This window comes from Lemur catta, chromosome 5 (genome assembly GCF_020740605.2).
Source record: "Lemur catta isolate mLemCat1 chromosome 5, mLemCat1.pri, whole genome shotgun sequence".
NCBI classification, from domain to species: domain Eukaryota; kingdom Metazoa; phylum Chordata; class Mammalia; order Primates; family Lemuridae; genus Lemur; species Lemur catta.
In genome coordinates, this window is record NC_059132.1 from 77626776 (window position 1) to 77770954 (window position 144179).

Genomic DNA, 144179 nt, shown 5'->3' on the forward strand with positions numbered 1-144179 from the left:
ATAAGCATTCTGAATTCCTTGCTTTAAGTATTGAGTGACCATATTAGTAAAGATTATGAACAAGAAGTGTGATTATTGTGTGACAACCAAACACTAGCCCCAGAAGCTTCAGGAAGAAACAATAAGGAGGCTCTGAGCCATACAGATTAAACAAGCATATGAATATAAAGCAATGATTGTATAAGGAATTGTTGAAATTAAAGAACATGCTGCTCTATGAAATGATCCCAAAATGGAAGCCCTTATTCCATGATAGGAAGAAAGTGGCAAAACACAAAAGCTTTGAAAAACACAAGCATAGACCTGGGAGCACCCTCAGAATTGTACTCCCCTTTATCCTCAATCTAAGGGTTGTTATTTTCACTTTAACTGGAAAAGCCTGGAAAACAATGGTTACAAAACTTTTAATATTTAACTTACCAGACTAATTTATTTTTATTAGCTGAAAATGTGAGTCACTTCAGCTGACATTTCTGAAAGCCATATACTGCCTTATTATTTATTTTTCATGCATTAGACTGATTTTCAGATAGTGTTGACTTTAGGACTGGCTAAGATGCTCTAAAATCCTTCTTTTCCTCTTTAACTGGTTCTCCTCAGCTTGGGACATACGTAGAAAAATGCAGTGTATTGTTTCTGCAAATACAGAATAATCCACCTTGTGAAATCTATCCTAGGCTATTTGGTCAGCAGTAGTGACAATGGGTAGGGAGTTTGCAGAAGCATGGTGACCTCCTTTCGGGGTTCTCCGTGGCTGGCAAGCACTCTTCTGTCCCTGAACATTATACCTTTGAAATATCTTGTGGGCCAAACAGAAGTTAGCAAAGGATTAGTGAACAGAACTTTCTTTAGGTTCAGAGTGAATACAAGACAATTAGAAAACAAATGAGTATATTTACAAATGCAAATATGTGTGGACAAAAGTACAGTAAGTACAAAAAGGTATTGGACAAAAGGAACAAAGAGGGTGGAAGTTTGAACTTGAGAGAGAGAGAGGGTGAGAGATTGGAAGGAATGCTCATGCTTCATTTCTTCTCACAATTTCTCCAGGTGAGCTTTTCTCAATATTCATCCCCAGAGAGCATTTTTCTTTCCTTATCTTTTGCCTATATAAAGTCTAAGGTGCCATCGCACCGTAGCACACTCTAGGCAAAGACAGCGTAGGTCCGCTGCAGATAGAGACATGGAGGGCGGAAAAAGTTAAAAAATCATTACATTTATATAGAAAAAAACTAAAAGATACAGAAGGTTATACTGTAAAAAGTAAAAGTCTTGGTCACTCCAGCCACTGGTTCTTCTTACAGATAATAGCCATGTCAACACTTTCCTGTGTTTCCTCCCAGGAGGCTATATTTACAGCAATGTGTATGTGCCTGTGTGTTTTTATTACCCAGATAGCACCTTACTCTATACAACCATTAAAAAATTGAGAATGATTACATTCATGTGTCTTTTGTTTAACAAAAATATCTTTTTGTACCATTATGTAGCTAGTTTTCCTTGTGTTTTTTATGGCTGTATAGAATAATGTGCCATTTTAATGGTTAATATTAAATAATGCCTTAGTATTTTAATAGTTGTGTAAAGTAAGATGTTTTGTCATATGAAAGACTGCAATTTATTTAATCACTCCACCGCTGATGGACATTTTTATAAATAATTTATAGTTCTGCTTGTTTGCTATATCGTTGTTTCTGTATGAATTATCCTTCAACATATGTCTGTGGATGCTGATGCCAGCACAATTCTATTGTTTTGAAATTCTCTCTGTAATCATATTGAGATTGTTCTCACAGTAACTATGACTATTCACATCTTAGAATACTATCTGGCTTCTCAGGTCCACCTGGGACTGGTAATCTCACCCTTGACCTTATACTATGGCAACAGGTATCCACACACCTCAGGCACAAACAGCTTTAGTCAATGGACAGTTCCTGTTCTCTCTGCTTTTCTCTTTGACGGGTCTCAGAGCATTAACTAAAACAAGTCCCTGGTAGAATGTAGACTGTGGGTAGATAAATGAAAAGTCTGTGCATTTTGTTCTGCACCTTGTCCAGTTCATCAGTTATCTCTGATGACTCAGTTAACTTTAGACCAGGTCTAGAGTTAAAAACTCCTGGAATAATGGTTCCTTGGCCATGGCGTCTGGCCGGGTGTCCCTCTGGGATCAAGCACAGAACATTGCTGGATCTTGTATAATTTAGTAAAGGGCAGAGCAGTTTTTGACATAGTGCTCACCAAATTATGTTACTGAAAATTTTACGTAGTTCATTCAACTAGTCTCATTGACTAAAATGTATTAAGCTCAGTATTACTAGCTTTCAGTTCACCGTTAACTGCTGTGGGACCAACCCACAGAGGACATGTTTATCTGTAAGATGCCAGTAAACATGAGGATGCTGACGAGGGTGGGAAGGGGATATTCCTTTTAAGGTTTGTCCATTGCAAAACACACACATACACACTCACACCAACACTCCTCCCCCTTAGATTGTTTCATCCCAGAGGGCAGACCTCTGGGTAAGAATGCGTTTACTGGTACTACAAGAGCTGCATTTCCCCTGCCCTAGAATTCGCACAGCTGGGGCTTCTCCTTGGTCATTGTTACCGCCTCCAATGAAGGCCCTGTCACCAGGTGGGGGCGAGAAGGCACTGGAGCGCAGCAGCACTGAGAGTATCCGAATTCCCCCCTCTGTCTCTGATTGGTTGAGAGCTGGGAGGCCGCGACCAGCCCCCTGCGGCTCGACTCGCCATTGGCTGGGAAGAGGTGGCAATCAGGGCGGGCCAATCGGCGCTGGCTCCAGCTCGATGCTGCCGCCCCGGCCGGGTTGCTCTGTCGCCGCTGCAGCCGCTGCCTGGGTCCCTTCGGCGGTGCCTGTGCGTGGGGACTGCCTCCCCGGCTCCGGGCGCAGACACCATGGTGAGTGCTCTCTGCCGGGTCAGGCCGGACCCTCGCGCGGCGGCCGGGGCCGGGCCTGGCTGCCGGCGGGAAGCGTCCGCGCAGCGGGAGCTTGGCTCGGGGGCGGGGGGGGGGGGGGCCCGGGAGCGCTCCGCTGGCCGCGCGAGCAGCCTCGCTGTTTGCCTGCGTCCGGGCAGGGGAGGTGGGAACGCCGCGGGTCGCGGCGGGGCCGATCGGCTCGCCGCGCCACACCTCAGCTTCCCGAGCTCGGGGAGAAGAGGTGCGGCCGAGGCACGGAGTCTTCCCGGCTCGGGCGACCCGCCGGTGTCGGGGGGCTGAGCGCCGGCCGCGGGAGAGGCTCAGGGTGCACGTCCCCGCGCTGTCCTCTGTGCCCAGCCTGTCTCCGAGCCGTGACAGGTGAGAGGGGGTAAGAAGACGGCGTGGGGGTGGGGCGGATGGTGGCGGGGTAAATCTGCCCCGGGTGGAGGGGTTGCGCCCCCACGATCCACCCCCTTTAGTACACAGTACCCCTAACGGAGCGGAGCCCCAGGGCGGGGAGAAGGTGAAAGGCGCGCGGTGGCAGCGGCTGCAGCAGCCTCGCTCCCAACCCCTGCCCGCCTCCAGCCGCTCCCTGACGCTCGGGTTTCTCCCTGTCCCCGCAGTACGGGTTTGTGAATCACGCCCTGGAGCTGCTGGTGATCCGCAATTACGGCCCCGAGGTGTGGGAAGACATCAAGTAAGTGACGAGCCGCCCGAGCCGTGGCCCTGCGACGGCGCCCTGCGTGGGAGGCCCCGGGGGCGCTGCTCGCGGCGCCCCGCCCCGGCCTCTGCCTCCCCGCGCGGGGTCGCGGCGCGCATCCTCGGAGACGCCTCCGCCCGCCGCGCCCGCCGCAGCTGCGCTCCCACGCTCGGGAGCCGGGACCAGGAGAGGAGGGCCGGCCGGGGCGGGGCTGGGAGGGCGAGAGCTGCGGAAAGGAGCCCCTTGGGGTCACCGCGGCCTTGTGACCCCGCCCGAGCGTGGGAACGCTCTGCCAGCGCTCCCAGGCTCTGCGGGCGGATCGGCTCCCACGCGGAGAGGGGCCCGAGGGACCACACAGGCCCCTGCGCGGTTCCTGCTTCCAGAGGCCTTGGCAACAAACGGAAGACCTTGGCTGGTTTACGATTCACACACCTTGCGGATACATAATAGTTAAGCCTTTCGGGTATGGTAAAACACACAGGAGACTATTTCTTGAGCAACAGTGAATCAAGTGCATTTATTCATTCTGAAATAAACTGACGTTGGAATGTTTTCTCTCTCATTTTCCCAAATCTCCTTTTATGTTTTCTATTGTGGTGAAGCCTGGCAATTCGAGGAGAACTTTCTAGCTTCAGTCTAGAGCCTTGAGCCCAATACTTGGGATACTAATGGAAATACCACACCCACCTGAGAGGTTAAACCTGTTGGAATGACCGACAGGTCAGCATCTCTGCAGGCAGTTGAGCATTTCAGTCTAACACAGTTATCTCTCTTTTTCTCTTTCACTTTGGTAAAATTTGTATTTAACTTATTGTATAGCAGACCATCACCCACTAGCCACACCAAAACCGTATTTATGGATTTTAATATTAGAGCAACCGTTGAACTATCACATTTTGGTGGAGGTGGAGGAAAGTGTTACCTGGGTGGGCACATGGGAACACATTGTTATTATTTACTCTGATTTCCCAAACTTCCGATTTCATTTTGTTATCTCATATAGATGATGCTTTCGTGCTGTTTTTTTTTCCTTTAAGCACATTACAATTATTATAAATCAATTCTAAGACCTTATTATGCAGTTACCTGATAGTGATTTCTTATAACTATCTGTGTCCATAGAAGTGACCAGGGGTATACATTAAACACCTGAATGCAACTTTTCTTTCCCCTGGATCTGTATCACTGAACATTTCTTTCATGTTCCATAGGCCGTTGATGGTATCCACAGGGCACATCTACATACTATAAAGATAAGTCTCGATTTGGCAATTATGTGGTTGAATCCAATGAGAATCTAGGCACGAAAGGTTACTTTGGGATTTGAATTTTCGGTTCACCTTACTAACACCTTCATAATTTTTATTTTGTTAAGTAGACAGTTACAGAGAAGGCAGACATCAAGAAAAGGTTTTAAACAGTGTAACTTAAGTATAGGATTATTTTTATGCCACTGTCTTTGTAAATTTATGAAAACATACATATCCCCATATGATGCTTTCTCATCTGCAAGATAGAAATTTCCAAGTATCCTAGTGGATATGCTATGACAATGAATATGTTTAGAATTTTGAGAGCATAATAAAAGATGGCTGTTATGATGAAATATTAATTATATTATTTAACCAGATTTAGAATGTATGTTTAGCCATTATCAATTTAGATCATTGTTAAATACAGAAATGAAAAATTATATTTCATAGAGAAATGTGTCAGAAATTTTAAAAAGTTATCAAGAGATGTGTTTATGTTGGTAATATTTTCCCCAGAGAAGGCCAAAATATGTAAAAATCCCATTAATGAGAACTTAACTCTGTGAAATTGTGCTTATTGTTCCATTTTACTTTAAACAAATAATTTATTAACTCACTAATTTATCTTTAAGTAGCTTAGAACAGTATTCTTAATCTATTTAAGGTATAATAAAATTCCAATCATCCAAAACATATTTTTTCATAGTAAAAATGAAACAAATCATATTGGTCTTTTTTTTTTTTTTTTTAATAAAATTACCTCAAGGATTATGCCCCTGCAAAGGAAAAACTGTCAGCCTAGTGTTGGTAATCCAGATGTTAATTTTGATTGTTTATTTATTAAAGCATCCTTTAGTAGATCCTAGCTTGTCTTGGGTGTGGTTTAGTATTTGGGCTAAAGAACATGGTTCAGCTCTCTGCGTTGAGGGGATTAAAGCTGTTGCTTGGTTTCCATCCCAGTACCCCTGAGTAATGCCCCCTGGAAGAGCATTTACTACTGCCTGGGAGCAGGGGAGGAAAAGTTGGAGGACTGTAATTGAAGATGATTCCTCCTTCCCACCCCACCCTCTGCTCTAGGGAAGATTACTTCAGTCATTGGTCCAAGATACTTTCAGTTTTAACTTTTTATGACAAATTGAATATAGGAGGGAAAAAACATTTTTTTTTTTGTCTCAGTAAGTACCAAACTCCTTTTTGGTCTGTGAGAAACTATCTAAATTGATGTTTATAAAATTTTACATAATACATTTTTGGTTTACTAGGAAATGGCCATCCATCCTTCATGGGAAAGGATGAAAAAAGGATGCCAAACATTTAATGACAAATAAAACCCTAAGTAACAGATTCCAGACAGAAAATTCTAAGTGGATAAGAGCCAAAAATGCCTCATTGTAAACTCAGTATCCACTTACACTCTTACCAACGATACAACCATTTCACAAGAGCTTTAAATTTCTCTTTTGAAGAAAAAGAAAAAAAACTGTCTAGACCAAGAGCCAGCAAACTTTCACTTAAAGGGCAAGACAGTAAATGTTTTAGGTGCTGCAGGCCAAAGTCAAAATTGAAGACATTATGTACGTATCTATATAACTATTAAAATGTAACTGTTTAAAAATATAAAAACCATTCTTAGCTCCTGGACCAGACGAAAATAAATAAACAAATGAGACAAAGTAGGCTAGATTTGATCTGTAGGCTGTAATTTGCTGACCTCTGATCTAGACCATAACAAATGTGAAAAAGCAAAAGAGACCTCTGAATCTATTTCAAAACTTGTTTTGTTCATTTCCTTTCACCCTTCAGATGGTCCTTGAAAAAGAAGCCATGATTAAGTAATGAGAAAAATCAATTATCAATTTAGAAAATACATAGAATTAGGATTTATACATATTAGAAAAGCACCTAAATACTTGTTTAACCATCCCTGTTATTCTTCCATCATCCCTGACTAAATTAATTATTGCATCAAATTACTGGGCTCAATTTTAGACTTTCTAACCTCACTGAAACATATGAATTCTAAAGATAGATTCAAAAAACTGAAAAATCTATAATGATTAAGTCTGTTAGAAACAACCAAAAACTATAATTATTTGCCTAGAGTCGAGCAGGTCAAAAACCAATTAAAAATATTTTAAAACTCTAAAGTGCTCCACTTTAGACTTTAGTTAGCTCTTCTCTATTTACTAAAAGATCTGAGATAAACAGTTGAATCAAAATTTTGATATGATATATATTTGATAATAATTTAATGATATATTTATGTATTATAGTTAGTTCCTCTAGAAGGTTGTCAATCATCTTCCCCATGTAAAGAATAAAGAATTTGTTTAGTATGGTTTTATCTTATTTACTTACATTGGGGCTGCATACTTTTTCATTCATTGCTTCATTTTTTTCTTCCATTCTTTGTTAAGCTTATCTTTAATACGCATAGTCCAGTGTTTTAGGCACTGAGAATAGAAAAGCAAATGATGTAATCTTTGCTTTCAAAAAAAAATCTAGAGATTTCTAGATATTTTTAGTCTTATTTTGCTTTTATTTTCCCGCCTTTAACTCAAATATGGAAACATTTTGACTGTTGGAGAGCGTACATTTCCAGTTTTGAAATTAATATGTCTGGTTGAACTTGCTAATCACAAATTAATCATTATGGTTCAAATAAGCAAATGCTTTGCTATAAACTAGTTATGTGACTGTCCAAGTTACTGAAACTTTCCAAGCCTCAATTGCATAAGGAAAAAAAAGTAATACTTTATAGGGTTGATGTAATACATTGAATAATGTCTGCAAAATGCTTAACACAGTTTTTGAAAAATAGATGCTTAATAAATGGTAGCTATTATTTTTATTTTTACTATAGAATCAGAGTTTTTTTTTAAACTTTTCTCTTCCCCAAGTTACCTGAAATATATGAAGCTCTCCTTTGAATAATAGCTCATTGCAGTCTATATACTATCCGTCTAAATGTTTCTGTAGCACTCTAGGATAAGTGATAACTTCATTGTCATTTTTCATTATTCTTTCTCTTTTATCCATTCTATGCAGCTGGTACCAATACTTTAAGTTTGAAGTGCCTCTCTATTAGTCTCTCCTGTTCTTTCATCCAGGCTTTTATCACCTTCCCTTGCTGTAGTCTAACAGACCGCCTAACTAGGTCTTCTGTGTCTGACATGTCCCATTCCTCTCCATCCTGTGGACTAGGGGAAGAATATTATTTTCATTATGCTGTTTTTCTACTGAAGTTCTACTTTGGACTCCATCCTACATTATATTCTTCTAACCACCTCCCTGCCTCCAATACCTAAATGATGTTTGAAAACGCAACATATGCCCTTAATATTCATTTTATCAAAACAAATGAAAATAAACAAGAGTGTACCACCACGTTTTGCCTTGTTTTAATCAGATTTTCAAATTTATGAAAGTATGAATTAAATTTCTATACTTTTCTGTACCCATGCTTCAGTAGACAGGTACAGGAAGTATGTTTATGTATGTTTTAAAATATTAGCAGTGCTTTATAAGGTTTTTTAAAATTTTCAAAGTCCTTTTCTCTCTGTAATTTCAGTTGACTGCTACAACATTCATTTGAAATAGGAAAGGATATTCTAGTTCATTTTTTTTTAATAGTAAAGCCGAGTTTCCAAGAGATTAAAAGCCTAGAGAATTATGTATAGGAAGCTGAAGAGTAAGAGCTCCAACCCTCCTCTTCTGGTGCCAGGTAATGCTTATTTTAAGATAAAATTGTGTAGGCCGGGCGCGGTGATCCTAGCACTCTGGGAGGCCAAGGCGGGTGGATTGTTTGAGCTCAGGAGTTCGAGACCATCCTGAGCAAGAGCGAGACCCCGTCTCTACTAAAAATAGAAAGAAATTATATGGACAGCTAAAAATATTTATAGAAAAAATTAGCCAGGCATGGTGGCACATGCCTGTAGTCCCAGCTACTCGGGAGGCTGAGGCAGGAGGATTGCTTGAGCCCAGGAGTTTGAGGTTGCTGTGAGCTAGGCTGACGCCACAGCACTCACTCTAGCCAGGGCAACAGAGTGAGACTGTCTCAAAAAAAAAAAAAAAAAAAAAAAAAGATAAAATTGTGAAGTAGAAGCTAATGCAGTATGCATACAAAAATGAAACCATTTTCATTTTCATACTCAGAAACTTCCTGAGTAAAAATAAAAAAATTAATATACAGACTAAAGAAATAGGCAAACCAGATCATTGCTAGGATCAGGACCTTTTTCCGTAGAAGGATCTGCCAGTTAGCCTGAAAGGTAGAGGAAGGCATAATATGTTAATTGATAAGTCCCTAATGTTTGAGGTTATTTTTGCAGGTGGAACTAGAAGTCCAAGTGTAAACACCTTCACATACCTGCTAGTGAGCTCTTTGCATAGGGCTCTCCCTGAACCTGGACCATGTCTGTGAACAGCATGGCACCTAGGTGAGAAGGTGGGTCATAGCTTCATCTACAGCTTTTTTGCTTTTTGAGGTGTTTTTTGATGATGTAAAGTATCCCCCAGAAATCAACCTGGGTCTTTATTTTCCTTGCATTCTGCAATTTTTGATAATTAAAAAAAAAATCACAGGAGCATATTGTTTGGTTTGGTGTGTCAGAAAGAGCACCAGAAGAGAAATCAAAAAATCTGTCTTCATGCTCTTAATGTATTTAGATCTAGTTATGACAAACATTAACTAAACATTATTGCTATTTGCAAGAACAATGTCTTTACTCTCTCGCCTTTCTCCAGAATAAGGGACTCTAGCAAATATTTCTCTTTAATGTGTTGGAAAGCGATAATTATGGGTTGATACTGTGCAGTCATCAACAGGAAAACACACTTAAGGAAATGAACACTATAAAGAAATCTAACTGGCCAGATTCAGAGGGTGACAACAGAAGATGTGAGTACTTGCGGCTTTTCCATGCTCTACTTTGCCTCCTTGTCCATTAAAGAGGAAACAGTGGGGAAAATGGTGTCTTTATTGTTTGTGTCCAGCAAAAAGGAGCATCTTTTTCTGTATGAAACTATATCAAAAACAGGTTAAAGAGGATTTTATTCAAGGTAAAAAGTAGACATTCTGAAGTATTCATTGTACTTGTTACTGTGGCTATTGAATATTCTGATCTACTTGCCAGTCATTGTTGACTCATAAAATATTAAATTGTTGCTTTAGTAAAATCCTTTGTAGTCAATCTTGAAATCACCCAAACATGGAGACCTTTCAGTCCATACATCACATTTACTCTCAGCACTCCAGCCTCATGGGCTAATTTCAGTTCCTCCACTGTACTGAGCCTTTAAATATGTCAGGGTAACACCTGTGCTTGGAAGGGGTCAGCTTTGAGATGTCAAAACAAATGTTATTTCTTGAGGGAACTTTCTCTCACATCCAAAACGGTACTTTTCCTTCATAGTACTGTACATGAAAGAGTTTGTAATTATGTATTTGTACTATTTGATTAATGCCTGCCCTGCTGATGAGCGTCTAACCAGGGCTCACTTGCTCTTTCTCTCTCTATACATATTGTGTTTGTGTGTCTGTGTGTATAACACTTTACCAGGCTCTCTCTCTCTCTCTCTCTCTCTCTCTCTCTCTATATATATATATATATATATATATATATATATATATATGAGTATTTATATATAAATGAATCATCTTTCACATTTTTAATTTCCAAAGAATAGAGCACACACAAATTTATCACAGGTACTTTTTTCTGCAACCAGAATTTATTATGTCAGAATGATGACATTTTCAACCACTATTTAATAAAATGTAAGCTTTTGTGAAATAGACATTTTATTTTTCCCATCTTTATTGAGATAAAATTGACAAGTAAAAACTCTATATATTTAAGGTGCACAAGTTGATGTTTTGATGTACATATACATTGTGAAATAATCACCATAATCAAGAAAATTAACACATTCATTACTTCACATAGTTACACTCCCCGACTTTTTTCATGGTGAGAACACTTAAGAATTACCAGCCTAGGAAATTTCAAGTATATATTACAGTATCGTTGACTATATTTGTTCATAGTCACGTTGCTGTACAAAATAAACATTTATTCTGTCAGCAAAGGCAGAAGATATACCAATAAATTATAGCATTTCCTTTTGGAAGGATTGGAGTTCTTTTATGTTGTTTCATGTCATAAGTGGATATATTGGAAGGATTAAGAACTCTGTTGTTGGATTGCCGATTTCATATATCAAAAGACAGTTGCTGGGTTGGATTCAGGACTTGACCCAATCCTTTAGCAAGTTTCTAAAAGGCAGGTATGTGTGGTGCTGTTTAAAGTCAGTGTCATAGACTGCAGATAAATGTTTGTAATACTGAAATTAAATTTGAAAGCCAGGTGAGAACGCTCACGATGTCATGCTGTGGTGAATGTAATATGTCATATGTATTAAACCCTTACCACATGGTTCTGCAGTCACAGTCCTAAGTGCCTTGTACTCATTATCTCACTGAATCCTCACAGCCACCACAGAAAATAGATTCCTTCATTATCCTCATTTTACAAAAAGAAAGTGGAAGCCTGAAGACTTTTAAAAAACCTGCCTCAAACCGACAGCTATTTATCATTAGAGCAGGGATTTGAACATAGACAGACTTGTAATTACCATATTATGTGTTTCTCCCCAAAGAAAAGGACCTATAGCTTTCTCCTTTCCAAAGTCAATTACTTTGGCAAGAAGATGGACATGGTATATGTGTATTAGTACTGCCTGCTTTTGTTTTTGTTTTCTTCAAATGTTCAAGCACTTGTACAGGTGATTTTGACTATGCTTTTTTTTTTTAAGATGATTGTATTCACAAACAAACACATCTGCTAGAGAAAAATCAGAGCCTCCAAAACTTTGAGAAATTTATTTATTTTGAGAGGAGCTGTGACCTGATGTGCTCCTCAGAGTTAACAATGAAGTGCACACACAAGTGTCTAAGTAAATTCATTTATCTCATAAAGCTACTGAAAATAGCTTGTTTGAAATGTTTGTGAATGTGTTTTCAGAATTGGGAAAATTACTCTTAAGGGTCTTCCATGCTCAGCTGGTCACAGTCAGAAAGAAAAATGCAATTACATGTGAAGAGTGATGTTGCTTTGTCTAAAGCCAAGGTATGGTTTTCACTCATGAGAGCATTTACTGTTACTGTTTACAGTACTTGGATGAGTGAACACATTGACCTAAAAGGACTGACCTTTACCAACCCAAAGAAGGTCTAAGTTGGAAGCTGTCACAGGATTTAAAGGGCCTGACTCTTCTCTCCACAGCTCCTTCAAACTCGATCTCTCTTTTGGGGTTCAGACATACTGAGAATCATTAGACTGGGATATTGGAAATTCAGAGGTGATTCATGCTTCCCAGCTACTTAGACAAAAGCAATCCAAAGTTTCAATTTTTTAGATGTTATATACAGTTATTACCTGTGGTTTATAATGGGAGATTAATTTTAATAATGGTTGGACACAACACAGTAGTCATGATACCTTTCCAGCTCACTGCAGTGGATCATCCTAGTATTTATTCTCAAGAAGACATCTGTATATTATTTTTAATATGGCATGTTCTCTGATAATGTTCTTTATAGGATCAGTACCTGCTTGGAGCTATCATTGGTCAGGTTGATTGTTTGATGTTTATTGACCTTTTCTGCCTAAGACTAGACCTTATTTTGAGACTCCATTTTCAAGATGCCTATATTCAGCCTCTTCCATTTCAGAACACTCATTTTCATACCTCCATGGGAAACTTCTTCACTTGAAAACTAGCAGTCCTTGTAGTATACGTAACATACTTGAAAAGTGTACAGTAGCAGGAGCTCAGTGACAGCACATGAATTCACTTTTTGAAGGTTCAGATATTGTAGTTAAGGAACATCTCCCTAGGTATAGAGTTGAGAGAGATGCTGCCTGGACATTTTGGACAAACTGTAGACCTAGTTATTAAGAAATAAATAATAGAAAATATTCTTAATGTTGAAAACAAAGTATAGACTTTTGCCAGTAATTTTTGATTGCTTGTTTCTTAGTAGGGAGTCTGGAAATGCATGGGGATATATATTTAATTCATTAATTCACTCATTTTAAAGCTTGCACACATTTACAAGCACATGTTCAATTACAGCCACTTGGGTTAGATAGCAGTGATTAAATAAAAATTTAAAAAATTGCAACCCATAAAACACCACCATGATAAAAATATCTACTACCTTTTTGTGAAAAGGTAATTAGTATAAGTAAAGGGTCTGTTTAAATTCTAACAAATAACAATCTCTTAGAGTAAGTAGGAAATTAACTGCTATTGGGAAAATATTTCATTTATGCATACTCAACTTTTAAACACTTACTGTGGCTACACATACACAGAATATGATTATTTCTTATTTTATTCCTAGATGAGAATTTGATCTTTATTTTTGAAGCTCTTAGAGGAGATAGAACAAGTTTGTTTGTTTTTGGCTATTTGAACAAGTTTGTTTTGGGCTATTTGAATTTTTAAGTTCTGTCAGTTAATCAGCAAAATATATACACATTTAGTTTAATTAGTCGATACTGAAAAAACTCCTAAGATATTGTTGTCATTCCTCCCTCTTCTTCTTCCCTTTGCCATTTTCTCTTTCTCCTCTTTCCCCTCTTCCTTCATCTTCTTCAACTACTATGACTCTTACCAATTAGATGTATTGGGCATTAAGTGTGTGAGAAACACTATTTTAAGCTCTTGGCATAGATTAATTCTGCTAACCTGCGCAATGACTGGAGATAAATATTGCTGTTACTCTGCTTTGCAGATGTGGAAATGAAACACCAAGAGATGAATCTGCCCAAATTTAGTGCACCTGCATATGGGATTAGCTTAATTGTTTATTTTGCATACCATGTAAGGAAAAACTTTGACTTAACTCTGTAGATGAAACCAAGTGAGTTTCTTTTTATCTAGGTTTACTTGTTAGCCAAACAAAGTGCCTTTTTAACCTTATCTAACCTCTCTACATATTTATTATTGTCTGTTGACCTCTGTCATTGAGTAATGCAGTGAGTAGAAGGATTTAATGCTTACCTCAAGCAGAGTCACTGAGTATGTAGGTAAAAATACCTGAAAGTCCTGTAAGTGATACTATTTGGAAATAGAGGAAGACTGTGTTAATTAGGGATTAGGTAGGAATTTAAAAAATAATAATAGTAATATAAAGAAGAAGAAGCAACAGAATGTAACACAAACTAGGATACATGATGATAGCAGTTCTGTAGGTTGTTATTTGATAGATGGGCACTCTTGAACACACCTTAATCAAATTTACCTGTGGCTTCATATGGTATTTTTTGTCTTCTAAAAATCATTGAAAAAATAAAAGTTTGTCCAAAGTCTTTCATTTTTTGGAAAATTTTAAATTATGGTTCTCAGAAAAACCTTTGGTTTTCCTCACATGTAAATTAAATGTAATTTAAATAATGGGGGTATTACCTAATTGCTCTGTGTAATGCAATAATTTAAACAAAGTTGATGGTCAAAAAATAATTGTGAAAGAATGAGTGAGCCTAGAAAATTCAGTTAGTGTACATGGCTGAATTTGGATAATTTAAGCCCTAATAAACTCAACATATTATGAAAATATATCTTAAGTTGTTAGAAAAGTTGTTTTTTCTATCTATCTGTCTATATAATTATTCTTTCCTTTACTTTGCTTTTAAAGGAAAAGCTTAAAAGTTATTGTATAACCAGGTAGAGAGTGGAAGATTGTGAGGTACTATTACTTGAATTATGTAAATAGTTTATGTAATCTCAATATTATTATTAGCTTGCTTCCTAACTTTTCTTACAACCTTTGTGATTTTATACAGCAGCTGAAAAAAACAGCTCCAAAACTAAAGAAAGAGCATGCAGTGTGGGAAGGGAAGCCATTAAAGCTTTCCTTAAAGAGTAGTGGCAGGTGTATTTTGCAGAGTGCTGGGAGATGGTTATTATCACATTTCTGTGCTATCTGGAGGCTAAAACATTTGACAGCATGAAGCCTAATCAAATATAAATTTGCCTAGAAATTAGAAGAAAAGTAGTGTTGAGAGCTGAGAGACAACAGAGAAGGCTTTGTTGACTTAAAATTCTACTAGCTTCAATGGCCGTATTGTCTGAAATAAATTCTCTTGATCATTACTCCTTTTGCAGCGTAAATTCTCCTTCGCTGTTTATTGTATTGAGCCACTTCACACTAAAGGGTTTGTGATATTTCCAATGAGCTTTCCCCCTTGAAGAGGGAGGAAGATGAAGCATGGGCTACAGAAAGAAGGGAAGTGGTCCCAGAAAGGTTAGGTGTAAGGTGGTAGGGACACAGTGTTCCTCCCGAAGTCTTTGCTCAACTGTTGCCATTTCCATGAAGCCTCCCGTGATCATTATGAATATGTGATCATATATATGCTCTCTCTACATATTGCATCCAGCCCCTTCCTCCTACGTCCCTAACCTCATTCCTTTATGCTGATCTACTTTTTCTTGTAACATTAATCTCCTCATAACATATTAAATAATTTGATTATATATTATGTTTATTGCTTATTGTTTCTGCCAGCAAAAATATAAGCTTTCTGCAGGCAGGGATTTTTATCTGTTTCATTCATTGCTACATTAAAAGTGCTTAGAAAAATGCCTGGGACATAATAAGCATTCATATCTTTGCAGTAAAACCTCCTCCAGGGGAAAAAAAAAAAAAGAACAAGAAAAAGAAAAAGGGCAACCCAATATTCCTGAAGATTTTTAATATAAATGTAAACAAAGATTCCTAAGTATTTTGAATAATTCAATGAAATTTAGAGTGAAGTTTTTAAGAGAAGATGATTATTTTCTTCCAAGTACTACTGTTTAATTTCTATTTTGATCCTCATCAGGGCCAGGGAGCATGTTGAGGCTGATCATTTCAGGAAATAAAGCTTAGAAGATAAGGGAGCGTACTTTAATAAAAAGAGAGAAAGAAAAGAAGGAATGCATTGATTCACGGTTGGGGTGAAGTTTTTTGAGGGGGACCAAGATAGGATTATAGAGCAGGAGTGAGACATAGGTTTGCAAAGCATGATACATACACCAGAGATGATGACTAGACCTTTTGTCACAGGAGGAAAAAAGAGAGCTTGATTATGATCTAGATCTTGTTTTATGGTGTCTGGATAGGGACCTCCCCGTGCTTCAGACATCACCACAGAACCACTTTGATTGGACAGTTGGGGAGCTGCACGACCTGAGTCTTACTGCGCTTGTGGGTTCTAGGTCACTTTCTGGACTTTATCATACCCATGCGGCTTGGCCCATGAGCTAGAGTCCTCTGCATTCTTTTGCAGCTGGCACGTCAAGTTCTGATTGGCAGATTCATAGGGTATTCCCTCCTCCCCCAAGTATGGAGAATTAGGGTTGAGCAGGACCAAGATGGGAGCATCAGCACCCACTTTCATCCCTAAGAGACCCAGAATCCCTCACTATCTACCTAACAGAGCTATGCCTCTTTTGTTTAATAGCTTTGTATGTGTGAGAGAAGAGAAAATAATTTCACATTTTATATGTGGTGCTATAATTGTTTGAGTATGTAGACATGGGAGCACTATACTCGTTAGTAATATGTGTAATGCTTTAACTGCTTAGAACGTGCTTTTGTACCCTTCTCTTTATAATTGTGGAAGGTGAGTTATATTGTTGCTCCCACCTTAGAAAAAAGAGATTTTGATGCTCATGTGCTTTATGCGATTTACTCAGGGTTATTCAGCTAGTAAACTCTGGACTCTGAAATTCAGATCTCTGTGCTTGCCAAAATCATGGTTTTTTTTTTTTTCCTATTTACATGCACTGTTATATATAACTGCAGGCAAATAATGGTATACTCTGAAGAACATAGAGTGTTTCTAAGACTATCTCCATGCTGAGATAGTGACCTAAGACATACCGCCATTTGGAATTTTGCACTTGAGCAGACACAGGGCAGCCGTGAGCAGCAGCAATGACAGATACACAGCTTCTGAAGGACAGAAAGTGACTGTCGCCTGCCTTGACAATATTTGAGGAGTTATTCGAGCCACTGTGTTGAAAGTTCACCTAATTATAGTGGTTGTTTCCCTTGTATCCTCCTGGCAACATACAGGGATTTAGATGAGTTGGATTGAGAGTCAGAGGTTGAGTTGATATCCAAGCTTCATGTGTTTTTGTGAATATAACTTTGGCAACAATATCTGGAACTTAGCTCCTTTCTACAGCTGGCAATGTTTTGAACAAAGGATTCCATCTCCCCTTTGGACACTTGTTTGAGAAAAGTAATCCAAATCCTATCAAAATAAATATATTCATATAATCATGACAACTGCTAAAAATGATAACTATTATTTCCTTGCGCTAATACTGTGTTTATTTTGTGCTACTGTGTTTAACAAGCTAAGGATATATTTGAAGAGTTTATCAATCCACTTGGCATCTCAAAATTAATATGTTCAAAGACATCCCAGACTTACAGCTCTTGATCCTAACCCCCAGTCCACCTCCAGCATTCCTTCCCAGTTCAGTTACTGGTAACATCCTTCCAGTTGCTCAGACCAAAAACCTTAGTGTCATCCTTGAGTCCTCTCCTCTCATACCCTGCATCCAATCCGGCAGCAAATCCTGTTGAATTTACCTGCAGAATATATCTGGGTTTGAGTCACTTCTCACCCCCTCCACTGCTTCCACTCTGAATCAAGTCACTTGCATTTTTCACCTGAATGTTGGCAGCAGCCTCCTAACTGGTCTCCCAACTCTGTCCTACACCCGTTTGGTCCATTCACAATGCGGCAGCCAGACTAATTCCTTTAACCTAGGTCAGTTCACATCACTGCTCGTATCACAAGCACCCAGACTCTTCACCTCTTTCACATAGATGCCAATCATCCCAATGTCCAACCAGGCCTCTTCTTACCTCTCCAACCTGTTCCCTCCCAACTACTTTGCCCTCTCTTCTGTTCCAGGCACACTGGGCCCTGCTGTTCGTCCTACACCCCAGGTGGCTCCTGCCTAGGCCTTTGCACTTGTTTTTTCCTCTGTGTAGAGCACACTTTCTCCAGATTGCTCATGGCTCCTTAATCCCTTGAGCTCCTTCAGGCTTTACTGGAATGCCAGCTTCCCAGTGAGGCCCCCCCTTGCTGTTGTACTTGAGCGCCCCACCCCTCTACTCTGTTTTATTTTCTCCAAAGTACTTACCATTATACGTTACTTAAGAATTTTATACCTAGTCTGTCTCTCCTCCTAGAATGTATATGTTCCAAGAAATCAAAATTTTTGTCTGTTTTACTAAAGAATATACTTCTAGTGACCAGGACGATGACTGCCATATAGTGACTCAACAAATATTTGTTGAATATTTAGTTAATCAAAAGTTATTGTTTGTTTTTAATGTCAAGTATTGTATTGAGCATTAGAGTGCTATATAAATGTTACTCTTGCTAAAATAGCCTTAAATATATCATTTTAATTTAGGTAGGAGGTGTGACATAATTTCTGCTTAATCACTAGACTTTTAGGTACATGACGTTCATTTAAACAAATTTGCCAAAAACAAATCCTATTTCAGATACGGAAACCATTGTTTATACTTTACACAAGCATTATAGCTACAGTAGCTATTTTTTAAATTTTAACTTTTCCCTCCTGTCTCTCAATTTTGTTTTCCAGAAAAGAGGCACAGTTAGATGAAGAAGGACAATTTCTTGTCAGAATAATATATGATGATTCCAAAACTTACGATTTGGTTGCTGCTGCAAGCAAAGTCCTCAGTAAGTTAAATGTAACTTTCCTTCTCTGGCTAAGTGACACACAGAAGCCCAAAGGAATGCATGATTCAAGATCACAATGTATAGTTATGCAAGTTGTGCACTGCACAGCGCTGGTGGGGAGGACATTCACATACAGTGTTAAGCTCAAGCTCTGCTGAGTTTTATGCTTCTTTCACAAGCTCTTTAAAGAATAGAAATGAGAAAATGTGCTCTCTGCCCTTCCCCACAGAAAATGAGTTGGGAAAAGAAAAATATTATTGATACTTAATGTAACAACTTCAGTTATGATGTGAACAATATGTTAATTACACAAGTGTAGTATGTATTATCCTCAAATCTCCTTTGCCATCAGAAGTTATGTTAGCTATTGTTAAAAGAAATAGGAAACTGGTGTCTACCACAGTCAAAGGATCTTGCTGAAAAAGGCAAAGTTTAAAAAACTTCATGGAGAAAAAGTTGTTCTCAAGGTTAACATTTATTATTCCCATAGTGCTTAATTTATAACTAAGCTATAGTTTGGATAGACTAGAATGAAGCTTTTAGCTTTTCTAACTATAACTAGAAAGGCAAATACTATCTATAGCAGAATACAAGAATTAAAAACAATTGGCAAATAGCTAAAAATAAAAACACCCAGCCTCATTAGTAATGAAAATTGAAACAAATATAAAATAACTTGTTTTCATATAAATTTGGCAATTTTAAAAAATCAAGTATCTACTGTAGTCAAGAGTAGAGTTAAAGGGGAAATTATACACGTTTTTAATCTGATGGTAAAGGAAGAAAACTTTTTTGGAGAATGATTTTACATCACATAGCCTCTTTAAAAAATATTCACACCCTTTAGGAATTTTTCCTAAAGAAATTATTAGATCTCTGCCTTAAGATTTATATGTGTGTTTTCATGTCAGAGTTATTAATATTATCAAAAAATGAAAAAGCCTACATATTTAATAAGAAGGGGTTGGTTTAATAAATGGCTGCATTTATATGTTGAATAAGAGAACAGTTAAAATTGATACAGAAAAATTATGGAAAATTTACGTTTTTCGAAATAGTAATGATTGTATATTAAGAAAAAACAGGATATTAAGGTAGATACTATATATAATCAAGTTATTAAATACACATGTTTATATAAAGCAAGAATATTTTTCATCAAAAATATTGTCATGTTCATTCTTGACAAGTTTAAAAATATTTCCGTGTTTTTCAGGAAAAAATAAGTACTATATTAAATATATGTTTAAAAAACTCAAAATTAAGTGTAGGTTTGTGTATCCATTATCTAAAATGCTTGGGACCTGAAACACTTTGCTTTTGGATTTTTTTTTTGGATTTTGTAATATTTACATATACGTAGTAAGATACCTCGGGGTTGAGACCTAACCTAAATAGGAAGTTTAGTTATGTTTCATATACACCTTCTACTCATGGCCTGAAAGTAATTTTATAGTGTATTTTTCATAATTTTGTGCATCAAAGTTTTGATTGCGACCTGTCACATGAGTTCAAGTGTGGAATTTTCCACTTGTGGTGTCATGTCAGTGACCAAACAGTTTCAGATTTTGGAACATTTCAGATTTAAGATTTTCAGATTAGGGATGCTCAACCTATAGTTTGTTATAGAAGGTGAAAAACTGGTTGCTTTGCTTATAAGTAAAAATGTACACTATTAACATGTCAGTACATTGTCTTCTCAGATTTCATTGTATTGTCCTGGCCAGATTTTTTTCATCTGATTTATGTTCACTATGCACAAAAATTGAAGATATTTTAAATTATTTTAATATACACTTACTGTCAATCTTTCCATTAACAGTGTTTCACCTATAATATGCTTTCTTTCTCTCTTGAACCTATAAAATAGATCTCAATGCTGGAGAAATCCTTCAGATGTTTGGGAAGATGTTTTTTGTCTTTTGTCAAGAATCTGGTTACGATACAATCTTACGCGTCCTGGGATCTAATGTCAGAGAATTTCTACAGGTAAGCGATTTGAGATCCTGTAGTTAAAAGTTTTGTCTTCATGGTTCTCAGATATAGGCTCTAGAATACTTTTGTTCAGCCTGCTAGGGTCTTAACTGCTGCAATGGAATCATAGTGACGTTTGAATGGTCTTGAATACATTTTAGCATTTTTGTTTCACATTTTTTTAACTTCTCGTTGCTGACACTGAATATGCAAAGTGTGAATTAATGTTCTCTGAAAAACTCTTCATGGTGTATGGTGATCTGTTCAACTGAATTTTTTTCTTTTTGGTAATGGTTATAGATGCTAGTGGTTGTGGTTTTCTGTTTTAGACATGTAATATGGTCTTATTTTCTATTTGCAAAATATTCTTAGTTTGTGGAATATAATCAAACGGTATATCAGTATTTGTGAAGTTCTACCTGGAGCTTGTTGTTCAGGAAAAAGCACCAGGGTTTTCAGGTGTTCTGCCACCAAAACATATTTGAGAACCATTGCTGTGAATTATATATTAATTAATCTACTACAGAAGGGAAAATAGGAAACCTTCCAAAGTCAGTTTCAGATAAAAAAGGTAAATAACATCACCAAAGGCCTTTGTCTTATACTCTTGTTCAAATTACCTTAAAAGTTTTTTTACTATTAATAGAAAATTAGGCATTAGATGAGAGACTATTTCTGGATTGACTGTACTATTTTAAGCACTGGCATTTGTGAGACCCTCTTCTTGAAATGTGTTAACATTGAAAATTATGTGGTTGTTTGCAAAGGACATTTCTAAACCAGCTGCTAAAAGCAGCCAGATCGTGCTGGAAAATGATGTCAGTGCAATACTAGCTGAACTGAAGCCCAGTTTTGAGGGAATGTAAACTACTTTCGATCCAGCTGCATTATTGATTTAACAGCCAAAATAAGAACTTTAGTGTTTAATCAAAATGTCTGTTGTTTACATAGTGACATTTTTCTTATAAACTTAAAAGAGCATTAAATCAAGATGGAAACTGGTTTGCAATCTCCTGCCATGGATTTACTAAACTACTGGTGTCAAAAAAACCTGCCACTTCCAAATGAAATAGCTGCTGGGAGATTCTTAAATTAAAATTGAACAGGCAGTATTTAAAAGGATTATTTTAAATGGATTGAAGTTTGATACTTAAAAATATTGAAGGGTTTAGGGTTTTTCAATACGTATTCCGTTTTTTTGTAGCTTTGTTGACTGACCACTGTCATCTTATTGGCAAAGTTGCAATGTTCAGTTGCTCTGCCTGAGTTTTAACTTTCTTTCTCAATGGCCATATTTACATAACAAAACAAAGATTTAGATCATTTTACTAATTTTTTTTTTTTTTGCCTTTACTCATGGGGACCATCTGCTAAGCTTTTTAAGGCACAAGTAAGGGAGCAAGCAGTCTTCTAGGTATGCTTCTTTATGTTCCAGAGCTGCCCTGTTATCCAAGAGGATAGCCACTAGCCACATGAGGCTACTCAGCATTTGATATGAGATGTGCTACAAGTGTAAAATATACTCTAGATTTCAAAGGCAGTACAAAAAGAATATAAAATGGCTCATTAATAATTTTATATTGATGTCATGTTGCAATTATAATATTTTGGATATATTGGGTTATGTAAAATTGAATTAATATAGCTTTAAATTGCATACAATTTTATTTTGTCTTTTGCTGCGATAGTGTGAAGAATGAGGAAACTAAAAAAATCAGAATACTGTACAATTTTCATCAATGTTATACATTTTGATACAGTTCTTTTTTTCCTCTGGTTTTGAAATTGTATATCTGAAGAACAAATTGAATATGTTAAAATACTGCTTTCCTTAAGAGAAGATATTTGTGTTATGGTTAGACTAATTACATGGGAATTAAATGGATTTTTTTATGTGACTATAAAACAAAACAATTGATTTTCATAAATTGTTTTAAGATCCTTGCTCACATACATAAGTTGACATTTTTATTACATAAATTAATAAAACATTTTTTATGGTAGACTTTAACCTTTCACTAAGGAGTAAGATAAACTGGGCCTCATTTTAGAGATTTTAAAGACTTATCTTTCTCTTTCACCTCCAGGTTTTAATCAGTCACCAAATCTTTAGATTCTATTTCCTAAATCCTGAGTTTTGAGAATTCGGCCACTTTTCTTCATTTTCCCAATTCTTTTGGGGGAGTCTACCATTATCTAGAGAAAGTCGTGAGGAGAGGTTCCCGTGCCTCTGTTCAAGACTCCTCCAATCTCTTCTCCATTCTATAACTCTAGTGATTTTTCTGAAATGTAAATGTATTTCATCATATCATTTTCTTGCTTAAACTCTTGAGTAATTTTTTATTGCTCATTGGAGAAAATGTCAAAAATATTTGAAACAATTGAAACTACTTCCATCCCTATCCATCCCTTGTCTTCTCTCCCTCTGTCCAGCCAAACTTAAGTTCTTTTGGAACCTTTGATCTTGTTCTCTCTGTCCTCTGAGCTTTTGCACATGTTCTTTCTTTTCTTTGCCTGGAATGTTGTTCCGACTCCTTTCCACCTCGATAAATCCTATTCATCTTGCAGGTCAAAGGACTTCTTCTGGGAAGACTCCACCCTTCTTTCCAATTTCTACCCTATCCTAGTCAGGGTAACTGGCCTTTCTTATGTTTTCATAGCTGACTGTATTTCCCCAGCCATGGTAGTTTTCACAGTGTATTATTATCATTCCTGTTTGTTGGACTGGAATGTAAACTTCAGGAGGCCGGAGACCCTGTGTAACCTCTTAATGATTGTATCTCCACAGATACAATCTGTGTATCTGGGAATTAATGAATATCATTTAAAAAAAAATGAATATTTGCTGTTTGTGCAAAAATATAAAGAAAACACATTAATAGGAAGTAAACACATCAATAGATCAAGATGAATTCTTTTATTAAGTGTAACCCATTTTGGAATGAGATGATGTAACTTTAAAGATGAATCATAGATCAAAATTTAAAAGAAGAGACACATACTAGACCAATTTCCTTTTCGGGTGGACATGGTCATTATTGTTTATTATATAATTTGTAAGGTACATTGCTTGCATCTGTTGACACTTTTTAAATGTTCATTCTAATATTTCCATTTGAAAGTTTCAGGAAACACTAAAATAGCTGCTGAAATCCTAACATGGGAGTCTATGTGACATGCTTTAGCTGGGCAACTCTAACTCACTCATCATACCAAGGAGAATTTCCTTGGGAGTCGTTGTCTTCTCTCCCCAGCCTCTCAGTTAGGTACATTATTAAAAATGGTTCTCTAAGATATTTTTTTCTTGAAATAATTTTTAAAAGATTTCTGAATACCAGACAGTATATAACAGGCAATTGATGAAGAGTGTATAACAGAATTAATACTGTAGTATATGTATTTTTTTTTATTTAGCCCAACCTATTTTATCAGGATAATACCTCTTTTCCTTTATAGAAATTTTATATTCAAGGACATACTGTATAGATAATATCTGTAATTTAATTCCAGAAAAATATTTGTTTTCTGACCTGGCTTTTATCATTTCTTTTGATTAGTCGATTTAAACGATAAACACTACTAACATGTCTTCCATCTTGAAAGACTTTGCTACCAATATCAAGTTCATAACCCTGCTTATACAGTCTCTCTTGTGCTTCCAAATTCAATTTTTAAAATTTTGCATTATGATATTTTAAGCCACCTGAAGATTTTAACAAATAATAGCTAAAAATCTTAAATGGAAAAATAATGAAATACAAGAAATATCTTTAGAGGAAACTTTAGAATCATCGTTTGTCTCTAGAAATTACACAGTTTGGAATTGAATCTCCAGTGAAAGTAATAATCTTTAGAATTTATTCTTTGGTTGATTTAATAACTGAAAACATGAATTATCAAAAAGAGACAAAGAAATAAGAAGACATTTTTATTTTGATTTTTGGATTTTATATATTTTACTTGGATATATTGTCTTAAAGACAAGACCATATTTCAGCAATTATTTTTTTCTCTATTTTTCCACTTTTTTATTCTTAAATTAAGAATAAAATGTGTGGTTTCATGCTACTGCTATAGTAAATTTCTATGTGAAGCTTCTAGTGTATTGATTAAAACACTGTAGAGGATACATGGGATTCAAAACCTTCATAAGAAAATAGCTGGTAAAGAACATCCAATTTGATAGTATTTCCCTCTTAATCCATGCTCATCTCTATTTTCCAGTGTCCTATTGAGTTACAGTTGATTATATTTTCCCAAAATCACTGCAAAAATTTCTCCCATCTCCAATGCACTTCTGCAGTATGATTTTACTTTTCCCCTATCAACTTTTCCCTCCTTCCCTTGAATTTGAGTTGGCTTTAGTGATTATCACCAATAGAATGTGGCAGAAGTGACATTTTGAAATGTCCTAAGTTAGAGCATAAGAAGTCTTGAGGTTTCCTCCTTGGTATCTTGAAACAGTTGCTCTTGGGATACTCCCTCCAGGAACCCAGACACATGAAATTAGAAGAACAAGCCACATGAAGAGACCATGTGTAGACACTCAGGGAACAGTTCTAGTTGAGCTCCCAGCAAAGAGTGAGCAGCAGCTCCTAGTCATCTGATTGATCCATCCTGGAAAACCAGCATGTTACAGCATTCTGATAACTTCCGCCCCAGTTTCCATCTGATTCCAGCCCAATGCAAGAACTTTCTAAACAGCCAGACAACCCACAGAACCATGAAAGATAATAACAAATTGGCTAGGTATAGTGGTTCACGTCTGTAATTCCAGCACTCTGGGAGGCTGAGGTGGGAGGATAACTTGTGGCCAGGAGTTTGAGACCATCTTGGCCAACATAGTGAGACCCCATCTCTACAAAAAATAAAATTAAAAAATTATTGTTTTTACCAATATGTTTTAGAATTTCTTGATATATAGCAACGGATAAGTAGAACAGTCTTCTGCATATTATTTTTCCTTTATATTTTATGTCTGTGTTAGTATGTGTGTGTTCACTTTTACAATGAGTCAAGAACTTTGAGCAAACCAAATTTGATAAAATAATATATGACCCCAGGAAATGGGACCCAAGTCAATCCCAAGCAGGGCTACCAATTGATTTTCAGTGGTGTTATGTTATTACTACATTGTATAGTATTTACCTCCTCAACAATTTTACAGAGTTCAAATGGAATTAAAATGGGCAAGGAAGGCTGTCCGGTTGACTATTGAAAAATAAATAGGCAAAATGCAATTTTAGAGACCAGCCAAGATTTTACTTGTGGGTCTGTTTAAATATGCATATAGGCTTCAGCTAAATAATTAAACATTCTTTCATTGTTTTTTTGGGACATTGGCTCCTTCAGCTAATTTTGATATGGTGACAGTTTCACTCATTTACTCAATTCACAGTTATTTGAGTTCTTCAACCAATGCCTCTGTTCAGCCGGCAATGAGATTTTCTTTAATTCTTGCTGGCTCTAGGTTTTGGCATATAAAATACAACATTGTGATTTGGCCAGCCCAGCAGGAACAATCTGGGATTAATGACTGATCTAATTCTTAAATGTTTGTGCAAAGGGCTATTTTGGGAAATATGAGGATTTTCCTGAACAGCTGTAAAATTCTAATACTTCCCTGAATTATTTATATTTCTTAGAAAAAAATGCACCATTCACTTTATTTTTAACTTTTGAATTTTAAGGGGAACTGTTTTCTCAGCATCCAAAATGTTAATTTCCATAATCTGCAGTTTTAAAATTGACAAGTGGGGATTTAGTTTTATTAAAAAGCTTATGAAGGAAAATAAGTATTTTAGAATTGTAAGATTTGTCTCTTTGAGTAACTTCTTACTTGCTCTCAACTCAGCGTATTTACTTTGGTGCTTCTCATATCTAAGGTTTGGTTTTCCACTTTATTTAGGTCTTTTTTGTTTAAATTTTTCAACTTCAAATTCCAAAATGACTTCATTCTTACAAAATTTAACAAAATCTTTTTTAAATCACATGATTCTCATTTAAGAATGTTGCTGTTGGTCCTATTTTTCAAAGGTGTGAGGAACAAAGTGAAAGAAAATTCTGTGCCTCATCCTCCTTCATTAAAAAAAAAAAAAAAACCCAGAGGTTTCCAATGGCTGATTTTTAAGATTTCTTTTAGATCTAAATTTCAGTAATATTGTCAACACAGACAACTCCCTTTTCCCCATCCACTAGGACAAGGATTCTTGGAGACCGAAAAATTTCTTTCCTTCAAAATTTTTAAGGCAAGATCTTACTCATTTCTACAGATCATTTAGAAATTTTAAATTAGATGTTCTGGAAGCAGAAAAATCAGGTAGTTGATTTTTAGAGACTTTGTGTCTGTAATTATATATGAGCTTATTTTTGGCATACATATTATAAAAAGAAAATTTGCATTTATTTTGAAACATTCTGAGATCTTTAAAAATATGGAACTTTAACGTGTTTCTCAAAGGAATAATAAATTGTCTTTTGCTTTCTAAATCTGTGGAGTATACTATATCTGGAACTCTAGTATAGTATCCCAGAATACCAGACCTTTTTTTTTTTTCCCCAACGTCTCACTTTGTTGCCCAGGCTAGAGTGCACTGGCATGATCATAACTTACTGCAGCCTCAAACTCCTGGGCTCAAGCTATCCTCCCACCTCAGCCTCAGGAGTAGCTGAGACTACAGGCGTGCACCACCACACCTGGCTAAATTTTCTGTTTTTGTAGAGCCAGGGTATTAGTATTGCCCAGGCTGATCTCAAACTCCTAGTCTGAAACCATCCTTCTGCCTCAGCCTCCCAAAGTTCTAGGATTACAGGCATAAGCCACCTTGCCTGGCTAATTTTTCTTCTATAAATTATAAAGTCTAGGTCACAAGATGAACTGGACGTATGAGAAGCAGAATTCCTGAGTATAAAAAGTACATTTATTTTGCTTATAGAAAAAAACAATAAAATGATATCAGAACATTAGAAAATCAAATTAAAGCCCCAGACTAATGTTTTGGTATCTCAACATAAAATAGATGAATGGACCTACTCTCTATCACTCTCCTATTTTTTAATTTTATAAAGCTAGGAAGAATGAATAAAAGCATATTTAAGATTTGCTTCATTATTTCCTGTAAATCTACTTGTGCTGAAATACATTTTTTCCATGTCTCTTCTGCTTTCATACATATGGCTATACTTCTTTGCAATTGGCCGAACAGCTCTTCTCATCTATACCTGCTTCCATGGGTATATTTAGAAATAAAACAGAATATCAGTTTTGATATGAAGCTCTTATTCTTCAAAATACATTGTTACAGCCATGTGGATCAATTATCAACTTTGTTTATATATTATTTTCAAAAGTGGAAAAGGTTTTCTCTATTTTAAGAATCTTTTTTGTGGCCATTTGAGGTTGCTGGAAACAATTGCAGTCTAAATACAAAGATGGCACATTTTTAAGCAATATAAATGTACTCAAATGAAAAATAATTTCAATTTTAGTCATTAATCCCATTTCTTATAATGGGCAGGCTGTGGTAACCACTTTAATTTTGAGAGAGTAAAATCAACTAAAGAACTCTATATCTCAAGAAATCCCAAGAGTGTTTTTTATGTTAGATACTATCTAAAGAAAATCAATATTACATTAAGTGGTGTTAAATCTTTTATGATCCAGGAAAACACTTTACTTGTCCAATTAATTAATAGTAAATTCAGTAAAACAGTAAATCTCTGGAGAGTTGGTTACCACAAAAAGACTTAAAAGATGAGCATTCTCACTTGGTGTTTTATTGATATCTCATTTGCCTTTAAGTGATAAATTTAAGCAATATTTTATCATCAATGTTAATACCTTAATATTATCAATACCTTTATTTAAATTAAAATGGCTCCACCTACACTGAGGGTACAGTGCCCATCTTTAGTGACTCATGGAGCACTGGGTTTGGGCCATTATGTCCAGTCTCTGACCTGCTGTACCATCCATGGTACTGCTAACAAGAGTAGTGCCAATTATTACTGCCTCCTGCCAGCTGCTCGACTGCATGTAGAACTGTGCTAATAATCCAGTGTGATACCAGATGAACATAGATGAGTATAAAAGTAATACAAGCATATTGACTTATGAAATGTGTAAGTATTCTGTGTAGGAAGAATTGAAAAAAAATTAAAATACGTATTTCAAGTTATTGTTTGATTCCATTTTTTTTTCTTTTAATTGAGCCACAACATAGTGCCTAGACCTAAATATAGTAGAAAAATTTTCCAAATGCTGCCACAAACACAATTTTGACATTGCGGAAATGAAAATTAAAAAAAAAACAAAACTCTTTTGATGATTTTTTTTTTTTTTCTCACCAGATTTTCTCTCACAAGATTTTTCACATCAGTAGAAGCGTAAGAAGTCTGGGAGGGTTATGAAGAACAATCAGATCTTCCCTTCTCAGGGAAGAATTCCCATGAGAATAACTTGTCATAGGAAGAACCCCTCTTACTGTTCAATCAAGTAAACTAGTTTTAGGGTTCTCTGGGGCTTGTAGGGTACGTAAACTGTCCAATACTTAGGGCCCACCATATTGGATTGCTTTTACATGGCAATAGCAGCCTCTAGAGGCAACAGGATGAATTGATGTTTTTGTTAAGAACTAGCCTGACTTGAATTTAGCAGGTATAATTTGGGGGAAGAAAACAGAAAGCACCATAGACGAAGGCAATGCAAGAAGACACCAGTTTTACCCAGTTGAGGAGATCATTAAAACATTTATCTGCATTAGAATGTCAACCTTCATGACCTAACTCAGGTCTCGCCTTTCTTTACTTTGAAATCTTTTTACTCCATTCTTTCAGTCTGATTTGTTTGCCCCCACATTTACTCATGAGAAGCCACCCTGTACATTCATTTGTGATATAATCCATGAGCTGCTTAATATGCATCATGCAGATCTGTAGCTAAACCTCTAACCTGTCCCCAGCCTGTATGATACAGCTCAAGGCATATAATGCACATGCTATAATTTTATTGAATGAGTGAATGACTGAGTGGATGATTGGAAGGGACAGAAAACTGACAGTGCTATAGGTGCCTGTTGAAGTATTGCTCAAATCTGAGTACCCCTGGAATCATCTCAGGCTCACTCCAGTTTCTTCCTGTTATCTTACTGGATATTTGTTTGCCTAGATTGAAGTCTTTGAGAGATTTAAAACGAGAACTATAGTTCAATTTTGGTATTATCTCCAGCATCTTCCTTCTAGATACATTCTTTTATGCCCATGGCATTTTGAAACTGTTTTATCTTTCCCTTCTCTTTTAAAATAATCACCAGTTATGGATAGATTGCTCCTTGCTTGGTATATCAGTTTTTTATCGCTACCATAACAAATGACCACAAACTTGAGTGCTTGAAACAACACAAATGTATTATCTTATTATTTTGTAAGTTGGAAGTTCAATGCAGGTCCTACTGGACTACAATCCAGGTGCTGGCAGGACTGTGTTTCTCTATGATGGCCCTAGAGGATAATCGTTTCCTTGCTCATGCTGGTATTAACAGAATTCAGTTCCATGCAGCTGTAAATCTGAGGACCCAGCTTCCTTGTTGATTCTCAGGTGGGGGCCTCTTTAAGGTCCTAGAGACCTCTCTCCAGTCCTTGAAAAGACTCCTACATCTCAGAACCAGCAACACAGTGTAAAATCCTTCTCATGCTCCCATTTCTTTGACCTTCTGTCATTGCATCTCTCTCTCAGTGTAGCTAGGAAAGGTTCTCAGCCTTTAAGTACTTAGTCACTCCTGTGAGTAGGTCGTGCTTGCCTGGATAATCTAGGATAATCTTCCCACTTCAAGGTCCATAACCCTAATCACATTTTAACAATCCCATTCACTATGTGATATAACACATTCACAGGGAATAAGGCATGGGAATCTCTGAGGGACAATTATTTTGCCTACCACACCTGGGATGTGCTAAGTGCTTTATGTATATCCTTTTAGTTATCTCTATTTTGTCAGGAAAAAAAAAATCAAGTTTTACAAAAGTTGGTGAACTGGCTGTATTACTATGAAATTGCAGTCATGAATTAAACCCATGTCTTCTTGATTCTAAAGTCATATTGTTCTTAATTCCTATACCGTGCTGTGTTGTGTGGGTATCCTATTATACATGTGCAACACACAAACACACCCTCCCAACAGATTATTAGATAAGTGTTACTTGAAAAATCATATAGGACCAAGTACAAAGTATAGTTTTTACCATTTGTTCTGGTAATCTTAATACAAATCAAATTTCTATGTTAGTAATATAGGACTGTGGGGAATTTGGCATCTTCCAAATTAATGGCAAGGCTACAAGAACAGAAAATATTTATTGGTCAATTTATTCATTTTCTAAGACTTCATTTCTAAAAGTAATTATTTCACTGGTAAGCTATGAAACTCTACCTTGACTGGAGACTGTTGACAATCATGAAGAAATTGTCCTGCTTTAATTTCCAAAATATGTGTTTAATTTTCAAAATATTAATTCACAAAATAGCATGCTTATATTTTATATGCTTATACCTCTGATTTAGTGTTTTGAATTAAAAATTAAGTTTTAGGAGCATAGTGTAAACAGAAGGGTAACATGTGGTCCCTTTGGGTGTTCCCTGTTATTTACATACCGCAGCATGCATGTTCAACTGCCCCACGCTCGTGTAAATATACATATCTTAGCCTTAGCCCTTAACTCTGTACTTTTTTCTGCTTCAGGCATTCTTTTTATATCCCACTTGTTTATCCTTTCTTAAAATGTACTAACTATTAATAGCCACAGATGTTTTTCTTAATTATACTATTTCGGTTTCATTTTCTTCATGGTACTTGCTTTACAGATACCCTGGTGAAGTGAGCTAAGCGTGCTACTCTGCAGAACTGCCCAGTAAACCCAGATTTGAGCGTTGTTTCCATATCTTGCTTTCCTGAAGTCTGCTGTCATTGTGGGAGCATTGTTCATTTAGCACTCTTTTCTCTTTCTTGCAGAATCTTGATGCTCTGCACGACCACCTTGCTACTATCTACCCAGGTATGCGTGCACCTTCCTTTAGGTGCACTGATGCAGAGAAAGGCAAAGGACTCATTCTGCACTACTACTCAGAGAGAGAAGGACTCCAGGATATTGTCATTGGAATCATCAAAACAGTAGCTCAACAAATACATGGCACTGAAATAGACATGAAGGTAATGATTAGGAATGGAGACCTTTCTGAACACAAATGACATTTAGCACATGTAAATGACACTTTTTAAACTTACCTATAGTTATCACTGCTAGAGCACTTCCCAAGAAGCATATATAAGCCAGAACAGTGGAAACACCAGCAATCTTCTATATTTGGGCTTGGAATACATTATACAGGATATTTTTTCCTCGTGGCAGCAGATTTTGTGTTCTAATTATATGTTGCTCAAGGCAACATGAAATTTAGTTTGCATTCCCTGTGAGCACACACCAGCTGGGAAGCAGAGGGCTATGCGGCTGACTGAACTCTGTGGGTTACAGCATGCAAAATATCTCTAACATGTGTAGTCAACTTCCAAGACAATATGAAATTAGATATTCTACACACTCTTCGTTCTGAGTGACCATTTAAAGGTACTGATACAACAGTGGTACAACAGAGAACCACCGTTTTTCTCTATCTCTAGCCCCTATAATCTCTCCCAGTTAGCTGCTTTTTGTTTGCTCAGTGTGTTCAGCTCCAGGAGCCATTTCACAATGGCCTTAACCTTCAGCCAAAGTGGTGAGAGGGATTCCTTATTTTAACTTTTTCTTCTTTATAGAAAATCTAATAGGCAATTCTGTCTTAGAAATCATAGTTATGTTCTAACACACACGAGGAACCCCAAACTCTTAAGTGCAGTGTTATGCACATTAAAAATTGTAACATTTAATTATATGAGAAAAGTATCCCGTATATTTAATCTAGTAATGCTGGTAATGTTACATTAGATTTTATGGTTTCTTTTTTTTAGGAGGTGGTGTCAATTCTTACATGGCACTTGGTGATTCCCAGGTGCAGCATTAATTTTTCTACTAGAAAGTGGGACCATGTATAATATGACACTGTTAAATCTAGAGACTTAAAAATTAAAACCTTAGGTAAAGCCCAAAATTCATCCACGATTGGGAACTCACTGAGATTCAATCAAAACATATGGTTATTAAGTATTAATATGAAATGTCCGATTTCCTCAAATACTAAGTTTGACCGTTGATATCTCTGACATTTCACTTTGACACTTCTTGTTTTATTTTTATTGTGAAGGTACGTCTTCAGTCTTTCAAACACATATTTTGGCTTGTGATTATTTTTCACATTTTTTTAGAGCAATTTTTGTGAAACACTGGATAAGTAAAAAATGCATGTTATTTTCGAATGTAAGCTCCATGGTGGAACCAGTGCAGTGTAGACAGATGGAAATATCAATGAAGTGTTTGGGAAGGATGTGGGTAATGAACTCATAGTATATCCATGGTTTGAGAAGTTCCATTCTGGTAATGTTAATCTTGAAAATGAACCATGTGGGCGGCCTGAGACCAAGGTGGATGAGCTGAAAGCTGTAGGGAAAGCAAATCCATCTCAACCTACGTGTGAATTAGCTGCAAAGTTTGACGTTTCTATTCCAACAATATTAGACCATTTGAAACAAATGGGCAAGGTAAAGAAGCTGGATAGGTGGGTAACGCATGAATTAAATGAGCATCAGAGGCGATCATCTCGAAGCTTGCCCTTCTTTGCTGTCACGACATAAAGGAGAACCATGTGATGAAAATAGATTCTTTTTGACAATTGCAAGTGCTTAGCACAATGGCTGGATAAAGAGGAAGTGCTGAAACACAAGTCCCAAACCTATATTCATCAAAAAAAGCTAATGGTTTCTGTTTGGTGGTCCAGCGCTGGTATTATCCACTACAGCTTCATGAAACATGGTCAATTGATTACAGCAGATGTCTACTGCAACCAAATGGACAAAATGATTAGGATGTTTGTGATTAAGCAGCCAAGACTAGTCACTAGAGACAGGCCAATCCTCTTGCAAGACAACACTCAACAACATGTTGCACAATGCTGCTCAAACTACAGAGACTGGACTTGGAAACTCTCTGTCCACCGTATTCACTAGACCTTGCACCAACTGACTACCACTTCTTCCAGGCTTTGGACCACTTCTTGCAAGGAAAAATACTCAATTCTCAACAAACTGTGGAAAATGCCTTTTGCAATTTCATAGCCACTCGCTCTCCAAGCTTCTTTGCTGCTGGCATAAACAAGCTACCGTTAAGATGACAAAACTGTGTCAATAGTTTAGGCCCATACTTTGACTAATTATACTGCTTCTTGTTTGAGATATAATAAACTACTTTTGATTCAAGATCGGACATTTCATATTTAATGACCTAATAGTATATGCCTTTCATTTCCAGTCTTTTGATCTTGACAACAAACACACACAACATCTATACTGAGTGAGTGTATATCAGGGGCTTTATGAATACTGTTGGTTTTGTTTTTCATTTAGCCAAGCTAAGTAAGAAGCAGGTACACAGACATTTCAGAAAGAAAGACAAATTAGGGTATACTTGGAAACTATAGTTACTATGGTTTTGGAGTGGGAGATTGATCAGTGGGAGATTGATGGCATTAGAAAACTATATGAAATTAAGTTTTTACTTAATTAAATCATTCACTTTATACAATATTTAGGTTCTCTTAAAGCTTTCATTTATTCAAGTACTACAATACAAACTTCTGAAATATTTGTATTTTGTAAATATATTTTGTACATTTAATTTTTTCAAAGGCACCATTTTAATTCTTGAGGTATTCTGACATTGAATGCGTAAGTTTAATTGGTCCAGAGATACTAGACAATTTGAACCATGCAATAAACATTAGATCATATAATGAAGTGATATACCAATGAGAGGTTAAAATTATAATCAAAAAAGTAATGTGTTTTGCCAGTTTGATCAAAGCAAAAAAAGTAGAATCATATAATTAATGTATAAATTTGGGGCACATATAATTTAGTTCCTCTAGTTAAATGGAAACAGAGCAGAATTAAAAATTAGGACTGAATTTTAAGGTTGCCTCTATTTTGTTTTACCCATAATTTAGGAAAATCAAATTTAATGGGGCAAAATTTTCAAATGATAACTAAGAATACTAATATTTAACAAAAGCAGTAAATTATTGTGACAGTTATAGTAGCAATTATATCCTAATTTTGCTATAAAAATATATGTGCAAGAATATATACAATAGCATTTGTGGTTGTTGTGATTTGTTTTTTAAAAGCTCAGAGTACGGTAAAGTGTACTCCTGATGAAAGAAGTAAAAATGAGCAACATTTTGTCTTCATTTAACTGTAACTGAAGAAATATTGCCCCAATCATTTCCCTTTTGGATCAGGCTGCAGTAGAAATAGAGTTTTCCCTTTGTGAGAGGACAGATTTCTTGTAATTTCTTAAACTGAAAAGAAAAAAATATATATTTTAATAATGTATTTGTAAATAATATTTTGGAAATGTAGTTATTTCTTCAAATTATAGAGCTTTGCTCACAATTATGATTATTTTCTTAGAATGAATTCCTAGGTTTGGCATTAAATAGAAGAATTCACAAAATTTTGAGGTATATTTATGCATATTATCAATTTATCCTTTAGAAAGATTAATCAAAATACCTTCCCATTAATGGTGTTTGAGATGTCTCTTTTTTCAGTACTTTACCCAATTTGGTATTATAATTTTACATACTTAACAGTTGATAGATAAACAATTACATTGGATTTGAATATGTATCTCCATCATTTTATTTCCCATTCTTTTCAAGTATCATTTTTATTATGTTTGATAGAGCCACCTTGTATGGATTTTAGATTGTTCACTGTACAAGTGTGCCTGGCTGAGGAGGCAGAGCCCAGTGGAACAAGGGGGTGCTTTTCTCCTAATTCTGTCAAAGAGGCCACCTGAGATCATGGCAAACTGATATCAGATTTGCAATTTTATTGTGAATAATTATTCAGTCTTCAAATTTCGTAGATCAATGTCCAGAAATGTTTTCTTAGTTTAGACATGTATAGTATTTGCATATATATTAAATTTTTGTGATTAATCCTCTAAGTACAGTTCTCATAACTGGTTTCTTATATTTTGGTCTTTTAACCTAAGTGAAATGCAGACAATTAATGTCAGTTCCCCCCTTTGATATTCAGGTTATTCAGCAAAGAAATGAAGAATGTGATCACACTCAATTTTTAATTGAAGAAAAAGAGTCAAAAGAAGAGGATTTTTATGAAGATCTTGACAGATTTGAAGAAAATGGTACCCAGGAATCACGCATCAGCCCATATACCTTCTGCAAAGCTTTTCCTTTTCACATAATATTTGATCGGGACCTAGTGGTCACTCAGTGTGGCAATGCCATATACAGAGTGCTTCCCCAGGTAAGAAGACAGCACATTTCCTTGGGGCCTAAGACAAAAAGCTATAAAAATACCATTGTTACACGCAGCCATTTAGTCATTTAACCTTTTGACTATGTAGTAGGTAATGGACAGCACATGGTATATTATTACATAAATTAACTCTGGTTAAGTGTATTTGACCATGCTGTGACCTTCCCTATGACAACTATTTATTTATTTTTTTCTGTTTTAATCACCTACAAAAAATGGTAGGAACATTAGGTAGAAATGGTATACTTGTTTTAATGAGAAAATGGCTAACTTTCCGGTAACAATCAGCCTTCACTTATTTATTCATTCATTGAGTAAATATTCATTGGCTATCTACCATCGAAAAATAGCTTTCAAAATCAACTATTGATGTTTGTAAGGAAAAGAACAGAATTTAAAAAAAAAACACTTAAGAGAATAAAGATAGAGATTATCATAGTTCAGTAAAAAAAAAAAATCAAAGGAAGCAGTTGGGACAATGGTGAGAACCTATAGTTGACTTGTATAGTGTTACACCCGTTTGTAAAATCCTTCTTTTTTACTTCTCTTTTCTTTCATCTACTAACTTTTGGAGTTGTACATGACATGTATTTATAGGTACTTTTTACTTGTCATTAAATAGACTTTACAATTCAGGATTAGCCAAATGGGTCAGGCATAGTAGACCTGGAAGCAGAGACTGCCTGGGCTCCTACATTGACTGCTTCTCCTTCATTGTACAACCTTCAACGTGCAACGTTGCTTCTCTCTGCCTAGTTTCCATTTATTCTGGCATGAGGATAAAAAGCACATGAAGAACACTTAGTTCAGTGCCTGGTCTATTGTACACAATCAATAAATGCTTACCATTAATATTGTTATTAGCCCTCATGTTTATCTGTTGATAAACATGAGAGTGGTTGCTCGTGTTTTTAATATTTTAATTTCATTTCAAGCCATAAGCATATGACACATCATACAACATTTTAAAAGATAAATTTTTATTCTTTCTTCTTCTGAAAATGCCTTTTAAATTTGTATTAGCTTATATTTGAATATTAGTCATCTGAATCTATATTAGGTTTCATGTTCATGCAACTATTTGATGTCCGTTTAATCACTGAGTTGTATTTTTTTTTTTTTTTTTTTTTGAGACAGAGTCTCACTTTGTTGCCCAGGCTAGAGTGAGTGCCGTGGCATCAGCCTAGCTCACAGCAACCTCAGACTCCTGGGCTTAAGCGATCCTACTGCCTCAGCCTCCCGAGTAGCTGGGACTACAGGCATGAGCCACCATGCCCGGCTAATTTTTTTTTTTTTGTATATATATTTTTAGTTGGCCAGATAATTTCTTTCTATTTTTTTTGGTAGAGACGGGGTCTCACTCTTGCTCAGGCTGGTCTCGAACTCCTGAGCTCGAGCGATCCACCCGCCTCGGCCTCCCAGAGCTAGGATTACAGGCGTGAGCCACCGCGCCCGGCCCACTGAGTTGTATTGATCAAGCTTTGAGTCCCTAGTTGAGCTGAGTTTCCTAAAAAATAATTATTTTCTATTTTTAGATATAGTTGAGCTGGTTTAATCAAGTGATTAATATCAAATCATAAAATCTGTTATAACTAATTAAGTGCCCTTTTCTTTTTATCTGCATTTTAGCTCCAGCCTGGGAATTGCAGCCTTCTTTCTGTCTTCTCTCTGGTTCGTCCACATATTGATATTAGTTTCCATGGGATCCTTTCACACATCAATACAGTTTTTGTATTGAGAAGCAAGGTAATCAATTTCATTAAGTGTAAGTAAGGTATGTCACAATTTAGAAATACTCAGGAGGTAAAATGGTCATATTCCCCGAGATGAAGAAGGAATAGAGAGATAAAAAACAAACTTCAAAGGAAGACCTATTGAAAGGCAACGTTATTGATTTTGGGTTTGCCTGAGGAGCAATAGAACTCTCTTAGCTTCTATTAAAACATAACAGAAGTAAGTTTTAGAATGTCTTGCTGAGACAGCCCATTTTCACAGAATAAAACCAACATCTTTTTCTCCCTATGCAGCTGCAGTGCCTTATTTTAGAAATCAGAACTAATAAATATTTTTGTAACTTCATCCAAAGCCATTGATTTATTCTCCCTTAAATTATCTATTATTGTTGGTGGCATTTTCTGGGGAAAATAAAAGTTACAAAATATTCACACAGTTGATAATTTAAATAGTGCCCAGATCTCATAGTTTCTACTTTTGGGATAGATACAGTAAAAATCATTTTTTCTGGAGTACACATTTCATCCTTCCTTCATCTCTCCCAAGGCCTGACCTGCACATAGTTTATGTATTTGGAACTGCTTCTAGCTGCTCTGTGAATATAGGGCTGTGGAATGGGGAGGCTTGGTTTATTCTTTGATAGAGTCTAGTATTATATGTTTCCATATTGGAAAATCAGGGGAAAAACAAGATTCACAGAAGCCAGAAATAAATATGTTAACAGCTACTATCTTTCTGAGCTCAAAGGAGACAAGACAGTCGCTTTCCTATGGTGTTGTAAGGTAGCCACAAGGCTTGTTACCTGGCAAAGCTCTGATGAGACGCCCTCTGCTGTTCTGATTGATGTACTTATTCTCCCTTAGGGCTTGGTGGGAAGTGAGGTATGTGTGTCATTCGTGCTGAGTTTATGAACTGTTAGATAGCAATAAAGGCACTAGGTAACGGTTATGTCTTGTCTTTTCAAGGAAGGATTGTTGGATGTAGAGAAGTTAGAATGTGAGGATGAACTGACTGGTACTGAGATCAGCTGCTTACGTCTCAAGGGGCAGATGATCTACCTACCTGAAGCAGACAGCATACTTTTTCTGTGTTCACCAAGGTAATAATTTTTAAATTAATGATAATGTATATAAGTACCTATCTTTAGCTAACAAAGTAATTCAATAACATCTTATTCAATCATGTTTACATATTGTGAAGTGTAATTAGATTTTACAACCCTTGTTATACACTTCCCTATAACAAGGTTAATTTCATTTAACATTTGTTAATAGAAGAAATCACATATTCCATTTTATTTTCCAGAGTGTTTATGTCATTAGGTCATGGGATACCTTATCTACAGTTAGCTAATTCCACATTTTTGTACCTTTAAAAGAGGTATCATATAGAAAAGCAGTTTCATAAACTATCAAATATGATGGCATAATAAATACATGGATATATTTGACACCAAGAAATTATCTTTTCTATAGTATATTAGCAAAAAATCTAAAAGGATTCTAATTGTTTCTGAGTTTGAACTATTTTATATTAAAAGTATGTAGCTACTCTGACTGAAATACACTGTTCAAAATATATCATTAAATTAAAATTTATGTAAAATATGTTATTTGTAATAAACATTAGAGGAAAATGAAACTATGGATTGTTATTTTCTCAATTTAAGAAAGCATTTTACTAAAAGATACATGGGAAATTAGAATATGAAAACTAGATCTAAATTTGCTTTAGAAAAATAGAAAAGGTAACTGTGGGAGTTATTGTTAGATGATAGCTTGTGTACTTATAACTGTGTATAAAAACAAAGTGTACATGCATTATCTAGTAACACACTCACATGTTTTGGTGGGAACTTCAAATCATTGTGTCCCAAAGGGAAAAATAAAGTTACAAGATTCATAGCATCCATAAGGCAAAAATGAACTAGTTTTTCAAAAGAAGCATCATTATTCCTGATAAAGAGAGTAAAGATGGATTTTTTTCTCTCCTTATGAGAAAAAAATATGCTAATAATAAATAACAGCCTTGTATTTAATACCTGAATAGTTTTCATAGGGATGTTTTCTACATTATCTTTCAGTTTAGGCTGAAGGCACCAAAAAGTGCAACTTAGCAAAAATGCATCTCAAGTTCACTGCTTTTTGATAGATTTTTAAATATCTAAGAGAATAAAGTCATATTCTTTATTCAATTCTCCATAATTTTACTTCCTTCAGCCTGACCCTTTGAATGGTAGGCCGTGGCAGGATTGTACTCCTTGACAGTAATCAGGGCTGGCATTGTCATGTGGACAAGTTGGGACTGATTTTGCCTCGTTTCTCTGAATGACAGTGTGATGAACCTGGACGATTTGACAAGGAGAGGGCTGTATCTGAGTGACATCCCTCTGCATGATGCCACGCGCGATCTTGTTCTTTTGGGAGAACAGTTCAGAGAGGAATACAAACTGACACAAGAACTGGAAATCCTCACAGACAGGCTGCAGCTCACGTTAAGAGCCCTGGAAGATGAAAAGAAAAAGACAGACACGTAAGTATGTAACGCTTGGGGCACGACTGTGATTCATAATAGACTGTGACTCTACTATACTTAAAATCAATAACAGTCATGAGACCTGTAGTGGCTATGGAGTAGTAGATAAAATCTTCTCCATTGCTTTTAAAAAGAAATTATGCATAAGGAAATAAATCAATCTTAATAGCAGTGGGAATATGTCTTCTATGTTTAAAAGCCAAGGTTGAAAGAATGTATGCCAAAACATCTCTTTAAAAATCATGAGAATAATTCAAATTCAAATTTACTTCAAAAATTAAAGTCCAACTATCATTCATTCATTCATTCAAGAGTTATATATTAGCCATCTTAAGTATGCCAGAGGCTGGCCATGTGCAAAGCGTTACTCTGAACAGTGAACTTAGAATTGACTGTCATATATTTTAAAGAGTCTTTTCTTAGACCCTAAATTATTTTAGGGCTTGGAAGATATGAATGTCATCTGTAATGTTGATAATTACATCTGTAATGATATACATTAGCAAAGATATCAAAATATAAAATGATTATTTTTCCATGAATGGTAGATTAAATTATAAAATATTAGGCAAATAACTTCAATGATAATACTTCATTTTCAAGTACCACATTTGTTAATGAGTAAATACATATCATGCATACCACTTGGCCTTGCTTCCATATGCTAATTAAAAGCACTAAATCACTGACATTCATAAGAGATTTTTACCCAGGTTCTTGTGTGCCGACATTTTTTAATGTTTATATAATAGAAAGCTATCTTTTTAGAGAATTGAACTGATCTGCCCTACTTCCCATAAGAGCTATTAGTATTTTCCTCTACTTGAACACCCAGAAGATTGGTGACAGCGTCACTTTCTATACTTCTCTTGCATTGATTACCTGTGTATCTGCCCATGGATGGATGCTGTGCACACAAGTAAACACGTCCATTAACTTGATTAGTAGCATGGCTGAAATAGAGAATGCCATTTAAATACCTGTCTTTATCCATAGCTTCTTAATTCACATGTCTTGGCCGTTGTATAATGAAGCTAAAAGTTGTGTTTATTTCCTTTGACACCACTTTAGTTTCCTCATGGTCCCAAACTGCACCCAGTTTAATTTATCCAATCAATTTGCAAATTTTGGAAATTATATGGGGGCAGGTAGCTCAAATTCTTCCACTGCTTGAGAAATAACTCAAAGTGTGTAATTATTGATACACAATGCAACTTCATCCATGAAAAATTACACATTTTATGGAGCTTGTAAAACCATGGGACTAAGGTTCAAAGTCAAATGGGTTTGTGGGTTTGAGTTACTCAATATCCTGCTCTGGCTGTTAATATGTTAGAAAACCACCTAAGTTTCATTTTTTGTGTTGTGATTCAATTAGCTTGTATCTACATTCATGCTAAACAGATAACTACCAATACTATGAAGAATGCACATTTTAAATTGTGAAAATATTCATATGTTGTGTACTGAAAAAGCTCTTAATTCGCTTTTTTCCTAAATTGTCAGCGTAAGCAGGGTATTCTCTTCCTAGACCAGGAGTCCAAAATTGGAAGATGAGTAGCCGATAAGTCCTTATCACAGAACTATTCCTTTATTTTGATTCCCCAAGATGGGTTTGACTCTCTGAAACTGTTTGTACTATTTAGTGTTATTGTGCTACAAGAACTCTTATATTATTTTTTAGACTATTAGATTTAGAATTAGATTTTTATAGATATTTGGTTTTCAAGGTCATTTAATTAGAAACCATTTACTATTTACTACTAATTTTCTTTAAAGCTAAATAGTTCTACTGTTCACACTTAATATTCAAATATGGCTTTAACATTTTATAAACCGTTCTGTTTAAAAGTCAAAAATGAAACACTGGAAAAATTCCACCATGGCTAGAAACAACATTGAGAGCTCAGCTCCATTTTGCACACGGAAACTTCCCACAGGGTGCCCTTGTGCTTTAGGGAAGAAAAAGGCAGGAGGCCTCATTTGTTCTTCTGAGTCTTCCCACAGGCCTGGTTTCTGCTTCTGTACCTCTAAATTCATCAGTTCTCATTCTCCTCCGATGTGCTTGCCACATCTGTCCTCTTAGCGTGATCTCTGATGCCATTGTGGGAGTCTCAGTTTTGCCTATAGAAATAAAATATTTTCTCATCTAAACCAATTTCTAACTGTCTTATCAGTTTCTTCTATGGAGTAATGAGGCATGAATGACACTAGAGAAAAATCCCGCTGTTTCTAATATTACTTTCCAAAAATGAGATACATTTCTTCTTTTTGAGAGGTACACATGCTCCTGGTATTGTGCTATTCATCCGACGGTTTTTTTTTTTTTTTTAACTCAGCTGAAATTTATTATATGCCTATGTCTTCTTCCATGATGACATTTGAAAGTCTGGTTTCCTATAAGAATGCATTTAAAGTTTTCATTTTTATTAGTCACTGGATTTGGGGATTATAGTCTAGTAATAGCAGCTTTCATCCTCTGAATAGCATAATAGCAGGGTCAGAATATAGGACTATAAACGAAAACTTTGATTTTCTATCGCCAAGTCTCTTTCTTTGCTTGCATTAATGAATATGGCTCGTATCTGATGCTAGTTTTAGAGGGTGTCCTATCAGAATCCAGGCCTTGGCAGTGCAAATGACTCTGGTGCTCTATGAAAGGGACAGCAGAAATACTAAAGGCATTCCCAGCATGTCTTACAGTGGCGCTCTCCTAATCCTGCTGAACAGATTGCTGTATTCTGTCCTTCCTCCGTCTGTGGCCAATGAGCTGCGACATAAGCGCCCAGTGCCTGCCAAAAGATATGACAACGTGACCATCCTCTTCAGTGGCATTGTGGGCTTCAATGCTTTCTGTAGCAAGCATGCGTCTGGAGAAGGGGCCATGAAGATTGTCAACCTTCTCAACGATCTCTACACCAGATTTGACACGCTGACGGATTCTCGGAAAAATCCGTTTGTTTATAAGGCAAGTCCTCGTGATAGCTACTGCAGGGCTCCTCAGTCTGGTCTCCTGAGAGTCCCCTCCGGAGGCACTGCTATCACGGTTCTGCCTCCAGCACTGCAGCCCTGGTACCCCAAACCTCCGTGTAGTCAGTGTTTACCATTTTCTTAAATAATTGCCTCTTGTTCTCAAACTTTCTCTTTCTTGTAACTAAAAGGAATGTTTCGTGGAGTGGGTGATCCCCTGGTTAAAATGAAATGTTTAGCAGCTTATTTGCACTTAGGCTAGCAAATCTGTGCAGGGTGTTTATCACATCTACTATAAACATAGCATTCGTTTTAGTGCTCTGCAAGAGACATTTTTACTGAAATACATAAATGCTTTGCACAGTAAAGAAGTCGTGGGGCATGAGAAGGGTACTGGGGACTGAGGTTTGCTTTTAGATAACATCAACTTGAAGATAAACGTTTATAAGGCATTTCTGCCCTTTGTTTCGATTAGAGACAAATATTGGAAAAATGAAGTCAGTGGAATATTGTTTCATAAAGGCAAGAATGTTAACTAAACCATCCCTAGGCATCTGGGGTAATGTAATTCCACAGAGACTATTTATTTTATAGTCGTTTTCTGAGATACAATGTAGCACTTGGTGAGCACGTCATAAAAATAAATGGTTAATGACCATGATAAATCACTGAACTTCAAGTCATGGCTCTTGTGCCATTAAACCATCACAGTTTTAAGGGCAAATAAGGTAAAAAATTATTCTACTGAATTATAAGGGGATCTGAGGTGGGAAACTAATTGCTTACTAGAGGAAAATTAATTCAGTGTCTGTAGTCGCCTATAATCAAAGACCCCAAGTAGTATGTGTGTAATTACAAGGTTTCATTTTGTTGGAGTTGAATATATTAGAATTTTAAGAGAATTAAGGAGGAGGGGAATTTAGGGACTTTAAAGTTGCTGATAGCCCTGGGAAATTGTTTTTTTATTAGAGTAGCAAATGAAACACAGTAATTTTTATGCTAATCAAAGAACATCTAAATATATGTAATATGTTAGGTGGAGACTGTTGGTGACAAGTATATGACAGTGAGTGGTTTACCAGAGCCATGCATCCACCATGCACGATCCATCTGCCACCTGGCCTTGGACATGATGGAAATTGCTGGCCAGGTTCAAGTGGATGGTGAATCTGTTCAGGTTAGTAAATAAAGTAAATGTTATAATAACAGCAGTAGACCTTTATGGATAACTGATTCATATTCTTGACCAGGAAATCATTAGTGTGTACAAAGAAAAACGAGGACTACACTATTTTATTGAGTCCATTGTACTACATTCTTTCATAGATATGGGAAATTTGTTGAACTGTTTGAAATTATCTAGTTTGTTCCATGTACTGAAAGTCATGAGTATGAGATAAAACCTCCTGCTCCTTCTGGTTTAGTTTTCAAAATCTCTTTTCTGTGTCTCATGTAAGTTGCCAGATTTACAGTGTTGAAATATTCAGACTTCAAATGTTTCTCAAGTTGACTGTAACGTACTTAGAGTTCTTACAGAGAAATCTTATGATTCTAGATGATGGTTCTACATTGTTCTGTAATACAAAGTAAGCAAAAACGTCATGTATTAATGGTCGAAGTTATTGAAGCAAAGCTTTGATTTCTACAGATAACAATAGGGATACACACTGGAGAGGTAGTTACAGGTGTCATAGGACAGCGGATGCCTCGGTATTGTCTTTTTGGAAATACTGTCAACCTCACAAGCAGAACGGAAACCACAGGAGAAAAGGGAAAAATAAATGTGTCTGAATATACATACAGGTAAGAGAAAATGTCTTGATATTTACTGATTTTCAAACAAAATGAGTTTTAGCATATGGTTTAACAGTCTGAGTGAATTTGGCACCTTTAAACAGTTATCACCTCCACTCTTTCTTTCCTTGCTTAGGATTATTTTTTATTTGAGAAGATTGTGTCATTTCCATTTTAAATTATTTCACACCATCCTTGGAATTCCTGATATGATCATTGTTACTAAAACCTTGAGTTACATTTCAGTACAACTTCAGCACCAGTTCTTGCTATCTCAATTCATAACTTGGATACATGTTGCCTTCTCCAAACAGCCTTTGCATACTTCTCTCCCTACTCCCCCCTGTCTTTTAGATGTCTTATGTCTCCAGAAAATTCAGATCCACAATTCCATTTGGAGCACAGAGGCCCAGTGTCTATGAAGGGCAAAAAAGAACCAATGCAAGTTTGGTTTCTGTCCAGAAAAAATACAGGAACAGAGGTATGACTAATCAGAGTATAATTCTCGTTTTTAAAACAGTATAAATATGGGGAGTTAAATCATAATCACTGAAAATGTGTTTCATTGGAAAAGAATTCTTGCTTACAGAAATTAACGTTTCAGTAAAGCAAGGGAAATAACTGAAACATTAATGAGCCAGTTCAAACAATAAACACTTTTTAGGGCATACTTTATGGTTACCGGCTTTTGTCTTCTAATGAAATTAAAACCAAAGCACTAGATTGAAAGGCCTGTTCTTTTGTTCTTCTCCTGTAATCTGTCTCAGACACGACTGAGGTTACGTGGACGGTGAGGGACTCCGTTGGTCCCTGTGCTGGGCCCCTAAGCTAGTTCTGAGATCACCATCATGGCCCAGAAGGGCTGCAGTTCATGGGAGATTTCTCAACCATGAAGTTGAAGATCCTTCTAAGGGACAAGATATCTCCCTGTGGAGTGTTTGGGGATTTTTGGAAATCCTAGTGACCTAATCCCTCGTGCGTTTCTCCTAGAGAGATGAGGGATTCATAATTTGTAAGAATGTAATTAATTCCTTAGGGAAGTTTTAGGTTCTTGCTAGTATTTTGGTTGCATTCCAGCCAGAACCCACATGCTAGAATGGACTTAGAACATCACATCCAAACTGGAATCATGCCACTGACAGTGACATTGTACACACTAAGGTCATGCCTAGTCTTTTCCTACTCATAATGTGTTGCACCAGAAGCAAGTTTGATACTTGCTCCCCTGTAGATGTATTGGTTCTTCAGAGGGGGTGAGACTGCATGATTATATTTCATTTCATGTATGTATACATTCCCTAATAATGCTTTTCAAGTATAACAAGTCCTAAAGGGAATGGAATGTCAAGTTTTCAAATATTTATCTTCTTTTAGCTGGTTTTACTTTAAATAATTTACATATGGGGTTGGCATGTTTACTGATGTTCTTCTGGTAAACCAAACTATACCTCGAGTGTTGGTCATCTTAGTTGGGTGGCTCAGTTTTTCCCAGAATTACGGTGGGAATACTTCAGAGAAACTGCAGATGTGACTGCAGATCACACTCTTATAGACAGAAAAATATATTTAGTGGATATTATAAGCTTTATTATCACTGCAAATCAATCCCTTATTTCTTCCACTTTGTTAAGGAACCAAAGCTGCATGATAACTGACTCTGGGATTGTGGGATGAGGAAGACAACAGTTATCTCCTAACACAAGCCAAGCCCAGGAGCAGTTCTTCCCTCTGGATACAGATTTTACTTTGTCCTTGTCAATTATCCCAAGCCTTTTTCCTAGGTATATCTCTCACTATCCATTATTCAACTTCAGCTCTGCTTTCGATTATTTTTAAAGTTTTAGTATGTTATATGAAGTTTGGCTTTTGATGTGGATGATGTGAGCTTCTTGTGTCTTAAAATCTACTACAAGCATTACCTGACGTGGTCATCTGCAAGTAGTAGGCATCCAATAACTATTTGTTGAATTTAATTCAATGAAATTGAACAATATTTGGCCATGTGTATATATATTATGGTTTATCAAATCTGTTTAGTGCTCCATATATACGTATATGTATATTTTAATGACTATAACATGTAACAAAGTTTATATCATGTGGGTATATATCATTGTAGAAATCGTTTTCTAAAGGAGTGAATTCTAAGTTTTAGGGAAAAAATCCAATTTATTTTCAGACTGTCAAAGTAAGAATTGATATACCATGCTATGAAAATAGTGACTATTTTGAAGTATGCTAATTTCCCTTTGGGAATATAGAATACTCATTTCTTTTGTTAAAGTATTTGGTTGCTCATTCAAATCATATGGCAATTATGCTTCTAAAATGCTGTCATTTGTATTGTATCCCGTGTATTAAATCTCATTAACCACATGCAGCTGTTATAGAAAGCTGCGCTGTTTCACACTGAGCTATTCCATTAGCTCGGGCTAAATGTTAGGAGCTCTAACCATACCCAAGAATAAAGCTGGAAACATACTGCTGGGATACGTCTGTTAGAACATTCTCGGCCTTTTATTTCCAGAAATGAGCTTCCTTTTCTTAGCTTTGAAGAATGTCATTACATCCAGGACATCATGTTCAGGAAAATTAGTTTAATTTCAACATAGAGTGCATTATTACAATTGGAATAATTGGCCTCTTGTTCTTAAATGTATCTGATAATTTATTAATATATATCTTTATAAAATAGAGTGCAACTACTTTTGTGTAAAAATGGTTGTCTTTAAATTTAGTATTTCCTATCAGCACATCAATATATGTATAAATGTTCCATGTTAATGTGTAAAAGAATCGGCAATAAATTATTTTTTCCACTTGTCTCTGTACAGTTTTTATTTCAATAAAGATATTAACATTATTATTTGCTATTGCATTAATGCCTTTTTCATAAATTAATTTTGATTTGCTACCATTAGAAATTGTTAATGGTTCCTCTTAGTCATATTCTTAAATGCTGTTTTTCTTTAGTGCCAACAAAATAATGGAAAAAAAAAACTGGACATGGAAGGGAGGAGACACAGTTAAATGTGAAATGTCATCCCCTGACTTAAAGAGCTCCCAATCTTTTAGAGGTGACAGACATGTATACACATAGTGAAAATGTGTAATATTTGTGATGATGAAACATATTGAAGATACAGAAATAAAACTCAGAGAATGAGTAACTTGAGAGAAGGAGAAGTGGGTATAGTTTTTCTGCCTGTTTTGGGGGGAGATTCCGAGAGACTCAAAAACTATAGTGACACTGCTGTCTTCCCAGAATCCTACATATGTTTCTTGAGCATCTACTTGTGGCAAACACTGGGTATTTGGGATATATCAATGAACAAAACATCTCTGCCTTCAAAGACTTTGCATTCCCATTTTTACATTTTGAATGTTCTTAAAAGTGTACTTTATTCTGCCTAAACTCTCCTACTTCAGGCACTCATCATCTCTAACCTGAACCATTGCAAGATCTGTCTTATAAATCTGTCTACTTCCAGCTTTTAATTTTATTTTATTTCAGACTATTATGGGGGTACAAATGTTTTGGTTACATAAATTGCTTTTGTACATTTTGAATCAAAGTTGTAAGTGTGCCCCTCACCCAGATAGTGTGCATTGTACCCATTAGGTGTGAATTTACTCATCCCATCCTCCCCCTTCCACTTGCTTGATTTCTGATGAGTTTTATTTCCATATGTGCACATAAGTGTTCCTCAATTAGATCCAATTTAATGGTGAGTACATGTGGTGTTCGTTTTTCCATTCTTGTGATACTTCACTTAGAAGAACGGTCTCCAATTCCATCCGGGTTAATACAAGAGGTATTAGTTCACCGTTTTTTTGTTTGTTTGTTTGTTTGTTTTTTTAATGGCTGAGTAGTGCTCCATGGTATACATATACCACATTTTATTAATCCACCCATGTACTGATGGACACTTGGGTTGTTTCTACATCTTTGTAATTGTGAATTGTGCTGCTATAAATATTCAAGTGCAGGTGTATTTTTTATAAAAGGTCGTTTTTTCCTTTGGGTAAATACCCAGTAGTGGAATTTTTGTATCAAATGGTAAGTCTACTTAAAAGTAGAGCTTTCCCCTTTCGTTCCAAACTCTCAAGATTCCTGCCACAGTGATCTTCCAGAAATCCAAATTGCTTTCCATCCTAAAATCACTTACATGCTATTCATTGTCTATACACCTTAGCAAAGCATAGAAAAACTGTCAGCTTCATTGGCTAGTTGCTACCTTCGTAATCTTATACTGTGCTCTGTCAGGAATGCTCCCTACTCATGTTCTGCTGCAAACTTATTTCTCTTTAAGACTCAGCTCATTTTCCTCTTATTGGAGCCTTTCCTGACTCTCTTCAGCAAGTTTCACTTCCCCTATTGTCCCGCAATACTTAAAATGGTTAGAATGTTATCTGCTATAAATATATAAGCATATATATCTATATTTCCTTATTAGACTTTAAGTTTATTAAGGGGAAAATGGTTCCTCTTTCTCTAGATATCCCTCAAACCTTCCACAAAATAGGCACTTGATAAATATTTGTTGAGTGAAGGAATGGAGGGAGTAGTCTCTTAGAGTTGTGGGGCTAGACACCAGATTTGAAGGGAATGAGGAGTAACAAATGAGAATGGAGAAAAGAAGAGGCAGAAAGGGGTTAAAATACCTCTATTAAATTTGTGCTTGGAGAAAATCATGGTGTCATTGGCGTAGCGGCTGATTTAGAGGGAAGGAGCTTGGGCATGAGGGTGGAGTGAGAGGGCTATTGTACTCTGTGCCAGGGTCTGCTTTAAGGTGATGGCGAGGCTGGAGGCCAGTTGAAGAGTGATCACAGTTGACTATTAAAGGTGAATAATTACTTATGGCGAAGGGGGGTGGTGAGAAGGTAAGAGCCTAGGAGAAGTCTTCTGGCTTGGTTAGTGTATAGATGATGGTTCCATTAAACAGGATGGAGGATGTAGAAGGGTAACTGAGCTTAGGAGAAAGGCAGTAAGAATAATATTAGAAATGAGTTTGAAGTTCTGATGAATACATTTAAAAGAGAAATGACTACTTTTTCTTTCCAGGTGTCATTAATGTGTGTAGAGAGAATAGAATTTTCTTTTTTCAGGTTGGGCCTGCCTACTTTGAATTTCCAAACAGCCTGTGACTAGCTCTCTGATTTTGGTAAAGCCACTTAAGCTTTTTGTTACTTGCTTCTTTCATTGTAGAAACAGGGATTATAATAGCCACTCACTAGAGTTGTTGGCAGAGCTAATTGAAATATGAAGAGATCAGAGGAGTTGTAACTTTGGCATGCCTTTTCAGAAAAACCAGAAAGATAATCTAAGAAATGCAAATTTGTGAATTATTGGTAATAGATACTGGTAAAACTAAATCATGGACAGGAAATTACATGAAAAAACAAGAGGATCAACAAGAAAAACCATTAAACACATTTTAGCTTTGCTGAACCTTGAAACAAACCCAATGAAAACCACCAAAAAATTAGAACCAAATATTATGAAACGATTGCAGTTTATCAGTTTGAATTGAAGAGATATGTACATGTTTTTACATGTTTATAATTAAATACCAATTTAAATATATACATTCCAGAACTAATTCATTACTTCATTTGGTTTAAATCTATATTTGATTTGCTAAATGATATGTTCTGTTTTCTTTGTCATTAAGGGGAGAAAATAATTTCTTGTTTGTTTGTAGGTTTGTGGTTTTTGTTTTTTTTTTTTTTTTTTTTTTTTGCTGCTGTCACTAATGGCTCTTAGAAGCTCTAGAGGGCAGCAGAGAATGCTGTTTGGAACTGAAGTTTGGAAAAGAACAGGGAAGAACACAGGTTCTTTCATAAAAGAGTTCACCATCTTGGCTCCCAACCATCACTTTCTGTGTGTAACCTTAAATTCACTCCTACTCTCCCTCAGGCTCAAAGGAATGCCATAAAATAATTATTTCTACGGGTTATGACCATTTGTATAGCATGAAATCTATTCACACATATCTTGTTCAGAAATTTCACTGAAATAGTTCCTGCTAATTCTATAGGAGGCAGTATAAATTTGCTAAAACAAGCAATTTGTAATAGAAGCAATAGTTTTGTTCAGTAATATTATAAGCAAACTAAATTGCATCCAGTTTGTGTTAAAAGTTGTTGAGTACCAATAAGACAGTACTGTTTATTTATAAGGATGAAATTGTAAAAACCCTTAGTTTGCATTAATGAAAAAATGTATTTGTGATTCTTCCTTACTACTTTTTCTATTAATATATTATAGCAGAGAAATATAGTGTAGATTAACAAAATAATAAGACAAAACAAAAAACACTTTACAGAGAATCAAGTCCAGTTCTAGCAAGAAAACACTGGCCTTTGCAAGTCACGTGACTTCTTAGAAACATTCAATTTCCTAATCTGGGAAAAAGGAGTGGGTCAAGATGATATCTAAAGTTAATTACTGCTCCAAAATTCCATCATTTTTTTTGGTAAAAAATTCAGCACATTTGTGCTGTGACTTTGGCCTGGCCCTTTTGAGAGTATCATCCAAAGTTTTGACTATACTAACTTTAACAATTTAGGAACATTGAGTAGATCAACTCAGGGATTTGAAAGGTAACTTCTAAAAAATGAATGAATCTGAGGCAAACACATTGTGAAGACTTTTGACTCCAAGCTGAAATCAACTGACTAGATCCTGTTTAGTATATGAGTATTAATGTATGTGTCTCTATTAAACATGTGCTCTGTAATATTTAATTATGTTAGCTAAGTTTAAATTCTTTAATAAAGAGTTACGTGTTTGATTACATAAAAATAAGGGAAGAAACGATGTCTCTATTTCAATTACCACCTTCCAATTCACACAGCTACTATGGTATGGTCTATTCAAATAGGGCTTAAACAGCCAAATCTCACCATCATACTTTTGAATAGAAAATGACTTCTTAAAAATTAAAGATAAGAGGTGTCAGTGAGTGTTACATACAGGTTGTATTTGCTTTTATTATTAGTGAAATTTATTGTCTGTTTTGTAAAGTGGTGACCACTCTTGCCTACCAAGCAATTTTAGATCATCAGGGAGAAAAGAGTCACATAAAAATAAAGTATTAACTTACAAAACACTTTTAACAAATCTGTTAATGCTGTCCCTTTTGTGGTTTTCTGCATTATATGAAAAAAATTCAACATAATTTACATATATCCATGATTATCATATAATCATAAAGTTCTGGATAACCACAGCACCTACACTTGACATTGTGATTGCATATAGTTATGAACATATTAGTACAAATAACATGAACAAAGAGATTTTGTTTATTTTTTGTCAAAATTGTTACAGGGTAAGGCACAAGTGAAACCAGCTACTAATTCCTCTGCTCCTGGCCACTGGTATTCTGAATGGCGTGGGCAGGGTAGTTCATGGGGAGTTTGTGCCCTGCAATCTGAGATAAGGTGAGGGCAGGGCCTATAAAGTCTCAGGAAATATGCAGATTTCAACTGGAGGATCTGACAGGAAAGCCTAGTGGCCTGTCCGCAGAATCCAGTAGCTTGGAGAGTTAGAGATAGAAAGGCTTTGGGGGTTAAATGTGTTAGGTGTTCAAACCCTGTTAGCAGGGTACCCGTTTGTGTGTGCAATGATGTTTTTGGCACCTGTTTAATGATTTTACACCCTGAGTTGTAAGTATAGAACAGGATATTAAATAATGGATGGTTGTAATTCCTTGATATACGGTGTATTAGTATCACTATTTTTTTCCTCCAAAGCACAATATTTTTAAAGTTGTTTTTAGATAACTGCAAGGTTAGTCTCTATCAGCATGGTCTAACAGAAATATAAGGAGAGATAAAAATGTCAGTCACATATGACATTAAATTTTTAAATTTAAAAATTGCTAAGTAGCCACACTTCAAAAAGTAGAAAGAAATCAGTGAAATTGATTTTAATAATATATTTTATTTAACCCAATATAAACAAAATATTATTTCAACATGTAATTGATTTAAAATTGTTAGTTAGCTACTTTACATTCTTTATTTTATGCCAAGTCTTTTAAAGCTGGTGTGTATTTCACATTTGCAGCAGATCTAAATTCAGACTAGCCGCATTTCAATTGCTCAGTGGTCACATAAAGCTAGTAGCTACCACATTAGATAGTGCAGGTCTAGATATACAGGCTTCTAATGGGATCTCTTATACAAAACTAATAGTCATCTCAGATATTTGATTGGTTAGTTTCTTCCTTGCCAACAAATTGAAACAACCTTGTTATTTATGAAAAGAAAACAAGAAAAGTAGCTGAATAGTTGAAAGTGAAAGTGGTCATTGATAAAGTAAAAAGGTATATGCATTGCATGCTTATACTTTTTATTTTGATTTATAACGTAGTTCTGAATATAGCATTTCTTTTGAACTTGAACACTCTATGTATTATAACATAGTATAAATGGTGGTAGGAAGAGTAATAAAGGAAAATGAATTCTATATGAGAGATATCTAGAAAAATATTTAAGAAAAAGAATGGGACCTTTTTATATAAGTTTCTAACATTAGCAACTTAATGTTTTGAGATGATAAAGGATCTTACATTTTCACTTGACAATTCTTTTGCACTTTTTTAATGAGAAGCAATTATAAAGCACTAATTAGTACCTGTTATCTTTTGACAAAGTTAAGGCTCTTTATAAAGACCTGGTTCATCACTCAGTTACCACCCACGTTATATTTCTTTTTTTTTTCATTTGTATTCCTGTTAAAGGTTCTTCTTTCCCTGTCAACCCAACCGCTTCTTTTTTGCACTTGACAGGAATATCACCAATGTATTAACTGAAAGAGAATTATGCAAAAGATAACTACCAGAAGATTTGCACATTCATTTACACATGAACAATTTTTACTTGACTTGTGTTCAGTAAAGTATCCCAGAAGTACATGAATCCTTCAGACTTCAGGAGGAGCAAATATCTCTACCACCCTGACCACATGCCATTCTCTGAACTTACCAAAAGTTGTTCCTGATTCATGAACGTTTGGAATTCAAAACTCATTGAATACAGCTCATCGCATTTCTTGACATGTAAAGCCCTTTTAAAAAGAGTTCTTTTAAAAATTAAGGTACACTATAATATATGTTATAAAAACTCCCCTTTCGAATATATATTTGAGTATTGTATTGCATTGTAATTGATAATAAAACTTAACAGGCATGAAGACATTGGGGTAAGTGGTGACTGGAATCCCTCAAGCTCACAACTCCTGGCATGGCAAGCAGGCAGCAATGCTACCGTCTGCAGTGCTGAGTGTCAACATTGTTTGGAACGTTTTTCCTGTGTTTAATCTTTGTAGCAATCCATTGAGTAAATACTCTTATTATCACTTCCATTTTACTCATGAGGAAGTTGGAGCACATAATGTTTGGGGAACTCTCCAGAAGTCAGAGTGAGTGGTAGAGCCAGTATCCACACCCAGGCCACCAGACTCCAGACCTCCTGCTTCCACCCAGCATGCCCTGATGCCTCTGAAATCACAAGGAAGCAGGCAGCCAGCCAGTGGTGAATGTCTGACGGGTGTTTTCACATCAGATAATCGTGTGTCAGGTGACAAGGTTTTAGTCAGGCAAGCTAGCAAGGAGTGTGAAGAAGATATGGCAAGTGGTTTTGGCCCTAAATCTTATGGTACAGGATTTGGAGGCCAGGGGCATGTGCAGAGGGCCAAAGCAGGACTAGAAAGAGGGAACATGTTCACACTAGATGTGGATCGATAGCAATTATAAAGGCTAGAACGGGAGGACCCACAGGGTGTGCAGTAAGAGAAACAACCTAATACGAATATGGCGTCTCTTTGTATAAAAAGGGCTTACGTTCTTCTGCCTGAAAACCAGATTGGTCCTAGAGTTTTCAGATTGAGAGATTGATTAACTCCAATAGCAAATGCTGATGGGCTATAAAAGTAGGGAAAGAATGTCATTTACTGTATCCTTCCGTTAAGGCATCTGCTGAGAGTGCAGGATCCCTGCATGTGGAAGGCATCCTCCACGAAGGTGGTCAAACACGGTTTTACACTTCTGCTACCATGATTAGCATTCAATTTTATTTGTGTGGGGTTCTCAATATGAGAATGTTTTCTGAGTTTTTCTTTCTAAGGCTTATAACAGGGTCTCCCAGAAATTTAAGAGAGATTTTTCTGATTTTTCAATCTAAGGTAGGTTTGCGCTTCCGTATGACCTGGGTTTAACACTATTGCTATTCTTCTCTCTGCTATAGTTTTAATGACTTGCCGTGTTATTATCAAGTAAACCGTGAAAGAAGTCAGGGTGGGGACTGCACATCCACTCATCAGCCCCAGCAGCCAGTACAGAGTCTGGCCACACATGGGGAATTTACTATTGTCAGATGTCCTTCCTTCAAGTACTGGAGAATCAGCTGGGCAAGGGGGAATGACATTTGTACAATTCGTAAGGCATCTGTGCTTTCCACTTGGTTGTTTGTCCTTTGTACTGGCTATAGGTTTATTTACTGGAACATCCTTCTCTTCACATACACATGCACGTCCATGGCTGATACCTTGTAGTTTTTAACAAAGTGTCACTGAAGATTTGAAAAACAGTATCGGAAGGAAATAGCTGCACAGAGTACAAAATCTCAAGATTGAAAGTTATTATTATTATTCTCCATCTTCTGAATTTCCCTGGCTGTATTCAATCACAGGGAGTCCAGCGCCAGCCAAAGGACTGCTTGGCTGAAGTCTCTTCTGTCTTCCCTCTTCACCAAGTCCCAGTGCCCCCAAATCTCTCTTGGCCTACCTGGAGGGATTGTAAATTTCCTTACATTAGGGATCTCCAGAAAAAATAACAATTTGTTATGAGTTTAAAGTAAACATATTTAAATTGTTAGCAGTTGTTCTTACTATCAGATAGTAAAATATCATTGATGTATATGAACACATCTCAGCATTCAAGGTTATATATGCACTGTCTTCTAAACGGTGTCATTAAAAGAGGACTTGATTAGCAAAAATGTATACATGGTGGGATTTTTTTAAAATAGTTTCAACATATATACTAAATTTGACTACTCCTACTAAATTCTATCTTTAGAAGCATAATGATTTTCCTAGCTGTTTTAATTCATTTAAATTCACCTAGAATTTCCCCATGAATACCTTCCACTCTCACCACTAGCACAAGTATATAAGAATGAGTGTGTGTGTGTGTATGTGTATGTATTTTAGAGAATTTGAAAGATGTTATTAACCAGATTTAAAATGGTAATTATGTGTCCCTAAAGAAACCTGAATCACACTTAGCTACAGAAACCTAAATTTTAAATTCTTGAAAATATAAACAGATTAAATAGGTTTTCAAAAAACAAAACCAAAGAATCCCCCCAAAAAATAGGTTTTCCCTTGCTTTTTATTTTTCTTAAAGAGAGCTAAAATTAATAACATCTTTATTGTTTACTTGTCTCTGTAACTCCATAAGAATAGACACAGACTCACTATGCCTCATCATAGGCTTGTAAGAGGAAAGTTGGAAAAAAAAATGTCAAAATTTCTTGATTTGGGAGCTTCAAATAAGAGACAAGGCCAGCCAGGCCCTGCACTCGCTAAAGCTGCTCAGGTGCTGGTGCTGAGTGCTGGAACTTGTCAGGGGCACCCTCTGGTGTTCTGCTTCAGCGCAGCAGCTGTTACGATGCTGACCCAAAGCTTCCTCAATTGCGTTGTTATATTTTCCCTCTTTGTTTTAAAGGCATTTTAAATTAGGCATTTAAATTTGTGTTCCTCTATATCACAAATCTATAGTTAATGTAGAAAGCAAAGGGCAAAAAGGCAAAGTTTCTGATACTTCCTATCACTTCACTACCTTTAAAAATATGTGATCACAATAACTAGTTTACTAACTGATTAATGTTCTAATTTGTATTTTGTATATAAAAATATTTCATTAACCATATTTGGCAAAAACGCTTTCTGTCCAAATCAAAAAAAGCCCACAAAATTATGATGACTTTCATTTTAAAACTAAAGAGTATATTAAGTTATATCAGAAATTTCATAACCCCATTGTCTTCCCCCAAATTTTGAAACATGATGAGCTGAGTTTGCTAATTTATTCTTTGACTTTCCTTGGCAATTTTTGCAGATGTTTACTGTAAGCAACAATACTTTAAGTGCAAAGATAAAGCATATTGCCTCCCTCCACTCCCATTCTCACTCGGCAATTTAGGAATGTTACATTGTTTTTATGGGGTTGTATATGTTTATCCACCTTCAATGACAAATTTAAGAATCTCCATTCTTAGCTAGTTAGCTCTTCCATGACATCAATCCTATTTAATTTATTTCAAACACAATACAGTTGACTTTTGAACAACTCAAACTGCTCAGGTTCATTTATATGGGCATTTTCTTCTGCCTCTGCTACCCCTGAGGCAGCAAGATCAACCCCTCTTCTCCCGTCTCCTTAGCCTGCTCAATGTGAAGATGACAAGGATGCAGACCTTTATGATGATCCACTTCAACTTAATAAATAGTGTATTTTCTCTTTCTTATGATTTTAACATTTTCTTTTCTCTAGATTATTATAAGAATAGTATATAATATACATATAACATACAAAATATGGGTTAATTGACTGTTTATGTTATAGGTAAGGATTCTGGTCAACAGTAGGCTTTTGAGAAGTCAATAGTTATATGTGAATTTTCAGCTGTGTGTGGGGGTCAGCATTCCTAACTCCTGCATTGTTCAAGGGTCTTTTTATATATTTGTCATTTTCATAGTATAGGAATATTGGAAAAGAAATTAATAAGCTATACAAAACACTTAATATTTTTTATAATGCAAGCTTCATTAAGTCCAAAAAGTAGGACAGTCCTCTCAATTATATATTCTGCTACTTGACCCATTTTATGTGAGACCTAGAACAAAATTTACAGAATTTTTCTATGAATCACTGAAAATACAAAATTGTTTCAAATTGTTCAGTATGTTGAAAAAAAAGGGAAAGAATAGTATCACTTTGGTTTAGTTTAGGATTGATATTTGGATAAGTAGAAGAATCGCAATGTAGGAAGTGAGAAGGTCCATGCCACATCTCTGTGGGAGAATTTCTCTGCAGTATTTACCCAAGATAGGGATTTCTGAGTCATGAAATATACATATTTCTAATTTGACTCCCACCAGATTGCACTGGCCTCATTCCCAAGGCATTAACACTTGCTTACTGTTAAGCTTAAAGACAACATTTCAAGATTTTCCCAACTAATTTTCATAGTGTCTGGAAAAAAAAGCAATACTGCAGAGAATGAATTAGAGGTTAGATGTCTTTGACTTGATTATGATTTCTTAACTATGTTTAAGAAGCCTTCTGAATAATTCACCATTGATTGAATATTCTGAGCAGTTGAAAGTAGGTCTATAACCTCAGGGGTAAGGAGAATACCGAAACTCTAGAATTTCCTCTCTAGACTGAGTAAGTAAATAGAAGTACTCGGGAAAAAAATGACAAAATACCATGTACATTCAATAAACTACAGATTTAACCTTATTTTCAATTAGATTTATTTTAAGTATATACCTATGTAGAAAATATAGATTTCTGCCCCTCCAAAAGTAATTTACAATGGAACACTTCAAGTAAAAGAAAAAAAAGTTGAATCTTAGTAAAAATGAAAATTCTGAAAAATGTTATAAAGTATACAGTATTTCCTGAAGAAAGAAGTATTTTGTCTTCTCACAGTTGATTTATCACATATAATGTACATATTTTGTCACAAAGAATGTCTTTTTTTCCATTATACAAACATTTATTCATTGAAAATAAATTTATGAAATGCCAACTATGTAATCTCTGCTGTTCTAGGTACTGGAAATACAAAGGTGAAATAAATAGTGCCCATTTCTTTCATATATATAAATAAATACACAGACACAACCAAGAACAAGTAGATAGATAGATGGATAGATAGAAATATTTGTAAAGCGATACATATCTTCACTGGCTTTTATTGAACCCCCAAAACCACAATATAAAGTTACATAACAATGAAATAGTCATGATAAATCCGAAGGTATTGTGAAGAGAAAAGCAAACGCTTTTATTCTATGTGAACATTAACATTAACATTCCTCTATTCTATTTTTATTCCCCATATGATTCTGAGGTGGAGGAGTCCACTGGGTCATTTCAGGTATCTTCACCAAAAAGAAAATGCATATCCAGCAGAAATTGGTGAATATATATTCAATGATTTCTATAATTGTAATTATACTGGCCCCACAAAATAGGCCCAGCTGACCACCAACATCTGCTGTAATAAAACCAAAAAAAATTGAATGTCATTTTTCCATAAACAGCAAGTTAGACATTATTAGAAGTTAAATTATTTGAAGCTCATAAGTTAATGATAACTGATATTATATGAAGGTGAGTTCAGTGTATTATTTTAAAATTTGGTATAAAGTTATAGCAATAAGTAATAGCTTATAGTAATATTCATACAAATCATCTCAAAAACCACAGGTGAAAAAGCAAACAGAAAATCTGTTTCCGAAAATATAACTCAAAGGCTTTGGAGGATGTAAAAGCTTGCTAAAGTCATAAAAGATCCTAGATAATTACAAATTCAGGTCCATGTGTTACATAAGGAGCAGAAATACCATCCAGATGGCATTACTGGAAGATGTTTTCCAGAAAATTAATTTCCAAGCAAGTTGTGACTTCAAGTGTCCAAACTATTTCTTTTTAAGCATTTATATTTCATTTAACCAAAGTATATTAGCATAGTATTGCCTTTTTTGGATGATTTTAAAATTTATATTTATTTTTATTATTTATGCTTTTTTGTTGCGGTAAAATACGCATAACATAAAATATAACATTTTAACAATGTTTTAGTGTGCAGTTCTCTGGTGTTAAGTACATTCACATTGTTATACAACCATTCTCTTCACCCGTTTCCAGAACCTTTTTCTCTTCCCCACGGAAACTGCATGCATTGAACATTAACTTCCCAATCTCTCCGCCTCCAGCCCCTGGTAATCACCATTCTACTTTCTGAATTTGTGTGTCTGAATTTGACCACTCCAGCACTGTTTTTTAAAATAGATTACATTATTAATCATTATCTCATTGCCCTGGGCCATTCTTAGGATCATGTCATTTTTGTAAACTGTGGTAATGAAGTATAGGCTTCTCCAAGAGCTTTGCGGAATATGTATACTTCTTCCCTATTCACAGTCTCAACTGTTATGTCTGACTGCTGTCACTTTGCCTGACTCTAATGTCCTCTTCTATCTCTTGCATGTCCTCCTCTAAGATGCAGTGAGATCTAGGAAATCAGCAATTAAGTTTGTTAAGGACTTTGTAACGAAGGCCAGTGAGCAGACAGTGATTGTAAACTAAATACTTAATTTTACTTCCTCGGGTTCTGAGGTGGAGCTCTGTGTGAAGATATGAGGTGGCTGACTCTACACGGATGCGGGATTGCTGAAAAACGCTACAAGAGTCCTTTGATGAGGATGGCAGTCTCATCAAAGAAGGGAAAGCATGATGTGAGTGTGAGTATGAAATGACAACACCACCGGCCTTTTCTTTGTCGAAGTCCACGTGAGGTTTGCTTACATTGGTGTTTTCTAGAGAGTGGGAAATAGTAGCCGAATGACAAGTACTACTGATTCTTTTTCCTTCATAGATAAGCTAAACTTTAAATATGAAAGGGGAAAAAAAAACTAACTAAAAATTTTAAAAAAATGAGAAACAACTAAATAACACTTACCAAGTAACTCAGGCACGCTCACTGCTTTTTGCTGTTGAGTTATCTTATAGTTTAAATCACTATAGTTTATTTCAATGTTTACAAGATTCTCCCTAGGGACAAAAACAGAGTTATCATAGTTCACGATTGTCAGCACTACATTTAACTCCCGGCTGACAAAAGTAATACTCATTTTTGGTTTAGATGTTATTAATTGTTGAATTAGGCACAGAATTAAATTCAATATTAATCACAATTAGCATGATTTAATAAGGTACTTTTGTCATGCTAGTGTTTAGGAGAAAGAATTCTTTTTCTCCACCTCATTCCCAAGAAACTAAAAAAGACATTAAATGTAAATATCCACTAAGTAGACTAAAGTATTTACAGAAATTTAAAAGTGTTCTTAAGTTTAATTCAAACCCTGGTTAGGTCCCTCATTACTTATGTGACCCACATTGTTTTTCTGAATCTTGGATTCCTCATGAGTAGTCAGAATTTTACTTGAACTCTCAGAGTTGAGATGAGGAGAAATTAAATAATGTATAGAACCTGGCACAGAACCTGATGTATATTGAATGTTCAATATATGCTGGTTATTTCCTCTATATCATTAATGTATATTTGGGCAAAGACTCTGCTTCCTTAATATCTTCTAGAAATCTTTATATGTGACTGGAGTGGCTAAACATTATTTTAAAATAATAGCTCTCTTAAAAATAAAAAAAAAAATAAAACTTTACAAAATAAAATTATAGCCCTTTATGGGCTCTTCGAAGCTCTCACTATCTCCAGCCACCTCTCTTCCTTGAACTGCAATAATATATTCAATTGCCTCTTGTTATTTCTACTTGGATGTCTAACAGGTATTTCAAATTTAACATATTCCAAGTCAAACTCTTGCTATTTCCCCGGATATATAATGTACTATAAAATTTCACATCCTGTAGCCAATCCATCGGGAAACCCTATTTGCCTTACCTTCAAAATGTGTCTGGACTGCTGCCATCTCTAACCCGACTCAGTGCTACCACCTTTGCTCAGTCCTTCATTATTTTGCACCTGAATTTTTGCAATAGCTTTCTCACCAGTTGTTCTGCTTCCAACTTTAATGCACTTCACCTCAACAAATACACACCTCTGTTCATACAGTAACTAAAATATACGCCTACTATTTGCCACATCATGTCACTCTTCTCCTCAACCTTCACCCCTCACCCCAAGACTTCCCAGTATACTGCAAATAAAACTCCCCTATGGAGTTTGGAGAACCTCTGCATTAGGTCTTTGCTCAAACTTCACCTTCTCAGGAGAGGCTTTTCTGATCATGCCCCACAACCCTGGAAGCAACCCTCCCTGGCTCTGGCTTCCCAAGACTGCTTCTCTGGTGCCTTCCCTCCATGGCACTAGGCACCGTGTGATGTGACTAGATATATTTATGGTCCATCTCCGTCCCAGTGGACATAGCACAACAAGGCAAGGTTTTTGTCTTGTACACCGAGGTATTCCTAATGCTTCGAATGCTCCTCAAATCCTAACACATTGTAGGTGCCCATTATATATTTGTAAAATGAACAAATAAGGGAATGAATTAAAGAGGAAACCAATAAATGAGTGAATAAATATTCACCTGTGCTATAAGGTGACGTGGAAACCAACCACCTCATGATTTACAAATGGCAACAATAATTGTCATTAAGAATGGATCCTATTAACAATGTTTTCTAGAATTATTTGGTATTCTTTAATATATCTAAGAAATGTGGCTGTAAATCACTCTCTTTATTGTTTACAGTTTTTGAAACCAATATTTCCAAATATACTTAATTTAAAATACATCACTAATATATTTACTTAATATCCATTGGTTTAAAACTCGGTAACAGGAAAATGTACTATGTTGAAATAGATAATGGGGGGTATGGCAATATTTACATATAATAAAGCAGTTGCCAAAGTGATGGAAATAATAAAGTTGTCTTGGAAGTACAGAAATTTCAATAAGATTTCAATCCTTTTAGCCTCTGTTATGCTCCTAATTTGCATGTACACTGATAATATTGTTTAATTTCCCAAGCACAACATTCATAATCATTTCCAAACATTCTCCATCTGTGTTTTTGAGAGAAAATGAATTCCTCCCCCATAAATATATTGTGATATTTACTCAATTCCTCTCAGGAAGCTGATTTGCCCAGTAATTTGGGTCACACTGAATCTGTGCCTCATGGTGAGAGTGAAATTGTTCAGGATTTATGTCCGAGAATATTTGTTTGTGTCATGAGAGGCATATTATAAAATAAAAACTGGGTTTTTCATTGTGTTACAAAACGCTAAGGAAATGCTTTCAGATGCTTGAACATGAATGCTGCCTTAAGGGGAATGAATTGGTTTTGCACAAAGCAAACAATTTTTATTTCAAAATTTAAGTTAAAATGAAACAATTTAAAAAATTCACTGTTTTGCTAATGAAATGGGCTTATATCCAGTCACAGTTTACCCTTATATTCACCACCTCACTGCCTGTTCAGTCAAGCTAAGCTTCTCATCATTTGGGGGTCTGGCAGCTGTCACCTGGGACCCTGGATTGGCCATCATGTGGCTTTGATTTCTGCCCCAGGAAGACATACATATGAATTCATGCTTAAAGTAGTTTGCTTCTTTTTAATCTTACTACTGTTAAGATTCTATGTCCATTCTTTTGACAAACTGCATTTATTTATTTATTTATTTTACTCTGTTGGCCAGGCTGGAGTGCAGTGGCCTGATCATAGCTCACTGCAGCCTTCAGCTCCTGGGCTTATGGGACCTTTCCATCTTCAGCTTCAGAGCTCTCAAGTAGCTGGGACTACAGGTGTGCACCACCACACCTGGCTCATTTTTTTTCATTCAGTTTTTATAGAGGTGAGGTCTCACTATGTTGCCCAGGCTGGTCTCCAACTCTGGTCTCAAGTGATCTTCCCACCTCAGCCTCCCAAAGTGCTGGGATTACAGGCATGAGCTACTGCCCCCAGCTGGCATTTGTATTTTCTGATTCATCACTCTTTGATTTCTGTCCACAAACCAGTTTCTTAATCATATGTGTGACTTCTAACTGCCTCTATCTAGGATCTGGGCAACTTCTGAGTCTAGCCGCCTTTGTTCAGCTCCTTACCTTAATCCTCCTGGTAATAGACTCCACTGTTCACAACCATGTGAAGTCCCTACATGTCAACTATGTGATAGGATTAATTGGAGATACAATTATAACAATCTGAGTTTGGGGGAAAAAAACCTGCATTCTTAGGATCATCTTGTTTTTACACAGCTTTCTTTTCTGATTCACCAACATGTCTCCAAAATCATGCCTATATTCTCTGCATATTAAATAATAATGAAATTCAGGAGATTTTTATCAGCCAAAAGTCATGCAAAGTGCTCTTTTAAGTCATATTTAAATATAATAGGAATGACATTACAAGCAAATCGGTTTCCCACATTAAAATGAAATACAGAGATATATGTGTTAGAGTCAGAAGTATAAACAAAGACATAATTACAAATTTTGTAGCTCTTCTTTCTTTTATCTGCTAAGTGTTTGAAATCATACCTCCATCAGTCCTATCTTGATGAAAATGCTTTTTCTTTCTGATTTGTAAAGATCACTTTGCTGTGTAGGCATTTACATGAGGAAAAAGTTTTTTAAATTAAATACAAGGCTAAAACTAGAATCAAAGCACACTTTCAAAGTCAGGTACTTGACCGTGCAAATGTAAATCAACTTTAAATTAGTTAATATATATTTATATTAATAAATATAAGTACAAATACCAATATACTACATTGCTGTTTCATGTCCTAGGTCTAAAAATATAAATAAAAAGCAAAGAGGAATGTTAAGGTTGTTTCCAGTTAGAAAACAAAGAGTTCTTTATGAGATTTGATTTGTAGTTACTAAGAGGCAGCATGGTATAGCAGAAAGAGAACTCATTTAATACTCAGTTAATCAGAATTGGAATCACGTGCCTCTGTGGAAAGTATATGGGGATGAGAGTCAAAGGTTTTGGCCACAATTTCTTTCTGTGCTGCTACCTTTATAGGACAGTTACTTAAAATACAGTGTGCTTCCGTTTCCTCATCTGTGACATTAGAATGATAATTTATGTTCCGTTTACCTTATGCAGTTACTAGAAGTCTCAAACTATATAATATACTAGTAAGGAATTTTCGTATTTTAAAGCATTCATTGATATTAGGCGGAATTATTATTTTCCTCAGTTGGGGCAGTAAAAGTGTGATCATGAGCAAATTCCTCAAGCAAACATCATTTTCCTTTCACACAATTAAAGTAAGTGGTTTAAAGACATGACGTTATCTAATTTAAAAATTCTATGCTACCATTGTAAATTCAGTGACAAGCTGTCACCTCCCTTGATTGATAGGAATTTTATTTCCTGAGTCTTTGAGAGTTTTCAGTAAAGGAAATACTCACATTAATTACCAGTAATTTACAAGACTAACAAGATTACCTGATATATTTCTGGCTTTTATTCAACTTCTTGGAAAGATATTTCAAAGCTTTTTTACTTGGGAAACTGGAATAAGATATAGTGGCAGGATATTCCGTTTCTTCACAAGAAACAGGACAGCTAGAATTATGTGTTCCCACTGTACATAATTCCTTAAATTCAATGTGGTCTGAAATGAAAATCAGGGGAGGGAATTCAAAGAAGAGGAATATTTCACAATGGGGAAGATAGAGCTTTTTAAAGTTTATAATTTCACTTTCAATGGTAAAAAAAAAGTGGTTCTACCACTGTAGGGTGACTATAGTTGACAATAATACATAGTTTCAAATAGCTAGAAGGAGAATATTAAATATTCTCAACACAAAGAAACAATAGATGTTTGATATGGTGGACAAACTAATTACCCTGATCTGATCACCATACATTGTATGTATTGAAGTATCACAATGTACCCCATTAATATGTACAATTATTATTTGTCAATTAAAAAAATAAAATAAATTTAAAAATTGGTTTACAAATTCTGTCACACTATTAATACTTTCTTAGCAAATGGTGTTTATATTTTATTTTAAATAAAGCAAAGCAGACAGAATATGGACCATAGGAATTGTTATCTTGGAATTCATTGAGTCACTGGATTAGGATCTTTGTTAGAGATAAGAAATTCTCTCCAGGAAGTCTCTGGCTCTATTTCCATAAGATATAAGATATATGAACAAGACAAAGATGGAAAGTTGTTTGTGTGATTTTGTGTCACCGTAAGAAAAACTTTCAAACATGATCCTGAAAGCCAACTCAGGTTTAAATTAAACTAACCTTTAGCCTTGTCACAACATATAGTGATGTGAAATATGCGGCTGGGTGTTTAAAATCTCCTATCTCTATGGACCCAGTAACTTCTAAATCAGCCACTGAGGTCCTCTGTCCCTGTCCTCTCTTGGCTCCTTGAGAGCAGCCAGGCTGTCCACGCAAATGCGCAAATGTGCACTGGGAAAAGCCCTTGCTGGCGTGGTGCTTGTCCCCAGCCTGGACCACCCCGCAGTGCCCATCTCCGTCCTCACTCCTGGTAGATATTCAGGTTCTCGTTTTCCCTTTGGCATTGAAACAAAAACCCTTTGTTCCTGTGAACCCATTGTTCACCAAGACCCCCCTGATTAATGACCCACTTTGGGTTTGTTTTTCAGATCCTAACTGTGATACTTCTTTAGACCATAACTTTTGCACGCATCCACTAGTTCTTTAAGGCTACTGTGAAGGACCACCACTCTTTCCCTGCACTAACATTCTCTCACACGCTCACACACATGTTCACACACTACCATGCACACACTCTCATGCACCACACACTCACATACACGTGCTCTCACACACACACACACTCCTCACACACTCACATACTCTCACACACACTCGTATACACCGACACAGTCGCATACACCCATGCACTCACACACACTCATGTACACATACTCTCACACACCCACACTGCCATACACACTCCCACACACACATATGCTCACACACTCACATACTCACACACACTCATATACACCCACCTACTCACATACACATACTCTCACACACACACGCCCACCCACACTCATACACACATACGCACATACTGTCACACGTTCATACCTCCTGTACTCCCACGTACACTCATATACACATATGCTCACACACTCACATACTCCCACGCACACACATACACACACCCACACACTCACATACACAGTCTCACACACACTCCTCTGACCCCATTATCCCACAACAGTTAATGCAGAACTGCCTGATTTGTTTCCCCAAGTTCTCCATCCAGCCTTCATCGGGGATAGGAAATCAGAAGAAATTTGGCAGCATAATTCCCACTCTCTTGGTTAGTAATATGTCTTTTGCATATTCAACGTGTGGGCTTTAAAAAAATATAAGATCCCTTCAACTCATATTCATACCGTGACATATTTTACAACTGTTGAAAAGAACCCGTTAAATCAATTCCATTGTTCTGGAGATATTTCTACAATGGGTTAGAAAAGCAAGTTTCACGAAAGAGTACATATTTGGATTCTGTTTCAATAAAACAATCAATGATTTAAAGTCATAAATATAAAGCTATATATGGGGAGACAGTTATGGTAGAATGTACTATAGTGTTTACATTGATTGGGGGTTAAGGTAAGAGGTATGTAAGCAAAAAAAACCAAAAAAGGCTGTTTAAAAAAAAGGTGCCCTCAATAAATACAGCATATATGATTATGATTCCATTTATGGAAAAAATTTTATATATAACATATGTATAATAAAATGAATGAGTGAAAGGATGATTCCCAAACAGTGGGAGTAATTCTCAGAGTGATGCAACTTCTACTGATTTTTTACATGGTTTCTTTTATATTCTGTAATGTTTGAACTATTCACAACAGACACATTCAATTTGTGTAATAAGAGAAAAACAGCAAGGCTATTTTGATTATAAAAAAATACAAAATTCTGAAAACAATATAAGGATTTAGAAATAAAAACCGAACTCTCTGATGTTATTTTGTCACTGTGTATCTTTAATCCAGATGTGTCTTAAAATCAGAGAGTTTTTGTTTTTGTTTGTTTGTTTTTACTGTGTATGTTTATATAAGCTACTGTTTAAGAACATTTAAAAAAACTCTCCCTTTTATACTCTACATTCTGTTTCATTTCTGAGGTATCCATAGTATGATTTAATGTCCTGAATTACATTGAGCAACTTTAATATGAATCCTAAAAATAAAAGAAGTAAATAAAACCACTTACCAAGCATGGGAGAAACACAATTGTAGTATTTTTGTAAGTCACATTCTATCCCATTTCCTTAAAAACAATGAGTATAACAAATAGAGACTTTACACTTTATAAAATAAGTGACCTAATGACAAAAATACCTTTCTTACCTCCATTCATCCATTCATCCATCTCCCATCCATACATATGGAAATTTATTCTTTTGTAAGAAAAAGTATGAAAGCATGTTAACACCCAGTGAAAACATATGTTGGGATGAAGGATAATGCTTTTATTTATTTCTCTATTTCTTTCCATCTGTCTATATCATTCTAAAATCTTTAAGTGCCAACAGTAATTTTAAAATGTTGATAGTTTTCAAATTTTAAGTTACTTTCACAGTTATCATCTCATTTGATCTTGCTCACAATCCTGTGATTTGAGAATCTTCATTTTACAGATGAAGAAACTAAGCCTTGGTACATTGTGTGTATTTTCCATCCTTCTCCCTCTATCCACTGGGAGAAATAGAATCCCATTGAGTGTGTGTATATATATGAGCAGCCTTTCTAGGAATAGGATGGGGGCAGATAAGTACCAATATTTGCTAAACACTTTCTGTGGACCTTGAGACAAGTAGTAAAATCAATATGTATCAGGGTTTAATCCTAGGGCCGATTCTAAAGTCTTAGTCATTTAGCCTTAATACAATATTTGTCTATTGGTATAACCCATGTGGTTTCTGAGGTTAGCCACAACATTTAGTAACAATCCTGAAAATAACCAAAAGAGATTGTCCACTCACAATTTGTGGACAATTTGTGGAATGCTAGGCAAACTACAGGGTGTTCCAAAACTCTCCATATACAGGAAAAATTTTGTAAAATTTTGTAATGAATATTTTATAAATAAAGGTACATTTAGCTACAATTTCCATTTTCCCTGTGTATGATGACTTTTGGGACACCGTGTATAAGGAAGTGTTCTTTCTGAAAAGATTGAAAGTAAAAAAAGAAATCTGCCTTCAAAATTAAGTTAGGAAAAAGCCTCATTTTTCAAAATTGTGCCTTACTTATGGCAGTAACATTTCTTCCATTATAAAGAACAATGAAATTTTGGAAACAGCAGATATCGGAAAAGCTGATTTTAGAGACTGCTTCTACAGAATGTTAGTGGAGTTACCTTAGTGAAAGGACAGCATTGCTAGAAAATCATCTAATACAAAAACATCGCTGCACACAACAGTGTGCTGGCCCCATTGTTTGCTTCTTGCACAACCACCTGGCAGTTAACTTGTTTTTTTAAGAGCTTGTTTTACAGAACTGGAAAAGTACTGAACAAGCAGGAAAGGGCATGTAGCCCTCTCGGCACCTGCCAAACTGAATTCTGAGAAACCAGATCAAGGAGCCAGATCAAACCAACCTAATAGAAAATGGCCATCTTCCATTATCGTTTCACAACAACTGCTCTACTCTCCATAACCACAATAAAATTCCAAGCCACTCATTCTCAAGGCTGGCATTCCTTCTTCCGTTCATGCTGTTCCCTTTCCTCCCTTGGAAAGTAAAATAAACTCCTTGTTTTAAGCCTCTTTTCATCTTTGAGTCAAGAATTCTGTCTCATCCCACAGAAGGAGCACCCCTAACACTTAGCTAATTAATTTAATGTTTAGAAGTCTCAGTTTTCTCATTTATAAATAGACTTAGAGGGATATGTGAGTATCTAACCAAATAAGATGACATTCCTGAGAATTTTTGGTATATCCTAAAGTTCATGCAAATGTCATGCTTTGTGTTTTATATAGCATCTTGCCTTGTTTCTGGCCCATATTAATTATTCATTTTGTGGTTTGTAAGAAATAATAATTTTTAAAATTTTAAACAGTATTCTGCATCAATAAGTTCAGACTTGTTTCCAGTAACTTTGCCGATGTAATTGGAAATGGCAAATCAGAGCCAAAGTTTTACAGAATGTTTTATAGAAGGGCAGTTTTGAAGGGGCCAGAGATCAATAATCTGAATTCTAAAAGAAGGAAGTGATGATTCTGGAAATTTCTGAGCAATAGTTTGGTAGGTAGGTAGTGTTTTTACAAGATGTAAAAAGAAAATCAAATCATAGCCTCAGGAACCTATGAAGAGCTGGCCCCACAGATCCATTAATTAAAGAAATTTCTTTCTACCTCCCGTTATTGAGGACAAGCAAATTGTACCTACCTCTGGCACCTAAAACTAAAGCCTATCCCATTCCACACTAATAACATTCATACAGACTATATTCTATATTCTGTGCCATGCACTTTTCAAACCACTCACACACATGCCCTTTTTATCTTTACAACAACCCTATGGGGCAAGAATATTATTCTCCTCCCACCTCCCCATCCCTACTTCTTCCAGCAGGTGAGAGAGGTTAAGTCACCTGTCCAAGATCCTGGAGATGAGAACTGTGGAGCTGAGCTGAGCAGCCCAGAACGGATCCGGCTCTTATCCCTGCTGCCTTATTGCACCCTTGGATGCTTGCCTCATAACCATGGCTCTAGAAATGTTTTAAATTGTATGCAAAGAAGGCCTGAAGTTTCTTTTACAGTCACAAAGAAAATCATTTTCTAGGGTTTTTTTTTTTTTTTTTTTTTTTAAGGATCAGTAAGAAATATACATAATGTAATTTTTCTTTCAAAAACTGAGAAAATCTGGATGTGCCATTTTAGACATTTGAGATCATCTGATTTCGGCCTTTGGGAATAAGAATTGGGGACCCACCCTGATAACACAATTTTTTTTCCAGAAATCTCTGCTATGATTTCATGATTTAAAATTTGTCTGCTGAGGTTGTATTTGGCAAATGGCTGATTTTCCAGCATAGAAATTCATAAGAATGGAAAACAATTTAATGATATGTTCATTTTATATGTTTCAAATTAAGTAAATATAATTAAATAAGGGGAAAGTCACCATTATTTACCAGGAAGCAGAAAAGGAAAACATCCACATCGTTTTTTTATGTGCTGGGCTTTACATTCCTTCAAGCAACCGGAAGTGCTGTAGCTGCTAAAATTCTGCAGCTTGATGTTAGGATTGCATTCTCCCCAAGGATATTCTTGATGAACTGTCTTAAGATAAAATAAACACCCAGTTCAGGAGATTTATCCAAGTCAAGCCATCCATTTTCCATCACAACGACTGATATATATTTTTACTTTTCTCTCAGAGCTCTTTGATCTTTTAACATCAACTACATTTGCCTCTTTTGCCTCCTCTATTAACCTGAAAGTCCCTAAAGGTAAGTATTAATTAATATAATAGTGGTCCTTTAATATATATCCCAAATGCTAATCAAGAAAGAGAGATGGATTATTCTAAACATTAACTCACAGAAGAAAAAAAGTCATTTATGTAAATGTCATGGTGGCATACTCATCAGCCCATTAACAAAACAGCAACCAAAATCACAAAGAAAAAAGAAAGATTCTTTGCTGAGCACCTATTGTGTGCCAGGCAACAATGGTAAATGCTTTCTTTATGGCATTTTCCTTAAACTTCATTACTATGAAGGGGAAATATCACCTCTGCCTGAGTTGTGCAGAGAGGAGATGCGAATTCAGGAAGCTAATTAAGAAAATTACTGAGCAAGTGGCTGGCAAATGGAAACCTGTCAGACCAGCCTGACTCAAAGATTCCTGCTATTTCTACTTTAATTGTCTCCTTCCTAGATAGTCCCGCTGAGAAAGCATAGCTCAGCAACTTAGGTGTCTCCTCATACTCAATGACTCTTTCCATTTCTAATGACATTTAGAGTCACCTTGGATTTGATAGGCCTCCCAGCTTTCACTTATACTGTATATGTGAATCCACTGTTTCTACTAATATGTGCCTCCATATAAAGAAAAAGAATCTGAAATGAAATTTTAGAATTTTCAGTGATGTTCTAAAGGCATGGAAGAAAGGCGTTTCCGGTGAAAAGCATTATTTATGTATTTAATGCATTCACTATCCCACCTAATTCCCTCAGACTCCACATCTTTCAAGCATTTACCTTCACTTGGCGCATGGTTACCCGTGCGTGCATCCCTGCAGGTGCTGACAAGCCTAAACCATCAAGCTGTGGCACCTTCTTTGGTGAATGGATAGCAAAGATGATCCCAGCATCAAGAAAACCAAGAGCTGGGTTGTCAGTGAATTCCTCCTGAAATAAAAGTGCATTTTCCCCTAAATTGGAAATTGAGTATATCAGTTCAACATAACTTTAAGATTGAGTTTTATCGTCTCATGATAGCATCTGACATCCAAAATCAATATTTTATGTTAGGATTTAATCTCTTTTTATATAAGAATTTTGAAATTAAACAACTAGGCACGCCTTTCTTGGCCAAATTACAGCTCAAGGCTTCTATAGTTTTCCATGGATCATTTTAACCTCAGATAAATGCCATTAGTATGTAAGATGACTGTTAGTGATCTTATTTCCTCTGGCCCTCTCTTCACCTAGTGACCTTTTAGTTGCTGCCTTCTTGGCTGTTCTCTTTGCTGCATTTGTTTTAGAAAATCATTTGGTCTTCTTCTCTTTGCAATTAAAATCACTGGCCTTATTTAAAATTCAAATTCATTTTCTCACATAAGTGAAGATTTGCACTCTTTTTATACAAATCTTATGTCAGATGAAGAAATTTAAGACTAAACTTCTGGTGACCTTGTCATTAGTTGTAATTTCAGGCTATAAGGAGAAGAGATAGACTTAAGACTATAATGATTTCTCTGTCAATGTGTCAACTGCGTATGTAATTGAAGTTAATAAACATGCTGAGTATTCTATTTGTAACTCAGAACTCTATTTCTCCTGGGCCTGTTTTAACCCTCTAAGAAACACTTAACTGGCCAGACTGAAGAAATAACTCAGTGCCATTTACTTATGCAACATTGCATTGAATTTGTAGATTTTAACTACATTCTAAAAATATTTGGAAAATTTTAGTTTATCAAACTTATAATTTAATATTTGAACTGACCATATAACTGATATTTGAATGACTTGAATATATTAATTAAATATATATACAAGTATGCATAGGTACATGCATTGGAGTATGCAATGTCATGTTTAGACATAAAAAATATATATCTTGAATAGGGATACAGAAGGAAGCCATGAAAAGTACCTTAAAAATTCTTTAAAAGTAGCCAATGGCCTCATTCACTTGAATTGGGAAGTGGGGTAGTTTTGTAAGATTTAGGAACACCAGTTTTATTTCCTCTCTTTGGCATTAATTATGTGATTTTGGATATTTAATCCAGCATTTCAGAATCCTCATTTATACAACCACAGTAATGGAGTAGAATGCCTCTAAATGTGTAATCCTAGAAGTGGTTATGCAAGACAGAAGGTGAGAGCTATACAGGGTACCCTTGAAGATAACACCACTGGATTTCTTAGGTGTCAACATCTGCCTCCTAGGCCTGAACACTTAGAACTTCTTAGGCCCAATACAACTTTCCAAAAGCTAGGCTTTGGCAAAGTCTATTTACATGATATTCTTTACATAACAGTTAATTTTTTCATCACCTTTCCAGATACAGATTCTAAGGTTTGTAAAATATGTTTGTATAGTTGCTTTCTAAATCGTATTGCCTTATTATGTGAAAATCTTTCTGAAATTATTTTTAAATACTTAGAGTTATCTTAAAATAACTGTATACATTGCAATTTAGAAATCTCTGGGTTTCCTTATTTTGTGGCCTGAACATTTCCTGGAGTTACAATAATGGAAGTCAGTAGAATAGCTAAAAATTTCCAGGTTATGATTCAAAATTTTGACTATTTTATTTCTAATTCACTATTTATATAGAATCTATGAGACTGTAAGCTAAATTGACAATGAAGTAATATGCAACTTGAAGGAACTATTTGACAATGCAAAACATTCTGATCAAACTGCTTGTCCTTTTTGTTTTGAATCTGGGTAGGTTGCAGAAAATTCAATACCTGATCGATGTTGAAGAGCAAGCTCAAGCCTCTTCCAGAGACACTCACTTTTTTCTTTGCTTGGATAGTTTCACCATTATTAAAAGTAAAACAATTTCCATATTCAGTGAAGACATGTGCAAAATCCTCCAATATAAAAATGAACCAAAGAAAACACAATCAATTGGGTATTTTTGTTACTTCTAAAGTTTAATTGCTATAACTTATTTTTAAAATCACAGATGTCTGAACAAGAATACAGAAATATCAGAAAGAATAAACAGTCTGATGATTTATATATGCATACAATGATAGTTTTCTTTTTTTTTAATTTTTTTTTTTATATTTTTTTTGAGACAGAGTCTCACTTTGTTGCCTGGGCTTGAGTGAGCGCCGTGGCATCGGCCTAGCTCACAGCAACCTCAAACTCCTGGACTTAAGCGATCCTACTGCCTCAGCCTCCCGAGTAGCTGGGACTACAGGCATGCGCCACCATGCCCGGCTAATTTTTTCTATATATATATTTTTAGTTGTCCAGATAATTTATTTCTATTTTTAGTAGAGACGGGGTCTTGCTCAGGCTGGTCACAAACTCCTGACCTCAAGCGATCCACCCGCCTCGGCCTCCCAGAGGGCTAGGATTACAGGCGTGAGCCACCACGCCCGGCCCAGTTTTCTTTTTTTTGTAATATGCGCTAATCAATTTGCATGTGATTATTTAGTTTGTTTCTGTTTTTGAGACGGGATCTCGCTCTGACACCCAGGCTACAGTGCAGTGGCATCATCATAGCTCACTGCAACCTCAAATTCCTGGGCTCAAGCGATCCTCCTGCTTCAGCCTCCCAAGTAGCTGGGACTACAGGTTTGTACCACCATGTCCAGCTAATTTTTTAGTATTTTATGTAGATATAGGGTCTCATTATATTGCTCAGGCCAGTCCTGAACTTCTGTCCTCAAGCCATCCTCCCACCTTGGCCTCCCAAAGTGCTAGGATTATAAACTTGAGCCACTATGCCTGATCATGATTATTTAAATGAGACATTTTTGTATATAAGTAAGCATGTTTTTATACATTTAAAACATTATTTGATAAAATTTAACATCTTTATGATAAAAACTCTAAAAGAACTAGGCATAGAAGGAACATACTTCACATAATAAAGGCCATAAATGACAAACCCACAGCTAACATCATACTGAATGGGGAAAAGCCGAAAGCCTTTCCTCTAAGAACTGGAACAAAACAAGGATGCCCACTTTCACCACTCCTATTCAACATAGTACTGATGGTCCTATCCAGATCAATCAGGCAAAAAAAAGAACTAAGAGGCATTTAAATTGGAAAAGAAGTAAAATTGTCCCTCTTTGCAGATAATATGATTTTATATCTAGAAATATCTGAAGACTCCACCAAAAAACTCTTAGATCTGATAAGTAAATTCAGTAAAGTTGTGGGATGCAAAATCAACATGCAAAAATCAGTAGCATTTCTATATCCTAATACTGAACTAGGTGAGAAAGAAATCAAGAAAGTTATCTCATTTACAATAGCTACCAAAAATATAATAAAATACCTAGAAATATATTTCATGAAGAAAATAAAAGACCTCTAGAAGGAAAAGTACAAAACTGATGAAAGAAAATGAAGGGGACACAAACAAATGGAAAGACATGCCTTACTTATGAATTGAAAGAATTAACAAATTAACATTATTAAAATGACCATATTGCCTAAAGCAATTTACAGATTGAGTGCAATCCCTATCAAAATACCAACATCACTTTTCATGGAAATAAAAAATCAATCCTAAAATTTGTTTGAAATAACAACCAAAAAAAAAGAGGCTGAATAGTCAAAGCAATCCTGAGCAAAATGAACAAAGCTGGAGGCATCATGCCATCTGACTTCAAAATATATTATAAAGCTATAGTAACCAAAACAGCATGGTATGGTACAAAAACAGACACATAGACCAATGCAACAGAATAGAGACCCCAGAAAAAAAATCCATGTATATATAGAGAACTGATTTTTGACAAAGGCACCAAGAACATACACTAGGGAAAGGACACCCTCTTCAATAAATGGTGCTGGGAAAATTGAATATCTATATGCAGAAAAGTGAAACTGGACCCCTATCTCTTACCATATACAAAAATTAACTCAAGATGGATTAAAGACTTAAATGTAAGACCCAAAGGTATAAAACTATTAGAAGGAAACACAGGGAAAATAGATCAGGGAGTTGGTCTGGGCAAAGATTTTATGGCTAAGGGCTCAAAACCACAGGCAACAAAGACAAAAATAAATAAATAGGATATTTTAAACTAAAAAGTTTTGCCATAGCAATGGAAACAATCATCAGAGTGAAGAGACTACCTGTTGAATGGAATAAAATATTTGCAAACTATTCATCCAGACTAATATCCAGAATATAGAAGGAACTCAAATAATTTACAGTAAAAACACAAATATTCACATTAATAAGTGGGTGAAGGATATGAATAGACATTTTTCAAAAAAAAAGGCATGCAAATGGTCAAAGGTATATGAAAAAATGTTCAACATTACTAATCATCAGGGAAATGCAAATCAAAACCACAATGAAATATTTCACCCCTGTAAGAATGGCCATTATTAAAAAGACCAAAAAAAAAAAAAAAAAAATCAGATGCTGGGAAGGATGTAGAGAAAAGGGAACTCATACACTGTTGGTGGGAATGAAATTACTACAGCCACTATGGAAAACAATATTTCAATTTCTCAAAATACTAAAAATAGAATTACCATATGATCTAGTAATCCCACTACTGAGTATTTATCCAAAAAAGGAGGAAATTACTGTATCAAAAGATTACCTACACTCACATGTTTATTGCAGCAATATTCACAATAGGAAAGATATGGAATCAACCTAAATGTCTATCAATAGACAAAGAATAAAGAAAATGTGGTATAGATACACAATGGAATACTATTTGGCCATAAAAACAGAACAAAATCATGTCATTTGCAGCAGCATGGGTAGATCTGGAAGTCATTCTGTTACATGAAATAGGCCAGGCACAGAAAGACAAGTATCTCATGTTTTTATTCAAATGTAGGAGTTCAAAAATGTGATCTCATGGTCACAGAGTAGAATGATAGATATCAGGGACTGTGAAGTTCATGTGGGTGGGAGGAGGAAATGCAGAGAAGTTGGCGAATGTGTATAAACGTACAGTTGTACAGAAGAAATAAGTTCTAATGCTCTATAGCAGACTAGGGTGAATGTAGTTCGCAACAATATATTGTATATTTCAAAGTTGCTAGAAGAGAGGACTTGAAATGTACTCAACACATAGAAATGATAAATACTCAAGGTCATGGATGCCCCAGATACCCTGACTTTATCATTACACATTCTGTACATGTAAAATAATGTCACATGTACCTCATAAATATGTAAAATATTATGTATTAATAAAATATTGCTTGTTTTATGTTTCACTAAATATTCATGGAAACTGATGTTATCACTTGTGGAGAACTACTTCCACATCCTTTCTTTGAGGAGCTGCCCTTCCTCCATTATGTGTGGTCAGGATGGTGCAGTCAATCACAGCACTCTGCTCCTTTGCCCCTTCTCCAATCACTGCAGATGTACGTAGGGCCAGTCTTTATACCCAGCCCTCTTGCCTCAGTAATTGGTTTAGAAATTGATATGTATCACAAGTTGTAGAACTAATCAACATCTTCTATGGGATTTGTAAGTGAATAATGGAGTGCTAAACTACTACGATGAAAGTCTAGGGTTGCTAGCAGCCATCTTGGCTCTGTGTGGGGAGAACTCATACAGGAAGAAGCCAACCAGAGTTACAAGATGGACATAGACAGACTCTTAATGATAGTCTTGGAATGCCTTGGTTCAGCATTTTCTGAAGCCAGCCCTACTCTTAGAGTATTCAGTTAATTAAATTAATTCATTACTTTTACCCTTCAGCTTACTATTACAGAATTCAGTTTCTGTAATATGGAACTGACAAAGTCATTGCTAATGAAAGATTTTGAGGTGGTAAGTTGAATATGTTGGTAGATAAAAACAGCATGAGAAGAGCTTCATTTCTAAATGAAGAGTTTAGACCCAAACTTTATCTCTGTCAAATGTCACTCAGGCATTTATTTTCTGTTGACTGTGTGCAAAAGAATAAGCAACTGTATCCCAGAACCGAGAATCTGTGAAGTTGACTTAGATTCACCATAACAACACAGGCTATAGAATTGCTGATACAGGAATATGGGATCAAATTGCCTACACTTCTCTTTACTAATAGATTCCAGATATATCCAGCATTATATTTTAAATGTAGATTATATGTATAAATAATGAAAACAGGATTTTATGTATTATGAGTGAATATATATTATATCTGTTACATATAATTTTCATAGTTAAATGCTGGGGTCCTTTTATTTTATACCTTTTATTTTATAGCTTCTAATGTAATATCACAAGCATAAAAACAAATAATGATGATAAAAATGCTATCTTGGAATAGGATGTTGATGAATGGAAAGAATTGAAGATTATGATGCAAGAAAGGCAACCAAAGATTTCTGTTTTCTTTTTTTTCTTATCTAACTTCTCGAAAGAGGAAATTTGTCTCATGTACATTCCATACCCCTGATATCATAAGGCTGAGCTAGTGATATATAATCTTTGAGCATATTTAGATTGGTTCTCCATGGGAGTAAACTTTATCTCAATGTGAAACAGTACGATAAAGCGTCTTATTATATTGATTATATTTGAAGAAATATCAAATCATTACCTTTGGACCACATGGCATTCCAAAAAAGTCACAGTCCAACAAAGTGCTACTGTTGAGATAAAACCCATTGTTCTTGATAAATTCTGCAATGCTGAAATTTTGGTGACTTTTAACAAAATCAACAGCCTCTTTAGAGCCAGTGGAATTGGCACCGATTTCCTCACGATGGAGGACTTTGGACACAACATGCCATAAGAAAAAAATAACACTGAATTTGGCTACAGCATCAGTTTGGAACCTATTAGTAGAAATGAAGGCAATAGTTAGAATAATAAAAACTTGCAATTATCTACAAGACAGAGACCACACATCTGGATGCTATCAGCTTCTTATCTCCTACACTCTCCCTCATGTACATTCAAGCAAAATGGGTTCCTAAGAGGTCTTTGACGTATTGTGAAATTTATCTTATATTTGTAAGCATAGTTTCATTTACCTGGAATACTTCCCAGACTTTGGTCTGGGTAACTCCTAATGGATCTTCAAGACCCAACTGAAAGGAAGAGGTGCTAATGTATAGTTGTTAAGGACATATATATATATATATATATATATATTTTTTTTTAAGGACATATATTTTTAAAAGCCAGATTTCCTGTAAGTGGCTTTGTTTTGCCTCTGCTTAGCTAAGCTGGAACTGTATTTCCTGGCTGTCTAATCCTAGTATGTATCTGGTTATACTCTGCAGTTTACTGTAGCACAGAAGCTGAGGTAGTTTACCTACATTGCAGTTCATCTGCTCACTTGACTTGCTGATCTAGGGCAGCAGTCGGAACCATAGCTCCTCCTGCTCCTGTCTGAGCTCCTTAGCCTTTAGCTTCTTCAAATTCTGGGTTAGTGAGATGGCAACCTGGGGAAGGTGCCAACTAGCCTGCAGGTCACCCGCGCCATCAGGATTGAAGTAGTGATCAAGAGACAGACATCTCCAGCTTGTATTTGTTTCCCCAACTTCGCATTCATTTTCCCTTCTGCTGTTGGCCCTGCTGCATTGAATCCCAGTACCAGGAACAGAGGCAATAGACTTACAAAGATTGCTTAAGCAGCTCACATTATTGAGTGAGGCTTAATCTCTGTAACACCCCTTTACCTCTGCCACTCATAGTGATTCTGTTTTCAGTCAAGCCTAATTGTTACAGCCACTTAATGGTATGACAGCAAATTTCTGCATCTCCCTGGGACTTAGTTTCCTTACTTGTAAAATTGGTGTATGTTAATATAACCTACCTCAAAATGTTATTTTGATGATTACATTAATTATATTTTCCTAAAACATTTAGAAAGGTGCCTGGAAATTAGTGAGGGTTAGGTAAGGATTCATTAAATAAATGCCTCATTTGTGTCAAAGTATTTTCTGGCAGTAAAAGCAGAAGTGATCTATTTAATCCAACTACTGTATTACTTTCTAATTCTTCATTTCTGATTTTGCTGAGCAATGTCTGCCTTTTATTATGTATGGTTCTTTATTTTACATGCTTTACATTCCTCTCAAAACATGGTCAGTACTTTCATATTTTGGATATTATAAATGTTGAAAATGAACAGATGTTTTCTCTTAATATTGGCTGCTAGAAAACATAGAATAGAATGTGTAGTTCACTCTTGGTGGTTGTATGGGGTACATGGTCTGTGTGTCTTGCCTGGACCTCCTTGATGTCCCAGATTTTATTTTCACTTTATATTAGATAAGTTTTACTTATACATATAAAAATATTTACTTATTTATATATATTTTATATATTATATATAATATATATATAATTTTTCTTTCTGATACAAGCCATATTAAATCCTTTCTCAGTCAAGGTAGGGTATACATAAAACAAAATGGAGGAAAAAACCCAAACGGATGTGACATATACTTCAAGAGATGAGAAACTGTTTTCATGATCAGCATCTAATCTAACACCTTACATTACCAGCTCTGAGCCTTGAAAGGTCAGCCCAGGTTGTAAAACCCTGTAAATATCCTCTTTTGACTTCCCCATTCTGTGACACTATTAAGCTTCTGTCATGGCGATATTCTACCTAACTACAGTGGATCTAATAACCTAGCTTTTCTTGGTCAAAAGTATTTCTGGGATCTTTTGCGGCATTAACAGTTTGCATTAATAACAGATTTGTGGGACAAGCACAGTGTTCACCCTCTATTGAGGGATAGACTTCTAAAACTACTTCAGGTTTCTAACTCTGAATGACTGACGATATCTAGGATTGGCTCCAAAGCCCTGCAACTATGGAGTCTTGCATAGGCTGAGTCAATACTCCCTCGTACATGTTCACTGGATTCTTTTCAAAATGATTATGCAGAGAAATAAAGGAATTACCACACCTATGGGAGGTATAAATACAATAGATAAAAAGGTTAATGGGAGAGTATCTTGAAACATTCTTTAAAAGAGTTTTCTATTATACTAATAATATTTGAGACCACGAGGGTAATTTTTATAGCTGAATTAAAGTTAATGAACAAAGTCTAACAATATTAGGACCAAGAAAGTAAAAATTTTTTGTGAGACATATATTCAGCATAAAACCAAAGTGTTGTGCATTGAGTTGAGTTTGTTTTTAATTTTAATTTGAACCTCAAAATTCTTCCAAGTTCTCCTTTCAGAAAACTTGCTTAGATAGAGTTTGCCTTACTCTTTTATTTAACGTATACTGGTGAGAGCCTAGTAAAAGAAAATATAATAAACATATATTGATTTGTTTAAACAATTTAACATCTGGCAACCAAGTACTAAATCTGTTCTTTTTATGTATATTAATGGTTCTAAATACACTTCCCCAAATTATATGACCCAAATGAGTAAGTTTTATCTGATGTACAAGTTATCTGACTCAGTCCTTCATTGAGTCCTGCCCAAACAGATACAAGTCTCCCATGTATTAACAAGAAAAGTATATTTCATAGATCATTTTATGGAGAAGGAAAATGAGGAAGAATGTTTGCTCTTTGGATTCTCCTTTGAGCCAATTTAACATTTTACTATTTTCTAATGAATTCTTTGCCATGTGTTTATATTTGTACATGAGAGGAATGATTTTACCTTTTATTGAAAATCCTTTAACTATTTTTTTTTCATTTAAAGAGATTGAAATAAAGAAGCACAGTGATTATAAAGATGAAGAACCAGTATTCGAATTACTTGTTTTAAAACAATGGATGAAATAGCATCAGTAATCCTTGCATCTAATCATTATCTCTGATTTTAATAGAAGAAAACAAAATCCAGAAGTTTTACCAAATATAATGGAATTTTATGATGGATCTCATGATGAAGATACTTTAGTGGAAATTTTTGACACAGAGACGTTTAGAAACCGTTAGAATTGATACCAAGTACCAGATCATGAACAGTATTACACTTTCTGGAATTTTTTGTGAAATGCAATTTTTATCAATCTCTGCCAAATATATCTTTAGGAGTGAGTTTGTCTTTCTATTTATATAACGATTGCTTCTTGTGAAAGAAACTTTTCAAAATTAAAATTAATAAAGATTCTTTAATCAACTATGAATGAAAATAGACTAACAAATCGGACTGTGCTATGGAACATGAACACATGAAACAAGTTAATTTTGATGAAGTCACTGAAAAAAATTGAAAAAGCAAGGCTAAAAAATGGAAGCAATGAAAATTCTATTATTCATTACCGCAAAAGACAAAAAAGTTTTTCCTTTTTGTTTTCCCAAAAGAGGACATAAGTATTAAGAAGTATTAATGCATTACTTTTTTCCTATTTTTGTATTAAACTTATTTTAATTTTTAACATTTTTATTGGCATGAATACATATGGGCCATCATTATTACTATTTGTTTAATTTCCTATTACTGAAAATAATTTTGCCATGTAGAGGAGGGGAGTCTCAAAAAATGATCTGTTCTGACATACACTGGATAGGTACCTGGCACCTATTGTAAAAAGTAAACCCTTTCTAATAATCCAAAGTCATTGACAAAGTTTCCTTAACTCAGGTATCCGTTTCCTGCTGCTAAGGTAGTTTAACAGATGTATAGGAATTGGGATCTACTAGCAGACTTCTTTCCAGTCCCTAACTTGGTCACTTTAAGTAAATTGTAATATTAAGCTTTGTTTCTTCTCAAGTAAATTGGAGGCAATGCAATTTAGAACAACGTCTTCAAACTAAGATGTGCATATGTCTGGTGTTCTTAGGCACAGAGAATTTTAATGGAATAAAATTTCAGATCCTCTTTTCATAATGGTTCTTTTTCCATATATGAGAGTTTTAACTTGTCACCCATAACAAATCCTAGCATAGAATGCATACTGGTATATAACAACTTCAGGGCTTCTAACACAGGGATGTATAATTAAATTGTAGCTTGCTTCAGGAGACTCATCTAAGAATTCATCAAGGCTCCTTATTCCATCTTCTGGGAAATAGTTAAAAAAAAAAAAAGGCTCCTTATACCTTGTCTTGCCCTGTCATACACATTCCTTGTTAGGGTGAAGTTTGGCATTAGACACAGAGTATTTGAGTTCTTGCTGGGATCCTCTGAATTGACGAAGTCTGAAGTAGTATAATAAAATTTGTTATCTTAAACGTAACTAGTCATTTGGTAAGACTTCCTGATTTTTCAATATTTGATTAAAGTCTACAGATAAAAGTTTTACATGGTTTCTGCCAGTGTGTTTAAGTTAATAAAGTAGTTACAATTTCATGAAATTGTATGAACTATTTATTTCTATAACAATGAATCTTTATCCTATTTTCTTGTATAGTATCTTATGATATATATTGTTCATAATATATTTATAATGTAATTTATATAAAATATAATATTTTAATCTATTTTTTATCTCCTAAACATAAGAAATAAACTTCAAGTTATGGTTAAAAATTTAGATACAAATTTAAAATATGCAAGTTAAATACATAGTTTTTCCAAGTTTGTTTATATGGCACATAAACTAAAATGTTTAAAGATCATTACATGTAACCTAAACATTTGTACCCCCATAATATTCTGAAATTAAAAACAAAAATACAGACCATTCGCTTTGAGAGCTAAAAAACAGCTTGAGTTTTTTTCCTGATCTGTCATTAATTTGCTGAACAGTGTTGGGTATATGCTCAGGAATTGATATCCAAAGTATCTATCTATAAAATTAGACTTTGGGAGTTGAAGACATCTCTAATGACTACAATACTGATAATGTCTTCAATCTTCATTCTTGAAGGAAGAATAATTTTCTTATAACTAAAAATTTTCCTATTCCACAATTATAACCTCTAAAATATTGAATTTCTTTTTTGGTCTGGGCATTTACTATATCTAACTGAGCTAGGATACACTATCAATTTTTAAAGATACCATCATGTAAAACAAAAGCTGAAATCATTGATTGTTGGGCACCTGTTCTAGAAATGCCCCTGGAATGAAAGAAAATGGAGTATGTACCACCTCATCTAATGTAGCAAAAAAATATGTGAAGTAGATGATTTTATCTCATTTTATAAATATTAAAATTTAAACTAGAAGATTGAGTGACTTGCCTATAGTCAAATAGCTAAGTGGTGGGTCCTACGGAGCCTTCCTTCCCCAGGGAAAAATCCTACGTGTGATCTTTCAGCCCTCACCATAGGCAATTACAAGGCTTTGCCTGGGAAGTGTTGTGGGGAAAGCTGCCCTCTTCACAGCCCACTTGGTGCACAATCCAGTCAACAGATTGCAGTTTTCTGGAGTGAGTTTAGTTAAGAACTCAAGACAGTGGCAGCAGAGCATTAAATCAAGTGTAAAACTCTTTTGAGCTCGGGATCCTGTGCAACTGCATAGATCACATACCCATGGAGCTGACCCTTCCTCTACTACATTAAAGATCTCCTCGTATATACACTAGAACATTTTATATCTTTATGGGTTTGCACTGTAGTTCCCTCTTCCAGTTCTTGTTCATCTCCTCCTAGACACCTCTGGTCATCTTTTATTACTCAGAGTTCCATAACACCCCAGCTAGAGACTATCACTCTGTTCTCTGTGCTTTCAGAGCCCTTGCACATAGTTTTATTGTATTGTACAATTACCATATGGTATTGTGATTGTTTATGTTTCTCTTTTGAAGTGTGGGAATCAAGACTTTTGTATCTAATTAACCATAGGATTGTGTGTGTTACTTGGCATATAATTGTGGAAGAAAGGAAGAAAAAAAGGAAACTCAGTGAAAAAAAAATCAATAAGCTTTTTTACTCCCCTAAATTCATGCTTTTCATTACAATTTAAGAACTTCAGTGGTTTTGCATAAGCAACATTACACATAAGAAAACTCTGTGTTAGTCATCCAAGAGAAGTTATACTTGCAAAATTATAAGGACTAATTATTATTAAAAGGGTAATTTTTTACCTGTTTAAATTACAAAATGTCACAGCTGGGAACTCCATCTTTTCCACATACTGAACCTCTATGGACGTTGTGATTGGCCATGTGAAGTAGTTGACCAAGCGACTGTAGATCTGCCATACGAGGAGTGAGACTGAGCCCAGGACCACCACCAACCAGATCACCTTGCGAATTTTGCTTCTATTCTGAACAATATTGTGCACCCCATGAAAGGAAGTGGAGATGGCAAAGTCATGGTCAAACTTCTTTCGGTCGGTGGGAGATGGCAGCGGATTCTTTGAAAGGCAAAGCTTTACCTTTTCTAAGAGTCCTTAAGATTTTGCCCATAAGATAATTAAACAAAAAAAGTAGTTAGGAAACATTAATACTATGCAAAAAACACAACTCATGTAAGTTTAAACAGGTTACCCTTTTTATGTGTAATTCACAAGAACTCAAAATTCATCTTGTGTTGGATGGTTTCTTCAGGAATCAAGAAATGTAAATGTTGGCTACACAAGTCTATTGAAAACATGTTAATGCTACTCATAGAATACCTATTATTAAAGCAAATTTATTAGGGCAGCACATTAATATGCTACTTCCGTCTTCAAAATCAACCACCTTGAGTGGGTCGTTTGCAACAACTCATAAACTTTAAAAAGTTAGCCTTAATTTTTAAAATACTCTTTCTCTTTTAGATGTCATGAACAAAATCAGGCTTATTCTTCTGAGAGTCATTCGTGGGGCTAAAAGCAATCTGTTCTTTAATTAATCTTAATTGTCCTATGATATTATAATTTATACTGAATGTAACTTCCATACTTTATATGTTTTGATACACAACTATTTTATTTCTGTTGGTTATTTAGTCAGAATGTTTAGAGTAAAAGTTGCATTTTTAGTTAAGTAATATATTTTCTACATCTTTAGGAAATGAATTCATCCCTTCAAGACTATCACTAACCAGTCAAATAGGGTTAATTGAAATTGGTAAGAACCAGTGAAGCGTATACTAAAATATTTTTGGCAACATATAACATATTCAAATTCTCTTTTGGTTTAATTTTTTAAAAATTTGTCCATGAGAGAAGATGCAAAGAATTTCTTTGCTGAGGGGAGGGTGCAACACAGTGAAGAGGAGGAGATGGGCTTCACAAGGAGAAGATCTAGCTTCCAGTCTAGTCCTTGTGCCTTACAACCTGTGCAGTCTTAGCCAAGTTTATGAATCATATACCTCTTCTGTCAAATGGCAGCAATGGTATCTGCCTCATAAGTTTGCTGCAAATATTAAATATAATAATACCAACAGAGGGTTTATCATAAGCACATTATCTAGACGATGCTATCTACTTAAGAGTGTTAGCTATTTTTATTATGCTACTAATTTAATAGTGATGTGGTAAAGAGTAAAATATTCAGGGTTTTTTGAAAACTGTTTAAAATTCTCAGTTAAGAAAATGTGTTCTAACTGGCCTCATAAATGCTCATAATTAGGTGAGTTAACTTTTATATCCTTTGCTTCATTCAAAAAGTATTATTTTTGTCAACTATCCAGCATTTATTTATTTTCAGAAAGTTTCAAACTCTATCATGAAATCATTTATACTTCATTTGATACTTCACAAATCTCTAATTAGCTAACATTTTATTCAATTATGAGATATATAAATGATATATAAAAGGTACCTATCAATATTTCCTAAGGGAGTCCATTTAACTTGCAGTGTTTGAACATACTTATAAGTTATATTAGGATTATTTTACAGAAACTATACACTAAGCAGGAAAGTTTATATTAATACGATTAGCTTGAAGTTGGACTAAAATATTATAATAGCACCCACATAATGTTCTTTTTGGTATCGAATTAGGGAACATATATAACATAACAGAGCAAAATCAGAAACATGAAAAGTTATTCTTAATAATTAGAAAAATAAACATAATTATGCTGTTTTGTGTATTCTTTAGCTATTACTTACAAACACATGTGAAGAATTCACTGATAAAAGGACTACACAGTCTCACGGCAACTTGCACCCTTTCTGCTACAGGAATCAAAGCAATTAGAAGAAGAGTAGTAACTAGTAACTGGCCAAGCAAAGTATGGCTTGTTGCAGGCATTAACTAGAAAAATGTAAGTTTCTAGTTCATCTGTTAGAAATTACCTCATTTAATATAGACCTGCTTTTGGACAATTGGTTTGGCCTTACTGGAATATTCTCAGCCATTTGTTAGGATTTTAATAGAGTTTTTTTTTAATTATTATTTTGGATGGATAGTGAAGAAACAAGGTAATGTATGACTGTCAGGAAGATTAGTATTGTTTTAATAAATGGCTCACCAGTCCACCAGAAACTTCTTACTTTCCTGACTGATGCATCAACTCTGTAATCATGGCAACTCACCCTTGCATTGAAGCACTTTGAGGAACATTGAACAGGTTTTGTTGTATTTTAAACATAAAATCTGTAGGCATGTCATAAATAGAAGCCAAAAGAAACAAAACAAAACAAACAAAAAATAGATTCTAGCATATAGTAATATTTTAAAACTATTTTTGAGTCCCTCATACATATTACTTTTTTCCTAAGTAACTAAAACTGTATTATTATTGTTTAACTTACATTACTTATATTATGTCCAAGTAATATTGGAAATCAAATTTCCAAAATAAAGAAAAAAATTACCTTCTCCCTTGGCTTATTTCTAGCCTCTAGGAATGAAAATCCTAACTGTTCTGAGGATTTCACTCTTTACCTACCTTTTTCGGCATACACTTTTGATTTCTCAATCTGCTCCATTCGTGATTTCAGGGAGCAGGAGTCCTCAGGGTATGTCCAATTTTCATCAATACAATATTCATTTTGTGACCTTTATATAAAATACAACAGTTGAGGTTGTAAAATGTGGGGGCAATTTAAATGTTTGTGTTGCTATGTTTTGCCTCATAAAGCACATAATCTTCAAAGCAAAAATGTTGACAGAACCAGCTATGGGCATTTATGTACCAATGACAAGCTATCCTAGAGTGAAAAATGAAAAGTATCATTAGGGAAATATTTTCTCAGAATTAAAGGGACAATCTCCAGCAAGCACCCGTGGTTTTCCAGTGGCCACTGATGTGGCTAGTTGACACTCACCTGGGAGAGTATCCTTAGCGTTTATCTCCACATTTCTCTTTATACAAATTTGAATCCAAATCCAGTTGGAAGAAATATTTTTTCCTCGTTGAATTTTCTTCCTTAATAACAAATTAAGCTGTTTCTAACAGAAATATTAGCCAATACAAATGACAAAATAAAACACCAGGAAATATTTCCTCAGGAAGAAATGATTGCTGAAAGCATACAAGCTTAATGAAACATACAGGCCAATCATTTTTTTCTTCATATTGACACTTATGAAAAATTGTTAGAATTTATTCTATTAAATAATAAGCTGGAGAATGTGCATTATTGTGTATAAATGGCACCATCTGTTAACAGAACTCAGGGATTGCACTCATCTCTACTTAGAGTCTGTTATAGTTGCCATAGCATTTTACAAGCATTTAACTACTATTATTGTGGTTACATATGTTTTACATATATTTGAAAACTTGGAAACTCTGCACTATAAATTGAAATTAGTCTTACATAGAGGCAAATAGGAAATTTCAAGTGATATAAGTGAAGGGACCTGGGTATACTTCCCCAAGCATCACATTCAAGATTTCAGGAACATAGTCAGTTACATGATATGTGAATTTTTGCATTAATTGATCTCTTCTTTGGGGTTAAATTACCACTTCAAGTATAGTCTTTTAAAATTCAGGCCCTCCTGAGCAGAATAACAACCAACTTAACCTATTCACCCTTCCTTTCTTGCTTCCCTTTCTTCCCTTATTCTTCCCACCAACTTTTTGCAAGCATTGGTGGTACCCTTATGATGTACACCGTCTGGGGAATGGTCATGCTTGAAGGTGCTGACTCGGGGAGGTGGGGGGGGTGGGGGGAGGGGATGGAGGTATGACTACATGGTGAGTACCAGGCACACTGTCTGGAGAATGGACACGCTTGAGGCTCTGACTCAGGGGGATGGGGGGGACATGGACAATGTATATAACCTGAGCTTTTGTACCCCCATAATAAGCTGAAATAAAAATAAATAAATAAATAAATAAATAAATAAATAAAAATAAAAGCTAGAAAAAAAAAAAAAAGAATCGTGTGTTCAGTAGGGCCTTGTCAGTCATTCACTGTTTAAGGGATTGTAATTAGTTGCTTTACGTTTTGGGACAGACCATAGGAAGTGAGGCTGGCCCGGATAGAGCAGGCCAGGCTGGAAGTACAACGTATCAATAATGAAAATAGTAGGGAGATGGGTACCTGTGGATGGGGAAGTGCAGGAGGAAACATCAAGAGAAAAGCAGCCTTCCAAAGCTATACTTTATCTGCTTCATAACTCCGCCAAGCTTCAGGCATAAATACAAATTTGCTTAAAGTTCCTTTACTGTTTTCACTTGCACTTCACCTCCTCTTTAGTCTGGGCCACAACCTTCTGATACTTCCCCATAGTGCCCTTGGGCAGTAGAGAATAAAACGTGAAAAAGATAGAAAGGAAGGAAGGAAGGAAGGTAAGATCTCCCTAATTCCTGTCTATTCTTTATTAGATAAGAAAAAAAAAGAAAAGAAAAGAAAGCTTCCTCTTAACTTTATTTGCTCAAACGTGTTTCACTTTTCCCCTGATAGTTGAAAACAATAAAAATATTTGCTCTTGCTCACATTGATCTGATAACTCCCCAACTCTCTTCAACCTTAAAATGAACTTTCCAACATCGAGTTGCCTTATCTCCTTCTTTCTTCAGTTTTAAAAATATTTCATTCTCACCTTTACTTTAATAGTGACGTTAGTAAATTTGAATCCCATCCTCTCTGTCTAGATGGGAAATCTCCATCCATTTTTCCTTATCCCTGTTTGAAATCCAAGCACAGGATTCTCTTCATAGTTATAACTTGTTTTTCCTTTTATTGCCCAAATTTCTTAATTTTTTCATTAAAAATAAATATGAAAGCTACAACTTTCCATTCTTTTACTTTTCCCAGTCATTACCATTGATGAAAGATAGATTATCAAATTCCTTCCTCTCCCCCAAAGATCCCCCAAACATTACACACATAAAGGTAGGTAATTAAATGACAAAACCAAATCCAGTGAGAATCTAGAGAGTTATGAATTATTATTATCCACTATCCTTGCACAAGTAGTATCAACATCAAAAAACGACTCATTAATAGTGATAAATGCAAAAGATGGAAGAAACAAAAAGAGTGGAAAGAAAAACCAACCAACCTTTTATCTGACTTTTCATTTGAATTCAGAGTATAAGCAACATTAAGAAGCAATATACGCTAAAAAAATATATTTATCTTAGCCCAGTGCCAGTTATACAGATACATAAATGTATGTTATTTAAGTATATCCTATTAAGTCTATTTTTAAAAATTCTTATGCGTTTTAATAAAAATTTTGATTCTATTGAATTGGTAGATATCTAATGGTATAAAAATGGTTATCTTTACTACTTTTAAAAAAAGTTTTATTTTTAATTATTATGGGTACATAATAGTTGTATATATTTATAGAGTATATGTGATGTTTTGATACAGGCATACAGTGTGTATTAATAAAATCAGGGTAATTGGAGTATCCACCACCCCAGCCATTTAGCATTTCTTTGTGTTATGAACATTCCAATTCTACTATTTTAGTTATTTCAAATTATACCAAAATTTATTTTTGATTATAGTCACTTTGTTTTGCTATCAAATATTTTTCATTCTCTCTAACTACCTAACTACATTTTTGTACCCATTAACCATCCCCACTTTATCCTCTTTTCCCCACTACCCTTCCTCGTCTCTGGTAACTGTCATCCTGCTCCCAATCTCTATGAGATCAATCGTTTTAATATTCAGCTACCACATATGAATGAGAACATGGGAGATTTGTCTTTCTGTGATTGGCTTATTTCATTTAATATGATGTTCTCCGGTTCCATCCATGTTGATGCAAATAGCAGGATTTCATTCTTTTTATGGCTATATAATATTCCATTGCATATATGTACCACAATTTCTTTATCCATTCATCCATTGGGGAACACTTAATTTGATTCCAAATCTTGGTTATTGTGAATAGTGCTGCAATAAACATGGGAGTGTAGATATATTTTCCATATACTGATTTCTTTTTTTTTTAATATATGCCCAGCAGTGGGATTACTGGGTCATATGGTAATTCTATTTTTTGTTTTGTGAAGAATCTCCATAATGTTCTCCATTGCAGTTGCACTAGCTTACATTCCCACCAACAGTGTATGAGAGTTCCCCTTTTTCCACTTCTATCTGAAATAGACATTTTTTCTTAATAATCTTAGAAATAAAAAACAAAGTAAACTCACAGTTTAGCGTGTTTTTAAAGTAATAAATTGTTCAGTGGTGTTTTGTGTTGGATCTGTAATAGCATAAAAAGCGGAACTCATAGAGCCATCTTCTGTTATGTGCTGTATCTAAGTGTTGTTGGTTAGTGTTTTTATTTAATATTTTTCATAGTGCTCTAGGGAGAAGAAGTTAGACATTGTATTGTATCTATTTAAAGCAAATAAAATCATGTATCTGAAATAATAGCATAGAGTGTAGAAAGGGACTTTAAGATATCAAGTCCAACACTTAATGCTGTCCCTCATCCTCACCCATTTAGCACATGAGAAAACTCAGAAATAAGGACAAAGAATGGAAGTTCCACTAAGGCAGGGTTTTGCCTGTAGTGTTTCATGATCTGTCCAACTGTTGAATGAGTTAAGAAGTTTGTCCCAGCTTTGTCCTTTTAAACTTCATTTCTTATGACATAAGGAAATTATTGTAGTTTTTCCAACCTTTTATTTTGAAAGTACAAACTTACAGTAAAGTTACAAAAATTGTACAATGACTACCCATATACTAATTACTTTAATTAACTGATTTTTAACATTTTCTGACATTTGTTTTATCTTCAGCATTAAATGCATCATCCTCCTATCTTTTCAGAACAAGAACATCCTCCTGTGTAAATACTATGTAAGGATCTCATTCAGAAAGTTTACCTTTTATATAGCACATTATTTAATGTGCAATCCATATTCAAATTTTCCAAGTTACTCTCCAAATGTACTTTATACTGCTTAATTCCCCAATTCTGAACCCAATCAAGGATCACTGATTGCATTTAGTTTCCATATTTATTTAGACTCCTTTAATAATGAAGAGTTCCCTAGCCAGTAATTAATTCTTAATTTTTTGTCTTCTCATTACATTGCTATTGTCAAAGAATCTCTGTCAGAGGTTTTGCAGAATGCCTCTCAATTCAGAGTTATTTGGTTTCTTCTTCATGGTTAGGTTTAGGTAGGAGCACTATGTAGGTGATACTGTATCCTTCACAGTGAATCGCATCGAGAAGCTGGTGATCGCAGTTTCTACTATATTTGGTCACAGTAAGGTGTGACCTCTTGGTTAAGGAGGTGTTTGCCAAATTTCTACTTTACTTTGTAAATGTACCTTTTTTTTTGTAATTAACAAGCGATCTGTGTAGGTAATTATTTGAGATTTGAGTATCTTGTTCCTGATCTTTCATGCAATGATTTTAGCATAAATCAATTAATCCTGTTTAAAATAATTATTACTATGGTGCTTGCAAAATGAGGATTTTCAATTTCTATCATTCTTACTATATTCATTTGTTGGCATTATGTTGTTAAGAAGAGCTTTACCTTCTGATGTTCCTGATGTTTATAAATGTTTAAATGTATGTGTAGACTCATGGGTCACTTTATTATTTTGCACATTATAACATATTTGGTGGTTACTCATTAAGAAATTTTTTAAATTGGCACCTTTTCCAGAAGGACTAGTTAAAGTTACTGTTCTTACTGCTATCTTATTTTCCACAATTATCTATTAAAATGAAGTAACTCAAAATACATTTTAGAAGAAAAACATTGATAATTTGAGGACCCTAATTTGTAATGCTTTAGATTCTGGTTTACCAATTTAAAACATCAACATACTTACCTGTAGAAAAGGAGATAAGACTCATGCTCATTTTAGCACTCAAGTGTTTGAGTGGTTATGAAGAGAGAGGTAAGGCAGTATGTAGAAATACTAACTTCTGGATATTCCTTTTAAATAACTCAATGATTTACATAGGTTGTACTTATTTTATATTATATTTTTCTATCAGATATACTAGGAATCAAACTTCTTGGGTCAAAACAGAAGTAAATCACATACTTCATATTTCTTTATTTCATTTTTTGTTACATGACTGTAGCTAACAAGACGTTAAAGTTGTTATACAATTCCTCGGATTTTTATTTGTATGTACTGATTGTATGAAATTCTCATCCTTAGATCTTTAAGTGTAAGAAGTAACTGTTTTAATAATGTACACAGAAGTAATATACACAGGAAAATATTACATATCTATGATGTCATCATTAATAATATTTGTTAAATGTGCCATGGATATATCTGAATCATTTGTACATTTTAAAAAGCCCATACTTGGCTAGTGTGCTCAGTCTTTTGAAAGTGAAAGGCTTTTGAAAATCTTTTGGTGTGTTTCTCACTCCAGTTCTCTGCTGTGGTCTGCTATTGGCTCAGTCTGTGGGAGGTTTCTGTTTGTCACTCTGCTACAGCCATGCCATCAGGGAGACAGCTTTTGTACAAACAACTCTGTGGTTTTTTTGTAGAGTATTGAAAATATTCTTGTTATTGGTCAAGGTAGGGGGAAGGATTTCACTAATGCTTAACTTGTAGGTCTATGAGGTTGCAAAATTATGTGTCCACACAGTACATGACATGGGTCAAGGTGATTTGAACAAGGTTTCTCCAAATATTCTCCCTGCAATTTTATGTTTCTGTTTGTTTTCTAAACTCTGATTTCTTGTCTGTCTGTGCAATAGAACATTTAGGAGGAATTTACCTGACTTTCAATTACTTAGAACAAAAATATTGATTTGTGATTATTTCCATAATTTGGGGGACTATTCTAATGGGTGGTTATAAGTTTTCTAAAACAAACAAACAAACTAACAAACAAACAAAAACAACTCAAAGATGGCAAAATTTTGCAAAAAGCCATTAAAAAGGTACAAATCATGGAGGATAATATAATGTAAATGATTAAAATTTTTTTCCCACGTAGATTTTATGCACCATAGTAAAATAGTGTCTCTCCAGTGAAAACTGTTGCCCCACTTTTTCCTCCTGCCTCCTGGATAAAAATTACAATACACAACCACCAATCACTACTTGTTACATCATCATAGTGCTTCTCCTTGTATTTCATTTATTTTACCATGTTTACACAGGAAAAGGTGAATTTCCAGATGAGACATCAAGATTTTGATTTGAAGGAAGCAGTGTTTTGGATTTCTAGTAGAGGACTTCTCAAATGCTGTTCTATATAACACTAGTTCATTGATAAATTTCTTTAAATTTTAGATTAGTGCCCAATTCACTCATATTTTAGGTAATCTCCTCATATTAGAACAAAGAGATTTTCTCTGGGTCTCCTTCCCAGGATTATTTGGGGTTTTCTTGAAAACTGGTCTATCTTTATTTTAATGGGACTGTAAATCACACTCTTATGTAATCGCCTTCTTTGTATTGGCTGCTAGAAAATCTAGAGTCAATTTTAGTTCATGCCTGTAATCCCAGAGCTTTGGGAGGCTGAGGCAGGAGGATCACTTGAGACCAGGGGTTCAAGACCAGCCTGGACAACATAGTGAGACCATGTCTCTACAAAAAAATAAAAAATAAAATAGCTGGCCATGGTGGCACATATCTGTAGTCCCAGCTACTTGGGAGCCTAAGATGGGAGACTTACTTGAGCCAGGAGTTCAAAGTTACATACAGTGAGCTTGGATGACAGAGTCTTGAGACTCTGTCTCTGAAAAAAGAATTATTTTTAGCCCATGTCTAACAACTGTCTAGATTCTTATAGCTTGCATTATAATAATTTCATTCCTGCCTCAATCATATTTTCCTTCATGCATTTTCCTTTTGCCCTATTCTCCCTATATGCCTAATATTTAGCTGCAATTTTACATGCCCTCTGAATATATATTGTAAATTTTCTTAAAGTTTTTTTGAACAGGAAGAGTATAAACAAATAATATAACTATATTTAAAATAACTATATTTAAACAAATTGTCCTGCATGCATTCTGTTTAATGAGCCCACTCTTCTTTTAGAGAAGCATTGTAAGATCCTTGCATTCTTGGAGCCAGGAGGCTTTTAAATGGCTTTGTCCCAATTCCACCTCTAACTAGCTGAGGCACTTAGGCAATATTTTGAAATTCCCTGGGCTTTCGTTTCCTCTTTGTGAAATGAGTTGGTTAGAAATAGACAGCCTTGGTTAAACATTACAGACCAAGTTTTGGCTGGGAGACATAATGCAACTTTCGCCAGCTGTAGGGGAAGAGTAGAAGGAGATGGGGCTAGCTCCAATCAGATGTGGGGTAGAACCAGGATTGGTCTAAGATATGTGGGCAATCACAGTTAGCTAACAATTTGGTAGCCATTTATTTTTTGTTTTTTTGTTTTTTGTTTTTTGTTTTTTTGTGGACAGAGTCCTGCTCTGTTGTCCAGGCTAGAGTGCCATGGCATCAGCCTAGCTCACAGCAACCTCAAACTCCTGGGCTTAAGCAATCCTTCTGCCTCAGCCTCCTGAGTAGCTGGGACTACAGACCCAGCTAATTTTTTCTATATATTTTTAGTTGTTCAGCTAATTTCTTTCTATTTTTAGTAGAGATGGGGGTCTCACTCTTGCTCAGGCTAGTCTTGAACTCCAGACCTTGAGCAATCCTCCCACCTCGGCCTCCTAGGGTGCTGGGATTACAGGCATGAGAACCACTGTGCCCAGCCCTGGTAGCCATTTAAATAGATACTTTTCTAGATTTGTTTGTTTTTGGTTTTGTTTGCTTGTTTTGTGGGAGCAAGGAAAACAAATTTTCATTTAATCGAAATTGTTTTTTAAAAGCAGATTCATTTTCAGTATCTGAAGTGGAATGAGCAGTTTGGAAAAAAGTTCAAAAATAGTTCCTCTATTTTTCCTTTTTTATATTCTTCTGAAGCTAGCATTAAAAAGGGTTGGCAGATTACATATTAAAAATAAATTACTTATTCCCATTAAACAGCAATATTTTTGCACTACTTAGTTTCCAAATTTTAGCCAACTGCATTGCACATGCTTATGGCAAGAATGTTCCACAGCAATACGTCAAAACTAATGAGTCTCCCCACCCTCCCAGCTTTGAAGATACTTTCTGCACATTTCACCAGTGACATTCGCAGGTCTGCATTTGTGTTTATGTTCATGTACTTTCGTAACTGTTCTAAGCAAATAAGACGAGAACACAGGTGAGCTTAATAGGTGTATGACTGTTCACATGAAATGCTGGATGTTGTCACTGTGTTCTGTTAGAACAGGTGTTTCACAACTGTATGAATCAACAAAAAACTTGGAGAATTGAAGCATCACGTGGTCCTATTACTGTAGGCCAGCAAAACTCAGAAAACCCGTGTTGAAACAGATGTAGATGTGGGGCTGATCCCAGTTTCAACAGAATATTAAATTAGATTTGTAAATTTAAATATATTAGGTATACAGTTTTATTTGTATGTTTTAATAAATTTTCTTTGGAATGAACATTCTATAAAAGGTACAAGCATCCTTGTATCTCATCACACATTTCCCAGATCTGTGCCTGGCTGACTCCTCACCATTTGGGCTCAGCTGGTGTCTCCTTTTCTTATCACCGTCCTGCCCTGTTATTCCTTGTCTTTTAACCCTATTTTATTTTCCTCAAAGGCCTAACTTTGATCTAAAATCATCATCTTATTTCTTAATTTGTTTTAATATTTCCTAACCATTTTCCTCTTATTATAAGTCTTAGTTTCATGAAAAAAAATGGATATTTTCTATCCTTCTCATCATTTTAACCCTAGGATCTAGAACAGTGCTCAGAACATAGTCATCGTGTTCAATATGCTGAGTGAATGAATGTTTTTAGTACCAATCTAAATAGCCTTATAATAAATGTAATTTAAATCAAGATAATATTATTTATATTTTGTTACACTATTTTAAGGGATTCTTCATTAGTGGATGGATGACTTTTAACTTCTAAAACCTATGCTGTATTTAAAATACCTAGGAAAGTATGAAATAAATAATAGTATGTAGGAAATACTAACCACTTCACTTGTTACTACATCAGAAATATGAGTCATTAGTTGTCTGTCCTATTGCTACTTTATCCTATTAACTTTAGATTCATTTCTTCAATTTGACCCTTTAAACAGGCCCAAACCTTGAAGCAAAATTTGGAACTAATGAGACTTATTCTTTTATAAATGACTTGCTTCCTATAAACACTAGCAAACTTGCCATATGGGTCAGATTCTGGATATTGCAATTCTGTCCATGTAATAAAGTGAAATCAAGGTCAAATTAACAAATAATTATTACAAAAATTAATTTCTTCATTGCATGAGATAATTAAAAGTATTCCTAGATTTATAGCAATGTAAAACATGGGACTTTATTCTTGTTAAAGAGTAGAATAAGTGAAAGCATATTATTGAAGGCTCACTGTCGGGAATTATAAGGCAGGATGGGTAGGAGAAAGAGCAAGGACTTCAGAGTGAGAGAGTTCTTGGTTTGTGTCCTGGCTCTGTCTGAGTCAGCATTTACTTTGGCAAAGTCAGTTCTCAGAGAGGTAAATGCATGAACGTTTTGGAACAACTCTAGCACAGTCTCTGACATATACCAGGCATTTCAAAAACAGTTCTTTTCTCCTTCTCTTTATTAAATTGTCTTCATTCATTTGTGCAAACAATTTCACAAATATTGGTCAACTGTTTGGGAGTGATCAATTTAATCTTGGACTCATGAGAATTCAAATTGCGCAGAAGAGAATTAACTGCACCTGAACAACTTTTACTGAGAAGGTGCTCAGCAAAAGTTGTTGATTTACTGACATGCCTGTGTGCAAAGATTTGGACACAAATATAGTACAATTCATGGCATCTAAAGCTTCAAAACTTTAAATCAAAGCTCATTGACTTGCTTCATAGGCTACTCATGTTTATTCCTTCCCATGTCTCCAAATACTATTAATGTACTACTACCTAAGCATTTGAATTCATCTTTGACTCTGAACAAAAGGTGACAGAAAGATAAAATTCAATTTTGTTGAGAAGTGTTTTTTGTGTTTTTATTTCTTTGATTTATGATGGGTGTAGAAGATTTAAAGAGAAGGAAGAGTGCTTACCTGGGGGAAATACAACCTAGTGAGCAAGTCAGGCACACAACCAAATATTGACAATTAAATGTGATAAGTGCTAAAAATTTAAATAAGAATAAAGTCTTATTGAACCACTGAAGAGGAAGAAATAACTCTTCTTGAGGGCATCAAGGAAAGCATCCAAGAGGAAGTGCTATTTGAAATATGCCTCAATGAATAAAGGTTCTGTTGGTGGAGGGACAGGGAGGCCACTCTAAGCATGCAAAATTTAGAACATTCCAGAACTTAGTTCCTATACTCTGGATTTATCACTAGGTTTTCGGGGGAAAGTGGTGGGAAATGAGATATGAAAATTATGCTATCTGTTGTAAACGTGTGAAGGCATGAGTTTTCTGCTAGTAAGTTTGGGTGTCACGTGGATTTTGTTGAATATCTAAAGAGATAAATTTATCATGGCAGCATCAGAATTTGCTCCCTCTTCCCTTTTAAAGAATAGATGGCCCTATTTGAACATTTTGCAAGTTTGCCTGACTTGCAAGCTGAGTTTAATAGTATTTTTAGTGTGTAGTATTACTTTAATAATAATATGAATTACATGAAATTCCTATATTTACTCACTCTGACATACAAAAGCATCAATTTCATATGTTTCAAACTGTATATTATGTCAATAGTACTTAAACTTTTGCATTGTTTTATTGTTTTTATGTAGTTGATAATGTGCAGGTACTTTTTAAAAATTATATAATAGATTATGATTATATCATAAAGTTTATTTTATATAATTCATACTATATATAATTTAACCATTTCTCATGTTGAAATAGTACATTAGTTTTTAAAAGTTCTATCTATTATATAATGAAAGGCATAATTTCTTGACATATTGTAAATGGTAATCTATCATTTTGATCTAGGAAAAATTGAATGTTAAAATGTTTATTGGAGTTTTACTACAAAGCACACCATCAATTGTGGACAAAACCAGTTTTCATAACCTTCTGTTGAAATTGCTACAACTGACTTTTAAAATCTCAGTGGAATTATTTTCATATTGTTCATAGTATTTAATAAACAAAGAAGTAAAGTAAAACTTTATCTGCAAGCATTTCTCCACAAATACCACATTCCACAGCCCAGGGTGAGGATGGGTTTCCTGGTTCCTGGCTCCTTTGTGGTATGTGCAGGGTGTGAGGCCTGCTAGTCTCCTTATCTACAAGGCTGCTTAGAGTAACCTTATCTGCACAGATCTTCCAAGGTTATTTTTCTTTTTCACTTGGAAACTAATCATCTTAAATCCATACAGAGGAAAGAAATAGTCCCTTCACTGATTTAGGATGAGCAGTGTGAGTCTTCCTTTGAAATCAGTATCCTGAAAGGTTTTTTCCTGCTTTTTCCTAAGTCTGTCATAATTACAACTGAGCAAAAGGTACTAGTTAATGACTGTTCCTGAGTTTCAGTAAAGATACTTTGAAAAGCACCTACTTGTATGAATAACAATCCTAGCTGAGGAATTTTAATTCTCTTCAGACTCCCATCTATGGGGAATCAAACAAAACACTAAAACAACAAAACAATGACAACAAAAAACTACTTCATATAACAAATTATAATTTACTGTATCAACTAAATATTACTGAATGGCTGCGATGTTTACAGACACTCCTTTGTTTGGAAAGGAAAAGTCTTCTGAAAAAAAGTAACTATTCAATTCCTAAATGTATTATATCTTATGACGAATAAGAGATCTATTAATAAATATTTGTTGGCAGCCTGAGACAGGGACTTGAGGTGAGGGGATTCATTTTGGAGATGTTCTCAGGAAATAGTGAAGGAATAAGGAAGTCAAGACAGAAAGAGAATCCAAAATAAGAGTACATTATTTAGGTCGATGCTGAGAACAACTGGGGATTGCTCTAGGGTGCCAAGTCCTTTCAGAATTATCCCTTGAAACACAGGACGCTGGAGCACTTATTTATGAGAACTCTCCTATTGGTTCAATGCTGCTGGGTCTGCCACAGTCTATTACTGTTGTGTAAGAAAACTGGACAATTGAGCTGGTGCAGAGGGGAGTTGCAACAGTTTTAATCTGAGAGGGGCAAATGAAAGAAGAAAAGGTAACATTTTGCAGTAGATTACATGAGGTGCTTTGTGGAAACGAATACTATGTTGGTGGAAGGAAAAATTTTTGTAAATTCCTATAAACTTTCAAAATTTAGCTCACCACAAGTTCTTGCTAATTCTCTTTGCTCTACCCTCATGGGTTCACTCTTTTCTACACCCTAATCTTAGAAGTCACAAGGAAAGAACCAGAGACAACAGTTTTGGTTATAATGTTCTTAATTTATTTTTCATATTCTTGATCAGAATTGATTATAATTGGCATCTTCCAAGCATGCTTATCAAGCAGTCTTCCCTCCAGCATAAAATTCCAAATTAGGTTAACATTGGATGAACAAACTGGGTTCCAAGTGGTAAATTTTAAGTATTAGCAAGACAATGACTAGACTGTAACTAGTCATGAATTTGATAATGCTTTCTATTGCAAAAAGTAATGGTAATGTATGTGTCTGAATTGCCATTTATTTACTCTCCTGGATAAAGGGACAAGCTATTTGTAGATTAGTTTGCTATTTCTCTTATGCATCAAATTCAAATCTTGGAATCCTCAGTTCTTGTGTTGCTAAAGTACACACTGAGTTGATACTATCAGGGAGATCCACATGAAATGGCATTTTAGAAAAAGGGAAACATTTTTGTTTCTAAAATATCTGTTTATTTTCAATTTATAGGGAAAAATATTTTCCTTATTTCTTTCATTAGTATTTTGTTCTTCATAAGTGAAGAACACTTCTCAGCTCAACAAGCTTAAGGAGAGTAGGATAAAGTATTTAGCACCATTCTTTGTAAACACACCTAGTTGAGCAACGAAGTGAAGAAAAAGGGGTGACTGAGCATTCTCTGTTTCTAAACACTCTAAGCCAGGACAGTAGGAAAAGGAACAGTGACTCACTGCTCCCCAGGATAACGTCCCTGTCCAGTGTGTGGGTGATATCCAGGGTCATCTGTAAAAACCCAAAGGAAATGTGACAGGTAAAGAATGTAGTTTTGATGATTTCTCAGTTCTCCTATAATATGGCATTTGCATGTTGTCTATCCTTCTGTAAAACTTCATTAACATTATAATTTATTACACAGTAATAAAATCAAGATTTTAGGGTGGAGCCAGGTCTTCAGAGTTATAATTAATTTAAACACTTTCATTTCTTTTGGTGATGAAGTTGATATGTACAGAAGTTAAATCAATTTTTCCATATTACACAATTACTGGTAGAGCCAAGAAATGAGGTTTCTGACTTTTAATTACTTTAGTAAATTCATCAAAAATCCACCATTTAGATGTTAAATAAGTGAGTGGCAGTGATGTAGTAAGGGTATGTGAATAGAACTTCTGTCCTGGCTCAATAGTTCTCAGAGCAATTCTTTAGAACTGAGACCAATAAATAATATTTCTAGAAAGAATATTTTATCACTGATAGTGTTTAGAATTATGGGCACATGGTTATTGTTTTTAAATTCTCTATAGACAATGTACCCTAATGTAAATGATCCCTACTACCCTGTTATTTTTAAGCCACTGCTGAACAAGGAACAAATAATGTTCATTTAAATTCTAGTACAATGTGTTGGGTGCTTAACTGCTGCTAATTATTAGATGGTATATGGGCCAGAAGAACTCTGACGATGGATGGAATCGGGCTTTGAGCATGTACCCAGCCTCTGGTATACAGTGTATTTCGTTGCCCAGAGATAATAAAATTTAATTTTTGGCCTAAGAGTTGTAAAAATATCTAAATCTGAGAAAACACATATTTGTGTAAGCTCATCACCTTACATGTCCTAACACTATGCCAAAAGTTTTCTTGGAATTAAATAGTTAAATGTAATTATTTCAAACTTGGCCTCTATTGATTTACTTTGGATATAAAAACAGAACTTGGCAAGTCGTATGATTCGATTTGGCAGAATACTCACTCTTTTAGCAAATGGACCGTACCCGACATAAATCTACTTTAAAGTTTATAGAGGTTCAGTTCTGTACCAACTGAAATGAGAAACTAGCTGAGTCCATCAAGAGTACTGATTGGCTGGAGCAGGGTAGGCAGGATACATAAAAGGCAACTGTAGAACATCTGGGAAAGTCAGTGATATCATCTGTCTAGAGTCAAACCTCTGTGCTTCTCTGAGAGTGCCTTTCACCATGAGTGGGTGCCCCTTCTTAGGAAACAATTTCGGGTGAGTGTTTACCTCTTTTCTAAGTGGGTTTAGACTCTTAGAAGTACCAGGTATGAGCTTTTTAATTTCTGAATTTAAACAACATTGAAAACTGTTACCTTTATTCTCTTGTTTAACAGTCTACTCCAAACAAAATTAGCAATAAGAGAATTTTAATCACTCATATTACTAGTTAACTGTGTTTTCTAAAGCTCTATTTTTTTCTTTTTATTTATTAAATCTGCAGATATAATTTTAAAAAGCTATCTCTAGAAGGTAGTGAAGAAGACAAATCACAAGCTGGTGTGAATAGAGCCAGCAAAGGAGGACTTATCTATGGGAACTATCTGCATGTAAGTGGCATTGTCCTTAAAGGGTTTAGCTTCCATCGTTAGACACTAGATTCTGCTAAGTGACTTTTTCATGTTTTTTAGTTTATGAATTTTTTCCCTCAGTCACCAATAGTTTTCTGGACTTAAGGCTATCACCACTCGTAAACATTTATGCTTTTCCAATTTTTGTTAGAATAATTCAAGAGACTCCTGGGAGAAAATTCAGCTTTCTAGCATTGGTACAATAAAAGCAGAGATTCGGAATCTGGGCAGAACAGTATAAATGATAAGGCCCACTGCAGAGAACTGGCAGGCATTGCACAACTTGTATAAATAAAACATGGTCAATACATAAACCCCAGCCTAGATCACTGCAAATGCATCTTTAAAAAATTTCTCTTTTAAATCTCTTGTTATGAAGTGCAATGTTAAAGACACACTGAAAATTTTCATGAAATCATTAGTAAGTAAAAGAGGGATGTTAATAAATGAGGTGTGTGGAGATTAGGCTAAGTTTCAACCTATTTTTCTTTTCTTTTTTTTTAAGAAGCAAAATAATTAGAGACCTTGATGCCATCATAGATGGGTTTCAAGGGTGAACTAATAAAAAATGTTAAGATGTTCTTAGAGTTGTTTCTTTGGGGAATGAAAGAATGGCAGATGCACAGTCAGCTCAGCACGTTTTCAAGATTTCGTTCTATTCGTTTCATGGGAAAAGGACATGACTTCCCAAAGAGTGTAATAGCATTTCTTATGATAAAATCCCACCAAACAGAATTTTCCTGAGAAGAATAAAAATCATAAATTCAATTCACTCCTTATGATGAGATTCATCCATTGTTTAAAAGAAAATCGATTGGTTTCTGAGAAGTTAGGATTTGGGAAAAGCTGTTCCATTATTTTATTCTACTTCTTATTAAAATTGATAAAAAATAAAACCAAGTTCTGCAATTTCAAATCAGTCTCTTTATTTTTCATTTAAAGTTGGAAAAAGTTTTGAATGCACAAGAACTTCAAAGTGAAATAAAAGGAAATAAAATCCATGATGAACATCTTTTTATCATAACTCATCAAGGTGAGCTGTACAAAGCGTTGGCCAATAAATATTCCACAGGCATTTCTCATCAGTGATGAGGAAAGTTACAGTATTTTAACTATGAAATGGTAAAAGGTCAGGGAATCACCTCTGTTAGAAATGCCTGAGAATGTTTTGCTGCAGGATAAATTCTCATAGCACCCCTCTAGAGATTGATATCAGTCTTTATGTTGCTTCACTGCTAATTGGGTCAAGTAGAACTTTAGCTTTGTCTTTAACTCCCAGGCGACTTTTCGTCTCTCATAATTTCACAAATAATTTGCAAACTAAGATGTTATGATTTCTTAACTTGAAACGTTAAAAAACTATTTTCCAAGAAAAACATCATTAAAACTTATTGTGGATATATATAATCCTACAAAAATATGGTACTAAACAAAAATGTGATTTTTTTGTCTAAAATGTATGTTTATCCTTTCCAGATTTCTAACCTCTGGGCGGTGGATTTTTGCTTAAGACTCTTTGACTTTAGAAGTTTAGAAGGTCTCTGAACTCTGAAATTATGTGCAAGTTTTCATGAATATGTATCTTAAAGAAGTCTTATGTCTCCAAAATATTAATATTTACTATAAGGTTGTCAGTGCCATATACTTTCCTCTGAATGACTAGGGCCCAATAACCCACACTGGTCAGTGCCCCATGTTGAGACGTGTTTCCCTTCCCTACCCATTCTTTGTTTTCTTTCCTCAGAAAGGTGCTTGCCTCCCTCATTGGCTAAAATAATAAACTCCTCTGAGGAAAGAAATTTAAGATGAAAAACAATTGGCTTAATGTGTTACCTCTGTTTTTATGTTTACATTTTCATTGGTGGCTTATACCACCAGGTATAGACAAGTAGCCCTGGACTCAAATGGAGATTCTGAAAGAAGGTACACTGAGCAATGCTGAATCAAGTTGCCCCTGGGAATTGGCTGTGAGATGAATATGACACTTTGCCACTATCATTCCACCACAAACATCCGGCCACTTTCCCATTTGTCCTGAGCCCATGAGTTTCTAGGTTTATCACAAGTAAAACAATCAAAACATTGCATCTTAAGTAACTTAGCTTTAAATTTTCAAGATCTTTAAACCCTACAGTCTTTCATTTAGGTTAGCACATATTAATTTCTCAGTTTATAGTTGAACTTAGGCATCACTTCTGCTTCCCCACATACCTCCCACTTTCATATAGAAAGTTAGAATCAGGTTATGTGCTATATCCTAAAAGAAGTAAACAGCATGTTTGTTGAGAGAAATCAATGTAAAAATAATGTATGTAAAGCATATAGGTAGTGTGCCTGGCATATTAAAGCATTTAATTAAAGGAGGCTATTGTAACTTTAACACTAATATTTATTTCTAGCATAAGAGGGAACCCTATTTAAATTTATTGATTTTAGAGTTATATGTTCATTTTTCTTTCAATATATTAACCATGTCTTTAATCTAATGATGGACAAAGAGATGCCCATAACTTTTCAATCCACAATGGTTTTCTTATTACAGCTTATGAACTCTGGTTTAAGCAAATCCTTTGGGAATTGGATTCTGTTCGAGAGATCTTTCAGAATGGCCATGTAAGTTTTTATATCACAATATTAATTTCATGCATATTTTTGAAAAACATAGAAAATATTTTTAATGAGAAAAAATTTAACAGCAAATAGTGGACTTATTAGTTAATGATAAAACAAATAAACATTTTCTGAGTAGACAAGGAGTTCAGTCATATTTTCCCAGTGCGATCACTAACCCAGAACTCCACATGGCTTTAAGGTTCCTTTCAAATTTCAGTTTCAAGGCCTTTGTGTAGAATTCATTTTTTCCCCTCAAAAGAAAAGTGTTACAAATTATAGTACGTTACCAGTCTAACTAATAGAGATCCTTTAATGAATAGGTATCAGCATTGTATTTCTAATAAATATCAGCTATAAGGAAAGTAAAAAAGGAAGAGATGGAAGCATTAGAGAAAGAGAAGACGGAGGAAGAAAAAGAGGAAGATGAGGAGGACAAGCAGAAGGGAGAAAAGGACAGGAGGGCAAAGAATGACAAGAGGGGAGAGCAGAGCTTCAGGCAACAGCGGAAGTTCCACCTGCCCTTCTCCATCCACCATTCTGCTTCCTCTCCCCATGTTCCCTGAGGATCCGCCTTCTGTCCGCCAACTCTGAGCCTCTGCTCCAAGAGGAGTTGGGAAAGAGAGCACATGGACACAGATAGAACTCTTCTTATGTATGTGAATACACTTCCCAATTACGTCAGTGGCAACTTTGGCCCCCCAGTGAAGAGCAAATTTATCCAGGTGTTGCTCAATCCTCACCCAGAAATTCCCATGTTACCTTGACCTTTCTTCTCTAAAGCAAAACTAAAAGAGAAATTTGTTTTGAAATCTGTGGGGGTTGTGTTCCAGAACTTGCTTATACCTTGCTTCCACATAATTTTGTATTTTTAAAGAAAGCAAAATAATCCTGGTTTTGCAGACATTCCTTGTATGAAATTCAGAATTGCTATTAGTTCAACATATACTATGGTAAATTTTAGTTCCAATATTCTTTTTTAAAATACAGGTAAAGTTAATGGAAATGCAGTGCCATTTGTCTATTTTGTAACTTCTAGAATTCAGAATTGATTAATTAGTATTTTATTTCTTAACCATCAGGTCAGGGACGAAAGGAATATGCTTAAGGTTGTTAGTCGGATGCACCGAGTGACAGTGATCCTTAAACTGTTGGTGCAACAGTTTTCTGTTCTAGACACGATGACAGCGTTGGACTTCAATGACTTCAGGTGTGTACTTATGATATTTTAAAAAATGTAGTGTGGTTTACTTTCTCATTCTAGTGGAGTAAAAGGAGAATGTGTGTGTTGTGTGACACGATGAGCCTGTCTTACTATCACTGTCACTATATGGACTTGGGGTCTTCATTCACAAAGTATTTGAGAAGTTATTAAAAACATTTGATCACTCATTGTTCTATAATATGATCAATTAATTTTAATTCATCATTATGTGCCCTGTTTTCCTCCAAAATAGATTTTAGACAACTTAGCAAAATGGCTAGAATAGCTAATAAACCACAGGTAATTAATTTTTAAAAAATTAAAAACTAAAAATGAAAGAAAAAGGGGTGATATATAAAGAAGCATGCCAGTCAAAAGTGTCAGTATAAATTGAACCATAAATTTTAGTTTTAAATTTCTACATATATTCTAAATATAATATATATATTTGGCTTTGTCTGGAAATATAGTGTGTATATATATAATTTATATTTTATATTGTATATAACCAAAATTTGAGAAGACATTTTCCTAAGAACCGTCTATCAGTGTATCATATGATGTAATAGGCAATGGCTTGAACATGTTTGACAATCAAAGGAAAAGTGGTAGAATTCCTTTGTGGTGAATTTAAAAAGTTAAAGTCTTAGCACCAGTTAGATGAAGAACATTTACCAGAATGTAATATGTGGGTAACATTTTTTTGCTTGCCTATTTGTGACAGACAATATCCTATTTGTTTTACTTGCATTATTTCACAGGTGCTTATAATAATGCTAGGTAGTGAGATTAATAATATCCAGGAATGTAAGTTATGGGAGGATTAAATAATATTTATAAAGAATCTTTTGGCACTGTGGAATAAAAAACATTGCCCAATGTCCACCTATCTTTATCTTAAGGAAAAAATTCAGTACACCTACACACATGCAATTACACATATATGATATGTGTATATATATATATATATATATACACACAAACATACACATATACATATGTGCTATTAGTTCAACATGTATTATGGTAAATTTGTATAATATACAAAATATATTATATATAATATTATATTAATATGTTAAAATATATATGACATTTCACAACTATATAAACTTTCCAACTTCAAATTGATTGAAAGCAACAATGATGTTTAAATAGCTCATATTCCTGATTTCAGTGAGGGTCAAATCATAGGTCTATGTCAAGACAGTAGTGTGTATCTGTTCTCAACATCTGGGAGAGTAAAACTGACAGCCCCTTACAATAGAAGAGACCATTGCAGTCATTTACAATGTCAGCCCATCTCTTCCTTTCTCTTCTCTTCTCTGCCTTCTCCTCTTTATTCTAGAGAGTACTTATCTCCAGCATCAGGCTTCCAGAGTCTGCAGTTCCGACTATTAGAAAACAAAATAGGTGTTCTTCAGAGTTTGAGAGTCCCGTACAACAGAAGACATTATCGTGATAACTTCAAAGGAGAAGAAAATGAACTGCTACTTAAGTCTGAGCAGGAAAATACACTTCTGCAGCTAGTGGAGGTGTGTGCTCACACACAACTTCTGAAGTCTAAATCAATTTTAAATCACCTGTCAAAGTTGGGTTACATTCATTGGAAATAAGCACAGAAAGAATTCATAAAAATACTTAAATTTGTAAATTCAACTTATTAAAGTAGTTAAAATATCAAGAACCCTCTTGAGGACTTCAGCAATCTTTATATAATCAATTGTATGTTAATATTTAATAACTTCATCATCTCATTAAACATCCTTTTAAACATTCTTACTAAGCAATGTTTAATTAGCTAATTTTTAGACTGAATGTGATTTGTTATTCAATGAGCTTTAACGCTTTAAAATATTCTGTAATTGAAATTTTCCACTTATTATTTTTCTTAATTAAACTAAATCACTACAAATATCCCCTTTAGAATTTTGTCCTTTCATATCCAAATTCCCTAAAGGTTTATAAGTATTCCTATAAGTAGGAATTATTAATTTGTTTCTTCATGAGTAAATAATTAAAGATTGTGTTGTCTTGATTTCCTTCAGAAAGCAAATTAAACTTTTCTTTTGTTGAATTATATTCCTCTCATTAATCCCCTGGGTATTTCAAATGTGGATTTAGATTAATTTATTATATGTGATGCAATATAATGGTTTGTAAATATGGGGAGAAAAATACTCACAAAGTTAATTTCAAAACTAAATACAGATTAAATGAGAAACCACAGGGGTATATGAGTTCAGTTTTATTTCTAAATTAGAAAGTCTTGTAAAATCTTAAAATAATTGTATGGGTTAGTTAATTTCAAAGTTGCTAAGTATATAGTGCCTCTGAATTTACAAGAGATTATATCTTAGACACTTCATAATTTCTTCAGCTCGTAAGACATAAAGTATTTTGAGAATAAACCAGAAGACATCATTAAAATGATGTTTAGATATATTCATATATTTCTACAAAACAATTAGGATTACTGTAATCAAGTTTTTCTTAAGAAATAAAGAGTAAGCATTATTAATGATGATTGCCATAAATATTAACAAGATGAAATATATTGATTACTATTTCATAAATGAAGAAATTTAAGAGAAAAAAATTCTTGTTTCAAATGTATACATGTTAGTTACAATGTATTTAACATATTTAAAAGTTTACCATGTACTCACTTTAAAAAATAATATTTACTTAAGGCATGGCTGGAAAGAACACCAGGTTTGGAGCCACATGGATTTAACTTCTGGGGAAAGTTTGAAAAAAATATCATCAAAGGCCTGGAAGAAGAATTCATAAGGATTCAGGTTTGTAGATGCCATGAGTTAATATAAATGTACTTACAGAAGAAATTTTAGGAATTTTATTCTAAGAATTTAGTGCTTTTTTTCTTAACCTTTCTTTTTCCTTATATTCTTTTTCTTTCACAATTGTATTTTCTTGTAATGCATTACATGATTGATTTAATTTTCTTTAGGTGCAATGAAAATTATACTAAAATAAGGTGTTCATTGTAAACAAGATTTTTATCTATGATAAACAGCTGAGATTAATAGACATTTTCCTTTCTCTTGAAAATTCCATATTATAACCAATTATAGACAGAACTAGGCACACAAAGGACGAATTAACAAAATATATTTAGCCAGATAACTTTCATTTTGCTCTTGTATATTTGCTGTGTCCTTTCTATTGGCTCTCAGACAATGTCAATTTTCTCTCACTTAAAAGAAATATTATAGATTGCTCATTTCTCTCAAGTTATAGGTCTCATCCTCTGTTCATGACAAAAGTTCTTGAAAGAGTTGTTTAAATTCTGTATCTCGAGAGACCATATCAGGTAGTGTGAAAAGCATGGACTTCGTAGTCACACTGCTTGGGCTCTGATTCCAACTGTGTGATGGTGGAGAAGTCACTTAGACTCTCCTTGACTCACTTTCATCATTGGTAAAATAGAAAAATAAGAGTATTTCATGTCATAGGATTATTATGAACATGAAATTAAGTGAATATTTGTAAAGCACTTAGAATGGTAGTTAGAATAATTATTTATCTCCCATCTAATCCTCAACTTACTCCAACCCGTTTTTTTGCACCATGATTCACAAACAGCCTCCATATACATCAATCCAATGGCCATTTTTTAATCTTAATTTTACTTGACTTCCCAGCAGCATTGAATGCTAATGACTACGACTTACCCTTTCTTGAGCATTCTTTTCCCTATGAATTGGAGACCACCATTACCTCTGCATCTAATTCTCTGGCCCTTGTTGCTCTCTCTCCTTTACTTGCTCTTATTTTTCTCTTAGACCAGTAAATGGTGGGGTTTCACAATGCCTTGGCTTAGATCCTTTCTGTTTTATCTCTATTCTCTTTCATTAAATGATGTCATTTATACTAACTGCTTCAATATCTACTTAGTCACCAACAATTCTCAAACATTTATCTCTATTTTAGATATCTCCTTAGATTTCAGACCATACATTTAGCAACTTACTTGATTGCTATTTCCTCCTCTCAAAAACACACCAGCAAAATCAAACCTAGAAAATTTCTTCTTCCGTCCACTCTCGTATTAACATTGTCTTCTCTGAGTTAAAGAAGTTTTTCTCCTATAAACGATCTAGTTTGCCAAGTCAAGTCAGACACCTATCAGTGATTCTTGGGATCTTCCTCTTCCTCAACCCCCTCCTTCAAACTATCATTACATCCTACCAATTTTACCTTATAAATAGCTCTCAAATATCTCCCTTTAATCTGCCACCGCCATTCAAGTACACACTGCCATTGTTTTTCACCTCGACTACAGTAATAGTCTCTGAACTGTCCTATCCATCTCTCCAATTTATTCTCCACACCGCAGTCTGAGTTATTTTTTCAAAATGCAAATCTGATCACATCTCTCTTTTCCTTAAAGCCTTTTGATGTCATCCCATTGCTTTTAGAATTGATATAAAAACCTTAACATGGTCTATAAGGCCTTTCATGATCTCAAATGGTCCAACTATAGTAAGTTTCTTTTATGAGCTAAGTTCAGTTCTTTTAATTTATTACCAAAGTGTCTTTCGATGTGTTCTCTCTGGGTTTAGAATGTTCTTCTCCAGGTAACTTCTTCCCATTTTTCAGATCATGGCTCAAGAAAAAATTCTTTAGGAAGGTCTTTTGTAACCTCCTTATTATTGTAAGTTATTAAGGCACCAACACTGCTCCTGTATAGCATCTTCCATGATTGCAATTTAATTCTTGAGTGATTATTTATTCAATGTCTTATTTTGCTCACAATTTTATCTCTACCAGCTTATCATGACATTTATTGAATTAATTAGAAATAATATGTGTACAGTTTTTACTCCACACTGTGGTTGTTCTGATGAATTAAAAATAATTGGGTTAACTAATTTGCTCCAGCTAAATTAATTGAGTTGTAAATAGAACATATGTGGTAGGCAGAAAAATAAGAATTTTCTTAAACTAATCAGTAGATAGCAAATGAATAAAATATAAGAGTGAAAAACATCTAAGAAATTGTATTTACAGAATGGAATACTGAATATAGAATTTCAATAGAGTTAATAGTTCTTCTGACTAGGAATTCTTAACTCTTCATAAGTGGAATGACTTTACTTCTTGTGTTAAACAGTTGCTGTTTAAAAGTAGATATTATTAACCTCCTGTAGTTACCTTCAATTTTCCCCATTTGGGTCCATACCTTGTGATATTTATGAAAAGAATATTTGAGATTAATGAATCACTTAAACTTAACTAAAAGGATAGAACCAGCAATTGTGTGGAAGATTCCTTCTCTTAAGATAAAATTTCCAAATTGTAATGTTAGATGATACGGTAAATATTCCAAGTACTTCCTTTATGCAATTATGAGTCTAGTCTCTCATATGCAAAGTTTTCTGAAGTAGGAATCTATTTTTTCCCTTGGGAATATTAATGCAGTATTTTTCCTAAAGGCTAAGGAAGAGTCAGAAGAAAAAGAGGAACAAATGGCTGAATTTCAGAAACACAAAGAGGTGCTACTTTCCTTATTTGATGAGAAGCGTCATGAACATCTCCTTAGTAAAGGTAGATATTTTTCTTCTAAGGATCCTTTTCCTGGAATGTATGAGTATATGATTAAAATATAATTTTATAAGACTACCAAGCCTTACTTGGGGGAAAAGAATGAAAATTGATATTCTACTCACAGAAACAAGAATTGGGTAAATGGTATCTATGATAACCCTATCTTAACAGGTTTCTGTGCCTAGATTATTTCAAATATATTAGAAAAAACTCAGATAGTATGTGCCAGATATGAGGGATACCATAACTAATTGAATATAGTTTTTCAAGTAGCTCAAAGCCTAATAGGGACAGAAATGAAGACAAATCACTGTAATTGTAAATACTCTGGTAGGGGTAAGTAAAAGAAGAAATAACTACTGAGAGAGCAAGGGTGGCTTGGCAGAGAAACTGTTTCCCAAGCAGACTAGGAAAAGCACACATTAGGACTTACAGCACAATTGATATTGAGCTTTATTTCCTGAAACTAATTGACCATTAAATTCAATATCTTCATTACTAAACTTTCATGTTCATTTTGACTTAGAACTTTTATTAAAAAGTATCTCAAAGCTTTTTTGGAAATAGGCAGAATAAAAGCAAAAATTAATTTTTATAATGCAAGTACAAAGCATAGCATATTTGAAACTCATATTAAATTCTATAAGCTTAAAGGTTGTTAGGCTCAGTTTTAAAAAAAAAAAACAACTCAGTAAAGAATATCAAAATCTCGTTTTCCTGCAGCTAAGAGAAAGTCTTTCATTTGAGCACACACATGTGTGAGTTTATATAATTGTGCTTCCTTAAAGCCAAGTAAACTAATTTTAAGTGAACTAGAGAAAACTACTTTCAAATGACACTTGGAATGAATCTTGTTTAACTTTTTGGAAAGTAAGTCATTGTATTATTTTACTTGAAAATATATATTTTATTGTGGAAGTTAAGTATTTCCTAGAAATATCAGATTTTCCCAACGCGACATTTAAAGGTTTTGAGAATTTAAGGTATATAGATTTTGGGTTTGCCTTTTAAAATCCAATGATAAAATGATAAGTTTCCAAATTCAAGCTAAGAGGTAAAAAATTTAAACTAAAACTTACATTATTTTCTAAACACATATAAACCATTTAAATATTTAAGGTGATGATAATAAATTAATATAAGACTACACTAAATTGCCTATTAAATTAAAATGTGCTATGTATTTTGCAGGTGAAAGACGACTGTCATACAGAGCACTTCAGGGAGCACTGATGATATATTTTTATAGGTAAAAGGAAATTAGAAGAAGAGAGGTGGCTAAATCCAGTATAAAGCTTATAAATTGCAATCATAGTTTAATGTAGTAATTTAAATTTTAGAGAAAACTTAGAAAATAAGTAATACCGAATTTCATGAGCTCTTGTTTTTTCATTTTTTCAATTTCATTTGTTAACTTCTAAAAGGCAAGAGGATAACTTTATCCCTGATTGGAGTTCAACCCCCTCCCCCCGGCACCAACTTAATCAAATATCCTTTTTTTACTAAATTCTACAAAGTATTATGTGACATCAAGCGTCCTAAAGGGCCAAAGTTTAAACTATCTGAGAAACTCAGTCATGAAATGTATTCTGTCATTAAATAATATTGTAGGGTTACTCCTGTAAAAAGAATAGATAAAATGAAAATACCTTATAAAGTGTTGTAATTAATCAGCAATTTCAAGTAAAATTGAGCTCACTGTATAAAATGTTAAAGGTATTCTTTAAATGTCTACTCACTCCTACTCTATGTGTATGAAGGTCCCATCCTCATGGTTCGTCAATTAAATGTGTTGGAATAATGGATATCCCACTAGCAAAAAGGCTTCATTCAAATACTTACGTTTACAGGGTATCTTTCTTCCACGTACTTATTTAATTTTTAAAATCCCCTCAAATATTTCTTCAGTATGGCAACATAAAGAAATATTTTGACTTGTTTCCTAAACTCAAGTAAATGTATACTAGTCAACTTACGTGACCTAGGTAAAAAATGCACGGACAATGTTGAAGAATTAGATGAAAAATGAAAACATATAGACGAGAGGAAATAAATAGCAATTTTTCCTGTTGTGTTTTAATATCTTTGTCTAGAAGTTTTTGACTGTTGTTACCTTAGAAGTCTTCTGAGATAGTATATATGTATCCCTTTTAATAAAAATCAATGTTCAGTGTGACTCTGGTTGGCTACTTCATGTATATTATATGGAATTTTCTAGACTTAAAACAAATATTGCAAGCTGAGTAGTTTTATCCCCATCTTTGAGATGAAGAAACTGAGGCTGAGAGAATAATCCAATGCTGTACAGCACCTACAAGGCAAAGTCGATATTTTGTTTTTAGGACCAAGTGATTATAAAATGCATGCTCTTCCTAACACACTAGATTTACTTGAATAGATTTTTTTTCTTATGATTATTTTTTTCCTTTAGGGAAGAGCCTAGATTCCAGGTCCCTTTCCAGTTGCTGACTTCTCTTATGGACATAGACACACTCATGACCAAATGGAGATGTAAGTCCTTCCCTTGCACCCCGCACTCCTTCTCCCCCATCCTGTTTCTTTACCCTTTTTCTTCTCTGAGCCCTCCTTCCTCCTCTGTCTCTTCCTTCCTCCCTCCTCTGTGTGTGGGTGAGTTCTTTCATACAAATCAGCTTGGCAATTACTGTCTCCCAGGGCCAACTTATCCACTATGCACAGCAGACACCATGTCTAGGGCCCACAATATTCTTGGAAGCTCATGAAAATGTTTTAATTTACTTTATAATCAGAAGGAAAAATACACATTAGGTCAAAGGAAATATTTTAATATATAATAACAATATATTCACCTTTATGCCAATGCACTTTTAAAATGTAATTTTAATAGTTATTTCTTAATGGAAGAAGGAACCCATAAAGGCAAAAGTGGCAAGGGCTCACAGAAGTCTTATTGTGGCCCTGCTCGTCACTGTTGTGTTCCCAGGCTAGTTGCAATGATGGATAGAGTAAAATGCTTGTAGCTGCACCAAGCGGGGTGCTAGGCAACCTCAGGGCTTCATCTGACTCTCACACATGAGCCTTCCATATGGCTAAGTGATAAGGTGTGAGCCTTTTCTCAGAAGCAATAATCATTACCAACCCTTGTTTTTAGAACATTATGGAACTAATGGCAGAAAAATATCCATGGAGTAAATCTGTGTTTGCCTAGATAACCACGTGTGCATGGTGCACAGAATGCTGGGCAGCAAGGCTGGCACTGGGGGTTCCTCGGGCTATCAGTACCTGCGCTCAACCGTGAGGTAGGTGGGGGAAATTCTCCTTTCTTCTTGATGGCAATGACCAATTCTTTGTTTTCCCATATACATGTGTGTTATCTAGGAAAAGCCATTGATACTTGCTCCTGTCTGAACTTCCAATCACACACTTGTAGTTAGATTACAATATTCCAGTTGGATCCTTTGGAAGTAATTGTATAAACTTTTTGATTGTGGAACTTCATCATTTTGATCCTGTGATAAGAAGGGTCATGATACCAATGGGTGCATGACTTGTGAGGATACAGGGATTACATCCAGGCAGAAAAGTCTTCTGCTCATCTGCCTCAAGTGTTGACCAGACTAAAACTTTGATTGTTGATTCCGCTTACATTTTCTTGGCCAGACACAGCTAAAATAGTTTCTTGTTTCCTGATGTGACTCTATTTTAGATCAAAAAACTACTTCCATCTATTCTAGAGAGTGCCCTTTTCACAGTGTTTACAAGGAAGGAGGTTAGCATTTATTGAGGACTTTGAACATGCTAGAGAGATTTCTAAGGCATTTACATTCTTATTCTGTTTTATATTCACAATACTACAGATAGGTGGATAGATATACCTGGAAACTGGTCCTTTGGGAAAGAATCAGCTCAGGGATAAATCGAATATTCAAATTTAGCCCCTAAATTCTTGACAGTACATTGCTTTCATTCCTACCAGATTGGCCATTTCTTAAAATGAACAGGTTCATATTTTCATCATTTTTATACATTTTTCACTTTCCCTGGGGATAGTGTGTAAGCATGAAACAGTCAATGACTGCACAAAATGAGCACACGCGTCAGTGGTTGGTGGGAATAATTAACACAAACAGCATTTCTAGTGTGTCGTTATTTCATTTAATCTCCACAAAGATCTGACCAGAGGAAAGGATTACAACTTTTATTTTAGAGTTAGAAACTGACATTTAAACAACTAGTCCAAGGTCCCCAGGTTGTAGGTGACAGAACCAGGATTTGAACCTAGATTTATTTGACTTCAAAGGCAAATGTTCTTTCTCTATCTAACTGCAAAAGGAAAAATAGTTGACTAACAAACATAAAAGCAATGTTAATATTAAAATCCCTCTTGTAGACATTTATTATGAATCTAAAATAGCATTTCAATTTATTAATCCCTTCATGGCAGTTATCGGGCAGCTACTTTGCAGTTGGAAAATATTTTTCAATGACCAACTAAGAACTCTATTGGCTTTAAATTTATTACTTGGCATGCTATCCTTCAGAAGCAGGAAATGAGAATACACCCTTGTCTTTATGAAGGAATATGGCAGTAGGAAGACTCTAGGTCTTAATCTGGACCACCTGTCTGGATCAACCAAACATATAATACTGTTTTGTGGGCATGAACTTTGGATATGGAACAAAAACTAGGCATTCTTAAACTAACACTGCATAATACCTAATATTTTATATATATGTAAAACATATACTATATGCAGTTTATAATTTTATAATATATATAATTATTTATCAAAAATTATCTGAGAAATAAAATTTTTGGATAGAAAATTTTAAATATTTCATGTCAACAAATCTAAAACATTTTCATGTATGTGTTTTTCCAGTGATAGGTACAAGGTATTTGTAGATTTATTTAACCTTTCCACATATATGGTTCCCCGACACTGGATCCCGAAGATGAACCCAATCATTCATAAATTCGTCTACACGGCTGAATACATCGACAGCTCATACTTCAGCAGTGATGACTCAGATTAAAATCATCTACAAAATCTATGAAGAATATTGATTTCTCAGTCTGTATTTTTTATTTTCTATGTGCTTTCATGAATACACGGTCTTAACCTAATATATGTATATACATAGTTCAGCACCATGGCATTCTGATTCAATTCTGGAAACAATTTGATTACCTCATATTTGTGATGATATAAGATTAAGCACTGAGATGAGACATAATTCAGTTAAATTGTAACATTGTACATAAGGTGTTTTCCTATTAAAAATTCAATTTCGTCTGCTATTTATCTTTAATATAATCATTATCTCATTGTTTCATATTTTATGAGCTTGTAAACTTCAGCTATTTCAAATATTTTATGCAATAAAATATATCATTCTGTGCAAAGACTTATTCAAACAAAATGTTTCAAATAATAAAAATTAATCTTTTGCCCTGTATTGTTTTTCAAACACTGCTTGTATATATTAGGATTCTTGATGATCAAACATAAAAATCTATCATCTGAAGCTTGCTTAGAGGGGATTTTCTGAAAGATTACTGGCTCACAGAATTCAAAGCAGCATTGTCCAAAAGCCTTAAAGGAGAGGAGCCTGGGGTCTCTGACGCCACAGGGACTGGATCCTGTTCTGGAAAACTGTATTCTTGGAACACTTTGAAGATCCTTTATGTCTCATCTCTTCTCTCTAGGTGTTGGCTTTATTCTTTCATGTTGTAGAACAGCTTTTTCCTTAGGCTGGGTCCCAGCTTCCAGCACCTGTGGGCTCACAAAAGGGCAAAGGTTCTCTTTACCCCAGCTCCCATGCCTGTGGGCCGGAAGCAGAGTAAACTCTAATGCCTCACAGAATTGAGATAGGAACAAGTAATAGTTCCCTCAAAGAAGAATGCTCTTTCCAGAAGAAAGGGGAGGTAAACAGACTAAACAGCCATCCGATTCATTTCTAATAAAAAGTACTAGACTAAGAGTTTAGTTCAGACATAGTTTTAGTCTTCTTTTTCTAGCATAGCCAGGATATTGGCAAAACTTAAATTTCTCTTATGGGAGGGAGTATACAATGTTATCAAAGGAATCTAAAATAAACATTAACCTTGACCTTGAGTAATTGCTGCTAGCAAGTGGCAAATGTTTGATAAAATCGAACTATTTTTTGGTTTCAATTACAAGTTTTTTCTTATAAGGATCATATCATCTACTTTGTCTCTAAATTACATATAATTGCTCTTGCCTCCATGACATACCTGTGTGTGTGTGTGTGTGTGTGTGTGTGTGTGTGTATACATAGTATCCAACAATGCTTATGCTGAAAAGATACAGAGGCAAATTTCATGGTGGCTAAAGGCACTAGCTGTGAAATCAGCAAGCTTGAGAGTAAATTCTGGCTCTGCCATTTACTGTCTACTTTGTTACAAACACCGGTTGAAGCCCAGTTTCTTATCTATATGAAGATAGAAGAACTTACTTTATAATCTTTATTTTTTCTCATGAGAAAAATGTTAATATTAATAGATGTTCTGTCACCAAAATACCTTGGAATATTGGAGCAAATGCTACTTGTCAAAGGTTTACCATTCTTTTAATAGACTATGTGATTGGATTTAGTTCTTTATCTATATTTACTGGAGTGACTAAGCTATATAGTTGCAAGAGTTTTTTCAAAGGATACATCAGTAATTCTTAATATAAATATCAAAACGATTTGTAATGCCAGTTCCCACCCTTGCTCCATTCACATTTGCAGTGCTGATGCTCCATGTTAAATTGTAATTCTTAAAGGGTCAGAAAATCACCTTAAGGCTGGCTAATTTAGCATTCACTTCGAGATCCCTGTGAAACCACATCCAGGAACATGTTGATGACTTTCATTATGACTCATAATTATTATGTGAAGATTGCATTGAGCTGACTTCAAGTAGTTTGTTATGGCTGGAGCAGAGCATATGTCTGCGCAGCACAGCTGCAATTGTGGTTGAGAAGGTGGAGAGGGGCTACTTCATAAAAGCTCACTTTAAAAAGCTTGCATGTTATCTTACAGGTTTTGGGGAGCCCCTGCATGTTTTAAAACAGAAGAATGACATGATGATGTCTTTGAGAAATGTAAATCCAGGAAAATATAGTAGATGGATTATAATAACATCCATCAGAATCACCTGGCTTCTGGCCTGGGGACTAAACTTTGAGGACTCCTGGATGAAGGACATGGCGTTTAGTGAGTAGATGGCTGAACAGTAGAAATAGATACTAAGGAACATGCAGCTAAGAAAGGACAGTAGAAATAGGAGGTAAGTGACAGGGCGATGGCTCACCAAGGTGTAGCTGGCCTGATTAAATATCTAGGATTTCTCTTGATTTTATTGATTGGGTGATTATATAATATTGATGTTCTTAATCAAAATAGAGGCTCTAGGAGGTGAAGGAAGCTTTTTTGGGTGGGGTGCCGGGGGGATGATGAATGGAGTTTTAGAGACATTGAGGTTAAAGTGTCTGTGGGGAAAACCAAAAATTGGATATATGGATTTGGAGCTGAGAAAAGTCTGTGTGAATGCAAAGCACATTAATACTGTGTTGACAAAACGGAGGCCACACACTTAAGAACACGTTCTTTTTAAACCAAAGTCAAATATAGGTTGTTTTATTATAAAGTCATCAAAATCCAGAACAGCTGAGAGGTATTAATCATTTTGAGATGTTAAAAATCCTTTAGCCTTTGAAAAAGAGTATTAGAAAAGCATTTATATCATATAGAAAGTCAGTACAGTAACAACACAAACTAGAACAAAAATGTCAATATTTGTCTTCCTGGAATATCTCTAAACCTGAGTCAACACACATTCTTTTGAGATTGGTTCTGGCTGGTGTACAAAAATAAATACGGTATTTTGTCTTTGATTTTGTTTTTCTAATAAAGGGGAAGGATAAAGGGCAAAAATCAGAGAAAAAATGAGATGTCCTTGAATTTTTTTTAGTAGTTTCTGCTGCCTATGAAGTTTTATTTTTGTTCATATCTTCTACATTAGAAAATAATGACAAATTTTAGAGAAGTAGTATTTATATACATAGTACTTGAAATGATGTTCTTGTAGTAACTCATTTAATACGGTTGTGCTTATACTCAATCAGAAGATCAACTCTTTGGTTGTAGGGTTCTTCCACTGCTTACACGAGAAGTGGCTTTGTTCACGGTTGCAGGGTATCAGCAGAACATAGCTCCCCTCTCTATGCACAGGATTATTGATCCCTGCTGTGGATGCAAGTTAATCAGAACTGCAATCGTGGCACAGCACCCAAAATCACTCACACAATTAAAGACGCAAGAGATCACAGGCAGCATGACTAAGAGCCAATCGAAAGCAAAAAGGGGTGCACAAAGAAGCAGTTGGGACTGAAGACCCGGAAAACCAAGCAGAAAACTGGGATGCAGAGTCTGGGGAGCTCACATTTTGGCTGATCCCCCCAGGTTAAGAGATGGGACTTTGAAAAAAGTGTTGCTGACAAATCACCGGAGGAAGAAGGAAGTGAGAGCCAGATGTTGATAAAGGCATAGAGATGAAGGGAGCCCAGGAAGTGGTTAGAAAATAGAACAAGAAAGTAAAAATGAGAATTAATTCTTTGGTCAGGGAAGCCAAACCACTAGGAAAACTTGGTTAAGAGTAAGAGAAAGAGGATGAGAAAATGTGGCATAATACTTTGCTCTGTAAGACAGGGGAAAAAAAGTAAGAAATAAAATCTATTGGATTTCTATCAGCAATGAAAATTTCCAAACAACTTGTCTCTTGTGAATGCTAGTAGAGAGTTCTGAACACATGGTTGCCATATTGGTCATTTAGTTTCTATCAGTTTAACTGTTTCTTTTAAGAAGGGATTTCCCTTTGTTTCCTTCTACATGGCCGCTTCACTGTTCAAGGTAAGCACTATTTGTTGTGGTGAAGCTCTTGGTGTTTCAGATCCTGATATTCCATCTCAGAGGGCTGCTAATATAATTGTGTGAGACACACATAGTTTCAGGTTGGCCATTCCTGTATAGAGGGGTAATTTAAGGCTAGTGATTATATCCCAGAAAAGAAAATAAATTCTTAACACCTCTTTGATCCCATGTGAAGAATCTCATTAAAAACAAATAAACAAACAAACAAATAATAAGGAAACAAAAATGAAGAATAGAGTCTTCAAGTTAGAGGGACCTAAAATATCTCCTAATTTGACCTTCCTCCCAGGGTGGAAGCTCCACAGATTTCCTTGCAGGCTGCGAAGTTGAAATTCTTCCAACAGACTTTGGTTGTCCATCTCTCTATAAGAAGGGAATATTCTACAACTTAGTTTAAATACTCCTGGGCCCTAGAATCTTTTGTAGGTAGTTGCTGCAGCCTGAAGTTGAATAAGACTTAAAATGAAGTACTATGTTACATTGTATTATGAAAATCTTCATTTTTGTAGTTGTTTCTTCATCTGCCTAACATGTCACACAAATATAGCAGAAACCGAATCTGCAATACCTAAGGAAAAATAAAAAAGAAATTATTAGTACTAGTCTATTTCCTCTTTAGATGCCTTTTAAATAACAAATGAAAACTTATTTTTCATTTGGGTTCAGAAAGAGTATCTACTAAGAAAATAATGTAATAGTTATCACTACATGTCATTGTAAACTTGGCATCATCAAAAGCAGACATTAGAAAAATATTTGGCATATTAGAAATATGCCAAATATTTTTGTTCTAGAAATTAAAAAAATTAAAAAAAAACTCACAACAAAAACTACTTGTTAACTAAATAGGTGAATGTATCTGAAATCTGTATTGCACTAATATATATTTATTAGAGGCAAAGTAACTTATAAGATTATTTTAAATACAATTTCATAATTCAAACTCTAAGATTTGAACTTGAGTACAATTTCAATAAATCATAATGCAATCTTAACATACAAGAACATAGATCGGAACATCACGGCGAAAACAATAAATAGCCCATCTGAAGACTCGATTTCATTGTAATTAACCACATCTTTGAAATCTCTTGGCACTAGGGAAAACTATCTGCCTTATACTATTGTTTATAGGAGTAATATGACCATCGTTAGGTATGTATTAATATCTTACAGGAAATGCTCACTTTCAGGAAGAATTTGTATCCCTGTGTAATTAATACCAATCAGGCCCTTAGAGACTCAGATTGGGAAAGCATTAATAAATAGGGAGAGAGAAAACATTATCTCAATTTTGATATATATATGTAACATATATATTAATATTTTTGCTACAATCCTTCCTTTTTAAATGTGAGTATGTTCATTAGTGGGTCTTTTAAAACAGTCTTTTATTTTTTCATTTGGTTAAAGGACAGAAAAATTATTACTGCAAAAATGATCTGAGTACATTGGAATTGTACTATAAACTGGATAGGTTTGCATCTTTAATATATTCAAAAATATTCATTGATATTTAGCTTGAAGTTTTAAACACAAATTCATGACTCACCACAAATATTACTCCCCATTTTCACATGAGCATAGCCATCCACTCCCCATGAACTTCCCCATGAATTCCGCACAATCCAATATGGAGTACTTCCTACAAAACATAAAGTAGTAACAAACCCTGATAACTCATGTTCGTTATGAATTCATGAGTTTATTTAAAGTTGGATTATAGATAAGTATATTAGCTTTGAGAGAAATATTACAAATGTCATGTAATGCTAACTTAAATAAAGTAAACCTGAGCTGTGCTTAGTATCACACCCCAATCAGTAGAAATATGTTTGAGTTCATTTCACTTAACACAGGGACTACAAGAAATGAAAACACACATGCATCTCCAAGGAATTGAGGAAAGAAAAAGAAAAAAGAATTGTTAGATATGTGTGATAAAATACTAAGTACCTCTCTCTTCCCAACAATTATACTAAATATTCCAGATGGAGAATGCACATTATTTAAACCAAAAATTATCATCATTTTAAAAAGGTATCCATCAAAAAACTGATAGGAGGAACCTGAGAGGGTATTTACACCTGTAAGATTATTGAGTAGTTGTGAAGGTCTTATGGGGACTTGGACATAGCAAAACCAAATTTCAACATTCTACAGGATGGTGAATCATTTGGCTTTCAGAGTCCAAGCAGGAAAACAATCAATTGGATCTTATCAGTACTTACCTGTTTTATCAAACCCAGTTATGAGAACTGCATGGTTTGCTTCTCTACTAGAGCAATGATGCTGTATTATGCCTCCCAGATAATCTTGCCAGCTTACTGCATCTACTATGACTACCAAAGGGCCAAAGTTAAGAAGTGCTTTTGCCATTTCATCTTCTTGCTCACTACCAAAAAAAAAAAAAAAAAAAAGAAAGAAAGAAAAGGAAGAAGGAAATATTTGGTTAAAAAGCTTAGTTTTTAAGGAAAAAATAAAAATGATCTATTTAATCTGTGTTCGGTTATGAGTAGGTTTGGTGGTTGTAACTACAAAAGACAGAAATAATGGAGGCTAAATGAAGTCTGGGAGATTGGCAATCTACAACTACTATGGGCTCTGGGATATCAGGAACCCAGGAGTTTTCCATATCACTGTTCTGCTTTGTGAAGTTTCCATTCTCAAGGTCTGTTCATGCTCCAAGAAGGCTGCTGGGGCTCCAGCCACTTAACACATATTTCAGACATCAGGAAGTAGAAAGGAGAAGAAGTGGTACATCTCTGTTGAGGAGAATTCCCGGAAATAAGACATCCATGTATCTGCATGGATCTCATTGACCAGAGCTCAGTTATATGGCTGAGTCTGGCTTAAAGGAAGATGGAGAATGAATTTTGTAGCTAGCTAGAAAAGTACCCAGTTACAATATAAAGATTCTTTTAATAAGAAAAGGGGGAAGACTAGATATTTGGATATCTCTTGTCATCTCTGCCACATAGTGTGAATCAAGAGACTAATCAACTTACGATAGTGAATGTCAAATATAGAAATTATAGGGAAGGCTTAACCAAAAGTAGCTAATATAATTATACAAGAAAAAATGTTGAAAAAAATGTACAAAAAGAAGAAATGTTAAGATGGAAGGAGAAGTAGGTGCTAGATTGTAAAGTCTGCAAAATACACAGTTACTGTTTTCACACATGGACATCTACCAATAAAGTCTTATGTTACACAACATTTGTCCTTCATCGATCTTAAAAGTATATGATAAAACCATTATTTACATTTTTCAAAGGTCAGCTTTGTGGTTGAAAGACACTGAAACCAAGTTACTGATAGTTCAAGCCATTAAGATAGCACTTGGTGGTTTATTGCTACAGCAAGCAGTGGGTGGATTGGTGGCTGCAAAGAGTAAATAATCCCTCATGATGCCCAGCTGGAGACTAGTTTCTAGCAAGGAAATATTTTGTTCACACATAAGCAAAAAATTGAATCCGTTAACAATGGAATTTATAGAAATAGAAGCTATAAACTTATTTTATACACTTATTCATGTTACCCATTAATGTGAAAATCTGTATTTTGGAGATCAATAAGCAGACATTTCTAATTCCTGCTGCTATAATAATGATCAGTATTCACCAAGATTACCCTAAGACAGGCAAAATTATAGAATTTTTAAAAGGCATCTTGATAGGTTTTGAGTTTTCTCACACCTGGGTTCAAATTCCAGCTGGACACTGCAGTCATGCCACCTACCATGCAAAATCAATATGAAGATAAAATTATCCAAAGTAATTTTGCAAGATATAAATTACATAGCATGTCTAGCACATACATTATACCCTAAGTTTACAACAAGCATTTTTCCTCCCCTCATTTCTAAGTCATCTAATAATTAATTTTGTTAAGCACAGGATTTAGTGTATATAAAGTATATTTTATTGTATTAAATTCTCTGAATATTTTGTAATTTAAATATGATATATATGATAGTCTCTGTATTAACTGGAACACAGCTCTCTCCATCCATTAAAGATAACAAAAGGATTCCTGTAAATACATTGCATCTAAGATCCAGTTAGAGGAATGAGAGAGAAGCAGAAAGATCAAGGAGAAATATTTTTTAGACTGTAAAGTGTAAGTAACATTGTAGGATCAAAGAAACAATTTAGTAATAATCCCTGCTTTGAGCTGGAGCTGAAGCAAAGATAGCAAAGATATTGGAAAATAAGAAATAGGATGGCAATCCATGGACATAACCAGCAGACAAATGTTCCAATTGTTTCTGCCTCAGGACCTTTGCATTTATAGTTTCCTCTGCTTGGAAGTGTCCCCCAGATATCTGCGTGGCTAAGTTCTCTCACTTCTTCAAGTCTTCACTTCAATATCACCTTCTCGGTGCGGCCCTGCCTGGGAACCCTTTCTGAAACTGTATACTCCCTCCCCACTGCCCCTGATCTTTCCTCTTCCTCATGCTGTTTTATTTTGTTCTCTTTAAAAATTATTACATCTAACATGCCATACATATTTTTTTTTGTTTTGTTTATTGCCTGTCTCAATCACTAAAATATAGTCCATGAGTTTTGTCTGTTTTGTTCACTGCCAAATCCCCTGAACCGATTTGAATGAATGAATGAATCAAAGAAATATCTCCTTGTAGTACAATATAATCAGCTTCCTCTCTCCTCTCCTAATTCAAACTAATGCCTATTATTCTTTTGCTTCTTCCTAATCTTTTTTTCAATTTCCTATCCATAACAAGAGAGTCCATGAATCCCTTTTAATGATATTTTGAAAATCCAGTTTCTTCTTGTGTACACTCTTCCATCATACTCTCAAGAAACTGATGCTTATAGAAGCACACTTTCTCATTTTAGAAAGCACATTACCTACTCCCCCAAAGGAGATGTTAACGAATGTACTCAGTGACCCTGCACATTTTATTATAAATCCCATGTAGCCTGCCAGCTGTGGAATTAAGGCTCTCTGGTGTATAGTTCCTAGGGTCACCCCGAGGGCCCTTGTTGCAGGCGGAAGCTGTGTTGACAATATGCCAGTCCTCTGCCAGGCTCATTTAAAGCGGTTACATTTTGTTCAAGGATGCAATTTTACCCTTGATTTCCTGCAGATCCCATGGGTAGATACCATCTGGATCAAGGGATTCTTTTATATTTAGCATCAGTAAGTCACAGGGCATTTTTACTTTATCCTAATTTAGTTTAGCTTCTCTGTTTTCTCTGTTTCAAAAGACTGTAAAAAATCCCCATTATCTATCTATCTATCTCTATATATATATATATTTTTTTTTTAATGAAACCAGGAGTTAGTTGAGTTTTCCTCTGTTTTCTTTTTTTCATCCCTGAGTACCTATTTTTCACTATATCAAAGGATCATAATGATTCTCTAGTTGGGTTTGTGTTTTTCATGTGTTTTTAAAGCATTTTTAACAGATGTTTCTCCCTGAATCTAGACACAGTTATCCTGTCCTTCAATTCCAACACAATCCTTTTCCTCATCCTATCTTTATCTATCCCTGTGCTTACAGCATGTGCTATATAATTTATCTGCAGTCGTACACTCTCTCTTATTTCTAATCTGAAAGTTTTGGTTTATGTTTTTCTTATGGCTGATGTTTTGAAAAATGTGAGGAACATAGAAGGTGTTGAAAAAATGCTTCTTGATATGTAGCCTGCTTGGTATTAGCTGGAAAGTCTATAACAAGCAATTTTGGATTGACTCAACATTAAGACGGAAATATGCAAGTGGTATCATAACACCTAAATTTGGTAAGAGGAAGGGAGTATACATTATTCTGTAAACTGGATTGAAATTTATTGTTTCCAAACTAATGACTCATAGGAAAATAAGTAGATTGAGAAACAACATTTATAAAACTCCATTGTGATCACCAGTTAGTCTCTTTAGTAAAAAGTAAGGTTTAAAACAATTAGAGTACACAGTGATGCATGTCTTCAATCAAGTTATTAACTCTGAATAGTTACTAGGTCATAAATTAAAAATATATAGAGAAAAACACAATAGAATAAGACACTTACCTGAAGTCATATGCATAATAATCTTTGATCGAAAATCCAAAATGTGAACCAGAAAAGTAATGACACAGACCGTTTTGTGCTTTAAAAGGGTATTCTGAATCTTTCACCAGTTTTACCTGCGTCTAAAAGAAAATAATTACCCAAAATGTTCACTGTGTCAGTTGTTTTAAAAATCAAACAGAACTTACTTCAACGTGTCAAAATAGGTTCAATTTCACTACACCTTTATCATGTGGATATACTCTGGGTTCTTAATAGTGTAAATTAAATCTTTAGGTGCTTGTTCTGGATGTCCTAAACAATTAGTGTCAATATCTTTCTTTCTCTTTTACTTCTGTGTTCTTATATCTTCTTTTCCTTGACCTCCATTGATCTAATAATAAAGTCTCGTCATCTTTCCCCTGAGGATACAACAGGGCAGCGCACTTTCCTTCCAGGGCTTCTGGCTCTGTGTTAACAAGTCTTTGAGACCCGGTCCGGTGGTTTATACACAGGCCATGGGTAGGGTGAGCATCCTCTCCATTACTTCACTTTATGCCATTCATCTAGCACTGCGGTCTCCAACCACTGAGCCGACCAATGGGCTGCAGACTGGTACCTGGTTGGTCCATGGCCTGTTAGGAACCAGGCTACACAGCAGGAGGTGAGCAGAGACTGAGCAAGCAGAAGCTTCGTCTGTATTTACAGCTGTTCCCCATCAGTCGCTCCCCATCGCTGCATAAACTCTGCCTCCTGTCAGATCGGGGTGGCATTAGATTCTTACAGAAGCATGACCCCTACTGTAAACTGTGCATGCGAGGGATCTAGGTTGTGCTCCTTATGAGAACCTAATGCCTGATGATCTGAGGTGGAGCTGAGGAGGTGCTAGCACTGGGAAACGGCTGCAAACACAGATTATCATTAGCAGAGAGGTTTGACTGCACAATAAATGTAATGCACTTGAATCATCCTGAAACCATCCCCCTCCCGGCTCCGTCCGTGGAAAAACTGTCTTCCCTGGTCCTGGGTGCCAAAAATGTTGAAGACTACTGATCTAGCATGTGTCAAATATTTTATAGTTGTCTGTATGGAATCCTCCCTTTCTGAATGCTGGGCTTACGAAAGGGAGGGGCCGCACAATTCACTGTTTTCCACAGTGTGCATAGAGCAGTTTCTGGAATACAGGGATTGGAAATACAGTGAATGGATAACGGAAGGGCATTCGGGTACGGGGAACTCCTGCTTGATGACTTTCTACAAAGCAAAATAGTGCCCTCATTGGCAGGTTTCATGAAGTTGATGTTGGATCTGGGGCAATGTCAGAGAGAGTCCTAAATGCACCGCGGGACACTGGTCTACTAGCCAGAGCCATGCGGTGGGAGGCAGGGGACTGAAGGTGCAGCTCTGGCTCAGATACTGACTTGGCAACAATCTCTCATCTCCCAGGTCTCATTTCTTCATCTATATAAAAAGCTACGGCATTACTTGGCCTCTAACGTCCCTTTTAGCCTTAACATGTAGATATTCTATGAAAATAAATAATCATATGCTCTCATCTTTCTGGGAAATTACATGATATGTGTCTGCAGAAAAAAAAAGCATTTATCTATTAAGAAACATTAAGAAGTAAACATAAATATTTTTCTGAAGCCAGATCTCAGCTAAGATTTTTCACCCTTTGATTTCTTGATGGTTAATTTGCCTGGAAGCAATTTTTAAGTCATTTTTAAGTCTTCTAATCAATTATTTTAAGCTTTGGTCATCTACATTTCTGAATTTGAAAACATTACTTAATACACGAGAGTAAACTGTCTGAATTCCGAACACACAGTGAACAAGCAAAATAGGAAATTAAGAACTTTAAAAGGCTAAGAGACTAGTCACCTTGTTTAACCAGTTCAAAGCATTGAGAGTAGAGCCTCCGCTGCAGCCGTAATTGTCATACGAACAGTCAATGACTTGCTGGACGCTTAGGTCTTCCAAAGGCTCCCCTTTTATGGCGCAAGCGGATTCCACAGCACCAACCACGCTGAAGGCCCAGCATCCCCCGCACTGTTTACGAATAGAAAAGGGGGTAGTATGTATTACCAAATAGTGCTTAAATCAACTCACTGATATCTCGAAATACAACAAGTCATCAAATTAAGTAAAGTTTCCAGAATGTGGAAACCTATAAAATATATATGCCTATCCTCTAGATTGCAAATTGAAAAAAGAAAAAGAAAAAAAAAAAAAACCAAAAGCCTAAAAGTCTCTTTTGAGCATCAACATTTAATTATCAATTAATGTTAAATTAGTAGTAATATTGCTATTGTAAATTAGACAATGAAAGGTCAAAGTGAACTTTTAGAGAGACTGAGAAAACACTGGGACTAACTGAGACAGAGTCACACTCTGCCACCCAGGCTGGAATGTGGTGATGTCATCATAGCTCACTGCAACCTCAGACTCCAGGGCTCAAGTGATCCTCCTACCTTGGCCTCCCAAAGTGCTTGGATTAGAGGCATAGCCACAGGGCTGGTCCTGATGATATTTTAAAACACTGGTCAGTTCACTGAACATATGATTTCTCTTTGTAAGTGGCTTTTCTACTGGAGAGTGGGTACAGACTCTCATCCCATACTTTAATCCCCCTTGCTTCTCTCTGGACCCTGTGTTTCTGTGAGATGTAGCAGCTCCATCCCAAGGGTAGAAGTCAGTGAGGAGAGGCTGTGGGGGACGATGTGTGTTGTACTCATTAGTTGATGAAAACAGGAGGTGAACGAATTACTTTTCAGGCTATCAAGATGGCGGCATGTACCTATTAAGTATGCACATTGTGGATGCACATGAAATGTCCTAATGCTTTAAACTCCTATCAATCATTCCTCAAACATCGCCTGCCAATCATGCTGATTGTGGATCTATTAACTTGCATTTATTTGATAAGCTTGAACAAAAGAATAAAAGGGCTAGTCCTGAAAGAAAGGGAGGAGACAGAGGGAATGGAATTAGGGATCATGTAAAAGAAAGAAGGAGTCACAGAAAAGGTAGAGAAGAAAGTAGGATTTGAAATTGGACAGAAAACCATGTGCTGCAGAATTAGGCAAAACAAACAAACAAACAAAAAAAAAAAGCGAAGAACAATTGGATGTCTTTGTGGAGTGAGATTTTGAGCAACTTTATGGCTTTAAATGCTCTTTTTTAGGTCTACATCTTCAGTGTCTATAGCATAGCAAAATATTTACTAAGTGACTCCATGGCAGAGTCACCAAACCTTGACAAATGTGAATACAGACTGCTGACACTACACTTATAGCTAGCTTTATTCAAGCCACAAGGGCAATTCCTGCTAAGAAAAAGGAAAAAAAAATATATATATATATATCTGTCCAGTATATTCCTCTAATTAAAGATGATTAATTAAAAGTTCCTCTTTAATATGTGCAGACAATTTTGGGAAGGATTGGATTTATGTCTATTTCACATGCTATGAATCCAATAATAAAAAAAATGATTTGGTGGTAAAGTTTAATGCACAATAATAAATAAAGAATCTGAGAAATAAAAAGGATCATTGTAACTAGGCATTCACTAAGAAACTGCTGGGTCCAAAACACTTTCCATACAAGGGAAGGCTGAATGACCTGTTCAGGTTTTCCACTGCATACAAACTGCAGACAAACGGAAATTACCCTCCTGTGTTTAGGGGCCTGACTTTTCCTGTTGGCTGGCATTCCTGGCTAACAGTGGGGGTGCAAATGGCCAGGGAATGACAGCAAAGCACGCACACACTCCTCAAACATCTACCAGCTAGGCAGGTTCACTACATGCATAAGTCATACCCTCCCACATCTGATGTTACCACTTCCCTTCTGACTTCAGAGGACCCTTCTTCCACCACTTCAGAATAACACAGTTGCAGCTCTTCCAACACCCATGACCGCAGGCACACTTTGGGTCTTCCTCAAAGTAAATTGTTATATTTACTGCAGTACTTACGTATTTCTTAATCATTTAACATGTATAAAACTGTGCTTCCAGGTTTATCAGTTTTCAACCTTTTTACAAAATATGTCATTGACTAAGTTCTTACGTGTTGTGACCTAACCTCATTTCCATCCCATAATCCCTGTCATTTGCTTGCACAATTTTGCATAGACGGTGATTTTTAGGAATGTCTATGTCACATTGTAGCTGAACTGATTACCAATTACACTTTTAAGCACCACAGACTAAAAGGTGTGTTGTCCTTGGAGGATGGGAGCAGGGCTTTCTGACGGAGATCACAAGACGAGGCCTGAGAACCCAGCAGATCTGGCAGCACTGTTAGTACTTGTGTTCATTTTCATTACTTTTTTAGTATTGTTATCCTTCGAAACTATTTTTAAGCCTTTAGTGGTCATGTTTACCTTCTCCAGCCTTCCACCTGCTGTTCTACAGAAGGCTTGGTGTCTGGGATACAGCCTCTGGCAAGAATCCCTGAGTTAGTGTGTTGGTGGCAATGGCAGTTAGTGAGAGAACACAGCAAGGAAGGCTTCTCTTCAGGAATAAAAGTCAGGGCTTTGACATCTGCCTCTCACTCCTCCAGAGATTCTCCTTTCATTGTAACTCTTGGATGATTGAGGTGTTATTTTCATATAGAAATGATGGGCTCTATTACAAGTTTAATTCAACTTGATCTCAGAGGTGCCTTCCAATGCTTAAATGATTAAAAAAGAAAAAAGATCTAAAACTCACCGTCTGCTGGTTCCTCACTTGCGTTACAACATGCTTGTCCCTCCAGTCAAATCTTAATGGCACAGATACGTTGGAGATGGACGTTCGTACACCTGCTGAGTATCTGGGAAACCTGGAAGGTTTGCTTCTTAAATAAATGGCTGAGTAAAAACACAAAATGAAAAGACAACCGATATTATATTATAGGGAGGGACTCGTGGGATTATTTTTGGAGGAATTTTTCAAACAGAAACAATAGTTCTAGTAGACCTGTCATTTTAGGATTTTTTTTTTTTTGTATGGGATTTTATATAACATGAAATGCTTCAGCTGAAAGCTACAAAAGAGAGGCATTCCTACAATACGGCTGGAGCACACACAAAAGATGACTTGTTTGATAGAACTAGGTCAGTAATAAGAATGAGTATAATTGGCATCATTTGTCTATCATAACCCATGGAACCACAAGTATCTTAAACAGAAATAGCACAGAAAACTGCAGAAGTGACAAGACAATTGTCCCTTACAGCCACATGAAAATATGCGTAAGTATTTATTTCTTAAGCAATAATTAGCATAGAACCATGAATTTATTTTTATTATGGTAAGCACATGGTACCTGCTTAACACTTATTTCGTATTTAATAAATGTCAACTATTACTCAATTTACTAGATTTGCAATTAAACACTTCCTCAAACGTTAAGTAAACAAGTTACTAACATCAGGAGATAAATCAACTAGTATCACCATCAGACCATACCTTTAAATTCTTCAGGAAACAAATAAGAAAACTGATTTATTCCATAAAAGGCAGTGGAGTTTTCACTATGAAATAAAGAATTCAAGTGTCGATGTCTATTAAGACTTTCCTAAAAGAAAAAAAAGAAAAGCTATTTTATATCTACCATGTCAATTTTCCAAAGTAATCTGTGTTTAACTAACTTGGAGATATTTTTCATGTATAAAAGCCAAAGCATGATTTCCTACAGATTACAGTGTAAAGCTGTGTAAGATATCCATACCAGATTTATAAACATTGTATATTAGAACTACTGAACTACTGTCTAATTTCAGACATTTTTTTTTTTGAGGCCTGGAAAAGTATATCTTATCTACTTACAATTCCTCTTCACCAAGCGTGTTGAGAGCATCACGTATGTAGTTGTTAAAGTGTTGACACAGTCAAAAAATAAAATAAATTGCAAATAATGACTAGACACTAGTGGCAAATTGTCACTTGTAGACATTCACTCATGTGATTAAATAATTATGAATATGGAAAGTGTCCTCATCATCTTTGTGTTTCCCATCACTAAGTAATGAAGCATGAAAAAAGGACTGGGTAAGTAAATGAATAAATCAATCTAATTCTATTAAAGCTTTATAGATATCTCTAGTTTATGTAGGGTAAAAAGGCATTGTGAAGGAGATGCAATCCTGGAAATGTTCCAGGAAGTCAGCCTGGTATTTCTATAAGGAGGGAAAATGTGACCATTATTTATAGATTCTTCAACTTTGAATTTTGTGATCATTTATCTTAGACTTGTCTTTTGTATGAACATGCTTCAATTTCCTAATACTGACCAATTATGTAGGATAAATAAAACTTCAGGGGACTATCATTTGGTAAGTTTCCAACCGAGCTCTTCTACATACTTGTTTATGTACGTATGTATTTATTGTGTGTCTGTCTCAAAAATCTACCAGCGAAATAAGGGCAGGCCTATCTGTCTTTTTCATCTCAGTGTTACCTTCCGAACACATGCCTGGCACACAACAGATCCCCAATAACTGTTTGCTGTTGAATAAATAGATACATGATACTTTGTATATGTCATGGCCTTACTAGCTTTCAGCTGTTTATTTTTAAGCAAATTATTGCTGGGAGTTACCATAATCTCATTTGTTCCTTTTGAGCATGCCTAGAAGGACTGCTAATTAATAAATTAATAAAGTTTTTGAGGGCATTTAAAGAAAGTCTTGAAGAAGCAGTGTTTTGAATATAATCTAGATATATAAACATAAAAACAGAACTAAAACATAAGGCAATTCTATATATGGCAAATGTCAAATATAAGCCAGAAACTGTTAACTGCTAAGTAATTCAGAGGATTCACTCAATCAATAAGCATTGATTGGCCATCTTTGTGAGCTGGAGTAGTCAGGAAGGGATTGAGAATGTAGGACGTTAAGGATGCACAGAAGGGCACATGGGAGCCACAAGAATGTGCCTCACTGACTTTGAACTTCCATGGTTATACCAAGGGAAGCCACAGTTGCCACAGGCTGCACCTAGCTAATGACTGAGCACTAAGGCTGGGCATGTAGGAGAGACACAGGACTCCTCTGAAGGCTGATTTTGATTAATGACTCCCCCAATGGCCTTGCCAAACTTTCCAACCTTCCTTGGACTGTGAGGCAGGATAGACCTCTTCCTCCGACCTTCCTTCCCCTTCTCCTTTCCTCAGGGTCAGAGCTACACTGCAATCAGATAGCTCTACCTGGCCCTCTCCCCATTCTCTCACAGGCATTGCTCCTGTGATTAGGGGGAAAAAAAAAAAAGAGACAGAAAAGAAGATAAAGGGAAGACACAAATTATCAGTATCACAAATGAAAGAAGGATCATGATTATAGATGCTGCAAGCATAAAAAAGTAATATTTTGAAAACTTTATGCCAGTAAGTTGACCACCTGTACGAAATGGACAAACTCGTTGAAAGGTATAGATTACCAAAGCTGAAAGTAGGAGAAATAGAAAACTTATGCAGCCCTTTACCAACTAAAGGCATTAAAATTCATAATTGAAAATTGACCCAAAAGAAAATTCCAGGCCGAGGTGGCTTCATTGGTGAACTCTGTACAATAAAGAAAGGAATAATACCAATCTTACCCTTTGAGAAAATAAAGAAGAAGGGAACACTTTGCAACTTAAATAAGACAAGTGTTATTACTATCCTAAACCAGAAAAAGACACCTCAAGAAAATAGAACTTCACACCAATATCCCTCATAAATATACTATAGTTGCAAAATCCTTAACAAAATATCAGCAAATCAAATCTAAAAATATATAAAAGGACAATACATCATGACCAAGTGAAGTTTATTCAGAAATGCTGGATTGGTTTAATACTTGAAAACCAATCCACATAATACATCATATTAACGAGATAAAGGAGTAAGGAAAACCGTATGCTACTTTCAACAGATGCATAAAAAGTATTTGACAAAATTCAACACCATTTGCTAATAAAAATTCTCAGCAAAGACTGAGAATAAAAATAAACTTCTTCAACCTGATTGAGGAGATTTAGGCAAAACCTACATGATAGTGATGAAGGGCTCACTACTTTCCTCCTCCTAACAGGAAAATGGAAGGAACGTCTGCTCTCACTGCTTTTATTTCACAAGTGTGCTGCAAGTCCTATTTTGTTGAATAAGGTAAGAGTAATAAATGAAACACATTTTAAAGAAAGAAGTAAAACTATATGTATTTGAAGAAAATAGGATAACATGCAGAAAATGCAAAGGAATCTGTAAAAATGCTACTTGAACTACTGAATAACTTTTAGCAAGATTGTAAGGTACAAACAAGATCAATATAAAAAGCTAATTGTATTTTTTACACTGGCAGCAAACTATTGGAAAATGAGATTCAAAAATTTTTAAATTTTTAATGAATATGAAAATTGAATGAATTTTCAAATATTTTAAAAATGACTAAATTTAACTACAGTTGTTTAAGACTTGGACTGAAGTCTACAAAATATAACAAAGAAAAACTAAATTAATGGTGAATTGTACCATGTTCATAGTTTGGAAGACTCAATATTGCTATGACAGCAATTTTCCCAAACTGATTATAGACTCAATGAGATTCCAATAGAAATCTTAACAGACTTTTTTAAAAGAAACTGACTGTTGGGCAAAAGGGTTTTACAGTTTGATATCAAAGGAAAAATAATGTCAAAATTGATAGAGCTGATTATAAAAAGCTTTCAGTGCACTACAAAAACCATAAATTAATTTGAAAAGTAAACAATGCCTATGAAAACTACCTACCACTAAAGTTAACAATATTATTATTCAAGAGATTTTCCAATTACTTAGAAGAAAATGAAATACTGATAGAAAAATCAGTATAAGCAACTAATCTTATTGAAAATATAAAAATAATTTATTAATACATAATTTATTAAATTTCAGTATTAAAGTGATGCTAAGTGACATAACAATAGCATTTTATGTTTGCCTGTGAAATCTGTATATTGTTTATAAAAGTAAGATTCATCCTTCATGAAATCATTGGGGAACAGGAATATACCCCACACGTACACACACATATACACCCACAGATATGAGCCGTAAACTGGTACACTGTTTCAAGATCTTTAAAATTGTAGAAATTGTTTGGCCAAGAATGTCTAATTCCAGGAATATATTTTAGACTCATGAGTGTTGGCAACGCTGTAACTCCAAGTATTATATTATACTTGCGTGTGTGCGTGTGTGTGTGTGTGTGTTTACACATGGGTGGCTAGGAGGGGAGATGGTAATTTAGACACTCCATTTAGTTGGACAGCCAACGCGAATTTATCTTACTAGATCATTTTATAATCTATGAGAAAAAAATATTGCCATTTTGAGTTATCAAATGTCAAACTAAAGCCAAAATGCTTAGAAGTAAACAAATTTATATATCACTTCTTTCTCAGTGAGTTCCCAAGTACCTAACTTAATTGTTGCATTGCCTTAGGAAAGTAATTTCATTATCCAAAGTTTAGTCATTCTGGCTGTGAAGTAATTTTAATGACACTAACTTAATAATGAGAGAAATAAATAAATATTGATTTATGTTAAATATTCATGTCCCTAATTTTCAGTGATGATTCCAAACTGTAACTTATTTGTGGTCTTACGCATGTGTCTGAAAAGACAAATCTCTCTCTCCACGGACACCATTTGCTGTCACTTTCTATACTGTTATTTGATTTACATCAGCTGCACCAGTATTTGCAGAGCTTGTGGAAATGCTGTTTTCTTCCACTTTTTCAACCAGGGGCCGACTTCTAAGAGAATACCATTTGTCAATTTTCTGTGCCATTCCAGTTCAATGACTCCTGTCATTTCATGGCTCTCCACAGCCCAAGTTAGGGTACTCAATATTTATAATTGTTGACTTCTTGCCAAGAGCAAAGTACTCTAAACCCCAGAGTACTCTGCTTTGCCCTCTTTCTCCCACTAATACCTACCCCCTTCTTTTGACTCTGCAAACCACAAATAACATTAAAAGCAATTGCCTGGAGGTTTCTGAACAAAGCATGATCCTTTTACACGTCCACACACACAAACACCCCCAAACACTTAATGGATGGAGTTCTCTAGTGTTTCTCAACTGTTCAACAAATTGAAATGTCTTCTCATTGCTGTGCAATCTTTGGCTATATACTCCACCTCTCTGAGCATTATTTTCTTCATTGAGTAATGGGATAATGCTGACTTAGCAGAATGTAAGGATTAAATAAGATAATGTATGGAAAATACATATTACAGTGGCTGGCAGAATAAATGCTCAATTAAAATACTTTCATGTTCTTTCTTTCTTTTCTTTTAAACATAGAACATTTGGATTATAGGAAATGTCATTCTGTCTAGGGCCATACCACTCTGAACATGCCTGATCTTGTCTGATCTCTATAGCTAAACAGGGTTGGGGCTCGTTAGTACTGTTATGGGAGAAAACACCATTCAAGGATCATGTTTTCAGGTTCACTTGGAATGAGTGTTTCTCATGGTATTAGAAATCAGGACCAATTATCTACTGAAAGCAATTTATTGTTTTCATAATAAAATAATATTATCAGTATGACAAGAATATTTATTCTCCTTTTTGCTACAACAGAAGAACACATATCAAAGTCATTTAATAGGGATTTCACATCATTTACATTTTAAAAAGCCCCATATTTCATTTCTTGAATTGTCTGTTCTTTTAAGTGACTTTTCTGGTCTACCTGGATTCTGGCTGTTGAAGCAGATGTCATGGAAGCCTCACACACTGTGAGTCTGCACTGGGCTCTTGCTGCTCATTATATCAACAACCTCTGGTGGGGAAAGGATCGACTAGCATATGTTCCTAGCATAAGGCAATAGAGCGTATAATAGCGAGCAACTTTACAGTAACTGTCTCTAAAGCCATATAAGATATTAAAATGAAAGACCTGAACCTCAATTTCATTTATTTGAGGTAAGATATAAAGTTTTGAGGAATATACAAGAAACTTCTCCTCAATAGCTTTGGAAAATGCAGAAGTTTGAAAATCAGATGGATCTTACGTGAAGAAAATCAGAGCTGATAAATTGGAACAGACTTTTGAATAGACTTGGTGAAAAGTAACTACCTTCACCTATTTTTTGTTTGTTTTGTTTTGAATTAAATGTGTTTAATTGAATGAGCTACAAGGGGAGATACCACATTCCTGCCCGCAAGGAGACTTAGGGCCAAAAAACTTGAGGAAATTATCCTATGCTTATAAAACTAGGGAAAATATGTCCCTTGTACATTAATAGATATTGTGCATTCTAAATCTCTCTGACCAACATTATACCTTAAGACCTCATCCTTATAGGACTCTATCCCAAAGCTGTCTGTATTATGACTTCCAATAGCCATGTTTCCAAGAGCTAGAATCTCTTAAAGTTGCCCTTGTGTGCATGCGTGCAAGCAGGTGTGCAAGCAGGTGTGCAAACGTGTGCTTGCGATGATCCATATTCCAACAATGATTTACACGTAATATTTTCCTACGCAGTCTCTTCAATATTCTAATTTGCTGCTTGGCTGGCCTAGCAAGGATTCGTGACTGCTCTGCAGTTCCTATCAACCCATAAACAGAAAGGAAAGACAATGTTTGCTCAAAACAAGAAACAGAGAGGATTGTTTCAGTCTGACAAAAGATAACTCTGATGATAAGAGACCTGAACCAGTCTCATGAGGAGATTGGTCTGGAGTTTTAAAATTCTTCAGAAATCAACATTTTTCTTATAGGATCAGAAAGCCCCTCCTTCTTTCTCAGGCATCTTTACCCTCCTGACTTTCCAATTATGGGTAACAACAGTATTAGAAGTTGCTCCGTTTAGGGTAAATTGAGAATAAAATGGTCATTTTTAAAAAGATCTGAGATAGAAACCCATGGAAGGGGGTTTGCAGGGTTCTCAGCTATTTGGTGGCCCTTAATCTACCTCCTGGCAGAGAAAAATCCCTGAAATCTTTTTCACAGACTGTCTCTAAGTGAGAATAGATTAAATAATGCAGTTTCTTCTTCCATGTACTCAAGTGTTCCTAAAGGAGTAAGCGAATCCTATAAGAGCAAATTGTTGGGGCTTTTCAGTTCTCTAAAAAGAAAATTCTCAGCTTCTGAGTACACTAAATAAATAGGGTTGAAAAGATTGTTAAATTGAATGCCAGTATTTGTTCTAAGTGCTTTATATGAATTAATTTGGCCTTATATAAGGTAACCGCTAATATTACCTCCTTTCCACAGGTGAAAAAACTGAGGCTCAGACACATGATTTGCCTAAGGTCACACTATTAGTGTTAGGTAGATAGCGAGGGATTCTCGGTCTCCTAGGGACGCAAGTGGGTGCTGTTGCCCCCATCTTGTCCCTGCCCCATCCTAATCTCCCAAGTGACTGCCATACCGGGGGAGGAGGGAATACCCTACAAATCTGTCAATCACAACTTAGCACGCCAGCTGCAAAAGAATGCAGAGGACTCACTAGCCCAACAGCCAAGCAGCATAGGTACCAGAGAGTCCGGAAATTGACCTAGAACAACCTGCATGCATAGTTAAGACTCAGGTCATGTGACTCCCAACTGTCCAGTCAAAGTTGTCCCATGGTGATTGACGTCTCAGCCACTGTGGAGGTCCCAATCCAGGCACTATAAAATAAGATGCAGACCATATATCCAGGTCCTTTTTTGTGCCCTTCCTTTTGCTCTTCCCTTTGGTGTGACAGTGAGTCTAGTCGTCATCTGTGGCATATGTATCATGCTCTGCAAACCTTTATGTAGCTCTTGCTCTACAATCTTACCCTTCTCTCCTCAATAAACCTTATTTTCATGCTTGTCTAATTTGGCATGTCTGGTCATTCTTCCGCCATGGGGGCATCAAGGACTGATATTTTCAGACTAAAGCCTGATGTTAGTATTTAGTGGAGAGATGTAATTATTCAGCCCATGGGAAACCTGCATAAGGGATATAAATTTTAAGGGACTTCAAATCTATTTCATTAGCTGAGAAGGCAGTGAGAATTTGGTATCTTTTCCCCATTGGTATTTAGGTTTTCTTCTATTAATGATGATTTATTTTGCACTTATCAAGATATGCAATGATGTGTGCATTTCCTTGTGACGAACCCCATTGCATCCATGGGGTAAGTTCTATATTGACATTACCAGAGAAGCATAAAGTACTTTGTAGGATCACTTTTTTCCCAGCACCTTAAACTCGTTGCTTGTCTTTCAGGTCTGTTACTTAACACTTTTCTCCTAACAGCCCTCATTTGCAGGTTCTGAAGTTTGGTGTAGGATAAATCATAAAGTTTACATACGGATTTAAAATGTTCTCCTTGGGAGTGCTTTACTTTCTGGAAGTTGCACTAAATCCAGGGATGAGCAAAAAAGGGTAAAGTATTTGTATACAATATTGGAGCAATGTTAAGAATTTCTCTGAAGACTTGGGAGTTTTAATTCTTAGTTAGATCAGTGGTTCCCAACTGAGGATAATTTTGTCCTTTATTTGCCATACTGGGAATCATTATAGTAGGGAGATGCTACTCGCATCTGGTGTGTGGAGGCCCAGCACGCTGACAATCACCCTGCAATACATAGAATGGCCCCCACAAGGAATAATTACCCATTCTGAAATGTCAAGAGCGCCACTGGTGAGAAGTCCTGTATTAGAATAACAAAAACTTTTCATAGCAAATACTTTTATAAATTCCTGCTTTCAAAAAGTTTCTAAGACAAAGCATTTTAGATATGATGTACTGAAATATGTACAAAAATAATGCAGATACGTATTTACTATACAAAGTAAAATAATAAGAAATGTTTAGTTAGTATTTGTGTGCATATGTATACAAAAAGATTGAATTAAATAGGTATTCTTTTGTGAATTGATTGAGGGAATCTATTTTTCGAGTGTACAAGTCTTTACATTCTTCTTTTTGTTTACCAGGAAATGGATTGTAATAAAATGTTTAGACATAACAATATTCATTAATTAGACTATAATTTTTTAGACAACAGTGCATGTCTTATTCTTCACTGTATCACTCAGAAAACCTAGATCAGTTCCTTATATGTAGTAAACATTAAATAAACTATTAAATAAATGGATGGGAAGACGGACAACGAATAAATTCTGGTCTAAGATTTAAAGTTTATGATGCATTTCCATTTAGTCAATGTATACTTTAAGCAAGAACCATCAGAAAAGGTCTGCTGAACAACATCATCTAATATCAAATTCACCTCCTTATGCTTATGTTATGTAGAAAATAAGTTTTAAAGCATTCTTGGGTAAAGTTCATTTGGAGGACATAATCCAGATATCCAGGGGATGATCATGACAATACCTAATGACATATCTGTGGCACATTAGTTAGGATCACTCATTATAAAGATGCCATCATCATCTACTTATACATAAGAGAATATTCCTAAATGTATAAATAATTTATAAAAATGTAGCCTGTCTCATTATGGCAAGTGTTCTTAAGGTGAAACTTCTGGAGTCTTATGTTAAAATCATGTGTTGGTATAGAAACATTCTTCTGAAGTGAGGACATACAACTTTTATTAGATCCAATATTGGGTCTGTGGCCCCCAAAAGGATAAGAATACCAAATGGTCTGTCACAAAATAATGATGAACAGTAAATATGAGTGCACACTTAGGTTTTGGCACAAAGGAGAGTAGGCTACATGCAACAGTTAGGAGCTTCCTGAGCATGGGAAGTCTCCAAAGAACTGAAAGGCAGAGAGAAGGGCTGCTCCCCCTACCTTCCCCTGTCACGTATCCTGCAAAGCATCCCATAATAAACTATGGAGAAATCTGGTCTTCACTGAGCAATAATGTAATGATACTTTGTGGGAAAGTGTCATAGGTGCCACCTAACTTTCATTTAAGGAATATCCTGGGAGAATTTACAGAAATACATAAGGCTGGGATTGCAAAAACCTTCACAATTCTCTAAACCTGTGGCCATGAAAACCGTTAATCAATCAGGCACTTTCTCCGACTGGGCCTCCAGCTGCAATCCCCTCAATACTTTCAACATCATGTTTCTGGCAGCCACTATTGATTAATCAGTTTGCAAACATGATGACACCTATTTGCTATCCCTTAATAAGATACCAGGATCAAAAGACTATAGCTCTTGGTCCAAAGTATTTATCAACTTTTCTTGTTCTCTCTAGCACAACACAGAGTGCTTTGTTACTCTATTTTAATTTTAAAACTTTATTTTTTTTTTTTAACTTTACTTGATCATGGAGCAAAGGAATTTTTTAGATTCCGTACATAATTTACCTGATAGGTAAACAGTGGAGAGTCTCAACTCAACCAATCATAATTTAACATATAATAGTCTCCCCTTATCTGCAGGGGGTGGGGGACACCTTTCAAGATTCCCCAGTGGATGCCTGAAACCATGGTTAGTACCAAACTCTATATATACATGTCTTCCTATACATACATACCTATGATAATTAATTTATAAATTAGGTGCAGTAAGATATTAACAATAATAATAAAATAGATTATAATAATATACTTAATAAAAGTTATGTGAATATGGTATCTCTCTCTCTCTCTCTCTCTCTCTCTCTGTTTCTTTTTCTTTCAAGATATCTTATTGTACTTTGCCAGGGGGAACTGAACCGTGGAAAGCTACACTGCAGACAAGGGGGAAACTACTGTAATTTTGTAAAGGTAAAGTTTTCTAGAGTTAGACTGAGATTTAGTTATCACATATTTCAATCATCCTGCAAGGGCAGGAGAATTCTTCCCCATGCTCCTGGTTGCCAAGGCAGCAAGACCTTTCTCATCTTGCCGTGTCCAGCTCTCTACCCCAGGTCCAAAGAACTGTCTGGAGCCAAGCGCTGAGTCCCCACAGTTTCCAGCAACTTTGAAGCCTAACTGCTCTCCTTTCTGCGCATCCACCTCATGAAGCAAACTCCTACTAGCCGCAATTCCTTTGCAAACATTTTCAGTCTTTCTTAGCCCAAGGTTTTTTAAATGTACTAACATTCTTCATAATTCTGTCCTCCTGCACATACAACTTCCCATCTTCCAACCGGGATCCTTCTATTTCTCCTGAGCAGATTTGTATTTTCTAGACATTCATCTCCTGAGTCTGGCCTCTTCACAGGACCAATTATGAGCCACTATAGAAATTTTATATATATACATATACATTTATAAATTATATAGCTAATATATGTTAAAAATATATTTATAACTCTCATCCCCCTGAGCTTCCAATCCCTAAAGATGGTATTTTTGAGGAGCATGGCAGTGTGTTTGTTTATCTGGCCAATGAATATATTATCAGTAGAAATGAGAGTATTTTCCCCCAAGGGGTATGGTTCACCAGGAAATGCAACAAAGTTCAGGACAGGGGTAAAACAGTGACCAGAAACTTTGTTCTCAAGTGAGTGGACCAGTGGCTCTGGTTTTTAAAAGTGAGAACTGAACTGAACAGTAACAAAGTGGAGATTTAAAAAACACACATCTTGGTTTGGGCAAAAAAATAAAAGCTGACAGAATCAGAAAAGGATGGACTTAAGGATGGACTTCCTAA

The 144179-nt window shown here is 35.3% G+C and overlaps 4 protein-coding genes across 6 annotated transcripts in view; 2 read left to right on the forward strand and 2 right to left on the reverse strand.

Annotated features, from left to right (window-relative positions):
- Positions 1 to 2762: 2762 nt before the first annotated feature.
- On the forward strand, positions 2763 to 47999 carry GUCY1B1 (guanylate cyclase 1 soluble subunit beta 1). 3 transcript variants are annotated; one of them, XM_045552160.1, is made up of 14 exons: positions 2763 to 2923; positions 3565 to 3638; positions 18581 to 18681; positions 20552 to 20670; positions 31662 to 31859; positions 35901 to 36131; positions 37773 to 37889; positions 38843 to 38976; positions 40212 to 40409; positions 43116 to 43380; positions 44419 to 44559; positions 45031 to 45185; positions 45531 to 45657; positions 46808 to 47999. In XM_045552160.1, the coding sequence occupies exons 1-14, from the start codon at positions 2921 to 2923 to the stop codon at positions 46829 to 46831; spliced, it is 1887 nt and encodes a 628-aa protein (XP_045408116.1). In that variant the 5' UTR covers positions 2763 to 2920; the 3' UTR covers positions 46832 to 47999. The 3 variants fall into 3 exon arrangements, with proteins under 3 accessions (XP_045408116.1, XP_045408117.1, XP_045408118.1); XM_045552161.1 differs by having other exon boundaries at positions 2788 to 2923; positions 43143 to 43380; XM_045552162.1 differs by lacking the exon at positions 2763 to 2923 and adding an exon at positions 3161 to 3319.
- An 11150-nt stretch (positions 48000 to 59149) lies between these two features.
- Positions 59150 to 88158, reverse strand: ASIC5 (acid sensing ion channel subunit family member 5). The gene is made up of 10 exons (XM_045552163.1): positions 88068 to 88158; positions 85325 to 85631; positions 78959 to 79196; positions 74168 to 74293; positions 72224 to 72373; positions 71153 to 71300; positions 68225 to 68281; positions 65435 to 65603; positions 60948 to 61039; positions 59150 to 59480 (listed from the first exon to the last, which is right to left on the reverse strand). Exons 1-10 carry the CDS (start codon positions 88105 to 88107, stop codon positions 59290 to 59292), a joined length of 1518 nt encoding a protein of 505 aa, XP_045408119.1. The 5' UTR covers positions 88108 to 88158; the 3' UTR covers positions 59150 to 59289.
- A 14680-nt stretch (positions 88159 to 102838) lies between these two features.
- Positions 102839 to 118110, forward strand: TDO2 (tryptophan 2,3-dioxygenase). Its single transcript, XM_045552164.1, has 12 exons — positions 102839 to 102933; positions 103160 to 103265; positions 104229 to 104319; positions 105829 to 105899; positions 106979 to 107106; positions 108449 to 108635; positions 109794 to 109901; positions 112560 to 112671; positions 113863 to 113920; positions 115103 to 115182; positions 115859 to 115949; positions 117534 to 118110. The coding sequence occupies exons 1-12, from the start codon at positions 102899 to 102901 to the stop codon at positions 117685 to 117687; spliced, it is 1221 nt and encodes a 406-aa protein (XP_045408120.1). The 5' UTR covers positions 102839 to 102898; the 3' UTR covers positions 117688 to 118110.
- Positions 118111 to 120623: 2513 nt separating this feature from the next.
- Positions 120624 to 144179, reverse strand: part of CTSO (cathepsin O) — a 24875-nt gene continuing 1319 nt past the window's right edge. Inside the window, exons 2-8 of the mRNA XM_045552165.1 lie at positions 133074 to 133182; positions 132333 to 132472; positions 129498 to 129665; positions 127635 to 127756; positions 123825 to 123988; positions 123146 to 123238; positions 120624 to 122161 (exon numbers count right to left, since the gene is read on the reverse strand). Of these exons, the coding sequence (XP_045408121.1) occupies positions 122127 to 122161; positions 123146 to 123238; positions 123825 to 123988; positions 127635 to 127756; positions 129498 to 129665; positions 132333 to 132472; positions 133074 to 133182 (831 nt within the window). The 3' untranslated portion in view covers positions 120624 to 122126. The remainder of the gene's footprint in view (positions 122162 to 123145; positions 123239 to 123824; positions 123989 to 127634; positions 127757 to 129497; positions 129666 to 132332; positions 132473 to 133073; positions 133183 to 144179) is intronic.

Bases quoted from the DNA above. Each gene is read 5' to 3' on its own strand.
- GUCY1B1 (XM_045552160.1), top strand. The intron at 31,860-35,900 runs GTAATGATTAGG...TTTGATATTCAG, and splicing joins GCACTGAAATAGACATGAAG to GTTATTCAGCAAAGAAATGA. The intron at 45,186-45,530 runs GTAAGAGAAAAT...CCTGTCTTTTAG, and splicing joins GTGTCTGAATATACATACAG to ATGTCTTATGTCTCCAGAAA.
- ASIC5 (XM_045552163.1), bottom strand. From the start codon at position 88,107: ATGGAGCAGATTGAGAAATCAAAAGTGTATGCCGAAAAAG. The intron at 85,632-88,067 runs GTAGGTAAAGAG...CAAAATCTTAAG, and splicing joins AAAAGTGTATGCCGAAAAAG to GACTCTTAGAAAAGGTAAAG. The intron at 74,294-78,958 runs GTAATGATTTGA...TTTATATTGGAG, and splicing joins GAATGCCATGTGGTCCAAAG to GATTTTGCACATGTCTTCAC.
- TDO2 (XM_045552164.1), top strand. From the start codon at position 102,899: ATGAGTGGGTGCCCCTTCTTAGGAAACAATTTCGG. The intron at 108,636-109,793 runs GTGTGTGCTCAC...TATTTACTTAAG, and splicing joins CACTTCTGCAGCTAGTGGAG to GCATGGCTGGAAAGAACACC. The intron at 115,950-117,533 runs GTAGGTGGGGGA...GTGTTTTTCCAG, and splicing joins TACCTGCGCTCAACCGTGAG to TGATAGGTACAAGGTATTTG.